At 41.4% G+C, this 126,114-nt stretch overlaps 2 protein-coding genes across 5 annotated transcripts; both read right to left on the bottom strand.

Moving 5' to 3' along the window:
* Positions 1-27,401: 27,401 nt before the first annotated feature.
* On the bottom strand, positions 27,402-101,568 carry LOC122787070 (mediator of RNA polymerase II transcription subunit 13-like). 4 transcript variants are annotated; one of them, XM_044053635.1, is made up of 31 exons: positions 99,892-101,568; positions 81,576-81,813; positions 55,645-55,729; positions 52,105-52,188; positions 43,662-43,807; positions 42,894-43,100; positions 41,884-42,048; positions 41,598-41,751; positions 41,382-41,486; positions 40,302-40,952; positions 39,847-40,060; positions 38,879-38,957; positions 38,613-38,734; positions 38,363-38,459; positions 38,021-38,238; positions 36,913-37,091; positions 35,694-36,622; positions 35,175-35,354; positions 34,812-35,041; positions 34,513-34,711; positions 33,781-34,069; positions 33,441-33,693; positions 33,140-33,328; positions 32,821-33,044; positions 32,575-32,717; positions 32,085-32,243; positions 31,770-31,934; positions 31,397-31,560; positions 30,456-30,620; positions 30,239-30,348; positions 27,402-29,384 (listed from the first exon to the last, which is right to left on the bottom strand). In XM_044053635.1, the coding sequence occupies exons 1-31, from the start codon at positions 99,961-99,963 to the stop codon at positions 29,252-29,254; spliced, it is 6,348 nt and encodes a 2,115-aa protein (XP_043909570.1). In that variant the 5' UTR covers positions 99,964-101,568; the 3' UTR covers positions 27,402-29,251. The 4 variants fall into 4 exon arrangements, with proteins under 4 accessions (XP_043909570.1, XP_043909571.1, XP_043909569.1 ...); XM_044053636.1 differs by having other exon boundaries at positions 38,363-38,441; positions 41,598-41,754; XM_044053634.1 differs by having other exon boundaries at positions 38,021-38,235; positions 41,598-41,754.
* Positions 101,569-112,863: 11,295 nt separating this feature from the next.
* mtfp1 (mitochondrial fission process 1) lies at positions 112,864-119,349 on the bottom strand. Its single transcript, XM_044013001.1, has 4 exons — positions 119,016-119,349; positions 116,465-116,592; positions 115,411-115,643; positions 112,864-114,921 (listed from the first exon to the last, which is right to left on the bottom strand). Exons 1-4 carry the CDS (start codon positions 119,083-119,085, stop codon positions 114,855-114,857), a joined length of 498 nt encoding a protein of 165 aa, XP_043868936.1. The 5' UTR covers positions 119,086-119,349; the 3' UTR covers positions 112,864-114,854.
* Between the last annotated feature and the right edge of the window lie 6,765 nt (positions 119,350-126,114).

Here is a 126,114-nt window from a genome sequence, read left to right on the forward strand (position 1 = left end):
ACCTCCTTTTCAGCATCGTGCTGGCATTTACACACCAATAGTCACCTGCTCCAGCCCGATCATTAGGTCCGGAAAGGAGCACTGCACCTAGATTGTGAGTCACGTCTACACATGTCATTTTCCAAGTACAGGAAGCTCTTTAGCAACACAAATTTCCTTCTGAATGGCATCCTTTCTTTTTCTGAGTTCATTTTAAGGACGTGACCTTTTCAGTGATAAACCACCATGATCACCATCCAAAAAAAAAAAAAAAGAAGCACATCTGGGAAAACACATTTGGGGCTTTCCTGTTGGTTGGCTGGTGTAGGGAACTGATAGAAAAAAAGAAATATCTAGGGACGTGATAAAGGGCAAATAAATGGCTGCAGTGTTGTGGCCGTAGTTTGTTTTGCAGATTCCTTTGTGCTCATTCTGGCCTCTCGCCAGTCCAACTCAGCTGAGTTCTCGTACGGGGAGGACATAATTGTTCCAGTGATCACTGTATGATAGAGATTCAGTGTTGCTGAGAACCAAGAAATGTCAAAACACCCCTGATCAATACAGCCTGTCAGTTGTTCCCCTTCTAATCTAAACTTGGTCAGCTCATTAACGGATTTCACACAGCATTTGTCGGAGGGTTTCGCTGCCGTGCATGAGAATCGTCTCTGCGTATGAGCGCAGAGACGATAGATGGATAAAATATGTCAATGTCGACCGCTTTATCCTCACGGGGTCACGGGGGGCCACTGGTGCCAATCCCAGCTGACACGGGGCGAAAGGCAGGGAACACCCTGGACCTGTCACAAGTCCATCACAGAGCCAACGCGTCGGGACAAACCACCATTCACTCTCACATTCACACCTACGCTCAATTGAGTGTCCAATTAACCTCTGCTTGCGTTTTGGACTCAGGGAGGAAATGGAGTATCCGGAGAAAAGCCACACGAGGAGAACACGCAAGGTCCTTGTTCGGACCAGCAAGGCGACATTTCTAACCACTACTCCACCGTGTGAACCCTGTCCACAATATATCGAGATATAATTGTCTCTCTTTTTTGTCCGCCTCTGCTCTCTGTCTCCTTCACCTCATTACCCCTCGGTGTCTCCATGGTGAGTGACGGAAGCGATGAAGAGCACCGCAGCCTGATTTGTTTAACGGGGCCGGGTTTGTGTATGAGGTGTGTGCGTGTGTCCGTGGGTGTATGTACACACACACACACACACACACACACACATGGGAGACAGTGACTCATGCGAAGAGGAAAAGAGAAGAGAGATAAGGTTATATATATTTAATGGCGAGGCATACTTCACATGAGGTCTGGGTGAAGAGGTGGGCAAGCTGGATGAGATCCATGGCAGACATATTTTGCACACACACACACACAAACACGTATACCCTGGAGTGTGCACCTCCTCAGCCAAGTGGTGCTATGCTTTGATCTTGACACTGTGGGTCAAACCAAGCCCCCCATCTCCCTCTTTTCCTCTCTCTCCTTCTCTCTCTCTCTGGCTCTGTCTCTCTCCCTCCAGCCGTCTGGATGGCTAGCCCGACAGCCTTGGGGTGTTTAGGTTCTGGAGGGATCCCAATTTCCTCTTCTAATCATGACATCATCCCGCCTCAATAGGTTAAAGATGTGGCCAGTGTGTTCCTTGCTTCCTTGTTCTGCAGCTTCCCAGCAAATTGCACACATTACATGTTGCCAGGCGTACCGGCAGACAGGGGTTGGTTGCTAGAAAACAGCAGGAGATGGCACAAATGTGGAAGTAATGCGCGTAAACGCTGTTCGGCTGATGGATAAAATCACGTGTGGCTGGCCTCACTCTCAGAATGTAGACTTTCAAGTGTTAGTGCATTTTGTTATATGATGGAGAGTACAGTTTAGACCATAACCAGATCATGAGGTAATCTAATAGTGCTGTTCATCAGTAGTTGTCCCACAGCTTCAGACTTGATTAAAGGCTAAGGCTGATTAGAGGTGAAGAGTAGCCGTGGCTCGCCTGGCCTGTCAATAGCTGTTAACTTCACCTCCACCACCTTGACTAATCATACCAAGAGTGGCTCATCTGGTGCCTGCTTCCCTCCTCTTCCCTCCTCTTCTCTTCTCTTCTCTCCTCTTCCCTCCTCTTCTCTTCTCTTCTCTTCTCTTCTCTTCTCTTCTCTCTCTCTTCTCTTTCTCTCCCTTCCCTTCTCTTCCCCCTTCTTCCCTTCCCTTCCCTTCTCTTCTCTTCTCTTCTGCAGTGTTACTGGAACAGTTCGGGCCAGTATCAGCATTGCCATCATGAGGGAAGATCTTGTCATAACAATTGTGATTAGTATTACTTATGATGTAATATTTATGTGTTTGTATGTAAATGTAATTTATAACAGTGGTTTGTACTGAGGTGAACGGCTATAATATTGGTCTTAAGCTTCATTAAAGTAGGTTTCACTTATTAACTTATTACTGTAAAGCAACAACCTTTTATTTGTACAACAGAGGACTTTGCCTGCCTAATAATGAGGGCTCTTTCTTAGAACGTCTCATTTACAGTAATTGACATTGTTTGACAAGTATATATATATGAACATATATATATATATATATATATATATATATATATATATATATATATATATATATATATATATATATATACACATATATATACATATATATGTAGATATATATATATATATATCTACATATACATATTTTTATATATATATATGTATATATGTGTGTATATATATATATATATATACATATATATATATAAGGGACACTTGAGTAAAAGTACAAATATCTTACCAGAAAATGGCTTTGGTAGAAGTTGAAGTAATGATATTTACTGTACTTTAACTACTTTTTTTTTTTTACTAAAAGTAAAAGTATTATAAAAGTGAGGAGTTATGTTTGAGCAATGGTTGCTCAGTGGTGGGACGACTTGTTTTTTAACTGGAAGGTTGTTGGGTTCAATTCCTGGCTCTGCTAGTCTATATGTGTCCTTGAGCAAGACACTTGTTGCAGCGTGTGAATGGGTGAACTCGTCTTCTTCTCATTTTATGTGACGGTAACGAGTAACAAAGATAGTGGCGTAAAAGTACACAATTTATTAAGAAATATAATGAAGTGAAAGTTGCTAGAAATATAAATAACAAAGTAAATTACAGATATGTGCATTTTGTACTTACAGTAACAGTATTTGTACTTTCCAATATATTCATTTCTTATGCTGCAGGTTCTCGTGTTTATTCTGCAGTCACAGCAATAGCAAACTGCAAAGGTATGTTGTTGGGGAAGCTGAGGTGAATGACTTATCTAAACAATTCCCATGACACTTGCAGGATGAATTTGCACTGAGAATTATGGGGTGTGCTCCAAAAACTTGAGTGGCACAGTGCCAGATTTTGTCAACGAGGTGTGGTTATCAATGTGCCGCAGGTAAAAGAAACACTACATGTGCCAACAACACTGTAAATAACACATGTCATGTTTGACTCCGTATAGAACGGGTACTGTAGCATATCTCCCACAACTTACAAGTTGTAAAAAAAAAGGAGGTGAGATTCAGCATTCTCTCATTTACCACCTTCACTTAAAATGGGTTTCCTCATCCATTGCATGATGTCTGAACTGGCACGATGAAATGGAATGGAGCCATGGGGAAAGCCTGAGGAAACAGCGTTGTTTTGGGTGTGGTTAGAGCAGTAGTGTGAAATGTTTCAGTGTGTGAACTCAATGACAGATGCTGTACCACTGATGAATATAACCCTTCTATGCAGTGTTAGCATGTATGGGTTTTTTTCCGCCTCTGAATTGCCTGTAGGTGTGAGGGTGAGTGTGGATGGTTGTCTGTATCTTGTCCGTGACCCAGAGTGCACCTTGCCTCTTGTCCAGTGACAGCTGGTGTTGACTTCAGCTTCCCTTGTGCCACATAAAAAAGGGTAAGTGATGTTTATAATGAACGAGTGGATGATCTTTATTCAGTTACTTTGTCGTTGTTGTCCTCTTGTGTTTGAAGATTGTTCATTTTCTTTCCTTTATTTGCTTCCTTTCCACTTGGCTTGATTCATTCTGTCTCTGTAATTGTGTACACCACATTATAATGTACATATAATTCAACTGTTTGCGCACTGTGCACATGCTTTATGCGCATGCTCAACAACTTCTTCTCTGTTTTTGGTGTAGCAACGTTACAGCGCTGTGACCAGGCCTGGCATATGTACTGCAGCGTTTAGAGTCGTTTTTTTTGGCATTTCTGAAACGATGAGAACTTTTTCAGAACGACAAAGAAAAAGATTGTTTACGTTTCGTTCCTTTTCCGTGTGGATACAGCCCTTCTTTCATTTCCAAGGGTTGCATGATTTTTTACATCAAACTCATTTTTGTTCAGGGGCCACATACAGCACAATTAATTAAAATAATAGCATAATTACCTATGAACAACAAGAACTTTCTTTTTTCTCCTTGTTTTACATTTAATGAAGGATATTTTTACAAAACATGAAATTTCTTGAGAAATATAAGTGCAATTTCAACAATATCATGCCTAAACCTATTATTTACACATCACATCTGGATCTATAAAGGCACAAACATTTAGTCACAAATTCATTCTGTGGGCCAGATTGGACCCCGGGCCGTATGTTTGACACCCCTGTTTTACATACTGTTGCACAGTTAATATCTGAGAGTGTTTTGGTAGAAATAATTATGTATGTAAGTCACATACCAATTCTCTCTATATCAATTTATAGAGTAAAATTACGGCCTGGTAATATCGCAACAGGGGCCTGTGGTGTAACACTGCAAAGAATACTATAATATATAAATGTAGTGTCTGACAGCATATTCTAAATATAGCATAGAGTTAGAATACCCACTATATTTTATTTAATTATTTTTAGCTGGTCACTGCTAAAGCTGCATTTGATGCATTTGGCTCTTCTAGCAGCCAACACACTGAGGGCCTTTTCTGTGTGTATCACACTGATGAGTACTTCATACACAAAAAGAAGAGCTATCCCTTTAACAGTTCCCCCTGAACCCGCTCATGACAAGGTCTCATGGGCTCAACTTAGAGAAAGGATCATTCTGCACCCTTTGCTTGGAAACCCGAGCCCACGGAAAGGTTCTTTCAACCCAAGGTTGACCAAGAAGGATCTGAACAGCTCTTAGATTTCAATTGCTGAGAAAGCCCTGGCATACTCGCCAACCATGTACACTTTCCCTTCCTGGCTTTTCTTGCGGTCAACTTGCCAGATCAATATATAAGGTGGATACAGTATAATTGAGGGGAAAAATGACACACACACACACACTGACCACTAACAGAGGAGCATCAAACCTTTTTTTTCCGTTAGAACCGATTTCATCATCTTCTAATTTAAAGTAACGATACGTTTTTATCTGTGCCGTGTGTGTGTGTGTGTGTGTGTTTTAGTGTACACCGTCACAGGGTTTATCAGATCATTTATCTTTTACACGTTGTGCTTTTTAATCATTGTATATCTTTGAATATTTTATTCAGCTGTGGATAGTTTGACATCAGATTTGCAGCCAAGGCTTTCAAAACAATTTAAACCTTGTCAGCATGGCACTCTTTTATTTGCACGGTGGCTATAAAGACTTTATGGCTCATAATTACACAGTTTAGAAACCCGTCTTGTAATTATTTTCAGTTCATTTTTCATAGTGCAACTGGTACAGCTTCACTGGTGCCCACAATGTAAGCGCTCTGTATGTGGCACATGTTCCAGCTCTTTATTCTTTGAATTTCTTTTTCGTTTTTTTTAATCAGCAAGAAATCAGTGCAGTGGACACTCAAGCGCCTGACACTTTAGCATACGTCTTGAGAACCATGCTACAGTATAGGTTAGGACTTGACTCACACAAGGTCAAAGTGTGTTTTACATTAGGGAATAAGAGAGTGATACTGTGCTTGAACCTGGCATGTAGCAACCTTTATGGTGGCATGAGAGGCGGTTGAAGTCAAACTCACACAGCCGTTTCTCATTCTTCTAACTTTTTCATCTTTCGCTCAGCCTTCTCTCTGGAGAGTATGCTTCTCTCACAGTGGTGATGAAGCACGTTTTTTGTTAATGTTGCTGTTACACCTCTGGGATCTGCTGGAAAATCACTTGTCGGGGAGGGGGAGAAAAGATCACCTGACGTCTGAAAAAAAGACACATTATATTGTCAGTATTCCGGTCCGGCAAACAACATACCGTGAGTTTGATGGCCGGTTCACATGTGTACTCATGCACTTACGAGCATATCTCCTCTTTTATTTGCAAAATGAGAAAGGTGGGAGAGGCTGGGAATTGGATTCCCCCAAGCCTGCTGTTCCTTGTCAGTGCGGCTGTAGACAGCTGGGCGCCCACTACAGTTAAGATCAGAGGCCTTGATAACCTGGGCCCTGATTTATGGAGAGCAAACGGCCTCTGCAATCACCTAATGAGGTAGAGAACGCAGTGTTTACATGTTTATTAGATAGCCAAAACCAGCTGGGGACACAGTTTCCCTCCACCTCTCTTTGTCTCAACATTCAGTCGGTCGCATTGCACTGCCATCTATCTATCTATCTATCTATCTATCTATCTATCTATCTATCTATCTATCTATCCATCTATCCATCTATCCATCTATCCATGTGTACAGCTGCATCTCCATCTGTCTGTCTGGAAATAGTTGTTTAAGGGCAACAGATTTCACTCTTTTTCTTCTTCTTTTTTTTTTACACATAAAATAGAAAACAAGAAAGCTGAAGCTGAACTTCAGACACCCCTTTAAATCTGTGTGCCAGTAAATAGTGATACACCCATGACCGTGTAACAATGAACATTTGCTTTCTTCCTAATCAGTCTGGCAAAGATATTTTATGATCCCCAGCAGACCCTATTGTCTGCCTCCACAACCAAACTTCACCACATACTTGGCTGTTCTCATTACAGGAGGTCAGGGAGAGTATCCTCTGTCGGGACTCGTCTACCTCGGAGCTTTTTCTCAGCAGGAGGAGGCTGAGCCTTGTATGGCAGTGCCACGGCTTCACGCACCACAACCTTTACCTTAAACAGTTTCACTTCCGTCGTCGTAAACAACCGTCTCAAAGCCTCACCTGACTTTGTGCTGATAATTCAGCGAGCGTGTTAGTGTGCATCCATATGTAGACATTCTGAGTAACCACGGTTCTCTGGAAATTAGATCCTCTAATCCCTGCTGCTGGCCAGTCTCTACGAGGTTTATTGGTACACACACACACACACACAGATGACATTTGAAATAATATTGCCCACTCAGTTACATTAATAAATTATGAAGTAACACATGAGTATGAACACACAAACGTAAGCTGACAAAAAAAACCCATCAGCTTCTCTGAATCCCTCAGCACCTGGAAAAATCTCTTTGCTGTCCAAAAAACTTAATGCACAACAGACGGCTTTCTTGCTCTCACCCTCTCTTTCTCCATTTGGCCTTGTAAAACCTTTTCAAATCAAGTTCGCTTTCCATCAAGGTTCTGTAATTGTTGCATTTGTTAGAAAACAGTGGTTCTGGGGCCTCTCAGAGCTTGTCCTTTGAATAGAACTGCTGCAGCTCGATTCTGGTCAGTGGAGAGGAGATTGTGTGAGAATCACAGTCCTCAGTTTTCTGTGACTATGATTGAAGCGTGTACCTGTGGTACAATGTAATATGACACAATTTACTTTATTGTCCCCATTGGCAAATTTCTCTTTGACTCAAGTGCTGCACATCTAAATGCATCCACAGTTATAACGAAACAACATAAAAACAAACAGCACTGGATGTTCCAAACCACAGCAATTGCATTTAAAAAAATTGAAATCCAGTTTCCTCATTAGTATTGCCCAGGAAAATTCTGCTTTTAAGATGCTGTCCACTCCAAACCGCTGCCAAAAAAGGCACCAGATTATTTAAATTATTCCTTTGCTTTCTGAGAATAACAACACAAAGAAGCCACTTTAAGCAACAACATATTTTTGACTGCTGGAAGAGAAGCTCTCCTCCTTTGCCCTTAGATGCCGACCAACAGGCGCTTCTAACCAGCTCCTACCACAACAAATCACTCATTTTTATACAATTACCTCTCGCTCCCTTCCTGCGCATGGCTGGGTGCAAGTGTCGCCCGTCTGCCTGCCATTGTGTGCTAATTTTAGACCCATTATTTGTTGTAACAAATGTGTAATGGGCAGAGTCACTTTCACATTAATAGTTTGCACCCTGAGGGGAAGTCTTCCCCCTAATCATGGATCAAAGGTCTCCTCTATTGTATCTGACTTCCTGTTTCAATTTTTAGCCACTGTGTGTTGTTTTTTTCTCTCTCTCTTAACCTGGACCAGAGCACTAGGAGCAGTCCCTGACTTCAAATTGGACACTGCTGTGACTGACAAGCATGAGGAGATGCCCTGTGACCCTCTCAGTGATTGCTGGAGAGCTTACTTGTGATTTGTGGAAGGAGCAGGAGATGAGAGGAAATGCATGAAGTGAAAGCTCACGCTCTTGATATCATGTGTCCACAGATGGGAGAAGTCTGGATTCCATTGTTGTAGTGTCAGTGGAGGTGTCCAAATTTGATAAAATGCCTCGTCACCTTTCTCCTGTTCAACTCCCACAGATGGTAGATGGTAGAAGCGGAGCAGCAGAGATTACCGTGACCTTGGTCTGTCTAAAATAAGTCTTTTCAGAGTTAAAGGGCCAAGTGTCTTCCCCTTGACCGTGCTCCCATAATGTAACAACATCCAACCGTAAGGTCAACGCCAACTGCACCCGCTGATATCCGATGCATGGGACACAGGAAGCTGTGCAGTGTAACAGACTGTGAAGATCCTTACATAAACACGGCAAAACAAACCTCATCTCACAATTGTCCTGTGAACAACTGACCCAAAACATGCCTCCTATGAATCATACGGACACATTTGTGAGAAAGATAAAAGGCAATAAATAACCAGACGGAGAAAAGTCAGCATTAGTGTTAAAGAGTAAAGTAAAACCATAAACCCCGTCTTTAACCTGGAATCTTAAAGGTCCAACATTTGTGGCAGAAATCGAATAGTTGAAACCGTTTCTGATGCGTCATTGCTTTGTGTGACGGGTGAGCACAAACAGGTGCGGATACTGAAAGGAACCTCAGTCTTCTGAGGACTCATCGATACCTGTTTAGACTACGCGCACCAGGCTATATCCTCCAGCAGGTGCTATAAACAATAAACAGAAACTGTGAACACGCACAGTTGCATTTACTCTTTCACACACACACACACACACACATCTGTACCCATCATAGACGTGCTGTGCACAACACACAGTGAAGCAGTCGTGCTTCTGTGGGGGACTGGGAGGTTTCAGCATGACACAGTGAGGAGACATCTCTCCGACCACAGAGATCCTGTAATTAGGAAAACACGGAAGGTGAAAGGGAACGCTGATTGCTCAGGAGATTACCACTTATGGGAAACTGAGGAACATGGGAACTGTGAGCCATGAAAGTGTGTCATCTTCCACCAAGTGACGTGTCCATTTTAATGTGGCATGTCTCCTGTGGGGCAGTGATGGGCTTGAACCCTGCTACCCACAGAAAGTATGAGCTGTTTGTTCATGTCAATGTCTTGCATCGGTCCTACCTTGCTGCTTCACCCACTGTATCTCAAAAGATAGAACTCAATTACAAGGACTAAAAATAGTTAACTACACTGGAGCCAGGGCGTTTCTATAGATCATGTTGTCCTTGTGTCTACGTAAGGTTTCTCCGTGTACTTCAGCGTCCTCCCACAGTCCAAAGATACATAACATACATAGATGCAGGGAATGTGTAGGTGTTGATCAGGTTGAATGGGTGGTTGTGATGGACTTAAAATGTCACAAAATAAAAGATCAAATCTGTATTGTTGTATTTACATGTCATTACTAAACGTTCACTGTAGCTTAAGTGAGTATATGACTTGTTGACCAGTGGAAGCTCAGCTTCAATTGTTCTCTATGTGGCGGCACAGGATAGCTTTGGAGCAGTGGACAGGCTCAGACGCTGGGCTGATGCCATGGTGATTGGAGGCTGAACTCATTTTTTGATTGACAGCGTTGCAGAAATGTACACGAAACGGGAGTCTTTTCTGTCTCAGTCCCATGCGCAGTTTGCGAGGGAAGTCTAGAAACAAACAAGAGCCCATTGTGTGCTAATTGCTCTGTGATATTGCCAGATATGTTTGTACATATTATCCACTGCTATAACATTTCCTTGTTCCAGATTTACACAGTTATTTTGTTCCCAAGCTTCCCCTGTTTTTACAGACCAGCAACAGTCACTGGATCAGATGCAGCTCCCTACTGTCCTTGAATACTAGTCTTCATGTGAGATCAGCATTTCTTGAATTATTCGATTTTCATTTTCAGAATTCCCAGATGAATGAGAGAGAAAGAGGGACTGAATATGTGACTTCCAATTAAAGAAACCAGATAGATTTAAAATCATTTGCCTACAGTACAGTACGTATATATAAACAGCTCGGGTATAGCAATGTACAGAAGAATAGAACACATTTGTCTTAATAACATGACCAAACAGTAAACTTAAATCATTTATTTCCTTTGTGCTTTTAATATTTTGCTGCACGGATGTTCATCAGATGAACACGAGACCAGTGCAGTAACCTCAGCAGTTCACTTCTCTGTGACTATACACCAGTGAAAAGGAGATCATTCATTACATATTTCTCAATTCAGGCTAAACCGTTGACCTTTAACGAGTTAATCTAGCTGCAGACTTCACCAGTTGTTGTTGTTGTTTTTTTTTGTGTTGTTACAGCCACACAGGGCTCTGTCTGGAACATGCAGAGACAAATTGACTTTATCCTCTTGTAAAGTTCAAGGGTCTGACAGACGGACAGACACACACAGATGGGGAGGAATATCTCTAGGCATGTGTATGTCATGGAGTCATGGGGCATCTCATGGGGCATGTTTATATAGTATGCAGCGAGGGCTGAGAGGCAGCGAGGGGCTGTGTTGTGTGGAATGGAGCAGACCGAAGGGGGGCAGGTCACTGTGCCTTTGGGCAGGTGGGGGTTGGCTCAGGAGTTAATTGGTAGTTTGGGGATTTTGATGTTGAATGGTGATGACAAGTCTGTGTGGCGAGACCCAGTGAGCCCCTGCTGCATATTCACTGCGTCGCCGAGCATCGCGGGGACTGTCACAGCTCGCCACGCCAGAGAGACTGAAAAAGAGAGAGGGCATGAAAGCAAAGACAGAGATAGTTGAGGAAGGAAGTGAATTGAAGTGACGCGACTTCACTGAGTAAAGATTTTCGCTCTTTTCTCACTGTCAACAATTCTGACCACCTCAAAGGAAGGGAAACTGTTTCAGAGCCAGCTCTCCGGATCCAGACGGAGGCTCCATGGAAGCATGACGCTGCCGTGACTCAGTGAAGTCCTGGTCCTAATTGTGGCCCAGGGAAACTATTGTAGCCGGGTTGTAGGTCACCGTGTGCCCCGGGAAGGTTACACTGGCCCTCTTAAACCTGTTGTTGCCTGGCGCTCACATAAAAATTACACCTCGTAAATATGGACAGCGAGGGAGTGTGTGGGGCAGAATGGGGTCGGTTACTTTTCTGAACCCTGCCCTTTAAACTTGCAGTCACCTTGGTCCCGCTGCCGACTGCCTGTTAGGCTGCGTGCTCTCAGCGGCTGTGGCAGAGTGGGAGACAGGGAGCTGCATTTTTACTGGCTTGTGTTTTTGCACCTCATGTACTTTTCTTATTGTAGTATTTCGTGCTGTGAGGCTCGCCCTGGCTCAACTGCATAAAATACCTTTAAAGAAAGTCTTTAACAAAGACTGAAAAATTGTGCGTTGTATTTTTTTGGGAACATAAGAGGAAGTTGGGGAGGAAAAGACGGGTCAACAAAATGCAGGTGTCAGACATGATGATTGCTTGTTTCCCATTTTCTCAAATAGACATGAAAAACTTTGCTTTAAACAAGACCACGAAAAGTTCATGGTGGTTAGTGTCACCATGACAACGAAGGTTTGCTTTGTATTTATTTTAACCAGAAACTAAAGCTGTGTTTGTGGTAACAAACCTGGAACCACATGTACTTATTTCTGCTGTATTAAAGGGCATTGTTTGTCATTTCAACTCATTATCGCTGAACCAATGATATTATCTATTTTATTCCAATGTTTTCTTCTTTATCAAATCTGGCTGGAGGAAGCAGATCAGTTCTAGACCGTGGAGTGTTGAGGCGGTGTTGCCTGATTTAGCCTAAACCACCGTAGCCTCAAGCAGACTATTGATGTCGGATTGTCTCATATTTTCAAACGAGTAGTCTTGTGACCTGAGCGATACTGGGCTCGACAGCTCAGGGCATTTATCAGATTTTATGTAGCTCGGTATAAGCCACACATTTTTCCTCAAAACCCACAAACACACTTTGATGTGTGAAATCACTTGAACTTTTTTTTGTGATCATTAAAAAGAGGTTGTTGTTTTTTTTTCCCAAGTTCATAAAAACATAGACAAAACATTAAGTCGACAGATTTTTACATCTGCCTCTGATGCACCGTGTGCACCTTTGCACATGGTATCATTACATGCCCGTCCTTGTGTTTCTTTGTTGTAATTTACATGACATCCGCTCTCTCTCTCTGCCCATGTTCTCCTTCTTTGGTTTCCCAGGAACCTATGTGGGAACAATAAATGTACAATTAATGTGGGCCAAGCATGAGAGAGCGAGCGTTTGATGTTCCCGTTGAGTGGCCTCCTTGCTGAGAGTAGAAAACCAATGTTTGGCTCTACTCGAGCTTAACTATGCATTCCCCTTCTTTCTGAAGCATATTAGCTCCTAGATTATTAAAATTCAGGCCATAAATAAGCTGATGGCAGCTGCAATATGCCAGAAATAATGTTTACAAAGCCAAGGCCCTCATTATCTCCACAAGGCCTGAAGTAGGAAGACGAGGAGAGGAGAGGAGAGGAGGGAAGGAAAAAAAAGAAAACATGCTTTTAGCATTGTGTGCGCTCACTTTTACTCCTCTCTTCTTAACCCTCGGTTCCTCCTGAGCCTCTTGTTTGTGGTGGGAGAAGCGAGAGCGAGCACAGTGTGGAGCTAGCAAGTAACAATAGTAGTAGAGTGATGGAAACCCAGATTCACGTTGTCTAGTATATTATGTTGAGCAGCTTCTAAAGCAGCAATGAGTTCACTTCACTCTGTTCCACGTCCAAGTGCAGTAACTAGAAATGTAATGGAGTGTTTACTATGACGCACACAATACCAATGTTTCAATGCAGTACGACATGGAGAAAGATGTGCTTGTGACATTTTTGACATTTGTCTGATTATCACAACATGTAGCCCTGAACCATGTTACTGTCAGCAAAGCAATAGACAGCAGTAGAACTAGCACGGAGATAAACTGTAAAACAGCGAAGAATGTTCTTTTCCATTAAACGTTGAACGAGAGTTCTTAAAAGAAAATTGCCCACATTTTATTCTCGAAATAAATAAAAAAAAAAAACTCCATGTCTTCAGTTTACCTCATCATTCTCGTCTTCGCTGTAGACTCAAGTATTTTAATGGCGTTCTCTAAAGTCATCAGGAATGAGCAATAACCAATTAATGGAACATGGCGAGTGCACGCCCACTTGGAGTGCTGCAGCCAATGGAACCCACGGACATGAGGAACGCAGCCATTTCATCTTTTAACGTGAGAGGACTTTCAATTGCCCGCTTGCTTTATGACTGCACAATAGCTATTTTGAAGAAGAAATATTGTGGAGCCTTGAATCGCTGTTCCTCTGGCTGCCCAGGCAACCTGACGACCATGCAGTATAGCGCTTTTATGCCATGGAGGTAAAGTACGCACAATGCTCCGTTTCAAACACGCTCTCTTGTGGTTTGTTTATTTAGTCACGTGATTCCAGATGAATCCGCCTGTGAATCATTTGGGCTGCACAGAAATCATGTGTGTGTGTGTGTGTGTGTGCATGAGGGAATAACTTCATACACACACCCACATACACTCACGCGTCCATAAATCAAGAAACAAATATAATGCATACACTTGGGGCAGAGTTGTGGCAGGTGCTTGCTCTAAATTTAGTTGTAATGTCAGTGTCTTTGATCAGCGCGGCTGCTGATGGAGGGCGGTGAGGGTCAGAGTGTGTTTTCATAAAAGGCGAGGGGGGAGAAGGCAGACGGAGTGTCACATAAAAGCCTGTTGCTTTGTTGGGAAAGCAAACTGGAGGAAGTGCACGGTGAAGTGTGAAGTAATGAGAGGGTGTTGAACCTTTCTGAGACAAGTGAGCGCGGATGCTCCCTCACTGTGTGTCACATGTTGGACCAGGAAACGGTGGTGGAAAAATAAAGCTCATTCAGCTTTGATTGTTCTTTTGTTTTGTTTTATTGCATTTGAGGATCTTTCAGTGCAGACTGTTTGCAGAGCAGAACATTTACACGAGTTTATTGCAAAAATATGGCACTATAGTGTTTTTATCACATTTTATTTATTTATTTGATTTCTATTTAGACGTACACACAGTGGGAACACAGTGTTTTTTTTCTCCACTCTTTTTATCCGGGACATGTTTAGTTAGGTCTAGGTATAGATATTGTTTTTTAGGGTTTGACTTGGAATAAACCATAAGAAGCACATCCAGCATCATACATCAAATGACCTACTGAAGTCCTGTTGTCAGCAACATGACTGTTCTCTTGTCCGGTATAAATGCTGAGATTTGCTTTTAAACATAATGACGACAGAAATGTGAATTTCTTGACATATGGTGAAGTCCTGCGTGTACGTCGGTATAAAGATTTGAAACAGGAACAAATGAACTTTATATTGTAATTCCTAACTTGATTTGAAGCATCAGTGTTTGTGAGACATTTGTTTTTGTACGTGTCATTTTCAGAGACAGAGCTGCAGTCAGAGCTCCTCTCCACTATGGAACAAGTTATGAAAGAAATCATTTTAAGCTCCACGAGGAGCGGGTGTGTATGTTTGGAGGTCAAACATTATTTTCTCGTCATTGTTTTTCTCTCTCTCTTTTTTTTTTTCCATTGTGGCCCATCTCTGGAAGTGTGTCTAAGATTTTCCATTTGGCTGTCACTTTAGATTTGTTTCTAATTGTCTGAGAACCCGTCAACTTCTCTCCACAGCTAACGGAGGAAGTGGTGAAGAGGTGCGGCACAAAGGTGGCACACAGGCAGGGTTGCCAAGAAACCTTCTGGTTGAAAGAAGTGACATATGTTTGTCATCCTGTGACACGGATTTTTCCTAAATATCGGTGGTTTTGCCCAAGAATGCTTCTGCCGGTAACGTAGTTTGCTCGGCTCAATAAACTCGTTTCTGATTGAATGAGAAACACTCCTGAAGAGTGGTGAAATTTATCGGCGGCACCTAAACAAATTGGCAAGATGGAAAAAACTTCAATATACTCTGCATATGGGATTTAATGAAACGGATACTACTCATGCAATTGCTGCCAGCTGCAGAGCTCCACTCGCAGCTAAGAAGGAGGAGAAGATAAATCAGAAGTCAAATGCCAATACGCCATCGGCCAAATCTCTCAACCTGATGAAACACAAGAATAATCAGATTTGGAGACGCTTTTTTTGGGAGTGGAAGTTCTGCAGGAGTGGGGCGGTGGGGGGGGATGCTGGGTGATGATATGAGCGGAGTGCACAGAACAAGGGGCTGCTCCCCCCCCCCTGACTGACAGACAGCCCCAAACAAGGCTGAAGTCTTAGAGCGGGAGAGTGGTTTCTTTCCCTGCAGAGAAGAAAAAACACAGAGGAGTGAAAATGAAGTTCTTTGTGGAGGACTGAGGATGTGTTGGTTGATTTGTGGGTCAGATAAGAGTAGAAATACTGAGAGATTGACGTATAAATTAGCCTTGTCAATGTTTGCTGTGTCTTTTTGGGCGTATGTGAAACTGTCATGTCATAGTGATACACTTTCAAATGAGTTGATGTTGGTAATGATCACTGACAGAGAGGGATTTTTCAGTTAAGATTTGAGGTAATGCATTTGTGAAAATGATATCATGATATGTATTATAGTATTATTATTTCATTATTGACCAGCTCCAGTATATGTATAATTGTTGTTCCTCTCTTGTGCTTTTATTTAAATGTTACACTTGGCATGATGACTCATATTTTCCTGTCCTTTCTTAAGCAGGTTAATCATTCACAAGTACAATGTTTTGGTCCAGAGTGACACGCGTGTCACGGGTGTTTCATCTCCTTGTTTGTTGACAGAAAAGTCTGAAAACAACAGAACATGGCCACTTCTCTGTGGAGCTGAACGCGAGAGACCTCGGCTGTTGGCCCACTTTTTTCCAACGATACACGTTTATCTGTGAAGACTTAATGATACATCACTTTTTTTTTTTTTCCCCCCTCCTGAATGGAGTTTAGGTAATAGTGAAGGACATGATTCATCACAGGCAGAGCGTGTTTAGACAAGGAGCGTTTGTTTCAGGAGTCATAATACTCTTTAATTTACTTCAATGCAGCCACAATTTTATGAAAGCACTGAAAAGGAAAACCTGTAAAACGGGATAAATCACCCCCGCCACATCTGCCATAACTTGCAAGAAAAGCTCACACAGAAACTTTAAAGGCAGGGGACGTCCATCACGTTATTTTCTGTCGTTGCATCTCGTGCCCTTGTATGTACAAGTGGCGTGTAGATCATCCGTTATCACCTGAATAATGTGGTTCTCCAAAAGAAATGCCATGCCTGCCATTGTTTGGCATCTATTTAATGATCAACTTTTCATTAGAATGTTAGTGTCTATTTGTTAATACACTCAATACGTAGGTCACATTTTCTGGAATATTTATGAATTACATTTCTGACCTACATATTCATGTTTTCCCTGGAAATATTTTGCTGAAGTGGAAGAAGGCAACACAACCTCATAAAGTCTTCAGCTACATGATGATTGCACTGTGGTTACTGTTTGTGCAGGTACTGGAAACGAGCAAATACACACACACACACACACACACACTGTGGTGACAATGTCAGGCTGAGGAGAGGCTTTCATTCAGATGATGTCAGTGGGCCAGCTGTTTGTGTGACTCTCGCTGATCCATACTATTCAGCTTTCTGAATGAGGAACAGCAGCAGGGAGAGAGGGGGTGGGAAGAGCAGCAGCAGCAGTAGGACGCTACTGTAATGTGAATTATCTGCAGTAAAGGACGCCAGTTTGTTTGTTTGTTTGTTTGTTTACTTACTGGGATGATTATTTGTCTTCCAGTCTCAAGTTGATGTACTAGTTTATTTTGCCCCGGTGTTTAGAGCTGCAAAATGCGCGCGCGCGCGCGTGTGTGTGTGTACACACTGTGCGTAATACCGTGCCACGGCAGCGCCAGATAAGGAAACTATAAATCGCACCATGTGTTTCACTGAAGCAGCCACTCAACAAACCCGAGCCCGATAGAATAATAATACGCTCAGTTTGGACTCACCTTCTTCTTCTTCTTCTTCTTCTTCTTCTACCTTTCATTTTACGAAGACAACGCAATATTATGCGTGCGTCATTGGTCTATACACACATTCAATTATATGAAAGACAAACAAGAAATGATTACAGAAATTTGCCACCTGCGGATAATTCCAAATAGGCCACATTTTATAGCTGATGCCATATTATTAGTTCAACTTTAAACGTATCCTAAAATGCAGCTGATAATCTTTATAGTATTATATTCAAACATCTCTATTTAAAGTTACAAAAAAAATATTATTTTGAAGGATGAGAAGACTAAACAAGATTATTACCCCATGTATGTTCATTTATTTTTTTCAGTTCATTATTATTATTTTTTATTTAAATCAGCTGCCAAAAATGTTAACTGGGCTAAGAATATATAATATCAGATTCAAATACATTTCAAATAAAATGATCATAAAACAATTGATTTGCATTCACCATTCATTATGTCTATTACTATTATTATTATCATTATCATTATTATCATCATTATTATTATTATTATTATCATTATCATTATCATTATTATCATCATTATTATTATTATTATTATTGTTATTATTATTATTATTATTATTATTATTATTATTATTATTACTATCATTAGTATTATCATTATTGTTATTGTTATTATTATTATTATTATTATTGTTACTATTATTATTATTATTATTATTATTATAGTATTTAGCAGCAGTAGTGGTGGTGGTGTTACAGGGAGTGTTCTGTGTGTCCTGCAGTTCCCTAGCGCCCTGCAGTGGCAGGAAAATATTGCCACTGCGGTTTCATGTCCAAACTGCCCACGAGTGATTTATGCTCAGCGTGTGCCACTTTGTAAGATCCTTCTTTTACAAGCCAAGCTGTAACTCCTTCTTCTCCACTCGAAGTCCACTGGTAACTCACTTTTAATCCAGACAAATTATATCTCGTAATTTATTTATTTTTTAGTATGATTACTATGAGGTTTTATTGTTGTTAATTCGATTGTTAAACTATTGTTAAAAATATTGCACGCGCATAGGGAATCAGAACATATCCGTGTGCTTTTTAAACGAGTCTGGAAATCATTTATCACACACACCCCAAAAAATAATAAAGTAAATGTTTTTGTTTGATGTGAAGAATCAAAAGCGTCGTGACACAAAATCCGTTTTGAGGAGAAGAAAAACCTTAATGGCCTAATTGGGTCTATCAAGTAAAATTGATACAATAACATCCTCTCGCTCGGTTCAAAGAATGGCCAAAAGAAAACTGTGACACTTTTTTTCTCTTTCTTTTTAAGGTCTAATGACCCCTGCAATTTTCTTTCACCCGGATTCATTTTTCCGACATATTACATGGGACCATTTGAGGAGATTTTTTTTACTTTGAAGCGATGTGTGCAGGTCTCTCCCGAGGGGAGCCTGAAAACACGTCGGCCACAATTAGCGTGTCAGACATCAACCACGGAGTTCAGGGGTTTTTCCTGTTGTTTATTGTGAAATAATAATAATAATAATATGAATTAATGAATCATCATTAACAACAATAATAATAATAATGATGATACAACTACCATAAGCCATTTTATGTATGTAATAATACAAACCATTTATGTATTATTATTATGTACTATATTATTTCACTTTTATCAGTAATCGATTTTAATATACATTTTATATAAAACTACATTTTAATTATTTTTTGTACTTAACTGTAACAAAAAAAAGTCTTTCTTTCTTCAAATATCGCAAGGGGGAAAAAATCTTTAAAACTTAAAATGAATTTACATAAAGAACTGCCTTCAAAATGAATATAAAAGCCTGATTTAACACCCAATAAACATTAAATATACATACACATTTCCAGCTTTATACACCCACAAAAAGAAACAAGCATCATTTCCCCACACATTTTTTTTTTAACCCTCACACAAAATGATATGAAGAATCAATCACATCGCGTGAGTGACGACACCAGCATCACAGCAGTCATTTACCCCAGTTGCATATTAATCACCTTCCATTAGTGTCTTTTACCAGGCTTTCACAGGAGTTCCAGGATCCCCCGTCCATGTTTCGAGACAAACCAGTCATTAAGGCAACCGCAGGAAAAAAAAAATACAATAACTATCTGCCTTTTGTTCCCCGTGTGTCACTCTGCTGCACGGTTCAGCACACCAACACGGGCATCGATTCAAATATGTTTGCCTCTACTATCAGGACTGGACACGGGACAGTGTCCCAGGGGGATGCGTCAGTGTGGGCAGAGGGAAGGAAAGGAGAGACGGGAGACTCATGTGCAACACTTTAAAGGAGAAGGCTTCTCCATCTTGCTTTGTCAGGGGGGCCTGCTGACATGGGGAAACATCTGCTGCATAGAAATAGAGACTGATGACTCAAATTATATGCAGTCAGAGGGCCTGCCAGCTTAGATGGGAAACGTAATGGCGGAGAATGAGATAGACGGCATCTGTTGGAGCCTTTGCCCCCGAAAGGTATGGCTTCAAAAACACGAGAAATGTAACCTTTCCTCTTTCATACGCCGATAAAAACCAATCTGGCACATCATGTCGTTCCTCTGTGTGTGTGTGTGTGTGTGTAGACGTTCAAAAGACAAGCATGTTCGCCAAAAAAAAAAAAGTGTACCTCACCTTCTGTGCTTGCAGAGATGACCACAACACAACACATATCAGCAGGGCTCTGTTTGTTGCCTGTCTCTCATAATCAACCTCTCAGCCATTTTATCTGGCAGCTGAGAAGTCTGTCTCTGTGTTCCACGTTGTGCCGGTCCACTTGAGTGGAAATGGAATTTTTAGGGGCGAGTTTCACCTCTTGGTTTACTCCGCTATGGCAGCTCGCTGATGCTTTTATGATTAGGACAACTAAATTAGAAGCAGAGGAAGCGAAGCATGGGGAAAGACAGAGGAAAGCTGTTAGAGCGGCCAAGCGAGGATCACTTCTGCCTGCTACCTTTTCTCGCGTTCATACGCAGAGCCAATAAACCTTTGCTTAAAAAAGAATGAATGTTGTCATTGTTATTGCAACGATAATCGACATACACAGAGCTCGTGGCAGGAGAAAGCCCGCCGTTCCTTGAAAGCATGTCAGTTGTTGTGATCATCAAGGCAGGCAGGCACAACACTGGCTCTAAGAATGCTTCATCAAATTTCTCCACCATAATAGTGTTGATTTACAGGCAATTGTGAGTCCTCCATGTGACTGACAAAAGGAAGCCGGAAAGGACGGAAAAAAGGGGGACGTGTGCTTATGTGCTCGGTTTCAGTCATGGTATAGAAAGCTGATTTATCTTGCCATGAGAGGTGGATCTTAAGAATATGCAAGCAGAGGAAGCTAATGGATCATTATTATGTGTTCCTCACTCCACTATCTTCCTTACAATTGCATGGCTTTGTGATCCTGGCTTTGATTTGGAGCGCGTTCTCCAGTGTCAAGACACAATTTCTAGGTGATTGCAAAGTAAAGTGCCTCTGGCAAGACATTTTTATTTATATGGCACTTGACTTTCTCCATCTCTCTGTCCTGCATGAGGGACAGACATCCAGCAGAAAAGAACAAAAGAGAGTGTCCCTAACTGTTGGCTTTAGGGGGGTGGAAATCACTTTCAGATGCAGGTCAGAACAAAAACAAGAAAATATAATAGTAAAATCAGTTTGTACTTGTTGACTTTTCCTCAGAAAGTAGACAGTTCGTATTTTGTCTGGGGTTTAAGGGCTGTGATTACAGAATATGTTCACTTTCTTCCCCAAAGCGCCATCGCAAATCACTGGTAACAATGATCTAATACTGTCCGAACTTATGAATTTGGAACAAACCATCATTAAATGAATTCTTACTGTGATATTTACTGCAGAAGGACAAATAAGGAAGTACATTTTTCACTTTGTGTTGCAACCTCATTTTACTCCAGTTCTCCCAGAAATTATGAATGCAAATGAAATATTATTATCCAGGAGGGGAAAACAACAACAACAACAACAACAAACTATAATGTCAGAGTTGACAAACTGAAGAGCTAAAAGGGGATTTTGGATTTGGTTTGAGTTAAGTGTGACTACATTTCCATGAGAAAACTTGAAATGACATTACTATTTGTTTGTGTATCCGCTTGTATTATACTTTAAAGAAACACACGGATAACGTGTTGCACTCATAACCATCAGCCTGTATTCATTAATCGCTCTGTATCCATAAGTGTCATTGAAATATGCTTCATTTAACTGGTCACAAGTTTAAAAGGAGTCTTACGTGGAACCCACAGTCACATTTTTATACGCAGTCTTTTTTCAACCATTTCTTTTATGCAAATCCTCAGTTCATCAGTTGACTAACAACTCTCCCTTGTGGGCGGGGAGGACATTGCATTAGAATTCAGAGGAAAAGTTTGAAAGTTGCCTTCTCCGTCCTCTGCTGCAGCAGACCTCACTTTCTGTGTCACTTCACATCTTAACAGTGCACACTCTCAAAAAACTAAATGTGTCATGCAGTAAAAAAAACATTGAGTAATATGCAGTGATTTTGCATTTTTATGAAAAATGATCAAAAATGATAAGCTCGGCGCACAAGCAGTACAGACGGACAATAGGCTGCTGGTAAATAAAAACACGGCGGTTGCTGGGCAACGCACACAGAGGTGTATAATTATCAGTGTGAGTGGCATTTATCCATCAGCGTGCGTAACATTAAAATTCATCGCTCTTCAGTCACAGGTGTGCCACCGCTGCTTGTTTTAAAACATGTCTCGGCCGGTCTCAGCTGCAGACTCCAACCTCCTCCATATAATCAGGTCAAATAATTAATGAAGTCATGAAAACAATGAGCATGGAGAGGCTGCGTTTTACATGTCGGAGGCGTTGATAGGCCTCATCATGGTGCCGCGCGGAGCCCCAAAGTGTCCAGTGGCTTTTTGGTTTGGAGAATCGGCATGAAAAACCCCTTATGAATCAATAATTATACCATATGTTTGGGAATACTTATGTCTAAGACACAGTCATGTGTCCATGTGTCAAAGGAGTCAAATCTCTGTGCCTAATATTCTGATCAAGTAAATAATATATGAGACTTTTTTCTACTATTAAACTATTAAACCGTGTGATAATCAATATCAGCGTTGCCTCTCTAGTCGACTGATGAACCAAGCAAAATGAAATCAGAAGCAGTGAAGACACAACCACATTTAAATTTAATTAAGTCAGCTGAAACATTAATGCGCCGCCTAAGAATCATTACCATGTGCTATTTAAAAATCAGCCACAGCATTTTCACTTGACACCTTCTTTGTTCCCACGTTCCCCTAAAAAACGAACAAAACAAAACAAAACACAGTCACTTCCAGGCGTCGTTATATCTGTCACCGCCGCTGATTAACATTCCCCACATGTAATTGGCATTTATTACACGCAGTGAGTCAGTGAAAAGATCTGTGAGAACTTCCTCGTCTGCGAGGAATAATGTGATGAGCTGTAAACATGAACCTGATTTGCCTGAAGTGGCGTTTCTCTCACTTTGTTTTTTTTATTTATTTTTTTATTTTTCATAGGTCTGGATTTACTTGTGTTGTGCAGTCATCAGGGGGATTAATGTCCTTCGAAACTTCTATATCCCACATAAATGACAGCAAGAGAGAGGCGCGCGGGGAGCGCTTTGAAGTCTGTGGAGCTTTTATCCCTCTCTATTTACATTAGCTAAAGTGTTAAGTGGAGTTCTTGTTTGGTTTGAAGTATGTAATACCCACCAATGAGAGATTTACAGGAAGGTAAAATTGGGGGGGGGGGGACTCTGAGCACCCCCTTTCGGGAGGCCCCTTCTAACAAAAACTATTTATGCAAATGTGAGGCTTGGAGATGGAAAGCACTCGCAGACAAAATCAGATGTTTTCAAACGGGCCCGCCATGTCGAGTTGGCAGATGTTGTGTCGCTCGGCAGAGCTGTCGATGGCTCTCTACCGTCAAGTGGAAGCTGTGACGAGGGCAGCGCTTCCTTGGAGCCATGGGTGAGACGTAGGTATCGCACAAGACCTCCAGGACCATGAGTGCACAAATTGAAATGAACACTAATGGCCTAATATTAGCAACCGACCTCTTCTAGAGGAAGAGATGTTGATACTTTTCGCTTATCTTCCTGTCAATGAAATGTGAAATGTACATTATATTCTTTGTCATTGCATTCTGCACTAAAATATGTTAAATTCTATTTGGCAGCATCTTGGTACACCCCATAGCTCAAACTCTCATGTTGTCCCTGTTTTTGCTTGGGGTTGTTTCCGCTTGGCTCGATCCAAATTACAGCATGCAATTTATTTATCGGTGACTCTAAACCTAGCATCCGTATGAACCACAAACTTAAACATAGAATGGACGTAGCCTTCCACTTTGAAAAGAGTGGGAAGTAAGAAGAACTCTGTAAAATGAGTCTTCTTTTCACTTCGCTGTGGACATTTTCATGAGGGGTTAATGGCCTCAATCCCTAATTTCAGCTCTTCTTCAATAACCTGTGATGTAAATATTCTAAATGACGTTCTTTTTTGGAGGAAAAGAGACAACAAAGCATGGCACCTATGAGTGGACACTCATGTCGTGTGATTGACAGCTGCTATCGTCCAGTATAGCTCCTGAATGCAAGTGACATCGGTGAATGTCCGCTTTCGATCTTTATGGCATGTAAACGAACGATATGTCCCGTGATATCCTGAGGAGTTATTCCGTTTTAAAGAATTTCGAGTTCACTTAAATTAAAGCAGACACTCTCCTGCAGAGGTTCCCTCAGGTCTTACAGCCAGATCAAAGATCACGGCACTGACTTTGGATGTTAATGACCCTGCCCTGTACCACACACACAGTTCACTCGGAGACGTGAACCCTTGTTGACCTGCTTGGCATATCAGGCAGAGATGGGACCTACCACAATGACCGACCCCCATGTGATTCCTGACAGAGGACTACCATGACTGTGTGTGTGTGTGTGTGTGTGTGTGTGTGTGCTCTCACGTCCCTCTCCCTGTCTCTTTAAAGCTTCGAAAAAGAAAAAAGCTAAATCTGCAGCGTTACCACCATCTACAAAGCGGTGTGAAGCTACAGCCCCCAGCTGGCTCCACTTCAGAGGGAGAGGACATGTCAAAACAGCACATGGCTGTGCCGTGCCAAAGTGGAGCACTCTCACGGGTCATCTGGAGTGACAGAATGGCTGCGCCCCTCTTCGCTCGAGTCAGGGCGACGAGGTCTGTGAGAGACTTCACACTGAACGCGTTATTTGTGTCGTTGTGAAATAGCTATCGTACACGCACCACACTATGTTTTGCATAGTGTGGTGCACTAGGTTCAGTAACATCATGTGCCCAAATAATAAGTTTATTCCTTCCCTGATGGCACGGGCAATGCCAGGGTTCATCAGGCTCATATTGTGAAAGAGTGGTTCAGGGAGCATGAGACATCATGTTCACTCATGGATTGGTCACCACAGAGTTGAGAATCTTTGGGATGTGCTGGAGAAGGCTTTGTGCAGTGGTCCGACTCTCCCATACGAGATCTTGGTGTGAAATGAATACAACACAATGGATGTAAATAAATCGTGTGACATTGCAGGAGCTCATCGAGACAATGCCACAGCGAATGGGTGTGAAAGGCGGGTTTTTTTAGGTGGCGACTTTTATTTGGCCACGCAATGTATTATAATCACCACTCAAAACTCAATTCTAGTCATGTACGTACATGGGCTTGTTTATGGTTTTTTTTAACGTAACGTTTCTATCGCCACGATAAGCACGATTTCCAGTGTTAAGTCCCCCATTTTGAACAGCCTTGTTGTCTCGTGTGCTGCACTGTGGGCTGAAAAGCGACATAAAATGTCATTGATTTCTAATTGTGTTTGTGCTAATGCTGTGCTCAAGCCAGGCCTGGCCTCCTTTGTCCAGTCTGCAGGCCATTTGGCTGCAGCGATGCACTTGGCGAGCCAGATAACAGGTGAATGGCCATGGTCTAATAGGCCATCTGTGGAAAACACATTGCAGTCAATTAAGAGTCCACTTCCTCTAGTTGTGATGGCCATTAGACAGCCCCACCACGACAAGTGACTCTTCAATGGCTTTTACTCTTTAGTTATCCCCTCTTTTTCATTCCTAGTGTCCTCGAGCTGGCCAGTCCCTCAAAGACTGACGTTCTGTCTATTATGTTATCCACTAGAGCTTCCTAGGTTCTGCAGAGATAATGTTTTCAAGGATTCAAGGATTTTATGTGACCCTGATGGTCAAATAGAACTTTGTTGCCAGCATTATTCCGTCTGTCTTCTCCTCACGTATTCACATATTCAAACTCATTTCGGCACACAAGTAGCTCTTAGCCCCCCATAAGAAGACATCCTTGAGAATCATTACATACACACAATGAACTCATTTAAAAGTCCTTAATGTGCATTTGACAAATCTTTTACCATTTTTTTTCATATCTAGTCCCTCACAATCCTCCAATGGACTAACACACACACACACACACACACACACACACACAGTGGTCAATTCTACTTTACACGGGGAAGTAGTTTCTAAATTTTAAATGTTTATTTTTTTAAGTCCTCTTTTGTCTTCCTTGCTTTCTGGAGGCGTCAAATCACTTCTCATGTTTGTTATTATAACACCTAACAATGTTGCTCAACTAGAAGGACAACCGCCGGGTCACGCATTATTTGCATATGCCTTATCAAACGAGTGCATAAACATTGCTCCTCTGTAATGACGAGGGTTATCACATCCATTGTGTTTGACAATAGAGGGTGTCGGTGCTTGTCACGATTATGGCCAAGCCTTAGATGTAATCTTATTTGGATCTTATTTGATGGAAGTCAGTTGTAAGAAGCCAATAATTCACACCTTTTGACAGCGCAATGTAATTAAAGGCGTATCTTCCTCTTCACGGGTTATTTAAAGCACTGTTAAATTACATGTGTTCCCACTGCACTCACTACTTTATTCACACGTGTTTATGTTCTCACTGTCATGCTCAAAGGGCAGCGTCATTCAGCGTGAACTGTTTCTAATAGTCATTTGTGTTACTTTAGAGGCAACCCTCAAACTTCCATATTATATGTCTATATATATATATATATATATATATATATATATATATATATATATTTAGATATATATATATATATATATATATATATATATATATATATATATATATATATATATATATATGTATACATCACATATATACATATATCACATCTATATGTTGCTGCTCTACACTATGTAGACATATATCTCTATATGGTTTTCACCCATGTGTCTTGCTCAAGGACACATTTGGACTAGCAGAGCCAGGAATTGAACCCACAACCTTCCACTTGAAAGACAACTCACCCTACTACTGACCTACCATGGCTCAATCCTAACTCCTTGCTTTTTTAAAATACTTTTAGTTCTAAAACTTTATATATCAGAAAATGACCTTTTATACTTAAGTACAGTAAAATGTCATATACTTAACACTTTTGCATAAGTAATATTACTTAAAAGATACTTCAACTTCTACCAAAGTCATTTTCGGATAAGATACATGTACTATTACTCTAGTATCCCTTTTATTTACTTTATACATGACTGAAATAGGGGATACCACACTGTAAAGTTACTGCATTACAAGTTAAGGCCTTACATTAAAAAACAAATAGAGGATTGAGGTATTTTTTAGTTAATGTTCATATTCGTGACTTCTAATCCGACGAACACATGTGGAAAATTTGACCTAACAACAAGGTCATGTACCTGAAAATTGTATTAAAGGTCGGGTAAACAACACTGTTTTTTTGCTTTTGATAACTACTGATTATTAACACTGCATACACCAAATAAACAAAGCAAAAACACAACGTACAGTCTGACACATTTACATTTGTCTGGATTCAGAGAGGACGTCAAACGCAGCATCATTTTCAAGAGTTTTAATAATTTACTAAAAAAGAGTGTAAAAGAAACAGATCAGTCGCACTGAAGTGGATCTGTTTGATATTCAAAGTGATGAGAGATGGAACATTTTTGTTTTTTTTGCAAACGTATCTGTACATTTGTGTACACTTACTTGGCAATTTAACCTTTTGGCTGTAATCAAATGAGTTTTGCACTGTATATATATATATATATATATATACTGTATACACATATAGATGTGTATATACATGTATGTATATACATGTATATACACACACATATATATATATACATACATGTATATATATATATCTATCTCAAAAGCTCACAGCAAAAATAGTTTGATATGAATTGCTTGAAAGTAAGCCAACCAGCATGAAATGTACAGCTTTAAGAATAAAAAAAACAAAACAAAAAAACAATAATAAAAAAATAAAAGACACAGCTGAAGAGTGTATATACAAACATGCTAGGAATCTAACACACAGCAGACTGAGTGAAGCTGAAGAGACAGGCCTTGATGGTTCACTTGACATCATTTAGGAGAGCCAATGAGATAAAAACGTCATTTTAAATATTTCATTACCTTGTAATATTCAAATACCATGGTTTTCTATTGCCTATTTCAAGTCTTTGAGCAGAAGAGGAACACTTTATAAATATACAGTATACTGTATCTCCTGCATCCGTTAGTTTAATTTAAACATTTAAATAAGAAGTTGAAATGTTCAGTATCTGTAGAAAATAATAATAAAAAAAGAAAGAACAATGCATTTTCTTTGATAAATGTTCATACTGTATCCATTTTTCACGAGATATTTATGTCCCTCACTCTTGTTATTAAGTGCCTGCTTTGAAGAGGTAATATATATTTATGTATATACATATAGCATATCAAATTCTATGACATGATATAATTTGTATAAATATGGCATCTTTACAATTGCATTAAAATGACATTTTTTTATTTTTTATTTCAGATCCCAAGACAATTAACCATCAATTGGGAAGAAAAGGCCTTGTTTAAGTTTCTCATTTTCTTTGTTTTAAATATTAAAAAATAAGTCTCAATTCTTTGCAAATGTATGTCATTACAATATAAACAACACTTAACGCCTTGACCGATCAAATATTTCCCATCGTGTTTTTTATCTACACTTTGGAAGGTGAGGAAAAAGTGCCGTTATTAAATGCTCCCTTCTTTGGAGTACGTGGGGATGTTTGCCCCTCTCAGAGCAAAGGTAAAAGTTTCCTCGACTGACTGCAAGTCCCAAGAAGCTAAACAGTGCAGTTCTGTACAAAAAATGTAGAAACATTGTTAACGGAACATCGAAAGAAAGCCATGGGTTTGTGTTGTCGTGCCACGTTTTGCTGGTTGTACATTATGGAGTTGCGTGGCCCCCAGACGATCGTATACCGCCATCTCTGTCATCCACGGATGCCTCAAATGCCACAAAGAGGTTTAGTCCACATGGAACGTGACGCCGTTTTGATCATGAGAAGGTTTATATTTTGATATGTCAGTACACCGTCAGACAGATCCCTCTGATTATTCCTCAGAAAGCTCCACAACTTGCCCAGAGCCAGTTTGAAAGGTACAAATCGGATTTGCACGCTGTCGCCGTTCACCAAAAGTGATTATTGTTCATAGACTTTCTTATTTGTTACACACCAGGCTCAGGGGAAGGCAGTCTGTATTGCCTTGTCCTTGAATTGGCCTTTAAGTACATGTCTACCCAAAACAGCAGAAGAGTTCTGGTGCTCTCTGGTGCCTGACAGGAGGAAGTGTAGGCACAGAGGAAATAAAACTGTCCATCCCCCGCTGAGCTCTCCGGGAAGTGTCACACAGTTAAAGCATGTTCAGAATGGCATTGTACATTTGGATCAGCACAGCCAGGTGGACGGGCAGACAGGATTGGCGGTCTTGAGTGGCAGGGGTACACGTCAGCCAGGAGAGGGCGTTATATTGTTCCAATACAAACCTGTGATCAGAAAATAGACAATTTTGTCAAGGGCTTTTTTTTTTTTCAATACTCATCTTATTTATAATCATTTATGTATATTTATTAAATATAAATAAGAACAAATGTATTAAATAAATATAATAAATAAAATAAATTTATATATAGAATATATATTCTCTCTCTCTATAGATATATGTTATAAATAAAAATACAAAAATATAATTAATTAAATATATTTATTTATTTATATTCATTTTATTCTATTTATATTAGTTCATTTGAATGGATATTAAGTTGTAAGTATGTTTTCATTTATTTATTTAATATCTCCTCATAAAAAGGAGAAAACCATACATATTTCAGAAATCTTTCAACAACTTGTTTAAAACCAGTTGTATAATTGTATACAATAAAATAACTATTATTTATTTTGGCAAATAACAAAGTGAATTCACCTTTTTATGCCCAACATTCAACCATAAAACACATTTTTCTCTTCAGGAATGCAGGTAAATAACTACAATTTGACAAGAAATAATAATGTGCTTTACAATTTTTTTTAAGAAAACATCTAATCCTAGATAACAATAATAATTATTATATTTTAGCATTAAAGAACAGAAATGTAAAAAAAAAAACATTTTTATAATTATCGATGCTGTTAATTTAGTGCAGATGTGGATTTGAGTGGTGGTCTAATAAATGTGTTAGACATTGTATTGTAATTGATCCATGTCATTTACATTTTACCACGTACATAGTTCAACTACTTAAATAAGTAGTTGAACTAGTTCATTTTTAAACCTATATGGTCATTTTATACTGTTGTGCACTCAAACTCCAGGATCTAAAGCAATATGTAAAACATTTACCTGAGCACATCAGAGGTGGTCTTTGAGTCTAAGGGGTGAGGGGTCCTCTTAGTTTTGTCTGACACCAGCTCATCTGACTGAGCTATAGAGATGTGGTGGTGGAGAGATGCCTGAAGCAAAAAAAAAGAAAGCAATGTCAAAAATACGAGTTTACTCTCTCACACAGACACAGACACACACACACTAACACAAACACTGTATGTCATGGTGGAAGTACCTTGAGAAAGAGTGGACACTGACTCTCAGCCTGTGGGCAGGAGGCCCAGAACCAGTGAGGAAGTCCATTTGCTTGTGCGGTGGAGACGTAATAACCCAGAGCGAGCGGCTGCTGCTTCAGCTCCTCTGGTGGATTGTCTCGAGACAGCAAACGCTCTCCTTGACTCTATATTTACACACAGGAGAAGACCAGCAATTACCCACAGTCTGCATATAAACTATAGCTCACTGATTTCTAGTAGCTGGATGCCTGTGTTTTGTACTTGAACCTTAGAATAATGTTGAAAAGAAAAAGCCATGTTGTGTAAAGGTTTAAAGTGAGCTAAAGCGATCCACTTGTTTTAAAAAGGGAACATATTGGTTTTAACAAACTTGACCCGGATAAGTTCCTGCCACAGAGGCTTTGCAAAACATGTATTTGCATTTTCCACCGCGTGGTTCAAAGTGATGGAAATTGAGCGCACAGTGTTTAACCTTCAACTTCAAACTATGCAGCTGTGCATTGCCAGTGTTGTTTCTACAGTGTGTCAGTGGCGTCTTAATTGCGGCTGATTATCGGTTGTCAGCACCTCTGTTCTCCTGTGCCTCTGAGACAAATTCCTCGGCGTCTATTTTACTTGTCAAACCTTAAATTCGTAATCACGTTTGATAGAAACACGTGGTGTCAAACGTCAATAAGAACTGGAGGGAGGAATGAGCAAAATTCCCCCCGTGTGCAGTCAAAAATAATGACACTTCTGATTTCCTATACCATATGTTCTTTATCCGTTTAAACAGATCAAAGCAAGTACATCGATCACGTTTCTGTGAAATAGTGATGTTTTTGTAGCAACAGTTGCAATGTTATACTGTTTAAATACACTATCTGTGATTCTTATGTTAGGTGTGAGGGTATGCCGTGTCACTGTGGGCATGTTTTCATAAAATGAGTCCGTCATGCACCCTGGTGTGATGGAAATGTGATCCCATTCCCATCCCAGATGGAGAACCAGGTGAGGGCACAGGAGAGGTGTTGGGGGAAGGGTGGAGGTTCCCCGTGATCAGCATCATGTCATGGCCAATGTCGTTCTCCAGCTCATCAGGGAAGGGCAGATCAAACATGTCGTCTAACAGAGAAAACACAGAGAGAGCAATGTTTCCAGTGTCACGACCACCCTGATCATGTTAAACGTTATTGTTATTGATACCTCCGGAGGAGAGGAGTCTAGAGTCAGTCATCACTAACACAATAAATATTCCCATCACAATGTAAATCCAGACCTGGGATTTCATATCTTGTAAGTGCAAGAGTGACTTTTATCCTGCCACTGGTTACCATTATTATCTTCTGTCGGGTAGGAACTGGGTGCGAGCTGGGTGGTGGCAGAAGTAGGGAAGACTAGGATGTGTGTGCAGGAAGCATCCTGAGGTGTATTCAGCTGCGACGTCTGCAGATTCAGAGCAGTGCTGCGTCCGAACACTGAGCCCATGGTCACGGCATCTGGAGACGCACGCACACAAACATACAACTGTTAGTCACCGATGTTGTTAATGTGACACTCAACTACAATAATACCGTCGATGAGAAAGGATCAGCATCAGCACTGTCGTCACCATCATTTATAACAGACGCCGTGGGCGAGCTACTAACCAGGCATGATCACAAAGGAGCCCTGTGGCTCCATGGCGACCAGGCAGGCACTGAGGATGGTGGGAGAGTCGGCAGCTGAGATCCCACACATACGACAAGCCTCCCTCAGCTGGCGCCCTATTGAATGGAGAGAATGCTCTCCAAGGAGTGAGCTCCAATCTAGATGAGACAGGAGACACAAGGAGAGACAGACAGAAAAGAAGACTCAGAATCAGTTTTATTACCGATTAGTTCTTAACATATAAGGATTTTGTACAGGGCTGTACATACTAAGATGAATATTAGAGCTGCTATAATACAGTCCGAGTAATTACAGGAAGGCGATGAGTATTGTGCCACAGACTGAAGATACAGATGCTTCCATTTTTATGACATTGCAAGTAAGAGATGATTAGATTTTACAGTAGTAGTGATTCCTTTACTATTTGCCTATGTTGATAGAAAAGGTGAGTGCTTTCTCTCTCTTTCTTTCTGAACCGTAGTCTCTCACCTTTAAGCTCCCCGTGTCCCAGTCTGCCTAATCGACCAATCACAATCCTCCATGGCAGCGAGGTCATCTGGATGATGCCAACACACCACTCCCACAGCTTCTGCAGTCCCATCTTTCTGGCCGAAACCTTGGGACGTCGTGCTCTGCAGTGAAAAATTGAGGGATGAGGCATCAACGTAAAAACACCAGAACCTTACGATGGAGAACTGTGAACAGGACGAGGATAATAAACAGCCATCTCCTCACCTGTTGGGCACATCAATGTTGATGATGCAGGACTCCAGGATCTCCCCCTGCTGGTCAGTGCAGGACACCAGGATCCAGCGCTGGTCATGTGATAGGCAGTATCCCACATAGAGCACATTATATCTGGGAGGGATCTCTGCCCAAACCTCTCCTGGTTCTGGCTGCTTGGGACGAGTCAGACCCAGGATGAATGGAGGAGTATACAGCTGCAGTGGACTAGGATGCTGGAACATTGCATGCATTGAGCATATTAAGTACAATGTGTGAAAAAATATAATAAACATTTAAGTTCCATCATAGTTTGAATCATTATGCTTACCTCTGGAGTCTTAAGCACAGTACTGACAGTGGACACAGGGCCAAAGCCAGTCAGGGACTTGATGTGTGTTTGTTGGGGTAGCAGACGCCTGCACTGGGAGTAACAGGAGAAAGCCATGGAGCGCAGGTTCTGCAGGTACAAGTGGCTCTCCCCACTGGCCGGCTGGAGAAGATACTGACACGGCACCACCTGCATACGATCAAGGCAAAAGAACGGGAGAAACAATTAGGATCAAGAGTGAAGAGTTAAAGGGAAATCTGTTGCGTCCAGCATCGTGTCAATCCCAGCATCTTTTTTTTACCTGTAGCACCAGTGCGGGTCTCATCGTCTCGGGCAACATCTGCAGCATCTCTGTGTAGCAGCGAAGAAGCCCGAGTAACCAAATGCTACTGGCCTCTACCTCGTCACCCTCCTCTTCCTCTCCGCCTTCATTTCTCACTGCACTTGCGCTGAGAAAAGCGTCCACGATGTAAATAACGATAGCTGGTGGGTTGGCGTAGCTGTCCGTGGAGTCAGCCACAGTGGGGATGCCGATTCTCGACTGCTCAGACGTCCTGAACGCAAACAAACGTTGCATTCGTTTAAATGTGTGGAACAACACGGGAGGGTGGATCATTTATTAAAAAGGAAAAGGCTCTTACAGTTCAGGATTCTCTGCTGGTGTGTTCGCTGGTGGTGTGGTAGTAGAGTTCCCCTTAGGATCACTGCTCTCTCCTTGAGTTGTCTCTCCCGTCTGGCCTGAGGTCGTTCCAGACGGGGTCAGAGACTTAGTCGAACCGACGGCACCCTGAGCTTGTTCCCCATCAGGAGCCCAAGCTTGAGTCTGTCCAGAGGAGGCAGACTGGGCTGAGGACGCGTTGTTCACAGGAGGCTGGACTTTGGGAGGCAGCAGAAGACTGCTGTCCAGAGTCAGAGTGGACAGCTGAGGACCTGAGGAAAGGAAAAGGGTTAAGGTTAGAATAAAAAAAGGTTCAATTTAAAACTTAAAGACATAATATGTAACATTTCTGCACTAAAATATCTAATATTATATATTTTGAGTGTACTTACACTTGCCAAAACATTTCCCTCACTCTTTAAATCCATATAAAATGTTATTTCTATTCAACGGTAACAGACAAACCAAGAGTGAGGAAGGAAGTATTCTGTGCTACTAGTTAGCCAGTGTGTTGTCCATTATTTTTATCATTAATTGATCAGAACTCCTCAGTGACACTTGCTGTGGTTTTGCCACCAAAGAACCCCAACAAGACAACACTTCCCATGATCCAAAGCTGCATCCTGACATCAAACTAGGTCTTTTATTATTGAGATTGAGACCCCTGGTGGCAGATATTTCAATCTATGCATTAGATTAGATTGGATATCCTCACCTAGCTGCTGCTTGCAGGCATAAGCATACAGCTTGAGTTTGCTGAGGTTGTCAGTGTGCTGCTGTCCAGCCCATGGTCCAGTCATCCACTGATCCACATCAACCTCCTCAAGCTTTTCTGGCTCCACATCTTCACCCACACGCACAAGGCCATCCCTGGACACCTTGGCCAGAGGGCGGTGCTTCCCAAGGCGACACGTCTGGAAATGTAGTAAGCGGGGCAACACTTTGTTAACTCATTCAAACAATAACATCGTAATCCAGATGATATTTGTTGACATTCCACCACAGACAGCCCACCTCGTATACGGCACTGAGCTCCTGGAAGAAGGATCGGGCCGCAGCTAGGAGAGAGCGGCTATTGGGGCACAGCACCACATACGCCACATCCCGCTGCCCTCCATAAGGCTCCAATAGCAACTTTTCCCAAAAAGGCAACGCCAACGGGGACAAAGCCAAGAAGTCCCTCTCCCGGTCATAGCCTAGTAAAACCGTGGGGATGGGTAACGGCTCCGGTGACTCTTCAGAACCTTAAACCAACAGAGATCGTAATATTTACTCCAATCCAACAAGGTAATCACTGTGCATCTCATGTTATCACAGATTTATAGTGCTACAGGCAAAGTATTCAGTACAAAAAACCCACAAAGAACATTGACTCACCGTAGGAACCTCTGCCAGCCATCTTATGGAACTGCTGCCATGTGAGTGGACCCTGCACATGCTGGATGTTTTCCCAGGTCCGTCCTGTCCTCTTCTTCTGGATGGCATCCTGTAGGAAAGGCTGCAGAGACAGCAGCAAGCGAACCATGTCCTGGGACGACAACATGCTCATGTCCAGCACTGTGGGGGTTAGAATAGACATGCACACACACACACAGGTGAACACACACACACAAGCATACATGGACATATGCACTGTGCTGTATATGCAGTCGTCTCATCTATGAAAAAGTGCCAGATTAATGTGAATGGCTTCCTAAAGTGTGGCCTTACAGGTATTACAGTGTTACCAGAGTCTGGAGGACAGAAAAATGCTCCCATTACCATAATTCTTCAAAAAAGTAAAATATAAAATATAGGATAGCGATAATAATTATTAAAACAAACCCTCTAGAGTTTGGGAATTTCTGACATACATCATTCAGGTTCCTTCTTTAGCAGCTAGATTATGTTTCTTACCATTAGTGTGTGGCCAGGGATGTAAAGCTGTACTCCTGACCACAGCTTGATCTACTTTGCCCCCGATGGGATTATCCACATACTGCAGCCCCTGTTCCAAGGCATTGTAACACTCCACACAGGCATCACTTTCATCTGCCCACTGCTTTTCAGACATCCAGCTTTGAAGCAGTGCCCCCTTGCGGCCGTGACAGGAACAGCTGAGGGGGAAGTGCAGTGACGTGAGGGAGGAGATGGGCTGGGAGCACTGCTCCTGCAGAAGGATCATTACAGACGGAGACGCAGGGGCTGTATCCTGAGGCCGCTTGGCCCTGGGGTCTCCCATAGGTGGGTCCCGCCGGCAAAGAGCCAGCCTCCTCTCGGCTGCCCTGCCGACCTCAGAAGTCCGACCAAAAATATCCAGCTCATCCTCCAGGAAGAGGCCTGTGCCGTGGGCCAGCCGCCTGTTCACAATGGCACTGAAGCCACACATACAGCGATACTGATCTTCACACGTGGAATCGGGGATATAAACCCCCACATCTGCTCCTTTGACGTTCATATTGCATGCGCAGATACAGCAGCTGTCGAAGTTGCGGTCCTTGAAGACGTTGAGGACGGAGTCTGAGAGAAGGAGGATAGTGTACAGGCTGTGGGCCTCGGGCAGAGAGGGTCCTGGCCGAGCCAGGGGCTCTACAGAACTGAGAGGAATGCTGGTGGACGGAGTAGAGGCTGGTGAGCTGAGCTCGGTGCCGTCCTGCTTCACTGAGCCCTGCCCAGAGCTTGCAGCGTTAATACCTCTTGGTGTACGAGGAGTGCGAGGAGTAGGAACAGAGAAGCGGGGAGTGGCAGGAGACGGGAGGATGCCAGCAATGGTGCTCACAGAGGCAGTGGTGGCGCTCATCTGACTATACTCCTGATCTGTGACAGTGTTGACACTGGGGATATTTCTGGAAAACAAAACACACAGTCAGACAGAAAAACAATATTAAATTGACTCTCTGGGGAGCAGCTCTTGAAGGTCATGCTGGTGCTTAGATGTGAGCAGAGCTATATCCTCAGAACCATCTGACTTTACCATCCTCAGAGTGCTACACTCTTTCTATTTGAGGTCACCCTCGTATATTCATCCTTCCGAAACCACATAGTCTGGCACATGTTCAAAAGCTTTAATGAAAAGCTTTAAAAAAATAACAGCATAATAAAATGTTTTCTATGCTAATCACAGCCGACTACTCACGTGTATCCATCCCTGTTGAAAGTGGTGTTCTGGGGATGCATGACTGCTGGGAAATGCTCCATTTTGGGCAAGAGGGCCCAGGATGGACGATAGTAACACTGCTCAGGAATCTTGAGTGGTGGAAGGGTCTGGCTGGGGAGGCAGGATAGTGGGGCAAACATGGAGGATCCTATTTGTGGCTGGATTAGGAGAAGAAGAAGAACAATTAACACTTTTTTACAGCCATTATTCTTAGAAATGAAACCCATTTTTTTTTGTGTGGGGACTAGTTTCAGTGGCAGATTACTACACATTTACTGTTTACAGCTGCATGGTGATATGTATGGAATTGCACATTAATAACCTGCACTACAATAAACAGCAAAGGCATCATGAGGCATCAATTCACACAGTGCAATTAGCAAATTCATGCCTTCACGTGCACATGCACTACTTGCCAGTGGGATTTTTCTTTATAGCAATTGTCTTTGGAAATGAGTGTGTTTGAAACATTATGCACATTATCCATATGTTTAGAACTTAGTGTCATATTTAAAACTTGCCAGCAACACATCACAAAACAAGCAAGATTACATTCTACAGGCAGGAGTGCAAATCAGCCGAGATCTAACGCAACGTAGCTTACTGTATCCTACTCTCTGTTCATTCATAAAAGCTGTCTCTAGCTCTAATTCTAATTAAACCCTTTAATCACAGTTATGTGTTTCTCGTAAAAACAACAAAAGTTATTTTATTGTCGTTTGGAAGAGCCTGTCGTCCATGTTATCCAGCAGATGCACCTAATAGCGGCAACTAAGTGCAATCTCCTATAATTAGCTCTTCCCGGCTCACAGAGCCTGCAGTCAGTACAGATGTCTGACTCACAACGCAGACATCGCTAATTAGTGAGGTGCAAATGTCAGTGAAACAATTCCAACTTGGCATGTGAGTCTGACCAGTTGCAAAGAGTAATTAGCTGCCACTTAATCCACAAGTGCATGCATTGACTTCCCCATGGCGACCAAGGTTTTCCGTGGATTTAAGTCAATTCTGGCATCAACAAGTTTCTCTGTCCATGTTCTTTTTCCCATTTCACACAAAGCCAAATAATTATGCATCAATTCCTTACCTTGATATCCTCCTGCCTGGGGCTGGCCATGCCCTCGTCGGTCTCCATCCTGTATTCAATGAGTTGCGTCGAGGCTAAAGGTGGCAGTTGGTCAGCTGCTCCGACGGGTGCAGGCGGCTCTGTGCTCAGGGTGTCGCGGTACGTCATGATGGGCGAGAAGGCGGGGTGCTGCTCTAGGGAAGGTGGCGTGGGAAACATGCGCTGGAGGTCTGCTACTGCTGAAAGGAGATGAAGAGACAGGGAGGACGGACAGGATTTATTCCCCAATTAGGACGCAGTGGTTCCATATAAAGTCTGCAACAGACGCCACTGAAATGTATTTTTGTCTAGATTGTGACTCACTTGATGGGTACGGCACTGCAACTCTTCCTTCCTTCCCCAGAGGGCGATCTTCTGTTGACATCGGCAGCTTTGCTGAGTGCTGGTTGGGGTACACAGTCTACAAATCATTACACACAAGCTTAGACCATTAGTTTTGTTCAGTGCTTCAGAATATTGTCATTTTAAATTACCAGGACAACGGTAGCATGAGACTCGGACCTAGGACTCGGAGCCCCTACTTTTAGGCCTGTATTACAGAATAAAGTCTTACCCCCAACTCCTCCTCGTCTTCATCAAATATGTTGTCTAGATCAGAGATGTTGACCACCAGATCCTTTTCTCTGGTCAGGGAAGGATTAGCTTTGGCAGCTCCGTCGTCCTGACTAGATTCATCTGCAACACAAACATCGCAGTTGTTTAAAAAAAAAAAAAGTGTTTTAAAAAAACACTGCACAAGGAAGTATTTAGTCACAGAGTGTTCTGCAGGATATGTGTGTGACGATGATGATGATGGCAGTGAGTGGGGTAGTTTCTGACCTGATTTTGGTGCCGAGTTAAAAATGGACATAGCATCTTTCCCATCAGGCAGTGCTCCATTGCTGGTGATTTCCTCTCCCTGGTGGATGAATTGGAAATAGATATGAATATTTTCAGCTTAGTTTCATCGTCTACAGGCTTTATCCTCCACGTGAGGGTCGCGGGACACATGCTGGACAGGTCCCCAGTCCCTGTTCAATTAACCTCTGCATGTTTTGGTACATGTGAGAGGAACCCCACACACACACACACACACACACACACACACACACACACACACAGGAAGAACATGCAAACTTCCCGAACCAGAAACTTTCTTGCAGTGAGACAAAAGTATATTTTTTGTTTAAATAAAATGTCTTCAGCCTTCTTCCAAATAACTAGGTCAAAAAGATGCGTAACATTGTGACATTTTGTGCCACAACATTTCATAGTGTTTCATTTATTCATTTATTTTAGTGTTTCATTGCATAAAAAAAATGACCATGCAAGAAAATGTTGTAGAGCGTGAGCTGCTTTTATCACAAGTAACTGTCTCTCAAGTGAACAAGAGTGAATTCATGAGGTTTTTGGCCACACGAGGGCAGCAAGTGAACAAAACCCTGACTTGCCATCTGCTTAATGTGTTAGCAGAGAAACACAGCAGCAGCAGCAGCAGCATTTGTTTGATTTATGCTTCACCTGCTGGAAAACGTTAAATCCAATATTTACTGTTTTTAAATCCAATAAATCCGTGTACAAAATCTTGAGGAAAATATTTGTCTTTTCGGCTATTAGATGATAAATATGCCAAACTTATTCCAGTCTGGTTGTACTGTTGTTGTTGTTTTTCCCCACTGAAAAGAAGCTGTTGGAAAGACGTTTGTTGAGAATAAATTAAACCATGTGATCATTTTCCGTGGGTTCAACATTATGACACTATAACACAATAAATTACGTGTCACAATTAAGTGTCTGTGTTGTTCTACCTTGGCCTTCTTGCTGGGTTCTCGCCCTTGGCCCTTTAATCGTTTGGACGTGGAGAAAATGTACTCAATGTCTCCTTCCTTAAAGTCGTAGGGATCGTCCCCAGGCTCCCGCAGTGCCTCCACACCTGGCTGCTGGAACAGGCCCAACGTGTGGATGTGGTCCCTCACCCTCTCCTCTGAGATTTTAAATCTCTTGTGTGTCTGTGTGTACAGTCTGGAGAAGACGAAGGGGACAAAGGCAATCACACAATCTGTCGTGGCATTAGTGGGAACTTAATGTTTTATATTTCCAGAACAACTTCACTGGATGTGTCTTAGCTTCGGTCGATAGATAGTGAATTCCACCAATATTTGCACAATATTTGCAGAAAACATGAGATACCTTTGTTAATATCTCAGCCATGGTCAGTCCTCTACCAACTGAGACCAACACTTCTATTGTGTCACTATCCTACCTCTTTAGTGGAGCTCCTTCAGTGGCAGCCTCTGTCCTCACTTCCTCCAACTTATCAGTGGGGAGGTCAGAGGGTCTGAATTCAGTCTTATCAGTTGTGGGAGTCCTGAAGCCTCTCCACCAGCCAGCTCCATTCTCCCTCTGCCTCAGCAGAGCTGTATACACAGCTGTGTCGCTGGTAATCAGCCCCAGACCTGAAGCTCCATCTGGACAGACAGGCATGTCCACGTGGCCATCCAGGACCTCTGGGTCCTGCACCCGAGGGTGCGGGCTAAGTGTCGGAGGAAGCGGAGACATCGGTGAGTGGAGGAGGGACTCGGGGGCTTTTGTAGAGAGCGGTTTGGGATATTTGCAACCTGGCAGAGAGCCCAAAGTCTCTATGGGTGGCTCCAGCGCCACAAGACCTGCAAGCTGGGGCCCGACCGGTGAGTCCTGCTCCAGAGGGGATTCCTGTGTCACAGATAGACGGTGGTGGAAGGGGATCGTGGCTGGCCTCTTTGATTGTTTATCAGCCTTTTCTGTCTTTTCACTGGTCTTGTGTTTGGGCAGAGGCGGAGGGTATAATGATGGGCCAGCAGGCTGAGTGGGGTTGGCACTGGTCTGGGTGTTGGCACTGGATGTGGTGGTCAGGTTTATCTTCTGCTGTTTTAACCTGGAGCAATGTTTGAAGAAGCAGTCAGTAATTAGTGTTGTCCCTTTAATTAAATAAAAAAAATAAAAATTTTAATAAAAAAGTATTACAAAAACAGCTGTCGCATGCTGTTTTCAAAAAAATGGAGTGGCAATAAATATTATGAACGCGAGAACAATAACTCTAAGATTCAATTACACTTAAACTAATCTAAATCTAAAACTTATCTTCTTGTTGAATGGGCAAAATATGCTGTAAGAGATAAAAGCTGCACAGCAAGTATATTTCAAAAAGTGATTAGTACTTGACATTAAGATCTCTCTTTTGAAGACACAGTATGATGATACAGTAAAAATTGGAAAAAAGATTTTGCTGTGAAAATGAAAACAAGGCTCAGATTCCGTGCGTGTGACGCAGATATCGAACAGCTTGGCTGCAGCTCTGTTCTACCTGGAGCAGCTGCAGGGCGCTCGCGCTCCCAGATCGTTGAAGTCCCATGTGGTAACTCCGTTTGGCACTTCGTTCTTGGGCGTCACGTCAGATGGTGGATTCAATCTGCGGGGAACAAACACGTCCATGTGGGGCATGAGCTCAATTGCATCACTGCTCTTTCAACGGCAATCACGCCAAAACACAGGAGACAAACTTTGTCATGGTTAAACTCACACATGCTGAGGCTGGTTGAGATAGCACTCCCTCCAGGCCTGGTGCACCACCTGACAAGTAAGTTTTTTCCCAGAATGCTTTGGGCTAATGCTTGTGACCCCCATGTTGCTGTCTGGCGTTGGGACACTGGAGACTGACGTGACAAAGCCACTGTCTGCTGTAGAAGAGGAAAAGCAGAACAGATGTCATAATTCAAAATGACTCTTTAACATTTAAGGTAGCTTTTCCCACTGCGATGTTTCAGTTTGTGTTCTTATAAAGTGCTGACGAGCATATTTGTTGTTACCCGAGCAGGGCTGCTCTGGTGACGTCGGCGGTGTGAGTGGCACGCTGCAGTGGTTCGGCTCTCTGTTGAGGCCCTGAGCTGCAGGAACAGGTGGAGGCTGCTCCACTGGTAAGTCCCCCTGGGCAATCAGAACAAAAGCAGCTGGGTAGGTCATCCTCACTCCACCTAGGAAGACAAAAAAATGAACAACAACAACAAAAAAAAAAGGGACGTTATTTGAGGTTGTGAAACACGTAGATGGCTGCTGCTCATTTTTAACAACAAAATTTATGGAAACTGTCAAAACTGGGTATAGGAGTCGGCTAGCACCTAGTTTTTTTTATGCAACTCTCACGTAATAGTTATTATGCCTAAAGACAACCCCACCGCCCAGAGCCTGTCTAGTTATTAATATGTTGTAATGTAGAAAACCCAAACCCATGTGCTCCTCACCCATTGCTGTGGATGGTGTGATTACTGTATAAAACGTATGATCTTAAATCTCTTCACAGTTACATCTTGGCTTTAATGTGAGGCAGCAGAACTAGACGGGCTTTCCTCTTTAGATGTAAAAGCTATTGGAATCCATGGGAGTTTTGATTGTAATCAGGTCAAACCAATGCTGCGGGATCAGACTGATTAGACAAAGCTTTTAGAGTAACTCCCTGCGGTTTTTGCAATGACTTCCCTATCTCTGCTCTCTGTCTCTTCTCTCCTCTCCTCCACAGTAGTTATTTCTCCCTCTTCTCCTCTCTGAGATCTGCTAAACAGACTGTAAGGATCACTGCAGCAAAAATAATATTTCAGTTGCTGCCTATCCACTAATGTCTCAGCTGGAACAGTCTGGGAGTCTACACGGAGACTGTGGGTAATCAATGTGATGTTGAACCCTCACTGTTTTCCTTTTAGCAAAGCAACATCACAGCAGTCTGATGTGTTTTTCTTATTCTGCTCTTGCTGTAAAGATCCCCCGTTGTCGTTGTTATGCTGTGTGATTTCATTGGAATCCAACCAAAACTCAGTTTCCATACCTACGATGACCTCCACTGCCACGTGACAGTTGCGATCGTAAATGTGATTTGCTGCCTCTTTTTCCTTCTCTCCAGTTCCCTCTTTCTGCTGGAGCACCATGGGGTAGAAGTAGCTCCAGTCCTCCATCAGCTTCCGTACCGCTGGGTCACTCATCTTGTAGGCCTGACCTGTTAGAGTGCCACTCAGGCCGTATGGACTCAGGATCACTGCAGGTGAATACAATGTGACTGGAATGAGTAAAGTATGCTCTAAATTTAAACACTTTTCAGAGGGTTCCCTTGTCTTTTCCCATAATAACCTTATTTTATTAGATCGGTAGTATCAGTAGTAGCTTCGGCCAATTTAACAATGAAGATAATCTTGTGTGTTTCCTTAATTATACTCTTAAACCTCTGGAGTTTACAAGTGGGATGCAGTACAAGTACAATACAAGGTATTTTCATTTAATCACCTCAATATTGTGCTTTTTACTTTACACATTACAAGTGTTTTTTTTTTTTATCTAACAACTACAGAATTGATTTAACTATAACAGTATGTCTTTATAATGTCTTCATGAATACAAATGAGTAATCTTCTCAATGCAAAACTTAACTTGGATTGCTTTTAAATAGGGCAAAGCTTGCTCCTTGCCACAGCTTTGTCATGTTCTGTACACTCTGACACACCTGCCCATCATACAGCAGTCCATCGTTACTGGACACCGGTTTTTGTTTGTTCCCGTTTTCATGAACCCAAGACAAAAGCAACAGGGATTGTGGCGTCACCTTGCACGGGCGTAGTGGAGGTCTGTGTGAGACGGATGTGGTCCTCTGTGACGTGGTATGCAGGCTGGTGCTGGGCAATCTCCACGCTGGTGCACACATTGCTCTCCCCGTGGAGGAAGAAGGAGAAGGAACATGATAGGTGCTCGCTGGGGACAGAAGACAGCAAAGGGTTTTGAATCATGACAATACGGACAGACAGAGGAAGAACAGGATAGTGGTGGTGTAATGCCTCCCGCGTGTCTACTGCGAGCTGATCACGGGAAGATGTGAGCACATCCCTCTCGAGCTTCAGCTTGTGCACAACATAAAAACATCATATTGCATTATGGGTTTTCCCAGTAAAATAGACACTGCTCTTTGTCCAATTTCAACTTTGTAATATCCTACACAGAAAAAAATGTTAATATAATGAAAATGAGACTTAACTTGAACCGAAGTTGCATTTAATTACGTTAAACGTCAGAATGAATCAAATCCACTGCAAAAACAAATGTACAGCGTGAATGTGCCACTCTTTCTGGCCGCAGCGCGACAGACGATCGATTGTTTTCTCCAAATAGCAATTTAGCAAACACACACACACGTTCAAAATGTGTCTTTGTAAAAGCCCTTGTATTGATCATCTTCATCATTTCCCACACAAGCTCCTTATTGCAGGTATAAATCCTCATTTCCTGATGACTGATTGTGGTGACTGCATGTTTACATATGCAGAGCTCTCTTTATTACACAGCCCAGGCATAGTTCATCATGCATTCCATTTTTTTTTAATCATAGAGGAGTAATTGTTGGGGCATTATTGCAATCTATATACCAGTGGGCGGGCTGGACATCATTAACTACCACGACGGGTTCACTGATGTATATTTTTAATCTATAAAGCTCCTTACCACCTTGGTTTATATATTTCACACTGACAATAAAGTCAGCAGGTACTGTAATCTCTGTGTGATTACCCTGCTGCCTATGCAATATCTCCTTTCCCTGAGGGAGCTGGACCTCCATTTGAGCTGTAATGGATCATCAAATTCAATAAAATGGCCAGTTCCACAGTCACTCATGGGCAGAGCTAAACAGTCATGAGGGAGCCAAATAAAGTGGAGTTAACCGTGACGGCCTCCAGGTGGCGCACCCAAAGAGAGAAAAGGCCAATTTCTCTGGGTCATAAACATTCCTGATGCATGCAGAGAAAAGAAACATATCCTCATAACAGCAGGTGGTTTGAGAACACAGAACTGCACAATCACAGGAGGAGGAGCAGAAGTGAAGCGCATACATATGCATGCACAATCCTGCACCAAACGCACAGACTCGTGCTCGCACGCACAGTGCTAGTTATCCTCATCGCCACAAAACACGAGTCGAAAATGCTTTCAATGTCACTGCCCTCCAACCTTGTCCTCAGTGCATCATTACGCCATAAGAGGAGCTATATATAACAGCACAGGGAAGCTCGGGGGAAACGCTGCATGTCAAGAGTTCCAGTCAAACCAACTGCCGGCACGTATGCACAAACAACCACAATTTACAATTTGGCAGCATCTTTAGGATCTTGATTACAAAACGCTCCATTTATCCCCTGAGTGTTCAGCCATAAACCTAAACCGATAGATGCAAACAGGAACAAGTTAGTATATCTTCAATGTTTCCTTCATTTTGTTTTGTTTTGTTTGATTGACTGATTTCCCGCACTAATTATAATTTGTGTTCTGCCTGTACTTAGAATCCTAACAGCCCTTCAAACATTACATACAGCTGTGAAATAAAGCATCCATTAGACTTTATTCCCCCTCTCTTGCTGATAATTCTTTTTATATTGCTATTATACTGTATGTTTATGAGGCGTGTGTGTGTGTGTGTGCGTGCGCATGCACGTCTAGAAAAGCACTGCACCTTTAAGACTCCTCATAAACCTGAAGCCCCAGTTGAAAAGCAGGGAATCACTGTTTGTATCTTTATCTCTTTTCCTCTGTGTTAAAATCAGTCAGTGTTCCAGTGGAATCCGGTGCTGGATCGCTCAGTATTTCAGCTGAACCTAAATACGAATCCATTTTACCTTGATATACAAAACCAAAGAGTGAAAGTTAAGCTGATTTGACATCACATACATACATTATCAATTACATTTGATAAACTATAGACGCAACTGGGATTTAATGTGTCTTAATTATGACCTAAGATCAATAATTACCGCAATAAAATGCAGTAATAAACGCAGACGTACAAAAAGGGGCTGACGTTGCTGGGAGACTGATGCTCCCTGTCCTTTTACAAAGGGCATTTTCCTGCACAGTAAGCGGGTGTGAGTGTGTGGACACACACACACTGGGCTTCTCACATCCTTTGGGATGTTTGTGCAGTCAGCAAACAAGTGTGTGTATATGTACTGTGTGTGTGTGTGTGTGTGTACTGTGTACTGTGTGTGTGCGAGCAGTGCGCAGAGATGTGAGGCAGCTGTGTGATGGGCTGTATGAGTACAGGTATTAATAAATGAAGAGGAGTGATGGCTGAGACTCGCCTCAGGGCTGACAGTACTGTTGAAAGATAGAGAGAGGAGAGGAAAGAGTGGGGGGTGGCTGAGGAAAAAGAAGTGAGGGCGAGAGGAAGAGAAAGAGAGAGAATGACAGCAACGGAGACGGAGCGAGCAACAGAGGTTAAAAAATGAAGGAGATGCTGCAGTAATGCCGAGACAAAAGGGAGGGAAAGGAGGATTATGGAGGAAATTAAGAGGACAAGGAGGGAGAGGTACAGAGTCTAAAATGAGAGGCGAGGAGAAAGAAAAAAAAGAGGAGGTGAATAATTCAGAGCCACGCATTGCAATTGCTGCACACATATCGATGAGATCAGAGTTTTAATGTGTGGCAACTGAGCACACTTTTATGGTGAAATCAATCAGGGAATGTACAGAACACAGAAATGTACTGTCCGTGTGTGTGTGTGTGTGTGTTTCATTTGATTTCACATATATATATATATGAACTACAACAGTTTACGGTATCTTGTAGCAACTGTCCAAATGTACATAAGCCTATACAATTGTCATGTAATACCATGTGAACACACACATGTGGAAACAAGTGTGACCACACAAGTGTGTGGTTTTACCATCACAATGCTACACACACACACACACACACACACACACATAGGTGCATATTATTTTTCTCATTCAGCTGCCGTAACGCTCGCACCAGCTACTTTTATACTTTATTTATAATTTACTATCCTATTATTATCTTGTATTTTTTGGAACCTTATATATCTTGTTCTACATTTCTCTGGATAACTTTATTCATGAATCTTGATATTCACAAGACAACAATGTGTTATCTCTTATCTTCACTATAACCAGTTATTGCCCAACCCTAACCTTTCACTCACAGCGATTCCACTCAGCACCTAAATTTATCCACTTCCTCAGGAATGACTTTCTGCCTCATGACACGGTTCTAAAGACAAACAAATACACATATTTATACACACACACACTTTTCACTCTGCTGCTCTCAGGAAAGTGATACAGAAGCATTAGAAAACACTTTATTATCATTATTATTGGTGTTGTGTAGGATTCTTTTGCACTAGTTTCTGAAGATCCAACACCAATGTTGTTGTCTAGTACAATGAATTCTATTGTATTCTATTGACACACAAAACTAAATGACAATATAATCTTGGTTGTTAGGCTGCTCATATCAAAGCCAGTGTGGGAGGGAAGAGATAAAGCCAGATTAGATTAAAGGAATAAACAGTAAAACGTGTGTGCAGTAGCTTCTGTTTCCACCGTTACAGGCACCTAAAGCTCATGATCTGATAAATGTGTTAAGAAATCATTAACTACACTCGTGTGCACTAAGCAGGCACGATAGCATTTTCTTAGATTATCTGAGATATGGGGGATTAATCTGCTTAATTTGCCACCACAGCACAGCTGCACTACTATTACAAGTTACATCTCCATCCCTGACTCTTCCTACGGCGTCTGAACACAGCTCTGAGGAAAACGGGAACGTCGTCTGTGCTCTGACGTGCACGTGGACAGATGTAGAGGATGTTTATCCTCTCGTAAGCTTTTGTGAGCTGCATGTACACACACGTCTTCCTCTGCGCGGGCACAATACGTTTATTCCATACAAACACATCCTACCGCACATGCATAATAAACCTAGGCTTATGCAGGTGCTCGCATACATAACACACAGCCGCCGCCATGTCGCTATATTAACCGGAGAATAAGGTGGATTCAGTCAGCTTGATGTATTATTCAGCTGCCCCCACTGGGTGGCTTTAGCCACTGTTACTATCACAATGTGCCAGCTCAAACAGCTCAATCTATAGATCTATATGGATTCACAATAAGGATGTGCCAACGCTCAGGGACACAAACTTTGCACAGTCGCTGTTCTCAGCCTCAGCTCAGTGCACATTAAACTACAGGCTTTTAAGCAACATATCTGTGGTCCTAATTAGAGAGAGGAAAAGGATCTGGTGATGAGGCCACTGCTGTGATGTATCACTGTGCTTTCTATTGATCTATGTGTTTTTCCTTGTCCCTCTCGCTCTCTGGCTCTCTGCCTCGCTGCCTCTCTCTTTCTCTGTGATATTACCTAGTAATACTAGAAATCTGGGTAATAGGGAGTCAAGTGTTCTTGTCCATGCACATGTAGAATAGTACGTTTTAATAGAAAACTTTTGAATGAAAGTGCTTATCCCGGGGCGTTTTTGTACATTTCATTCTCCTGCAGTACGTTAATGCACTGTTTTTGTGGTGATCATGACCTGTGTGTGTGTGTGTGTGTGTGTAATAGAACGTCAAGACTTAAAGTTTAATCAAGATATTTGCCTTTCTAAAACAAATCAAATGAAATATTATTATAAGTTCTTTTACCCGTTCAGTCAAGTCCATCCCAGACCAACATGATGAGATGTAAGTCTGAAGACTAAGCTGGTCTTCAGTAAGGTTAAAGTTCAGTGATGTTCTTGAAAGGTTTCAAGTTATTGTGTATCCTGTAGAATAAAGATCCTCCGTTGTCGTCACTGTTGTTGTAGCTGTACATGCAGAACAACGCCTTGTGTGGTGCATTGACACAGTTTGTTCCAACACGGCATTTGCAAAGACAACACATGTCGATGTGTCTGGGTTTCGTTTACCTCCATTGCCACCTGGAAGCTGAAACATAACCAGTCTCTTCATCACACACACACACACACACCTTGAGCAGTCTTCATAAAGCCTGAACAAATAGTTGTTTTTGTAATCTTTTGCATCGTTGCATATCATTTTTAACTTATTAACGGATGAAATGTCATCACCACTAATATCATCTCTCACATAATACACTGTATATTGCTTTGCATGAGGATGAGGAACAAAGACTGAGAATAGAAGAAGCATATGACCTTCTTTGTTTCATTAATTACAACTGGGAGTTGTATTTTTTATTTTTTTCACAGATTGGAAGCCGGCGTGCGTGCGTGCGTGCGTGCGTGCGTGCGTGCGTGCGTGCGTGTGTATCGCACATATCCATTTACGCAGGTTTAACATGAGCACTTGGCATTAGTAAATTTATCACACAGGTCTGATAGGGAGAACAGAGGAGCGGATGTGAGAGAAATGGGAATGCCTTTAATATCTTTTGTTGTTTTATTTCTGGATATTCTGTGACCTTGCTCATGTGACCTAACACTGAATGTCTGTTGCCAAGGCAATGGCTAATATCACAGTGTCCCTGAGAAGAGGGGAGCATTAAAATAGAGAAGAAAAAAAACTACTCTGACAGGTTAAATAAGGGGTTTTCTGAGATTCTGAAGTATTTAAACAGGCAGCGCGGCTTGTTTTTGTTTCATGGTCAAGTACCGGCGGACGTCTCTGTTACGCTGCAGAATAAAAACATTATTTATGCACATGGCTGTGAATGCGAATGAGTGCAACTGCGTTCACAAGTATACTGTGTGCGGCGCTTGGCGTGTATAGAACTGACTGAGCTAATGAGAGAGACAGACTGATACATCCATTCACCCGTCTATAGTAATGATTAATTTATGACCCCCCACCTTCTCTGATCCCCACCTCCCTACCACACACACACACACACTGCGTCTCCTCCCTGTTCTTACCCCTCTCTCTCTCTCTCTCTTTCTTGCTATCATCACTGTCTGATGCAATCCGTTACCAACCCAGAGTGCTTTCCTCCCATTCAGACACAAAGAGAGCACAAGAGGATGGAGGGGTGGAGGGTGGAAGGGGGTGGGGGGGGGGATTTGGTTTGGGGTAAAGCAGAGCGAGGAGATTGGTTTAGGAATCTTCTCCGGGATGTGCCAATCCCCGCCATGCCCGGGGACACATACAAGATAAACACCAGATAAGCTTGACAATGGCAGCAAGCACCACAGAGCAGGAATTGGCACAGGGAAGGAGGAGGCATGGCACAGATATGAGCACACAAGCGCCCCCCCGATTGGGAGGTACATCGCGGGAGCGAAAAGGAGAGACAAAGAAGTTGGTTACAGCTAAGGCGGGAGGTCACTGTGTGCCCAACTGAGCAATATTCCCCCGATGGCATGAAAACACTGATGGTCAGGGATCCGGGGTGCCGAGGTCTGACACCGGCAATTGTGAGGCGGCACTGCTATTCTGGGAACAAGGGATTTGTGTGTGGGTATTTATGAGCGTGTATGTGTTTGCACGTGTGCCGGAATCAAGCTGTGGAGCTACTTCTCACACTTCACTCAAACACGGTCACATATGCAACCGCGACAGAGTGTAAGCATGGGGGGAAAAATACAACCAGTGCACCATCTACTTCAGATTTGTGTTTGCTGGTGTCGGCGTGTTCATATTTCTTTCTCCTTCTCTGTCTCTCCTTCCAGGATGCTGAATAATTCACTGTACAAGTCAGGATTGGCTCAGCAGGGGGCGTACCACATATTCATGGAGTAAAAAAAAATGACTTACACGCGTGTAAATCACAGCACACGCTTAGACAATGTCATTTCTGAGGCCGAGCCTCTGCGTTGGTGATACTGTGAGGATTGCAAACACACTGTTCTGAAATCTATCACCCTCTTCTTCTTCAACTCCCGTCTCCTCGTCTTTAATCAGCCCCACCGGGAGATCGTAACGCGGGTTATATTTGGTCGTATTTGCATTTTTTTCATTTCTCTTGTAAAAAAAGTGAAGCCACAGTCTTGTTGATGGGTCAATCAACAACTAGATGCACTTCATCCAGCGAGGCTGCAGGTGCACATGCAGCATTTTCAGACAGATGTGATCCCCCTTGTACGCTAATCTTTAAAAGGTTTTAAACCTCAGACTAAGCTTTAACACTTCTATTTATCGATTCTAAAAAGTCCCTTTATTTGTATTGAATAACTGATAACCACATGTCATTTGGTGTCTTTTTACGGTGCTGCTGGTGGAGAGTGTTGTCTCACTCTTTGGTCCAAAGTCTCTTTTGTGTTCATCTGGGCCGAGATCCTGTGACTGAGGGCCATAGTAGATGATTCACAAACCTTTCAATCACACAATCATTCATTCATTTTATCCATGTTTGCTTCACAGTTTCTCTTTAATTTGCTGCCTCATTTTATTTCCCATAATCAATCATCAAAATATTCTGTCAGAATAAGTGTGCGTTACAAATGTCACGCAGTCTTCAGACGTCTCACCGAGGGACTACTGAACAGCTGAGCCTGAGCACATCACAGCACACTGCACTTAGTGTCAGCAACTTTCTAGTGCAAGTGTTTCCGCTACTTAATTTGCACCACATTTGAATGACATTGCACTTTACAGCTTTACAGCTCATAAACCGAAGTAAATATTTTTTATTACCATTATTTTTTTGGACAAAATGCTTGATATTTGTGTTTACCGCCTCTCAGCGATATTGAAACTGATTTCTAAAACGGGCTTTTAGACTAAGCTAAGTAGTTTCCTCTGAGAAACTTATTGGATACTTGCAGTCCACATGTAAGGAAACGCCGCATCCTCACCTGCAGGAGGAGGCGGAGCCGAGCGCAGAGAGGGAAAGCGTAACGGCTAAAGCAACAAGTCGAGCGTCTTTCTTCACACCCATCCCATCTATTTACCCTGTGTCTCTGTCTGTCTCCCACATTGGCTTCATCGCTCCACAGCGTGACGCCAACACATGCACAACACTACCCACCCTCCCCTCACAGAGAGAGAGCGAGAGCAAGAGCGCAGCTCTCACCTCTCACCGCCATTAACTCCTGGTTTTAATGGTCTCAGAGCGTGAGCCAAACACTGAAACATCGAGGAGAGCAGACGCTGCAAAAGTGGATGAAAGACATTCAGACTGCAAAGCTGTGTCGTGCACACACGCGATGATGCTGTGCGCTGATCACAGGTTGCGATGCGACAGGTTTTAGTGTCACAATATCTCAGTGGCACGTGTCGTGCCGAATCAAAAAGTCCACTCACCTGTTGCCCAAGGCCTTTTCCTCCAGGTCGTGCGGCTTAAAGAACCACCTCCCGGTCCGCACAAAGCCTTTATCCATCAAGCATCTTCAGCCGTAAGCAAGGAAAAAAAGAAGCACGGGAGAAAAACGATTATCAATAATTAGACAAACAGAAGCAACAAAAGGCCCGCGGGGCTTTCTTCTTCTTTCTCTCAGTTAGTCATTCTCTCACAGGATGAGAGTCAACAGAATTAAATTTTCAGTACGAGTGTAAAGCACCAAGTCGTTTCTCTGTCGAGCTCGAGATCACCTCACTGGTGTTTGTAACAAATCAACCCCATAACAAAATCATTGTATGGCTTTGTTATGAATCTCAAAGAGTATATGAGTAGAATCGTTGTTGTTTTTTTTTTTTGTATATTTAGTGACTTGACGTGTTCTTTCAGTTTGAAGTCAAACACAGCAGCAGGAAATGCAGAGTGAAAACACTGAGTCAAACACTGACTCTGCAGCAGGGACTGTCCCTCAGCTGAAACTGGGCAAAGTTTGAACTGTGGAGATGTGCAGAAGAAAATGCAGCTCTTCAGCTGCTAATCTGTCCCAAAGTGACATGCACTTCACACAAAAAAAAAGTGCTTTTCACTCAGTCATCGTTCTGCATATTTAGCTATGCCTCCATCTGAGCTCTTCTTCACCTCCTGTCAGCCTTCACACACTCTCTCTCTCTCTCGCTGCACACAAAGACAGGTTTGACTTGTCTCTGTGTGCAGGTGCCAGCGAATTCCATGTCAGATCCCGTGACCCAGGTCAAAGGAATTACTAAAATGATTTTAAGAACTCCTCTGCGCTCTGTTTGACTGAAGCTATCCGAAGCTTTTAGCCTCCAGCTCTACCGCCGTTGGTACTTATCACTATATCAGTGTTCTTCTCTGACACACAGGCTGCCACCGCACCATATAATATCAATAGCAATACGCAGACTGTGGGATAAGCTCTGCGAAGGAATTACAAGACAGCCCTTCAGATTTTGATTCAAACGTGTTCGACTTCCAGGTCATATTGAAACAAGTTTAAGTCAAGGTGATATAGTAAACAAACCAATCACTGCTCACTAACCTTGCCTGTAGTATTTAAAGGATCTAACCTCATTTTTAATAGATGAGAACAGCTGCATGCACGTGAGAATGAAGCTACTCTGAACCACAGCAGTAAGGGTTCCCACACCATGGTTGGCATCAAATTCAAGGACCAAATGTGCTGTGACAGCTGTAGATGGAAGGGCAACTTGTCATAGCCGTCCACTTTTTACAAGTGATTGTCTTTGGGATCTTGTTCAAAGTCAGTCTTTGCTTTTTTTTTCCTTTGGTGAGGTCTTTGGAATTTGCATTTCCCAGGCATCACGTTGTCATTTGCACTCTCTTGCTTCACGTCACTCGCTCATTGTTCTGCGTGGAATTTCAGCGCCCACAACGCGGCTAGTAATTACGACTCGTCTGTTTATTCTGCGTATGCCTACGTACATCAAGCAATGGCGGCTTTCAAGTCTAATGAGGGCAATTTTCAAAAACCTTCAAGGATTTCAAGGACCCGTGGGAACCCTGCCAAGATTGTGTCCAGTGATGTTAAATACCTGGAAGGGTAAACATTGTCTAATATAATGGATTATGAAGATCCAAATTTAAGTTCAGATTAAAATTACAATTTAATGAAATGAAATTAAACTCAACTCAGTTTAACTAATCTCAACTCTACTCTACTCAGTTAAACACATATATTTTTTAAGTTGTGAAGCCAACTTTTGTTTCTACAGTTTTTAAAGTCCAAGCAGAATAAAATCATCACATAAAGTCAGTTCAAGTTCACTGCCTCCACCCTCTTATTAAGACTTCAGGCAACCAGTCACATTATTTCCTCTGATATTATTCAAATACAAAAAGTAAACTCGGGCTGTGACAGAGGCCAGTATCACCTGTGTGCTATGAAAGTGAAAGTTAAAGTGATTCCTGCAGTGTTGAAATGCGAGTTGTTTGAAAGGAGTTAGCTTCAAGGTAATAGGAAGGTTAATTCCGCCTGCCCCCCTATGATGATCACTGATGCTTAACTTAATAGAGAGCAAATATGTGCTGCTTCATTTGCCAGATGGCTCTGACTCAGAAAGGAGAGCTTTGGGTACTTGGGCAAGTGATTCAGTACCTGGGTTATAATTTCATTAAGGTGTAGCTTGTGGAGGAAAAAAGCAGAGATGCCTATCAATTAGAATTAAAGTTCTTCGGTTTGGTGAAGGGTTTGATTTTCGTGCCCTCAGACGTGCACTGAGGTCCAAACAATTTGGACACATGTCAAATGTTGCATATACATTTTGTGGAACTTCTTCTGCTAGTAAACCTTTCAGATGCATCTTCGTAAATAAATGTAGTAATCTTATGTGAGGAAAGAGAAGGGAAATCATATTACATCTTTTATTAGTGTCTGCACTTTATTATATTCATTAAGAAAAACCCTTTCAGTCCAAGCATTAAGATATATATTATTAATATTAGTATATAAGAATTATTATTCATTTTCTAATAGTATTTAAAATGACTTGGATTGTAAAATACCATACAAAAGTAGCCCAAAGCAAGTTTAAGTCCTGTATTTAAAGCTGTAATTAAACAAACGTTTAAGCATATGGACAGTGACTGAAGTGTTATCAGTATTATCCCATCAATACTTTATTTTTATTCATATTATTTTAATGTATTATTGCGTCCTAATATTGGCTATCATTGGTATTTGTACTTATTTATTTATTTATTTATTTTTATGTGTGTTTTAAGTCATTTTTATGTTATTGCACAGCTCTTTTGGGCAACTGCTGTTGTTTTTAATTGTGCTCTATAGATAAAGTGGATTGGATTGGATAGTTTAATGTAATATCTGTGATGCAATATTAATAGTGTATTAAATTTCAAAACATTGTCTGTAAAGACATGTGTCACAATATACGCAAAAGTCACTGAATCAGTAACAACTGGATTTGGAGATTTCTTGATGAGAGGTGAAACAGCTTTAAGAAAATGAGTTGCTTCTGATTCAATGACATTAGGATAACTGTAACACCTGGATGAATGAGAGTCTACATGGACATAATATTATTATTATTATTATTATTATTATTATCATCAGATCAAATACATTAAAGCAAACATTAAAACACAAAAATGCTTGGATACAGACAACCTGAAGCTTCACAAGAGCTTTGAACTCTGTGTTATTTCCAGTATGAGGTGCAGGAAACCTGAAAGTTTCCATGTAAATGTGAAAAAAGTACCACATAATATTATATCATTAAATAAAAATACTACGTTAGTAGGAACTGAGTGAAAGTATTTCATTTCTAGTGAAATAACTGTATCATGTGATACTCTTCATTGAGTATGTACCACATTACTGTGTAACTATGCCTGTTATGCAACATGTTTTCATATTCCATGAGTGTCATTCACAGTCTGCACGGACTGCAGTCACTGCTGTGTGGCTTATGAAGTGCTGCTGGAAAGTGATGGTGATTTTTTTTTACCTTTCCAGCAGGTTGTGTATAGCCTTGAAGAGGAGAGTCCTGCACTCGTAGGACAGCCCACACTCCCACAGTCCTTCCTCAGCCACTGAGAGGTGAGAAAAAAACAAAACAAAACACAGTCGTTAGAGTTGAAATATTAATATTGTATTGTGACAGCAAAGCATCTACATTGCAGCAGTTTAAGGATAATAAACAGCACATAAATCAGCACCATGTGTTTAGAGCTCACTCTGTAAAAACACGCCGCATGTGCTGATGAGCAAACCTGCACACGTCACATCAGAGATTACACTTGGAAGTATTGTGGGCAAGTGTGTGTGTGTGTGTGTGTGTGTGTGTGCGCGCGTATACACAGGACGCCTGGCTGTACAGCTGTCAGGTTGGCTGCAGCGACAGCCCAGTCAAACCCCATGCAGTTGTCAAGGCCAGTTAGCTGCAGAGTGAAAGTGCGCCTGTATCCGTGCAGGCTGACACACATTGCTCGTGCGCTCAGGTTTGTACACGCAGAGTTTCAGCTCCCCACTCCATTTTTCATTTGAAATTTAAGCAATCAGATGCTCTTTTTCCCAGAGCCCCTGGCTTGTCAGCGACCAATCCGCCCGTGTCAAATGTGTTGTGAAACAATCCTGGACACTTTTCTTTTTACCCTCCGACACTAAAACCCCACTGCCTCCCTCCCTCCACCCCAAAAAAGTATGCATGCACACACACATACCAGCCATTTAACAGTGTTTCTTTTTATTCATATACCTGCAGGGCTGCTGGGGAAAAAATAGATGATTATGGGTGGGTGTTTGCTTATAGGGTGGTGGCAAACAAACCAAGCATCACAGAAATACATAAGAAAAAAAAAGAATAAAAGGCAGTGGCAGATCGCCTGGGGGATGGGTGGCACATGGGGTTTTCTCTTCCCACCTCTTTCACATCCTCTTATTTCCCTCTCCCTGTTTTCCTTTGTTGTTGTGTGTTTCTTACCCCACCTTGGTTACTTTGTTGATATTACCTTTCTGTTTTTTGTTTTTTTTTGTTGTTGTTGTTGTTCTTCTTCTTCTCCATACCACGGTGAATGAAATTTCCTTACTCGCCAGAATTACCCTGTAACCATGGAAACGCTGGCGGTGAGAACATGGCGCCCTGGCATTCAATTTCAACACTGGTCCCTCCCGCCCCTCACCCTCCTCCTTCTCCTCCTTCCTCTGTTCTATTGCTTCCACCGCCGACGCCACCCCCACACCCCTCATTTACTCCTGCTTCAGGGCTCAGACAGGAAGCTCGCTCTAGCCAGCTCTTCTACAGAGGAGAGAGATAGAGCGAGCACCATGAGCAGAATGCCAAGTCTCCAGCAAATCCAGCTCATTAACTCCCACTGTCTCTATATCTCCCTCTTTCTCTCCTGCTCTTAAAAAAAACGTCCCAAACTTTTTCTTCTCCCCCCCAACTCTGTCAATCCTCCACAGCTCGTCTTCATTTGCTCTCCTTGAGACCAGCTCCACAGCTCCTGACCCCTATTACTCCAAAAACTGTGTCACTGACTCTTCAACCTCACATCCTCCCAACACTTCCATTAAAAATGTAAAAAAAATTAACCATATCCCCCTGAGAACGTGCAAATAATTATTTTGTCATTTCTGTGCTTTAATTCATGCACAGTTTTAAAGCTAAAATAAAACAATGCTTAACAAATCCCAGAATTTGACCTGAATAATCACCCTGATTTTTTTGTATTTGTATAATTACTTTTTATAGGTATAGGTATTTTATTTTCAGAAACTCTATCCAATTTCATTATTCCAGTGTGACTGCGAGATGACAATAAAGGTATTTAATCATTCTAAAATCATTTTTCTTTAATGCAAAACTTTATTTGACTTTAATGGCCTGTTTCATGTATTTATTATGAGGTTTATATGTTATTTTTATTTAAAATTTGTAAGTGCATGTGCACTGCAGTGCAGAGACAGAGAGACGGATCATAAGCACTGTTGTGTGCATCGTTTGTGATAAATAATCTCAAATTTTATCAAATGGTGGAAAAAAAAAGAAGAAAAAAACAGCCAAAGGAATCAGCCAATAAATGAATAAATAAATAAATATTGGCATCATATATTAACCAGAGGCTGCGCTGGTTTCTAAAGTCATAGAGAACCCCATGTTGGTCAAAGTCTAGTAACAGCATACTTTAGATGCCTGGAAACACACGATCCTCAATAGTCGCTCCTGTATGTATTACAGTTGTCCAAGTGCCAGCTCACTGCACCATATCAACACAAGGTGTGACAAATCACTCTTGCAAGAAAACAAGGTCAGGCATCCACACATGCATGCACGCACACACACACACAAGCATTAGAAATATAGCAGGGAGTGTGGAAAAATGCTATGATCTGATATATGAATACAGTGGTGCACCCATAGGGACGTGAGAGGCGAAAACGCTATGAAAGTGTCACCTCACCAGCAGTCAGTCAGTCAGGCACCAACACAATTTGACTTTTTACTGGTTGTTAATCAGAGGAGGAACACAGATGGCCCAAGGGAGGCGCGTGCTGGAGACACTAAATGCACAGCTAAGTGCAATAGGGCTTTAAAGCATCGTGATCCATCATTCATCGCAGCCTGAGCCACAGGGAACTGCATCATGCCTGAAAGATCTTAAAACAACTGGATGTAGTCAAGCTCGGTCTCTATTAGATTAAACCAAAGGCACTGACAAATAACCTGATTAAAAAAAGAAGAAGAAGGAGGAGAAGATACATTTCAAAGTTATTTTCATCCAGATTTTTGTCCCACATAGGACCAGGAGTCCTCTCAGAGACAGACGATATTTCGACTGTGTAATCTGACGTAGAAAACACGAGATGATAAAATACCAGGTTGTTGCTGTTGATACTGTTTATATGCATGAATGCACGTTCATGTAAGAGGAGCGTGCATGGATGTTTTCATCAGGCCTGTCAACATGTCAGCGTGAGAGAAACATCAGGTGTTAAAATGATCAGAACTATGACAGCACAGCCCATGTCCTGCAGTGTGTGTGTGTGTGTGAATGTGTGTGAATGTGTCTAACTTCCCAAAGTGCCCCTGTGCCTGACTTTGCATGTGTGTGTGTGTGTGTGTGTCTGCACACTCAGGTTATGTTTAACAAAAAAAAAAATGCATATTCATTTCCTCCACCCATCCCTGTGCTACAATGCCTCTTGACTGCAGCGGCAACCCAAACACAAACAAGCAGTGATGGAACTGGGTCGCCCTCCACCACCCTCTCCACTTCCTTCCACCTCTCTTTCACGTCCTCTGCGTCTAACCCCGCCTCTCCATCTCTGTCTGTTTCTCTGTCTCTCAGTCTCTCCACCAGTCCCCCCCCCACAACTATGATGGTCTCACTCACACCACTAGGGGGAGTGACCACTCACAACTGCGACGCTGCTGTGCGAACAAACACAAAGATGGTATTGATCTGATCTGAGAGAGGCAAGACGGCAGGAGCTGAGCTGTGACAATACTGTGTCTCATGCACGATGACACCTCTCCATACATTTCCTTCCCCTCTCTCCCTCTCTCTCTCTCTCCCTCTCTCTCTCTCACTCCCTCTCCCTCATTTGTTCATTTGCCCTGGATCAATAAAAGCAGCAGACTTGGCGTCCAGTGGTGTCTCTGGATTGTGCAGACTGTGAGCTCTCACTGGGCAGTTAGTGTGCATGTTTCACTTAATGTGTGTGTGTGTGTGTGTGTGTTTTCATACAAAACCCCAGTGCCACTTTACTAATTAGCTGCCCTGCTGCATATCTGTGCAGAATTGTGTGTGTGTGTGTGTGTGTGTGTGTAAACATGCCTTAGTATCTGTGCTTTCAACAGTGAGTGAGAGAGAGAATAACTGCAAGAGTGCACAAGGAAATATAATAATAATAATAATATCATCATTATTGTATTATTATAATTATATAGGTTTGTGACGACATTTACGAGTGACTATCACATCAATATCAAAATGACACAATGTAAACCGAGTTAATCCTTTAATCCTCAGACTTACGAGCATTCAATATTAAGATTGAGAGATAATTAAGAGGTAATTAATACCTCACTATATTTAACATCTAACAGGTGCTGTTTTCATGCAGAAATAAAACCGTAAACGCCAGGTCATTATAAAATCTGATCGTCACAGTCATCAACAAAGCCATGACTGTGTGTGTGTAATAATAGTGGATTTTACAAACGTTACCTGACAGTGAAACTGTGTCAGTGACTCAAACACGTCGCAAATGCTGACTTATTGTGAGCTTTACTTCAGCACAAAGCAAAGGTGTTTGCCCTTCACTGTCATTGTTGTTTTTGCGTGTGTGTGTGTGTGTGTGTCTCAGTCTTACAATATAAACAGGGGAACTTCCCACCAAGAACAGCACAATATGAAATGCTTTGCTGTAATGAGCAAACATTCTTCAATCAGCACTCACAAGGACATTAGAATAACAGTGTGGCGGGAGACAACAAGAAGCGCCATGGATGCTACACATATATAATAATAACACTTTACTGTCTTTGAATGGGCTGTTAATACAGTAATAATATGCTATATTACCCTGCCACTGAGCCAGCGAGGGAAGACAAGCAGATACAGTACATGCTGAGTTCATCCATGGAAAGAACAGGAACAAAAACAGCTCCACGGTGTGACCCATTTACCAGTGTAGGAAGTTTGAGGGTGGCAGGAGAAATTATGGAGCTTATCATTTGGGAACTTCCATTTCCCACAACAACCCTTGCTTCTAATCTGGCCGCGGCTCAACTTTTGATTTAATCAGCCAGAAGAAGTTTTGGTGAAAGATGATTTCTCTTCACTCGCTGTCTGTCGCTAATATATCACCACATGTGGAGCAAAAACAAACAAAAAAAAATCAGATATACTGCCTATTAGTAATGTTTGTATAAGTGTATAAGCACTTTAAAATGAAAGTCATTTGCGTTTCATAGCATTAGAATAAGCCTTTTGTGTGTACCTTTTGGCAGACTTTCCCAGTTTTAAAGCTGAAGCTTACTTTGCTAGTGAGGAAGCTCTGCTGATATAAACCTGATGCAGAAACCAACAAAGAAGAAAGAGAACTGAGTGCAACAGCAGAGCGTTTGCGTTCTTTTTGTTTGGTATTTTAAGGTCACCATAGTTCCCTGGGATGAGCAGAGGAATCCTCTGTTCACTCATTATTTCACACGAGAACTCTCAATATCGCTGTTAACACATCACTGTGTCTTTTAAACACTGCCCACACATGTTCTCCTCCACTACACGCTTCACGTTGGTCAAATCTAATCACAACCGTGTTCCTGTGCTCCACATTCCATAATCCACTCAGATTCCCGACGTGGAATTGGATTAGCATTGAGTATTAATGAAGCTGTTAACACACCTGCGGTGTTACAGCGAGGCAAACATGCCCAAAGACACATTCAGCATTTCCACGTTCTGAAATCCTGTCGATATAAACAACTCACGAGGGACAGCCGGTCAGAACACGCTGACCCGTGCGTCTTGCAGCTGAACAAAAAAGTTGGGGAATTTACCCGTCGTGTTATAAATCATTTCAACTCCCAACGTAGAGTTCTGAATCCAAACAGTAACAACTAAGATGATTATCTTGTGGGGTGAAGCAGGGTTTCATTACTCGGTAATTGCAACCATCACTGAATATGGATGCTTCCAACATCTGTGCTGGAAAATAAGCTTTGTTTCTCATCAGTCGTACATTTCCGTGGCACTTACTCCTCTCTGCCTCTTTAGCCTCGCAAATTCTTGAACAATTAAAATTCAAAGAGTCGTTTATACCTGTGTGATTTGCTGGGCTTTGTGAGTTTTTCCTCGTTTGCCGTGTAATAGCAGTTAATTCTTTGCTGTGGCCCGTTCTCCCTGGCTAAAGGAGGACACTTTGTTCAAAGTAAGAAAGCCTTTTACCTTTGCAATATTGATGCTCAGGCCCAGGTGCTCTCTTATCACTTTAAATGTTTTTTCTTCCTTTATTTCAGTCACAAAGCGTCAAAGCCGGCTGGCGCGAACAATTACATTCACACCAGAGTGATTTACAGGATCGGGCGATGTCAATTAAACGTCTTACAACTACAGTAAAAGAACATTACATCTGATTGTACCTCGCAGCCAGCACTGTGTAAACACTGATACAACCAATTGCTTTACTATTTAGCGAATAGTGATGAGTTCTGAGGTGGTTATACAATTACACGCCACTTTATTAGGTACGACAACTGCTTGTTTACGCAAACATCTAATCAGCAAATCCCACAGCGGCAATGCAATGCGTCCACAGTCAAGATGACCTGCTGAGTTTCATATTAATCATCAGAATGGTGAAGAAACTTTACCATCTCTAGGGTTCAAAAAATATATAAAATATCCAGTGAGCTGCACTTCTCTGGGCAAAACATGCCTTGGGGTGAGAGGAGATTGGCCAGACTGGTTTGAAATGATAGGAAGGCAACAGCAACTTAAATAACTCGTTGGAATGCAGAAAACCAACTCTGAGTGCACAATACCCTGAGCCTTGAAGTAGATGGACTATACAGCAGCAGAAGACACCCCAGCCACTTTATTTGGTATCCTCTCTACCTAATAAAGTGGTGGTGAGAGCATTTCCCCCCCCCCATTTTACACTAAAACAAAGTAGAGAGTCTTTCTCACCTCATTCATATCTGCTCTTCAGATCATAAAACAGCCAACTGTACCCTCTGCCCCGTGACAGCCGTCTGCACACACTCGAATGCTCCAGTGACACCATTTCCTACATTTTCTCTGCGACACCTCTAAACTCAACACAACAGAGTCTGCCAGGCCTCTAATCACACTTCACAAAATTCAGATCGCAGTAAACAGGCAATTCTGTGGGCTTTTGAATTAGAAGCACAATGACTTCTTCTTCTTCTGCCTTTTTACTGTGTGTGAGCCCAGAGCAGGTTAGATTTACAACCTCTGGTTAAAGCCATGAATGCTGGCAGTGTTTATCCAGTCCTTCTGGTCCTCCTCCAGCTGTAGAGACTGCAGGCTTACAAATGTGAACACGAACTTGCTTTCTTATCACATCGTCTCACCTATAACGGCGCTAATCAGATTTGAATAACGATAGGATTTTTGGTTTTGAAGTCATTCAGCTCGTAGCACAAGGGTCACGAAGAGGAAAACAGTTACACTTTTAAACGTTCACTTCTATACCACTCGATAATGTAACATACGCATTCTTGACATACTGTCTATAGGTGATTGCAAGCAGGTCGGGCGCTGACACACAGAGAGCCCATGAAGATGGACAGAACGAGGGGCAGCAGTGACAGCGAGGAGGAGGAGGAGGTTCAGAGAGAATGAAGGGATGAGGGGAGAAATCTGGAATCAATTAGGTGACTGAGATGGAGTTGCCTGCATAGTTGTGGGAGTGAGTCAGACAGAGAGGCAAAAGAAGGGTGTGAGTGTTGTGCCATGAGTGCATGTATTTATATAAACACCAGCTCACAAATGCAGCTACAATGTATTCCAATTAAGGATATGCTAAGTTTCTGACCGTCTACTTGTTTTTGTTCATGTCTTTCACCCGACAGTGACACGCGGAGTCGAGTTGCAGCCAGAAAAGCCCCACGTCCCGCGGGCTAAGGTCAAAGTGGAGGGTAAGAATGACTGGCTGGCACCAAACCAGGCCGTGTCAACACAGCAGCTCTCAATATTCCCTTACACAACTTCCCCTCATTACTCCTTTGCGCACCAATTTCACAGCATGTTTTTTTTCCATCGCTGGCTATGACGATGGGGGAATTTGACTTTTACAAAAATACAGCATGAGTATGTGTTGTAGAGAAGTGGCTGAGGTCTTGCTGTGCGCGCAGCTTCGAGGTTAACAGGACACATGTCAATTTGAAGACATATAGGCATAGAATAAACTGTGAAAAAGGTAGTAGGTTTTAAATAGTCAAGTGTCTGTTACATTCAACCCTGTTGTCAGATGAGTTCACACAATGCTGAATAAGCCTCTCAGTTCCACATGACTTTAGATCTAAGATCTTGTGTCACCCGGGGACATTCCTACAGGAAGTGCTTTGTTGTAAGTCAAGACCGAGGCAAAAGCAGCAGTGGGCTAGTAAAGCAAGATGGTCGCAAACAAGTTATAAAACACAAAGTTTCAGAACTGAATTCTACTGCTCAAAAATCTTAGTTGTTCACCATTTTGACAAGATGAATGCTTCTTAACCCCGCCCACCACTGCGCTGCCGGTGTATACACTCCCCTCAGTTAGGTTCTCATATATATGTACTGTGTTGTGTTTACATTTCAATACTGAACGTGCGCTAGAACTGAACATGTCACTAGTTTGTTCAGAGTGTTGCAGTTTGTTTCCTTGTTCTCGTTGTTCGCTTGCAGAATTTATGTTTAAATAACTGGGCCGGAAATGAGCTTCCCCTGTTTCAAAGACCAGCACAAGCCACTGGTCTGGTAGTATTACTTGACAGAACTTGTTTTCAGGTAAATGATGCAGCAAACAAATAATGCTACATAGTTTCTGTTCATGAAAGCCAAAAGAGTACAATAACATCACCAAAACTAAGCGTTAAGTAACAGATTGCAGTTTATTCATGTGGGTTGTGCAATTACTGCTATTACAGCGTGTCACACACTGCTTCCAGCAATGACCCGGTATGAATGCTTGGCGCTTGAAGCGCTTCTACTGGCATGCAAGTGAAGGAGGAGGAATGGGGCAGAGAGGTGAACATAAGAAGTGAACACATTACTGTGCATGATACAGTGTGAAAATAACAGTAGACAGGGATGAACGGCAGAACGACTGATGCTGGAAGTGACCAGTAGGTGCAATCTTTCGAGGGGTCAGCTTCTCCATGTGCACGCAGGGATCTATTTCACAGACAAAGCTGAACACTTTGCACACTCGGTGTTGACCACCAGGAAATAGGGAGTAAAATAAATAATTAAACAACAGAGACGAACCGCTGTGTGTACAATGTTACACCACGGTGCTAACACCAGTTACTTACAGCTCTGATTTTCCTCATCTGCGGCACATGGTGACAGCACTGTGTTTTTCATGTATTTCATGGAAAAAATGTTGTTTTCTTTTATTTATTTGTGAAACACAAATGACATTTAGTTGCTTTCACTTAGCGTCACAACAGCCATTCCAGTTCCTCTTTTACAGTGGCACCCGCGCGCATCATTAGCAGCAGAGTGTTGACATTTATAATTTATTGGATATTTACAGTATTATTGTAGTCAGTGTAGTAATGACAATGGCTGGGGTGGATCGTAGCTAGTGCTGTTAAATCAACGTCAAGGGCAAAATGTGATTATTATCATGTCATATAATGCGCTACCATTTGTGTGGAGGTTCATTTGGAGGTTTTGGACTGTGGGGAGGAGAGTCCTAAAGAGGAATAAATGAGCGTGGATGTGTAAAAGAAAGGAAAAAGAGAAGATAAGAGGGAGAAATATGACAAGGAAGTTATGACTGATAAGGTATGAGATAAACCAGGGCTCTACATGATCTATATCTGCAAACAGTTAAGAAAAAAAACAACAACATGTCAGTGTGTTGGTCTCTTGCCAACCGTGACAATCAAAAAAAAAGAAAAAGAAGATTCAGCAGTATTAGAACTCATTCTTATGTAATTTGACAGTCTCATTCCAGCACACACAAATCATTTGATGTTTGGCTTGCAGCAGATGAATGGATGCTAAGTGATGAGGGCCAAGTGATGTCCCATAAGTCATTGGAAAATAAATAAATGTATGGGACGTGGTGTGTGAACTGCTTTTGCGCAAATGATCACATTTTGTCTCGTGTTTGTGGTCTCATGTAATCTAAATTAGCCTCTTGGATTTCACTTGAGTGGTAAAAAATGATAAATTGAATAACCAAAAAATGTGAGTGTCCATTCCGCTGTGTTGATTTCTGTTTACATAGCTGAGTGTTTTGGGGATGAACTGTATTTACAGTTAGCGTTTTACGTAAACAGACTTCACTGAGCAACTCCAGCGGTGACCTGCGCAATGACATCATCATCATCATCATCATCATAATCTTGGGTTCTTCAAATACCTGGACTTTTGTGCCTCAGCTGAATGAAAACATGTGACCCTGGACAGACTTTATTGTCTAATATACTGCAAATGGGCCATAAAAAGATTAAAGGAAGTGAGTGCAGGGAGAGGAGAGGAGAGGATTGTTGTGTGCCAAAAATAAGAAATGTAGTCATTATTTCAATCCACTCAGCTACATACTTGAATGACAGCAGTGAATAGAATCACATTCATTCTCATTTTCTTTCCAATTTCTGCAGAATTTGTTCAAAAACTGCACTAATTTTAAGGGAAACTTAAACTTATCTAAGGACTTTGGCCACATGAGAAAGGCTGTAGCAGAATAGTACACAAACTAAGTGTAGTTGTAGAGTTAAGTACAGGGAACACACACACACACATAATGGTTTATTGGGTTGTATAGCAGAGCAAGCGAGTAAAAACCTTTACTGCCAGAATATATGAAATTACCATGAAAAGAGAAGCAGCTTCTAAACCTTCACCCACGACTTTTACGTTTATAAGTTATTTCCATTTCCCCCCTCACCATTATCATCAACCTGACAGGGAACTCAGCAACACATCAGCAAAGGTTATTGACTGACAGATATAAAACAAACAAACAATGCCTTTGACACATCATTCCAAAAGAGGAGACATTTGAAGAGGAAGAGGGAGAGAGAGAGAGAGACGAGAGTGTGACGACTACTTAAAGTGGCTTTTTGTTTGATCGTCTGTCGTGTTGTCTCAAGTGCGCGAGGCCTGTTTGGGACCTTGATATTTTGAGTGTTATTCAGGTGGAGCGAAGCGACACTTCCTTTACCGCCCAGTCATTCAGGCCGTACCTGCAGCTGTCAAAATAATTTGTCAAGGATCAAACAGGCAGTTGAGCTGGGATTTGCTCGTACCATGTATCCAGGAAGACGCAGTGCTTAAGTGAAAGGAAAATATCCGTTTTGATTATAAAGAGCCACCTGTGAGTTGTATATATGAAAATATTTAAACTACTCTGTTGACAGATTTCAAATTTAACAGCATGCTCGCATTAATCACGTTAGTTTTTGCCAGAGAGGTTGAAGCAAGCGATGTAAAAAAAAAAAGGGCCCGTTTCTGTGGTGTTGACCCTCATGTTAAGCCACAGACACTTGAGCACCTCATTAGAAGTGAATGGGCCTCGAGGTGGGAGGCAGGGCAGCTATTGAGAGGCTTAGCGGGACTCCACGGGGCTTCCTAACTGCCACTAGAGGGGAGAGGAGAGAGGGACTGATTGACAACGAGGCCCCCCCCTCTCTCTCTCTCTCTCTCTCTCTCTCTCTCAACGAGGTGGGAGAGATGGAAGAGCTCTGCCCTCTTTGCAGGAAGCACCTTGTGTGTCTGTGTTAGCCCAGATGTACAGTCTGCCCCTTAAGCTTCTTTGGTATACCTAGGATGTTTAAAGAAGAAATGAACATGTTCTGCTGATGCCAGGTCACTTGACCCAGGAGAAGATGCTGATAAAACACATTACCACTGGTTAAAAATGTAGTTTAAACTCAGGAGTAAACAGGTTTTTTTGACCATTGAGAATGGGACTGGTCAAGTCTTGCAGAGCACTGCAAGAGAACAATGGATGGAAGCTGTTAAAAAAGCAGCCAGACAGCAACGATGGCTGGCATAACATATGCATTCAATCTGTCAGAGCAGCATAGATTTAATTATAATAGTTTAACAACACTACTCTTCAAGCCAGCAATGTTGTGGCCACAGCTCAAACCATTTGACAAATTTGCCCCCACAGTGGCATCTGGCTCACTTTTTAACTGCCACATGAACAGCATGGCAGCAAATCAGATAAAGAAGTGCTTTCTCCATTTTCCCTCCATTTTTTTTATTATTATTATTATTGTTGTTGTTGTTGTTGATGATAATAATAATAATAATAATAATAAGCAAACTCAGATTTCTTTCTCTTTTTTTAAAATGTTATTTTGTCCACAATAAAATTCTGTTTGTATATTATATATTTTTTTAAATGTACCTTGAATTAAAGCAAAGACTCTGGTGAATTCATGTCCAATCCAGATGGAGAAACAATCCAGACATACTATTTTCACAGGGCTGTGTGGGAATTTCTCAGAAATGTTTGCTGCTGGCTTCACAGGGTCTCATTATCCCAGTTAGTCATTTTAGCCAGAACTGTGGTCATAGAAGATTAAAGATTAAAAAGATACAGATGAATGTGCAGAATTTATTTTACTGGCATCAAAAAAGGCAGCGATTTCAATTCCAAATGTTGACAACTAAGGGCCAGAAATGCAAAAGATTAAAAGTAACAAAAATTCACTGAATAAACTAAACAGAGACAAGTTTATTCCCCATTCAGGCATCTGTTTCAGCACAATCTTGCTTTAAAGGGATGACTGAAAATGTTCTTAGAAGTCGTTAAAAGTCAACATGTTTTTGTAGTTTCTTTAAAAATGCAGATTTCATAACTGCTTATTGTTTTGTTTTGTTTTGCCAAACAGCTGTAGCCCCATATATGAACACAGCCGCCTATTGTGGAGACACTGATTGTGTGGTTACTGCAACTAAATCATAAAGAAATCAGTTTGGTCGTCGTTGTGCAAACTGCACATATCAAAGGCAACTGGCTTGTCTTCAAAAGGGAGGATGGAAGTGGGATAACAGCGGCATTCAGTTCATTAAATCCTCGGTTGTTTGAAACTATATTATATTGTTTAACTTATTTAGCTTTAGCCTTGTTCTTGTCTCCTGAACCGATACAAACCAAGTCCTCAAGTGAAATATGACATTTGTATTTTAAAGTGTTTTGTTTTTAATGTTAATAACAAACAGCATACTACACAGTGTCGTACGACGACATCCCGTCAATCTAAGCTAATTTGATGTAAATTGCTACTCTACATACTACATCACTTTCAATGCCAATCAAATAAACACACAACTGTATAAACAGAGTAAGTCCGACTACTTCTGAGACTCTGAATTCCTCTCTGTATTTTTATTACACATAATAGTTTGGAGTGGACATAAGTGCGGGGTAAATACATTAAATGTATACTTGCACTTGGAATTGAAATATTAAAAAAGATGTGTGTAAAAAGGCCCATTGTGCGCCACAGCCTTAAAGGAGACATTAATGTCAGCTCGCCATTACCTCACAATCTGATTTATTGGCCCACATTGATGACACATACGAGGAATTTTGTTTCCAGCAGACCGGAGACGCGAGCGGTGCAGACAACGTGCAGACAGTGTGTGTGTGCGCTTAGTGCAGTATGGACAGAAAACGCACAGATACTAATATAATACACACAAAGGCTCTGTTTTGCTGCGGTTGCAAGAATGTGTCTTTTTTGTAAAGTGTGAGTGGCGGCGCAAACAACAACGCGCGGCACCCGTGGGAATGAAAGCGTGGTGTATGAGCGTAAGTGCAGACGGTGTTTGGAGATGTGAAGCCGTGTGTAATAACAATAGCATATAGCATATGATCCTGGTCAGATATTTATGAGGGTGATGGCGGGAGAGAGGAAACACATTCTCCTGTTTCTGTTTGCTACACAGGCTGTTTCTGTGGTGCCTGCTTTAGTCTGGAGGGGAGGAGCTGGAAAAAGGTTGTGTCCAGAGTGTGAGGCGTCTTATAATTATATTCCCTGCCCGCTTCCTGGCACTTGAAGTGTACAACTCCTAGCACGGGGGAGTGGGCAACAAAGCACCTTTGATTTTCTCCCCCCACTGTTTTTACTGCTTACTACACGTTGTTATATGCACTAATTCACCTATGTGTCAGAACACGGATTGTGTCATACTATCTCTTTCACTCTTTCCTTGTTCTCCCCTCCACCTTCCGTCTCACAAGTTGCTCCGCCCCTCAAGTTTGTTTCCCATATTTTCACAGTTGCACTCTTTCATACTTAACGCAGATTTAATTCTCTCACTACGTGTCTCTCTTTCTGTCCCCATCCTCTCCTCCTCTATGTCTATCTATGTCCCTCATTTTGTTCCTCCATGTCTTTCTCACACAAACACACACACACACACACACAATGCTCTCATTATTTCAGAGGGTGGCTTTTCTTTCAAAACTGAAAGCTTGCAAAGGAAAAAACGTACACCCCCACCCTTTCTCTGTGCAGCTGGGGAACTTCACCGCTGCCATCTCATTTCTCATCTCTCCCTCTCTCTCTCTCTCTCTCAAACACACACACACAAGCACGGTAAAGGGTCAAGAGGTCACAGGCCACGCCCTGACAGCCCATAAGGGGCGGAGAGAGGAAGGAGTGAAGAAGGAGGAGGGAAGGTAATCAGAGAATCTCTGTCCTTCCCCACAAATTTACCGACAAGTAAACATGACTGAGGCATTTTCTTTTCTCTCTCATTTCTCTTTCTGATTCCTTCGCCCCTTGTTCTGTAGCAAAATCTTTCTGCCTTCTCATCCACCGAGGCAAAGTTACCACAAATTACCCCCCCACTCTCTCTCTCTCTCAAGTAAGTTCCTAATCTTAACACAATGCATTTTGAAGTAAACATGCATCACATCGTTCATGTCCGTCGTGTCGGGGGGAAAAAAAGGTGAGAAACAAACTGATACTTTCTCACGGACACGAGATGACAAAGATGTGAGCAATTTTCCAAATGAGTGTTGTTGTTGTTTTGCTGGCAGCAGAGCACGTAAGACAATATAAGACAATAAAAGAAACACATGTGCAAAACAACACACCAAAAACTGCATATCTGACTTCCCAGAGAGAGATCGCAGATGTTCTTCTCTCACTCCATACAAACCACTTCTTTTCTTTCTTGTTTTTGAAGCATGAATTCCCATCTCTCTCTCACACACGCACACACACAGACACACACACCCCTCCCTTTCCCCTTCTCTCACTATATGTCTCTCCCTTGTCCTTCCCCTCCTACTTCTTCCCACTCTTCCCGCCCCTCCTCCCCTCATTTTCTTGCTCATGGTTTTTTTTTTTTTCATGGAATAACTGCTTTCCACATGTGACTCACTTTTTCAGCAGCCAAAGCCAGACAGGAAAAAAGAGTCAAACGCTTGTGTCTTCACCCTCTGCCTCTCGGAGTCTGACTCTGTGTCCCGCTCAGTGGGTGAAGCATAACTCCTTCAGGGGGCTCTTATAACCTCCATAGGTCCCACTCTTTCAGTGAGGTTGTTCGCTTTTGAAACGTGTGTCAGCCGGCGACCTAGTTCCTGATTTAAGCAAAAAAAAAAAATTGGGAGGCTAATTATTCATTCCCTCTGTTTGAGTTGTGCTTTGGAGAGCTGTTCCTAAGACAAACCCTGAAGGAATAAAGAAAAGGCGTAGGCCTTGATTGGCAACCACACACCCCCCCACCTTTTATTTGCCAAGGAACCAAGTGTGCTCACGGGCATTCGCCACCCTAACATCACAGAGTGTAACCCCGAAAACAAGGGAGGAGAGGAGAAAAAGCACAACAAAGCCTGAAAAGAGAAGAAAAGAGGAAGGGGGGAAGGAGAGGATGCAGAGAGGGCTGGAAGAGGCGAACATGGGGTGGGGGGAGAGAATGAATTAACTTGTTGACACAGAAAAGAAGCTAGAGAGTCTTCTTTTGTTTTCTTTGATCAAAACTGAGATTAAAAATAAAAGACCTTCTAATATGACTGTGTTAAGTCGGTGTCATTGACCATGCACCTAATTCTATAAGCGCATCGCTGTTTATTTCACTTTCAAAAGTAACGCTGATGCCGTCTGTGACGCAGAATATGAGCTCTGCACTCCCCTAAAAAATAGTCATTTAGCAGGTTTTTTATTGTTAACACCTCAACATCCATAGAGATGTCGCTCATTTTCATTGACACCCTTATATTCAGCTTCTGTCTGTTTTATTTTACCCTGACGGACTTGTGGCCCCCTTGTCTAGTTATTACATCACTGACGTCTTTCGTCTTGTCCCTATTCACCAATTTATGACTACGAGTCCTAACCTTAGAAAGGCTTCCAAACAAAACCTCAGAGGAAATAATTTGTCACTTTCACTCACATTATCTGGTCACATTAACTTGCCTGCCAGTGCAGGCGAGGCACCTGCTCTCTCCTTCAGTATTCAACGTGCATGCGAGGATCGGTTCAGCATGTTTGCACTCATTGCTCCTGCAGCATGCGAGGATCATATCAGCTCCTTCACTGCCTTGCTTGCTATTGTGTGGTGTAATTATGATGGTATCAGTAAATATGGCTGGGAGCACTGGGACAGAGGGAGAATGTGGTGACGAAATATCAAAAAGAGAAGTAAAAATCAAGAGCCCGGGGGAAATGACAGGTTTTTAAAACACCCTGACATCCAGCAGATCTTAAAATTTCACATATCTCGACAGACCTGAGAATGTGTCAGCACGGATAAAACCTTAAAGGTTAGATTTCACAGCATAAAACATATTCGTCTTCTCTCACTCACATCGTCAAAATGATCAGGCGGGTTATGGCTCACAGTAAATCACGAAGCGCCTGCACTTTAGGATCACGAGTTTGAATCCAGGTGGCGATAATCAAGGTGGAGAAATGGACGCGCCGGGCTCCATTCACTTAACAGCGGCTGCTGAGATGCACTTCAGCGGAACACTTAACCCATCACTTATTCAAGGAGGCCCACGCATAGAAAATTGGAACGTAAGCTGTGCACATGCACTGGAAAACGTAGAAATGGCAGAATGCAGGAATAACTTGGCATTTAAATAGTCAGACGAGCAGAGGTAAACGAGGAGGTGAATAGCACTTTACCACAGGTGTAAAAATACAAAGACTGAGGTGGACGTTGATGTTGGATGCGTAACACTAATGACCTCGATCTAACCTGTATTTCTGAAGCAGGTGGCAAGTGGTGAGGAGGGTTTGTCTCCACAGGCCAGATTATGAGTTCACAGCCAGACGTGGACAGATGGAGGCAGAGGTTAGCCCTCCCTCCTACACCCTGCTACACACACACACACACACACACACGCGTGTGCACGCTCACATTTGGCACCCCCTATTTTTCTTCTTTCTTTTTTTTTCTTTCACAGGACAGTTACCTTGCGACCTCTGCCAGCTCACATGCACACATTCTTGGCCAATTATGCACAAACATGCACACGTGCACATTAGAAATAACAACTGTCACACACACACACACACACGCACACACAAAGCTGTCACGATGCGCACACTCTACAGTCCCCGCATTTCCACAAAAAAAATATGTCAACCGGCTCTGTTTGTGAAGGGCACGGCGCACAGCTGCAGCCTTCTAACACGGGAGACAGACAAAGTGAGACTGTCCCTACACATTTGGCAGAGACTTTCTTTTTTCTCCTTGTGTAAACCCAGTGCCTGAAGTCATGTCCAATTCAATCTGTTTCTCTGTTCTGTTAATTCCATTATCTCTGATTATTTTCTCATAAGCGTTGCTGATCCACTTGTTGGTCACATATCTTTGTTGCTCTAGCCAACCACTAAGCTGATAATGGATATGCACAACTCAGGTTTTTTTTAATTCAGCCCGTCTCGCTCGTCTCTCACACATCCACTGGTAACTGTGATGACAGCACAAATGTGCTGAATGATGCTGAAAATCATTTTTAATAAGATAATGGGAAGAAGAAGAAGAAGAAGAAAAAACAACAAAAAAAAAAGCAAATGCTCTGCAGGTGAATTTGTTCTGCTAATGCGAAACAATGCAGTCATGATATGATTTTTATTTCGCTCTCTGCTGCCACGTCTCCCCGTGCCATTTAGTTTGCAGTGTTTCAGATCGTTTGTGAATTAAATATGCACATAATTTCTCAGAGACAGTGCAGTTAAGACTCTGGAACAACATTCACCCCCAGCTAGGATTGATTCCAGTCAGAATCTTTTTTTTTTTTTTCTGCTGGATTTCCCCTACTTTGTATTCTCCTCAGCTTTACTACAGTTTCAAGACAGAAAAGAAAAACTCAGGGGGGTAGAAGGCTCACACTCAGAAAAATACAAAACATAGATGTTTTCCGTCTTCATTTCTAACTGCAGCCTAATGTGAAGGTAATACAAATATGTTAAAGATATTTATGTTGCACAGATTTGTTTTGGTATGCACCGTGTAAATAATTTAGCAACCTGCGATCATCTGATCACAGCACAGACAAATGTGCAAGCACCTGCTACACACTGTTCCATGAATGGCCCGCTACCTCTTCCTCCTGCTCCTTCATTCACCTTGACCACATGCTGCTGTTGGTGGCAGCCACATATGGCGTCGGCAAAGTCATCAGCCCTTAGTTATTTTAATGTAGAAGCTCCTCCTACAGACAATGCTACACCCACTCACGCCCTCGGCAGCAAAATCAATAACCAGTGCAATTGTGTCTTCCTGAAATTGAAACCATAAATATCTCAAATACCGTAAAAAAAAACAAAAAAACATTGATGTGGCATTATTCCTTCTAGTCACAATGTTTCACTGAACACACTGACACAATGTGACCATATTTTCGGGTTGTCAAAACAAAGTGACATTCCCATTTCAGTGATTTAGCTCGCCGGCTAATTTATGATGAGTGTAAAACTAGAATAAATACATAAATCATCAACCCACGGTAAGAGCTCCAAGGTTCAGTGGCCGCACTGCATGTAAGACTTATTACTGTGTCTTCGTTTGTGATCAAGGGCATCTGCAATTTCAATGAAATGAAAGTGTTTGAAATTTCATCAGGCTTTTTGTGCTGCCTGGGATGAAAAATAATACACAAAGTGCACATTAAATAGATAGTAAACTGCCTGAAATGAGCGTTGGTGACTAGATAGAAAGCGATTTATCTGGGCAGCATCATTGCAGCCGCACGGTTTTACTTTCTTGGACACTGAGCGTGCCTTAACGAAACATGACTCTCTAGAAACGCCTGAAAGGAGTGGAGTAAGACACATAAAATGTTTTGTAAGCAAGACTCTGAGATATGACTCCGATGTAAATTGTGACGTTGTTATGGAGGAGAAGTAATGGCTCGTCTAGCGCAGGTGGGAAAGTCATTCCTCTACAGGGAAGAAAGGAGACTGTGCGACCACTGCAGGGAAAGAGATAAATAATTGCACAATTATTCCTAAACGGAGAAAGCCTGGAAAGAAGTGTAGGTCATGACATGAAAGTGTAAGTTTTGTTTTTAAAGTCAACGTGACAGGGGAAATTCAACGCTGAATCTGAACGCTTTTCAGATGAGATGCAGATGGAGTTGTTGGCAGAAATATTTGTGGATGTACTGTGATTTCTACTGCGATGTGGGGCTCCCACAGCAGTTTGTTATCCGAGTCACTGCAGCGTTGTCAGTATTGATGGGAAGGTCCTGCACAGGTTTTACCAAAAGAAAAACAGAAGCACAGTCTTGTCAAGGCAGAGGTGAAGTTGGTGGACAAGCTTTTGACTGGAGATGTCGGGGCAAGGCCAGAACAGATGAAAACTGCTCAGCTCAGGCGAAACTTTATCAGTCCCCATGTGTCATAGCGAATGGAGTGATAGGGTACAGTGCTGCTGGTGTCAGAGCAGCAGAACCAAAAATGATGAGGTGTGAAATCAGGGCAAAAGACTAAAGACAAGAGTGGGAGCCCCAGTAGTGAACCCTGGGGAACACCAGTGCAGACGACGGGCAGTTAAACTGGAGAATCTCTCTCCAATGTCTCGGTTTGTCAACTGTGATTTAAAAATGAACACCTGGAACATACCCCGAGTGATTTTTACACATGTACGTATTTGACAAATGTACTGCAAGGACAACCCCTTGAGATGTAGCATCTTTTTCAACAGTGCAGTAAAAACAAACAAAAGAATAAAACTTAATTCACAACACTCACTAAAAACATACAGAAAAGGCGCTTTAATCCACCACCGATCAGTTCACCAAATAATGTACAATATAATAACGCAATATAATTAGTAAGGGGTGCAGCTTGTATATATAGGTTATATAGTGATGCCCTCAACAGGTGGAAAGAGGCAGTGGACCTTAGCTAGCTTTGAAATTGAAATGCAAGGGCAGCAGTGGTTCAGTGGTAGAGAGAGTCGTCTTCCAAATGGAAGGTTGGCACTTCACATCTATATACAAGACACTTAAGTTGTTCCTCAAGGCTTTGTCACTAGTGTGTGAATGGTTATGATAGGTGTAAGATGTCAACGAGTGAATGGCAAAACTGTAATGTGAAGTGCTTCGAGTGGTCATCAAGACTAGAAAAGACACTATATAAATATAGGCATTGAACATTTAATTACATATCTCTGTCTAAATGTTAAATGAAAGGGATCAATACCACAAAGATGGTAGGTTTAATAAACTGATCTTAATTTAATTTAATTTAATTTAATTTAATTTAATTTAATTTAATTTAATTTAATTTAATTTAATTTAATTTAATTTAATTTAATTTAAAGCTTAACATTTTTGATTAGTTTCTTAATGTTAATGTTAATGTTAATTTGTTTTATTAAAGTCTTGAAATTAAATAATTTTATAAACTCTGACTGCCATTTTGCATTTAATTTTGTGCAAAATATTAACTACAAATCATTGACAAAACTTATGGGTAGGATATATTTTTGTCTATTTAAAACAAAAAAAAATTATATTTACTTTGAGCGTTGGAGTAGGCTATAATTTGTCTCTCTTTGTGAGTCATTCAACTCTCAGAAACAGAAACCCCTTAACTTCCAACCAAAGTTTCCGTGTACAGCTGCCCCTCATCCTGCTGCATCGCCCTCACTCAAGCACCACACAGACCTTGAAGCATCTGTTTACACTTCATGTACACTTCAATTATTTATCGGCTCCAACAAGCCGATAAATAATTCACTTCTTGCTTACTTCACAGTTGTCACTGAAAAGCGATAAATGACACGTTGAGTGAAATGCTTTGGTTTTGGTCTGGCAGGTATTTTTCAATAATTGCATCAACATAATTTTAAAAGGCAAATGTGTTGGATCTAATTAAACTGATTACTCGCGTTTTTAAAGGAGTGTGCAGTTTATGAAATGCATTTGTGTTCCTTTCACAAGTTCCAGTGTGTGTGTGTGAGTGCTGACAAGTGTCTTCCTATGGAAATCTGCTGATGCTATACGTATGTGACTCTTCACTAGTGTCTCACACGGTTCATATCATGTTTTTATTTGTGTATGAGCTTTAATCTGCGTGTGTGTGTATACTGTATGTGTCTGTACATGACAGCTTGTGTGTTAGTGTGTATTCATATTTATGAGTCATGTCCAGAATATGTCACTCTCTCTCCGGCTGTTCATGCAACATGCTGATGACTCAGTCCATTCAACGCATTAATCCTGTTAGCTCGCAAACAGCACTCTGCTCAGACTCTGATTTAATATGCTGTATACAGTACATTAGAGGCCGGCACCATTAGATTTTAAGAAAGCAAACTCCCATGTGTTAAACATCATGTTAAAACACTTGTCGCCGAACCAAAGAAAATATAAGGGAGCGGTGGAGTGCGGTGTAAGAGCGGCAGAGAGGTAACACTAGATCATCTCTGCTCATGCTGCTGGCACCACCTCAAAGGCATGATTTATTTAAACTTTAGCTCTGGCACAATGATTCATCACCTTCTAACAATACCAAGACATTCACGTTCAACACTTTTACACTCCAATCACACAGTGTGATTCACGACTTCACCACGGCCGGCCGTCATACTTCTGCGCTAGATCTGTTTTCGTTTGTCCATCTCTGCCGACAAATAGTTCCATGATCGTCCTGGAAGAACACAAATCTGCCCTGTCCGCTCAGTTTCAATGGGCAAATAGGTGCTAGTGAAATGTGAGGAGTTCATGGGACAGTCAGCGCATTGGAGGCGTTAGTCTGTATAACAGGATGAGCTTGTAATTGTGTACAGCAGAGGCTACAAACCAGTCACGCTCAGTACGTTCACGTTCACACTTTAATCAAAGCTGAGGCCGTAGTCTGACTAAGACCGGATAACTTTGTGTATCACCGTGTACGTCTGACTCCGCCTCCGTAGGTGGCGCTGTATCACTCTATAAGGTGGTGCGTATTGAATACGTACAGAACCCCAAGTCTGACTCCAGTCCGACTAAGCGTATACATGCAGGAGTAGCCGGACTATGAATTGCATAGTCTTTTTACTGTTTGGCTTGCGACTCAGTTTGAGACGTTGGTTTTTCTCCTTTTTATAGTTTTATTGTATGACTTGTTCATTTGTGTTATATTTATACTTTCTACAGTATTTTATTGTAACTTTCATTGTTTGTTCTTAGGTCTATTAGGTCACACATTTGTATTTGTGTTATTTATCGCTGATGTACAGCACTTTGTTTCAGCTGTGTCCACTTGTTTTTTGAAAGTGCTTTATAAATAAATTTGGATTGGATTGGATTATCCAATTAAGACGGGCTCGATTTTAGTCAGACTTACTTGTTTACATAACAATAAGAAAACTAAATTGTTGTCTTAGACTTTTAGCACGTCAACACACTGAATCTTTATCTTTTCCCTTCATCAACCTAACCAAACACGCTACTCCATCTTTAGTTTTTTCTCTTCCAGCACCACTCGTGGATATAATGCAGCGTCGCAGTGCCACCACACAAGTGTGAACAAGTGTAATGTGACTCCTAACTGCAGCTAAATAAATACTCTCTCACCATTTGAATTGCATTATAATGGAGGAAGTTGTTAAAGGGTTTTCACCGACACTTTGGTTGAGTGACTCAGTAAATGTCCTGCGTACATTTTCTGTGTCATTTCTTTTTAAGGCTATATTCATACGACACTACTTTCATTTAAAAACACATACATTCTGCTGCAGATACACGTGTTGTCCGCACTACACACACACACACACTTTAAAGCCCCAAAAAAAACAGAGGAGTTAAAACCACTGCTGACCCTGATTTGATTTGAAAAACTCCAGGGGCTGCATTTTAGTATCGATGTGCAAAAATGCAGATGTAGGAAATCAACTTCCTATTTACAGCAGTATGTGCACATGCCCAGAGTACCTGAATCATCACATGAGTTCTGTTTTGAGGCTTGTTAAAATGGACGCTAGTGATGTTGGATTAGGTTCAAGGTTAACTTCATTTGTGTGACTATGTGTTGAAGTGGACCATACATAAGCAGTTTTACTTTTTCAAACTGTATTCTTAGTCTTTTTGGGTTTTTTTTAATTGTTGTGTGAAGGATGTGAAGCAACATCCTTTTTTTTTCTTTTCTTTTTTTTTTGTAAGCATGACACAGCAAATACTGTCTGAAAATCCAGGCTGGAGCTACAGTATAATTGAACACATTTCCAAAATAATGCATGATTTGTTATTATTACAGTAATCATATGTGCTGTGAAGAGGATAATAAATAGAACACATGATAATAACGTGCTGCACTGTCATCGGTGCACCTTTCTCTGCGTTCTTTATGCTTTATGCTGTTCTTCTATTCTTCTCACTCCACGTCCAAATTTGACACTGCACCGAGACAGGAGGGTTCTGAGTAATTTCCCTTCTTTCTTTCTTTCCTTTTTTTTTGCTGGAGAGTTAATCATTTGTTTTATTACCGTCAAAGGGATATGCCAAGTCTTTTATGGGTCAGATATAAGTACAGAACCGTTTCCCATCAATATGTGGTCAAGTGGCATCATAAAATCTATACAGCCTAGTCCAGAAAACAAGGAGAGCAAGGATTTCAAGAACTCTCATGGACAGTCTGACAAGTGAGAGTGAGAGAGAGAAAATAAAAAAAAGAGGTGTGACAACATGGCAGCGTGAGAAGTGCTGTAGAGAGAAATCTAACACATAAAACATTCCCACAGTGAATAGAAATGTAGGTGCGTGTAGCTCTTTAACACTTGGTAAAACAGTGATATTCCCTTTGTGATATTCCCCCGCTTCCAATTGGGAGGAAATCCATCTCAACTTAATGAAGGATTATTAACTCCTTCTCACACTCTGAGTGCTATTCTCAGCACTTATTAAGAAGAAGTGTACTGGGGGGAACATGGAAGAGTTTGTATCAGTAAAGAATTCTTATTATCATAATTGCAGGCAGCATCTGTGTGAGTGTTAGTTTAATCCTCCCTAAAAACTCATAGCAGCTCTTTGTACCTGGCCAGTGTCATTTTAAATGAATACTGATGGATAAAGAGTATAACAAGTGAGATTCAGTAAGTACAATTCTTTTTTTAGTAAGTGAAAGTGATAATTGTAACTTAACCAGTTTCCTCAAACTGCATTTTCATATTGTCAGGCTTCAGACAACACATAGATTACAGTTTTCTGACATTTTATAAAGCAATTACATAATGCTTCAAAAAAATCAATGAGGGAAATAATCAATTGTTACCTTCATTCTGAGCAGCCACACTGATTTCTTTTAAGTGTATTCCTTAAAAAAAAATGCTGACATCTTTTTGCTTTAACTGACAACTTGTCATTACATATTTATAACATTTAGACTTAAAAACAAAGATTTTATTAACACCTCATTAAGCAGAGAGCATCTCTGTTGTGGATTTAAAGTGTAGGGGAAAAAAATTGCAAAATCTTTACACTAGCACGAGCCCTTCAAAATGAATCAATAGCTACAGAGTGTAATCAAGTGGACTAAGATTACAGTATTAAACTTTGTGTGCTTCTCTAATGGAGGCATAATTAATGGCTTAGGCTGCCGATAGCACCTTTGCACATTGGTACAGTAACGCTTAAATGTCACACTGCTACATACGACAAGGGCTCTGAACGTCCGTACACAATCGTTAATTACAAGTGAAATAAAAGCACCGAAAAACACATTGAAAATACCATCGGAGCAAACAGTGGAGGGGGTTTCAAAAACCTCTGAACTAGAAGAAACGCAGGGGAGACGTTTATCTCCGTGTTAATGATGCAGACATATCTCGACGGACCAGTGCAGGGTATTTCTCTCAAGTGCTTGTGACTCTCCCCGACAACAGCTAGAACATCTGCTCAATGGCTACCGCGATGCTTGAAAGGCCTTTTCACATCAAGTCAGCTTTAACAGGTACCTGTAGACTGAAATTCCCACTGTCACTTCAACCACTCCATCCAATATTCCTGCCTTTTTTATTTCTTTCCTCCCGACTTTTGTTCCGTCAAACCAAAGATGATATAATCCCTCTGCTGTTTCCTCCTCTCCGCGTCGTCCCGAGGCTTAGTCGATATGTTAGACTTCGACACACGTGCGCGGCGGGATAATGCAAATGTTTCTATAAATAGAGACAATAGTGCTGACAGTGGCAGTCTCTCAAGTGTGATACCTCGGTGTCATTTTCACACACACACACAAACCCGCTAAATAATGGCAGAACAATCTACACGACACTACACTGTGGGCTTTACCCTATAGTGATAGTCCCGAAGCAGCGCATAATAAACACTTGGAGTGCAAAGCAAACACATTTATGCTATATGAGGCTCACATAAAGGTCTGCACAGCAAACAGATCAATGTACATACACAATTTAAACAAACAAGCCTGAATATGCAGACTCTGCTCTATTCTACACAGCACATACACAGGCTTCACTACAAAACTCCAGTGCAAATACGTGTTTTACATCCAGCTGTAACACACGACACATATTTCACCACTCCGCAGCACGTCTTACATAGAATCCGCTAAAACCATATTCCAACATAATCATTCCCCAGTCTCGAAAAAATCCAACGCGACATAAAAATCCGCCATAAAATTATATTGTCTGTAAAAGCCCTGTAACCTGAACTTTCAGTGTATAAACAGAGGCTGAAGTGAAGACCGATGAAATGGAAAAATAATGGAGATGGATAGAGGAGATTTGCCACACTGGGCCCTTATCGCTCGCTGTTTCTCACCTTCCAGCTCATGATGAATCACATCAGAGAGGTTGGGCTCCTCGCCCCACCAGAAGATCCACAGCTCCTTGGCGTCGGGCTTGATCTTGCGCCGCCACACGCACAGCAGGTTGGCCTGCACGCAGCGCATGAAGCTGCGCAGGACCGGGTCGTCCTGGGCCGGGGCCGAGATCACCGGCCCGTACTCCCCGCCACTGCGGAAGCTGTAGCAACGCCATTTAATGCCCGTCAACTCCGCCTGTGGGAGACAAGAGAATGATCATTAAGACACGGTGGCAGGTAATACGACGTCGCTCGCTTTGTGCAATAACTGTGAAACAGTACAAACATGATTAACTTGAAAGCTCACGACAGGTCAATCAGTGGAAAATGTTTCATTTTATTTATAAACGTTTAATTATTCATTTTATTAAGTGAGGATTCGCTGTTTTTTATCAGCTCTTTAATGGTGTAAGTTGAATATATTTGAGTGACAATGTTTTGGATCATTAGTCATGACCATTTACATCATTTATCATGGTGCGTTGCTAAATAATAAGAGCTTTTAAAGAAGCATTTCAGCTGTATTTTATTGAAAAATTAAACAACTCAAATCCATAATACAACAACACGGTGTTAACCACAAGGCGCAGCGTACAAAGATATTGTGTTTTACACGAAAGAGCTCATCAGACAACGCGGTTCCGATCAATAGCTGCAGTACACACTGTCCCATGAAGTCATATTTTCGATCCTCGTGTAAACGTCCACGCACGTTAAATGTGTCTCTGCGGTGCCGTTATAACCTTATTTAACTGATGCCGTCACTCAAACGCCTCTGTAAAGACACGATAAAGTGTGTGTGTGTGTAAGTCTCGTGGAGAGGTGGAGAGTCACAGCGAGACATAAAGGATGGCCTTGAGTGAAATACGGAGAATGAAGTACTACGGGAGAGACAGCATTGAAATATAGAGGGAGCTACAAAGAGCGAGAGAGACATGAGGAGAGGAAATAGGGTCGGGTTCAGTGGCTGCATTCCAGCCCAGCAACTGACTTCTCCTTCGTTTAATCTGATGGGATGAAAGGTGTTTATGTTGCCTATGGCACACTTGGGCGCGGAGCCCGTGTGCTACGACACATTCAGTGACGAGCCGCAGAAAGGTAAACGACTCTGACGCCACCAGAGAGAGAGAGAGAGACAGTAAACATTCAAAGACATGAAGTGAAAACATCAGCGACCCGGTGAGGCTCGTGTAGTATGTTCTATGCCTCAGGAAACTTTTCATGTTTGTTTGTGTCCAAATATTTCGCAGACAGGGTGGTGTAGAGGAGGGAGCATCACACGTCCCTCCCACGACTGTGTTCACCCAGTTATGAGAGTCAGAAATTCATACTGTGACATCATCGACAGACAAGGCGGAGTGTAAACAAACAGAGGCGTCCAGAACAGCGTGACTGATGAAGATAAGAATTGCTTTGAAAACATAGCTCAATCAAATATAGGACAATTGTGAAAAGAAATGAAACAAAACAAACTCATGTCATCAAGGTGCTATCTAACTTATATCTTCATTTGAGGTCTTCGCCATTTACTAATTGTACTGTTTCAAATTCCAGTTTCAATTTGACAACTATGTTCCGCCCAAGCCGTCTTTCAATTGGAAGGTCGAGGGTTTGATTCCGGGCTCCACTAGTCTACATATCCGTGTGTGAATTGCACAACTGTAGCGTGAAGCAGCTTTGAGTGGTCATCAAGAGTAGGGGACCGATGATATCAGTCCGATACAGTCACTGAGACATTTAAAACAATCAAGTTCTAGCTATTTCAACGACATAACTCTCCAACTGTGTCACAAATATTCTTCTCCCTTAAAGAAGAAATAAAGAGCTCACAAAATGACTGATTTGTATTTACATTTTTACAGTCACAGTGCACAGTGAAGACCAGTATCAGTCAGATACTGACACTACTGAGACACTGCGTATCATATCAGCCTATACTTCATCAAGAGTAGGAAAGCGCTTTACAAATACAGTCCTTTTACTTGTCTTCATCAGGAGACACATGAAAAAAAAAATTTGATCACATGGTTGACCATCGTCAAACAAAGGGGGAACTATTTTTACATGAAGAAATGAGGAGACGTTGCTGAAAGCCTGAAGAGTCACTTTGGGGTGAACAAAGAAAAAGAGGTGATTTTAAGTGTGTGTGTGTGTGTCTTTTCAGCGTGTGCATGGAAGTGTAGCAGGAATGCCAAACGCAGACATGTACATTGCACCACAGCGATGCAGCATCTTACTGTATGAGCGAGTGCACTCTGAGGTATGAGCATGACCCCAGGAACATCCCAGCCACAGAACGCAGCCATAATTACAAGCACACACACACACACAGAGCGTGTGTGTGCAATGGGAGATATAAACACTGGCGCTGTGATAAGCCGAGCCCTAAAATTAGCCATGACAAGGTCAAGGATGCCGTTTCTCCCAAAGCAAAGAGGAAGACATCTGCTTGCAATGCCTCGTCACTCCCAGTCAATGTCAAAAGTTCCTTCAGTGTTTGACACATCTGTCTGCCGCTACTGAATCGGGAGCCGAGAGGCGGAGATGAGGAGGATACAGTGTCACTCAATGTATTCACACTGAAGGCAGTCCAGTGATTTGCTTTGAAATGCCACACGTGCTTTCTGGTGGAAGTGATCGGTCAAAAATCACATCGTTTTTCTGATCTGCTTTTGTTTACTTAGGTTTTTTTGCAAACGTCAGCATTCTATAATTGGCATTGAGATTAAAAAAAAAAAGGACGACTATTTGTGGAATGGTTAAGGAGCCACGTGTTGAGCATGTTCCTGAAGAATTCATAAGTACGCAAAAGAAAGTCCTTGTCTGTCCACGTTATTATCGTTAGATTTAAAATCAGAACAGAAAACGTTTGAGAAAACAACTCCGGCTGCAAATATATTGTTCTGTCGAGTGAGTTTCAAACATTTAGAAGCCCAACACATTTATGAGTGCAGGTAAAAGTGTTTTAGTGCAGAAATATGGCCCGAGATAAAATACTGTACGCCTCCGACAAGCAGCTGTATTTTCTGGCGACGTAACGCACTCGAGCTGTGTTTCCCAAAACGTTTTATGTGGAACCCAGTTTTTTAAAAGACGCCAAAGTGACCAAAATATAAGTTGTGACGAGAGCAAAAGTGTGCGTACAATGTTATCTGGCAGTTTGACACGTGAATCACAACTACATTTTATGCACGTGCGCACATAAATCTTAAAGGGAAAAGGCTGTTTAGCAAACTTAATTGGTATCCCCAAAATGTGTGCGTCCCGGCCCAGTGTATTTTTATTTTTTTTCACGAGCTTGAAACACATCAGGTGTGGCGAGAGAAGAAAGCACTGACACAACACCCTGCTGAACTCTTGTGTTGCAGGAGGAAGACACTCACATGCTCGCAGGCAGATCCCAAAGCATGTCTGCACACACACACACGCGTGCACACGCGCAACAATGCGAAGATTAAAAAAAAAATAAATAAATGCTCCCAAAAACACGCACGTACAGCACGTCCACCGGGAGGCTGATATAATTCCAAGCTTATGACAAGATAACTTCTCAGTGATGACACCTTAGCGGTTGTCCTTGCCCTGCGTGTGCACATGCATCCATATTTATGTGTGCATTTGATTGTGTGTGTGTGTGTGTGTGTGTGTGTGTGCGCCTCTTTATTAGGGCTACACGTCCTCACCTTCAATCTCTCAGCTCTATCACTATCTGCCTTCCGAGGTCATATTTATATCACATCAATAACAAACAGCCAATTATCATATTTAACCGTCAGTGCTCACACGACACGCTTTTGCACCTTTTTATGTGTTGTTGTGTCAAACGTATGGTTCATTTTATATCGCAGGTTTTTTTCCTCAATAATAATTAGCGATAATTGTGCAGAAGTCACACAGATGGACAGTTTTTAATTTTATTTTTTCCTTCACAAAAACGAGCCGGGGCGGTCTTTGAACCGTGAACTGTAAAAAAAAAGGACATGACACTACATTATATCACACTTTCTTATAGCCTCTGTATCCATGTTTTAACATAGTAATTACTCTGCGTTCTAAGGCTTGATGAATGATAATTAATAATTGTTAACTATGTTGAGCTTTTTAAGACAAGAGGATAAATTATACCATGCACTGACTGCCACAGTATTGTAGGGTGGCATATTGTGATGTTTTTAAACACATTTACCAAATGCCCAAAGTGTGAAGCCGGCATAACGGTGTCTTAGGTGGTAAATATGTACACTCCCCAGATAAAGGGCAGAGCAAATATGTATCCAGCAGAAAGTTCCCCGTCAATACGAAAGAGTAAATCAACGATTATTCTAGGCTGCAGCCTCAGTCTATTTTAAAAACTACCACGGGGGTAAAAAGGCAACGGGGTCAAGGGAAAGACGGTGGATTTTGTTTCTCTGTCAATAAACCTGGTGCTTCTCCTGAGTCCCTTGTTCTGGAGGTTGGCTGCTTCAATTTCTGATTGAGTGCGGGGCCAGAAACAAAAGTTTTTCCTTCCATTGCTGAAACCGACCAAAGCGTTGACCTTACCCTCACCTCTATTATCTTTCTCGTCTCCACTCTCTGTCTCATCTCTCAGCGCTCTCACTGTCAGGGATGCCGACTGAATACACCCAGGACTATCTCGCACACTCTCTCACTCTCGCTCCCTCACTCATTTTTTATTCCACTCTTTATGTCTTCTTGTCTAGTAAACAGAGAAGAAATAATGGCTAACCATATGTTTCCAGAATTGTTTTGTGCCAGCACAGAGGATGCAGAAGATTGCCCCAGTTTTCACATATTCCATTAAAATCCCTCTTTTCAGCTGGCATTTAAAAAAAAAAAAAAAAAAGTGTGCTTCTCTCACGCGGATTGATTTGCTGTATTATTGAAAATTGATTGAAAAACACTTGAATGTAAGACTAAGAGTTGGAACGTAGCCCCCATGAATTGATAGCACGGTGGGCAGCAGCTCTGTATCCCAAACAAAAGGTCAACCCCAGGACACCAGACATGTGCTCGCAATCAAGAGGAAATATGGAAGTCAGAGTATTAATCTTTAGCAGACGCGGCTCAAAACAAACACCAGTAGATAACATCCAACCCCGTGTGATAAATGCAGAGAAGAGGATCCCATTTCCTGGGATTGAAAACGCTGGCCATACAGCAAGTCCAACAGACACACACACACACACACACATATATGTATATATATATATATATATATATATATATATATATATATATATATATATATACAGTGTACATGCTTTATGTTGTAAAAAAAAGAAAAAAGCCCAGGAGCGTTACAATGCTGCGGAAACCTCTATTACTGAGATAACACGACTGAAAGGGAAACACTTGACATGCACTCAGCAGACTGAACATATTTTTCTCCTCCTGCTCTTTCCCAAAAAACTTCTGAATGGACCTTTTGAACCTCCCAGCATGCAGCTGAATGCATGTTTGTGCTGTGCTTCTACGTATGTAGGAAAAACACACACACACACACAGACACACACACACACCGTCTGGTTTCCATCACCTCAGAGGACATCACAATGACTTACATTCATTTCCTGGAGATTTTCTCTCACCTTAAACATAACTACTACAACTGGCCTAATCCTAACCTTAACCCTAATCCTAACATCAGCCTGACCTGTACAACATGTCTTCACATTAAAATAATAGTTTATGTCATGGGGACTTGATTTTTGTCCCTATAAGGGAAGACAACTCTTATCAAATGACTGTGGTAACAGATTTAGGTCCCGTCAACATGAGTAAAACCTGGAACACACAAACACACACTTCTGTGTCCTTTCTCCAAACATGAACTCAGACATTATAGATATGTGTGTGTATATATATATGTGTGTGTATATATATAAAAGCTCCATATGAGAGGGATTCCACTTCTTTAGGAATCTAACAACATTGTAAGAGGCTCGCAGCCTGATTGTCTCACAAAGGAGGCACTTAAGGCAACTGAGCGAGAGAGCGCGAGAGCTTGTATCAGCAGTTTTACCTACTCTGGCACAAGTGAAACACTTACTCTGTCAGAGTGGCATATAGCTTCCTCATCAACGTCACATCTGTTTAGACTCTTGACAATCTGCCAATAGCTGGGTTGTGTTCAGATCCCTTGGAGTCTTAAGATACCGCTGATATTTATCCGACACATATAATAGAATCAGTCCTTCATGGTATTTGTGATAAGAATTTCTGAGTGATTGATATTTAACACACAGTACAAATGATGCAATTCTATGCAGTAATAATACAGGAAATAATGAATGAACGTCTTATCAGGCATTGATCTCATTGATATCAGCCGTACTAGAAGTGGTCAAAGCACAGGGGGGATTTGATCTGAAACAGTCAAAGAAAACTAAATGCATTTGTCCCCGTGCTTGGCACTGACCTTAATCTTGTTTTAAAAGTCAGTCAGGAAGTACTGATATATTGAATTACCCACCAGGGGGGCAAATCTGCTGATTGCAAAAAAAATAACTCAATTTGAATGGAAGTCTATGGGAAAAGGAGCCTTTTTCTTATTTGATTTAGAAGAACAGGTAACCTTTTTCTGAACAAGTCTCATTCGCTTGGAAAATAGAGGAGAAAGTACAGAACACAGCTGTTCTCATCAGTAGAAGTTTGGTTGCAGGTGACGTCTCTGTACGACCTGCCAACTTGTGATTCGAGAGGCTGGAGTTCAAATTCTTATGGGTAACGCCACGACCAGGATCAGCAGATCGGTTTTACATGAATAATTAACTTGTACCTAAGCTACAAGCTCATAACATTGTGCTTCATAATACAAAGTAATGGAAATATGGACTGGACTTGCTTTTTCAAAAAAAAAAAAAAGTGGATGGATCCAGCACCAGTTTCTAACCGAGTAGCTGCTCAGCTGCAAGTGTCGGCCACAGCATTAAACCACACTTGACGTTACCACAGTAACCATGGTAGCACCAAATCAACCATGAGTGAAATACAACTTTAATGGGCTCTTCCTTGAACGCATCAGAGCAGCAACAGTGAAGCATGTTTTGATGAAAAATCAAGCATGAGAAAGAATTATAGACAAAGACAACGTGCTGCAGGTCGGTTGGCTGTGCTTCGACGTCAGCGGGCACCAGTTAGAGGAGCCAGTGGCAGAAATCAGAACAGGCAACAACTCCCCCTTCATCAATTAACCCACCGAAATCAAATTAACCCACAAGGAGTCATGCTCCCCTCTGGCATTTTACACCACAAATGAAGAGCGATGCACATTACTGCACTTGTGAGGGAGCAGGAGCGACACAAAAGCACTAAACAGGTGTAGAGAGAAGGCCTCTGGGGCTGCAGACACTAAACAGATGCTTTTTCTCTGCCTTCTGCTGCCACCTTTACGTCCCGACAAAACAAGGGACCGTCATTTGATCTGTGTTCTGCTGTAGCATCCAGCCCTGGGAGGTGAGCAAGCCAAGCGACCTAATTAGAGCAGCGAGAGTCCCCAGGGCTGAGTGACGGATAGACCTGCCAATCACACCACAGAAAGCCTCCATCAAGCCATGACTTCTCACCTGACACAAAGAGAGGCATGAGGCGGGAGACAACAGCAGTGCTCGACCAATAAGAACAGCAGTCGCACCGCCGCATAGAATAAAATAAATAAATAAATAAATACATTTAAAAAAGCCGTCGAGATCCCCGGCAATTTGGCAAATAAGACAACACAAAGCTGCAGCGTCAGGTTGCTCTTACAGCATTAAGGGACAAGCCACAGCAGTGGCCCTGCTTAGCCTAAATTATTAACATGCAAATAAATAAAACACTCTCCGCTTTACGAGTGTCTCTGATGTAATTTAATTAAACTGTGAAAACCCACAGGGGAGGAGAAATGAGAGAGACACAGACAAAGACAGAGAAAAACCCAAGAATCACAAAGAAAACAGAGAGTGAAGTAAAAAACAGTTGCTAGGCAACATACAACATCTGTTGGAATTCAGGAGGGTATTCAATTTTTTGAGATTTCTGTCTCCAGGGTTGGAATGGAAACATAACATTTGGAGCAGTTTCTGATTTCCTACTCTAGAATCGGCGTAGGCCAACTTTAAGTCTGTGTCTCCAAAGGCCGTCTGTCCTGCACGAGGCTCCGCGAGTCCCTTCACAGCTGGAACTCATCAGTTCAAATTTGGCTTACGATATCATCAAGGGTGTCATACATGCGTCACCAAACAAGAAGTGCTGGGGTTACGAGGCGCTCAAGTTTTCATAGCCTGATTTATCAACCCGTGTTAGATCAGTGCTAGAGAACACAAGACAGCATAGTCCTTCAAACCAATCGTCTTAGGTGCTGCCAAGCCCAGAAGGCAGCAAAGATGCTGCTGTACAATAGTGTCCAGAGGTTTTATGGCACATTTACACATGGGAAGGCAAATAGTTCATTCTCTGCAAAGAAAAACCAGATAGGAATAATAAAAACCAATTTGCTGACTGTGTGATTGAAGAGATCTTGCAACGTCCAACAGGACGAAGGTCACTTATGGCCCTTTTACACTATGCAGCTGTAGCTACGGCTCGACTCTACGCTCAACATCCGAATCATTAGAATCAGGTAATTAAAAAGATCAGTGTAGTACTTCCTGCATGACCAGAGCACAGACTCTGTCTGACACAGTCACTGAACTAAAATCTGGTGGAACGGGTTGTGATTTGGCTCACGATCGCCGGCTTTCAGCAGTGCTGTCGCTAAATACACCAGACTCTTCTGTTAAATATTAAGCTTTTAGAAATTGCCTTGCTAAATGTTGGAGATTAACGCATGTTAACAATGTCTTTTTAACTGATCTGCAGTTTGGCATGGTTGGGTTTGATTCCTGCGTCGCGCCCGTGTCGCACTCGTGACTCGCATCGGCTCAGCTCACTGTGGAACCTCCCTCCACTCTTCACTCCCGACTCCGCCGGTGGCAAAAATAACTCGTCTCTGGGAAACTCAGCCTAATTCTCACTCAATTTAAAGCATCACTAAACATTGTCCTTGGGAGTTAATGGTCTCAGTTGCTAGTTTCAGGTCTTGTTTAAATGGCACATGATGTCAGCTTTGTAAATGATGCTCCCACTCGAGGGATAATTGTGCAGGTGATGTCTGTGAAAGTGCAGGTTTGAAAAAGTGACTGGTCAAATCACAAATCTTGAGACTTCACAACAACGGAAGTGAGTTTTGCAACTCTCTGTCCCTTTCTATACGCAGTCTGTGTTCTAAACAGGAAGCAGAGACTTTGGAAATGATGACACAGTTTCCTGATTGGTTCTTATTCTACTATGATCTTTTCTGCTGGGACCGGAAAAGTGGCCGTAAACCTGCAGTCTACGCGTGAGCAACGGTGCTGCACTTGCTGAGTTGCTGTGCTGAGAGAATGAGTTGAATGTTTTTAAAAGATGAATCAGCGCAGTCGCTGTACAATTAGCACTGCATGGTGGCTTACACAAATGCTTACAAGTACTTAATAGTCTGATTGTTCCCGAAATTGGGCAAATGGAGCATAAGCTTCTTTGGGGAAAATATCTAATTTGGCTTGTAATTTCCTACATTGATTTTGTTTTTCGCCCACTGGGATGCTATTTCAGATAAAATGACAACGCCACACAAATCAGCATGGCTTTTTTTTTTGTTGAGATAATCTACAAAGAAGGAGTGGAAAGTGCGTACATGTTGGACACAGGTAGAGCACCATAGGTCACACCTGAACAGGTTTCAGCCTGCAACTCACCTGGCTGCTGTGTGTAATCCAATGTTTGCTCACAAACTAGGAGTGGCAGCCAATCAGAGCTGTGACACGAGACGTCCTCTGCTCGTCTTACACGTTCGGCACCCACGCGTCACACAGTTCCACTGTATGTAATCCCACTCACGTTCACCACCCTACCTTACCATTCTGTATCTCTCTATCTGTTTTACAGCAAAAGCCAGAAGAGCAATTGAGCTGTACACATTTTAATCTGAAGAATCACGGGTGTCTGCCTAATTCTCGATGAGAGACGATGCTGTTTGGCAGCACGGGAAGAATCAATGCGCCACCGACGCCTGTGAATCAACAGTCTGCACATAATGTGCTTGTTCTCATCAAGTGCCCGTCTGATTGGTCACAGATAACCCCGCAATGGAACACGAACACATGATAATTAGAATTTGCAACAGCACAGCAGACGACACTGCCGTTTTCCCTCTCTCCCTTGGTTTTTGCATCGCTAAAAGACACCCTTTAACCTAAGTGTGCTCTAACTGCAATTGAATCCCAGCCAACCATGATATTGGCAAAGCAGTCTGGCTTGCGGAAAATATTTGCCCGGCTACAAGTGAGGCAATATCTTCCTTAGAGGAAATTCTCTTTGTCATGGTGTCTGCAGTCAGGTGAAAAGAAGGCAAACTGTTCTCCCCCGGGGTGAAGCCAGGGGCTCCCCTGGGATGACACATGGACCTGCCTGCAGCATCACCGAGTGCAGTTTTGTTTGCAACCTGTCACTGGATTCACCGACCAGACAACGGGCTTCAGAGTTCGAGTCACAATCCAGGGCAGTGCATACATCTCTGACCACAGATGGTGGGAGAGTGGCGTTAATCTACGGGACTCACTCTCGTTATCAAAACACTGTCAGCTGTCGGTCACTTTATTTTTAAGATTGCATTCATTCTGCTGAATATCCAGGTTTTTTTTAGCAGTAGCATCCACTTCTGAATTTTTTCACAGGTGCCTTGTGGCATCTTCAACCGTAATCCAACCTGCTGCTGACATCTTATGCTGGTGCAACGCTGTTGTGCTTCCTCCTTCCTCCACTTCCTGTGTGCAGCATGGGAATTTCACTGACACGAGATTTAAAGCACTGCTATGCTGACAAATACAGAGAGCTGCACGGAGTGTTGTGTGAATGCTTTGAGCAATAGTTTGTATCTAACGGACATTCATTATTTAAAGTTATGCACTAGAGCTTCAAGTACTGAGCCATACATTTTCAAGGTAAACCTTAAACGTACCACCTCAAACACTGTACGTTTTATTCCACTACATTCATTAACCAGCTACATGCGCACAGACGTCTGTCCCTTAATATGCCAGCTCACTGGTGAACTCTCTAACTATCGCAAACGCTTGGTCTTACTAGCTCTGGCTCATTCCTGCCAATCCTCCTTACCCACTCAGCCTTCTATCGCCCTGCACACACGCAGGAACACCAGCGGGCACTAAGAATAGAAAACAGCTGGCACTGCAGGGCTTACATATTTCACACTCGAGCCACCGTGCTCCAAAATACTCCTGCCCATCCCGTCCCACTTCCATCCCCGGGACCAGTGGTGGTTCCCTCACCACACTCCCGCCCTCCCCCGCCTGTCTTTGAACTGTTCTTCACCTCTGTGGCAGAGCCCTGACAAGCCTACTGCTCAGATAAGATACGTGACTCCGCTCGGGAGAATTTACCAGCAAAAAAGAAATAAAAAAAAGAGAGAGAGAAAAAGATGTGTAGTGAAAACAGAAGCACAAGCACGAAAAGCCCAGTCTTCCTGTTCCCAAACCGTACGCCGCCCTATTTCTGTCAGTGGCTAACCCACGCTTATTTACAAGTCACTTTGTTGTGGTAGAAAACTATTTGAGAAACCTGCGTGTGTGTGTGTGTGTGTGTGTGTGTGTGTGTGTCACTACATACAGAATGCTATGTTCACACAGGTGGGCCCCTGCATGGCCGAGTCTTATGGGCGATGACAAGGAATTCCCACAGCAGTGACAGGAGCAGATTAGTAGGAGGCGCCGTATACACGGGCTCAAGGTGAAGCCAATGCTAGCTGTCAGAATTGCAGATGCACAGAGCCCGGAGCACAGGTTGGGCATGGGGGGGGGTGTGGACTGTTTAGTGAGAAGTAACCAGATGGAGCTGCATCATAGGGCACGTCGCAGAAGAGTGAGGCTGCTGCCTTGGAAACCTGGACTGATGGTCTCCTTGTGCGAGAGGACACTGCAGTATCTTCACTGTCGTCCTTACACATCTTCATATAAGCTGCACTCAGTTTCACAGTTAAACACAGTTAAAAAGAAAAATGACTGCGTAGCACCAGCAGTTGACCTGTGTCGGCCTCGTCTTTACTCGAGAGCAAATCCCATTAATCACCTTTGATATGATTTAGAGCTCAAACGATTAAATCGATGAATCGATTACTAAATGAATCGACAGCTATTTTGATAATCGATTAATCGGTTTGAAGCTTTATTCGTGATTAAAACAATTGTTTAAGCTTCTTAAATATGAATATTTTCTTCTTTTCTTTGCTCTGGATAACAAAGAAATCATTCAAAGTGAATGAACACCGATCAACATTATTTAAGGTTTTCTGACCAACCGATTAATCGATGATGAAAATAATCGTTGGTTGCAGCTCTAATATGATTATACATGCCAACTAAAAGACCTGCATGTGTGATATTCCTCTGTGTCGTAATAACTCTAAAACTCATATTCAATAGATAGAGTGTGATGTTTGTATCACACTCAAAACAATTTGGGACCGTTTGCAAGACAATTAGCAGGTTAACTGGCGACATGGGTATGAAATTTGTTTATAAAAAGAGCACCGACCAAACGCTTAGTCTTTGCGGGCTCATGAAAGACTGCAAACAACGTCGATCTGCTACCATCTTTAGTACATAATATTGTGAAGAAATTCAAGGAAACTCCTGCTGAATGTGTGTGAACCTAGAACTCTCAGGCAGTAGATGAGAACATGACAGGACAAAGCCGCACGAGCGCCGGGATACTCTGGAAAGTCATTGTCACGCTGCTGCATCAAGTTCTCCAGGATGAAAACTCATCCGAGATGGACCGAAAGACACTGGAAACATGTCCTGTGGTCAGGCGAGTCCCATTTAGAGGGAGGGAGGGTGGGGGGGAATGGACATCAAGTGCCAGAGATGAATAAAAAACAGACTGGTATTAATGTGTGACGGCATGGGACCAACAGTGGTCAGCATTTCTGTGAAGGTACCATTGAGAGACATGCAGTACGCTCCCGTCAAGACGATGTCATTTACCAGAAACTTCACGTCTACTTCAGCAGGGCAATGTCGGGCCTCATTCCACTTGAGTCAGTGTGTGTGTGCTTGAGTGGTCTGTCTGCAGCCCCAGACCTGCTGACTGAACTGATGTAAACACTTAATAAGAGAAGAATCAATCAACCAATCAGTGCAATCTTGTACACGGCAAGAATGGGCTAACATTCCACAGTGTTAAACTGTAAAAGCAATTCCCAAACAACTACACAAAATTGTGTAATTAAAACAAAAAGTGACTCAGTGGAAAAGTTGACTCACTTTTTCACAATTTCCCAACAAACACTGACCATCTACTCTTCTTGTTATTGCATTTTTAGAGAAAAGAGAAATGAGTTTGTATTATAGTTACTTTATTAAAATGAATACAGGCACTCTCATTTATTTTGAGTAAATGTTATGTGACTAAATGCACACATAAAAACACAACATTCAGTCCTGTTAGCTCAATCCTAGTTCCTTTCTGACTGTTTAGTCCTTTTTAAATGAAAGTTAACATTTGAAAACATTTGTTTGCCTGTCGTGGATTTGTTGTCAATAATGATGAACGATTATTCTCTTAAATCATGTTTAGGTGATTGTGATTAGACTTTATTCTCGTAAAAGTGTGTCCATAGCCTAAGGAACACTGTTAGTTTAAAAGGTCAAAGTGCATACACTTTAATCTACACGTCATGTTTTTATGTGCTTAAGATTTTGATAAGAATTCTAACCACAAACATGCACTGAGCAGAATTCCGCTGTGTTGACTAATGACACTGTTTTCTAAATGACTTCAGACATATAACTGGCATTTATCCTCTGCGATTTCTTGATGTCTATTGACATTTGCATTAATGCAAATACACAGTGTGTAACAGCGTGTACGTCCAATCTTGGCTGATATCAGCTAAGCATCAAGTTGCCAGTCAGGCTCCAGAGGACATCTGAGGACTTTACAGCTTTGCACGATGAAAATAAAGACTTTCTCAGAGCAAAGGGAGACAAATAGTGTTGTTTTGTTATCACTAGCAACACGGGCATAATATCAACACAAGCACACAGAAAGAAAATCCACTACAACTTGACCAGCACATTGTGACGCACGCTTCACGTGACCACTGCCTCTTTTTCATCCCTAAGCACCATCGCAATAACCACGACCATTAATAATGAGGCAACACAAACAGTCTATATTAAAAAGGCACCAGACCTGATTACCTGCATCTTCTTACAAGCCTCGGTTGTTCACCTGCCATAAATCAAGGCCCTGCTGTTAGCGGTGCTCCCTCAGCCACATCTCTTAGCACTTTATTTCCATGCCACACCATAGTATCATTATTACATATATGCAAGATCTCTATTGGAATACAGTTTGGCTAATGAGCACCTCTTAGTTGATCACATTAGCCCTTCACTGGAGGACACTTAATTACCAGTGTGGCACTCCACACGCCTGTGTCAGAGACAAGTCCTTTAATTAAGGTCCCCGCCGTCTACCTGTGTTTGCACAAGTCTGCGTCCGACGGACGTGTGCGACGCATTTACATTCCCGGATAACGGCGGTGTGAGCATGTGGTGTGTATGTGCCTGTGTGGGAGGAAGATTTAGTGTGTGCATGTGTTGCATTTGTGATACACATGTTTGCGTGGGTATGAGGGTATTTTATTCCTGTCTCTAAGTTGATGTGTGTGTGTGTGTGTGTGTGTGTGTACACAATATGATGGTGTTTGAAGTTTGTCTCCTGAGTCTGGCTGGTTTACAGTGTGCACAGAACACACACACACACACACACACATACAGAGAGAGGGAGAGAGAGACACAGACACACACACACACACACACACAGCGAAGCTTCCTGTGTCATGAGGCTCTTAACTGTCTCCTCCTTGTGTTTCACATTCAGGCTGGGACTTGGTGTTATAAGAACCTGCCCAGTCCACAGAAAGATGACTGTTTCTCTCCCTCTCTCTTTAATTTTCTCTCTTGCTCTGACTCTTTCACTCTCAGTTTCTTTCTCAAACAGGCTGAGGCTAGCAGTCAGGAAATGCACATCAGTCATAATACTTTCCTAAAATGAAAACAGATTCCGCTGCAGTCCTTCAGCCGCTCTCTCTCTCTCGCTCTCTCTCTCTCTCTCTGAGCTGAAAACATTCCTCTGTTTCTCCTCTCGTCCTCCACCCTTCCCTCCTACGTTGCCACCTCGACTTAACTCACCAGCCTCGGGGTCTTTTCTCCCACTTACGAGGGTCCTGTTTGCTTTTAGTCACAGACGGATGATCAGTGGCGCACGAGACAGTTGTTTTGTGGGTTTGTGTGAACGCAGCTATTCCAAGTATCTGACACCAGCCTCACAGACGACATGGCAGTAATCTGCTGAGCCCCCGTACTGTGCTTTCTAAGGTGCTTTATTTCATAATGATGCAGGTCGCAATAACAGCCAGTAAATCAGTGTGAGGGACGAGGCGAGCGCCTGCTGGAATGCTGTTTAACTGGCTGTCAGATGAGAGCGCTCGCTAGTTACCCACACGACCTTTCTAAGAACAATCGAGTCAATATGACCTGAAGGGAGGTGAAGAAACAAGAAATATCCCACCAGAAAGGGCTTTTTCCTTTTCATTTGTGGGACGCTTAATTACAGAGTAATTTACCTACAAATAAACTATTGAATCGTTCTCCAAAAAAAGTGAAAAATGTCTGTTTCAAAGAAACTAAGACAGTCCATTTATAAAATGACAACGGAAGAAACTGAAATCATAACTTTCGATTGTTGGACCCAGCAAAAAGGTGTCACATGATAGTTCCACGGTTTGCTGTCAATGAAGTGATCAACAATTGGTAAAGCACTAAATGAAGAAAAAGGGTGATTGAATGCCGTACATAATAGCAGTCATTCATATACATATCTTTACATCCGTCCCCACTGATGTGATTTATTTACTTCCATTAGGGCGAGGCGATAAATGCCATAACAATATGTATCTTGATTTAATTTTCATTAATAATATTACAAAGGTTCCACATGCTGTGTGTTGATATAATGTTTATCCACTGTGCTATGCATGTTTTACCTCATATATGTGAAGTTTTTATTGTCTACTGTCCTGAAAATAGATTAAAACCACAATGATCTGGTTTGACTTTGTCTGGGATAGTCATCAATATCCACTTACTTGACAATCTGGTCTCATGATAGTGTTTTGTTTTTTTTTGCCATATCGTGGAACGCTGCTTCCTATGGTAAAAAGGTGCTTTGGTCTCCACTTGTACAGCTGATTGCACACATCTGCCTTGTTGTCAACATCAGGATGAAATCTGCATCCCTGTGTGTGTCTGTGTCTCAGTTGTAGCCTCTAAGCAGTGTCCTGGTTACAGAGGGTACAACTGTCATCAATGTTCTGTCCTGTCTTGGACTTCCCTGTGAGGAGCCCTGCCAGTGATTAAGCGCCGTGGCACCAGGCAGCCAGTCATAAATATTCTCAACAAGACCAGCTGATGGAAGGTCTCTTTCTCCCTCAGTTTGAAAGGCGATGTACATGGGGTCAGTGCGGCCAACAACGCCACGGCGTTGACAGAAACGTAATCGCTCTTTTCAAAAACTATGAGATGACAGGCTGGGAATTCAGGACGTCTGACACTGTAGTGATTTCACTGATGGTCCACAGAGACGCTGACAAGATGCTGTTAAACAACTAAGGATGCTATTTTTGATTCCTTTCTACCTAGACTGAGTGAAATCCATGAAGGGATAAATACGTCAAGTGCTTTTGTTTGAATGTTTTGAGATTTCGGCAGTGCGCGACAACTACACTCAATGTTTCCCCATCCTCTAAACCCGTGCCATGTGGCACTTTGTTTAGCTTTTGGTGTTACTTGCTGAGTGTAACGCGGGGCTGGCTGCTGTTGCTGATGGACAACCTGCATGATCACCTCAAAAAAGCCCCCAGGACCCCGGTGTTGTGGTTTCTCAGCAGCCTGTGCCTGAGTTCAGTCGACCGCATGCCTTTCCACTTGGCTGCCTGCTGTAGTAGGAGAGTTAACTCACTGATTGCAGGATGAGAACTGTGAAAACACACTGCTCAATCTTTTCTTTTTTTTTTTTCCACTGCACTGCATAAGCGACACAGCCAGTAGAGTCAAAAAAAACACCTTCTTTCTTTCTTTTTTTTTTTCTATTTTCAGATAAATTGAGTGTGAAAGTGGCATTTCCGCTGTGTGCTGGATGCACGTTGCTGTCTGTCGCAATCGTATTATCGACACGCTCTCCTCTGCATGACATACAAGTCACATTCACTGATAAGTAAGAAACATTTCTTCCAAGACAAAAGGACACTCTTCGCCCTGGCGGTATGCATGCACGGCATTTTTCTTTTGTGGGTTGTGTTTGATATTGACACAGTAAAGTTGTATCCTCTGGTGTTTGTGCCTTGTACAAGCACAGCACAACACAATCACTGAAATGTTGTCTCTCTGATGTGAGCGGTGGTGGCTTCATGTCGTCTTGTTTTCCGAATGTACAGAAGTTTGAAATCACAGTTTCCTCTCAGGAGCTAACAATCTATATTTAATATTTTAATTATCTGGCATTTATGGTAATTATCAACACCGACTGATTTTAACGTCTATATTCTGAAAACCTTTTTTTTTTCTTTTTTTTTTCTTGGACAACACACAAAAACAAAAAAAAACCAGAGAATCTCTTTTCCTCTGTTCTGTGACTGCAGGAGTATTAGAGGCAGCAGTGCACCTTCTGTCCAAGTTAGTTGCTTGGCAATGCAACAGAGTTCCTGCTGGATTCCCAGTGAACTGATTATTTAAAGGAGAGGAGGATAATGGCTTGAGCTCACAACGCTTTTTGATGGGAGACATGAGTGCTTATAGCCCTTTTGTTTCATGCATGCCAAAGCAAGCAGTCTGCCTTGGAAGCATGTTATTCTTTGTATTGTAATCATTATTCCACGGTGTGATTAATCAGATAATAAAGTAGGGGCGGTCGGTTTAAGCGTGTGAGGGTGGTGTGGTTTATTATTTGTGGAGGAATACAGTATGTTGTCCCTTTTTCTACTAACCCGTGTTAATGATTGTCTAATAACAACACGAGTGAATGGTTCACCTTTGTACAGCAGACACATTTTACGCGCGCCTCCCACGGTCTTATGACTTGTCAATCAGAGCTGCCTGACGTGTCTATGATTTATTTTCGGATACTGTACCAGAGAGAAGATGTTGGAGTGGCAGTCCTCAAGGCTTGCCCCGTTAGCCACCCAATTCGCTGTTGTAGTCATAATCGTCCGCCGTTGGGGTCGTCAGCGCTGGGCATGTCGAAATCCTACATCGGTATCCAGCACCGAGCAGGGCTAACAAATCAAGTGTGCCCACACAATCGGGCTTATAATCTCACAAGAGGTCCAGGTAATGGGTTCGGGATGTTCTGGACAGAGGAATGGGCGTTTTCAGAAAGAAGTGCCGAATGCATCCATAAAGTCTAACCCCCCTCTCTTCTTCTTCTTCTTCTCCTCCTCCTCTGCCGCCGCCTCCTCCTCCTCCTCCTCTCCAAGAAGATCTAGAATGTTGTAAATCCAAGCGTGTGAAGGGATCAAAACATTTTTTTTTTAGTCACAATCCAGGTCAGGCGATTCCAAATGTGACCGCTGTCGAGACGCAGAGCTGCACAGACACGGATCCATTTCAATCCACACACACAGAGGAAGAAGAAGATCAGCCCGTTTCCATATCAGTCTCTCCTGTAATAGTTTCATTTTAAAAAAGATCATAATCCATGGAGGAGGCGACTCCTTTCCCTCGTTCTTCCGCGGGGGAAATGTGTGAAATCAGAGTCAAAAACTTCTTGTATCACAACACACCCTGCAAAACAATCCACTTAGAGCCGAGGCGTTAGAGGGCAACATGCAGGAGATCTGATTCCGTCTGCTGCTCCACGAGCTGATGCACCACTTGTGATAGTTTTCGAGAATTGCATGAGCTATTTATAGCCGTCTTTCTTACCACAACCGTTCCTCTCACAATGTAGCCCCGACTGACTGCCTCTCTCTCACACACACACACACGCATATACACACACACACACACGCGCATATACACACTCACACATACACACAAACAGGCACGTTTAATCCACAAAACGCAGCGCAGGAGCAGGGATTTCTCCTCGAAGATAAAATAAAAGAGAAGCCCCCGGAGTTCCTCCGTGGCAGGGCGGACGATGTGGAGCGGACTCCCGCTTGGAAACCCTGGATCATGAGCCAAAGCGTCCACACAGGGGAGGGAGAGAGAGAGAGTGAGCGAGAGAGAGGGAGAGGGAGAGAGAGGGAGGGAAAAACTATTCTCACACTCCACCGCCAGGAAAACGACAAGCAGCAGGCTCTCTGTGTGCACGGACGTTAGAAAAAATCCTTCCTTCCTTCCTTTCAGTTTTCTATCATTACGAAACCTCCTCTCGTCGCCTCGACAGCCTCAAACTCTGACGCACGAGAAAACAAACAAAAAAAACATTTGTTTTACATGTGCACTTCAGGCAAAAGTGACATAAAGGTTATGATGAGCGCTGCAGAATGTTTTTTTTTAAAACACTCGACATTTAAAAGCGTGTCCCTCCTCCTCCTCTTCTTCTTCTTCTTCTTCCTCGAGAGAAAAAAAATGCTTTGATTATGACTGAATTACATCCTCACTCTCAAACGAGCTTGGTGTCAGCGGTGACTCCTTCTCCTCCTCCTCCTCCTCCTTCTGCACCTCCTACTTCCTCGCTGTTTATTTGCCTGAGCGCGTTGTTGTGTGGGTAAATCAGTGGTAGTGTGCGTGGATCCTGACCGTGTGTCACGTCTGTTTGTCTTTTAACGCAGAGCGCGCCGCTGTGTGAGCAGCATGGTTTTTTTTTCCCCCTCTCCCTCCCTCTCTCTCCCTCCCTCTCTCTCGCGCGCGCGCTCTCTCTCGCTCGCCTTTACGCGCACGACGGTCCAGCCCACCACGCATTGTAATGTAATGTAATGGCGGTCGGAAGCTTACACTACCCAGACTCGCCTTCCTATTCGGCCAAGTTTGTGCTCACGTGATCAAAGTGTGGGATTACAGTAGTGTTTTGTGCCTTTGATATGAGGCTGGACGTGGACGCGCGGCGTCGTGCCACTCGTGCGCGCTGACACGCAGCAAGAGCAGCAGAAGGAGCAGCAGCGAGGATTTCTTCATTGTTTGTAAATGTATCCTCGCTGTTTCCGGTTGAGAGATGACATTTATTATGATTAGTATGTGGTGATTCTTTGCCTCTCTCTCTCTCCTCACGGCGTGGCTGTCACTCTGTGATGCGTTGGTTACATAATGGAAGTGTGTTCTCACAACAGAGGATGTGACAGACACAGAGGTCAGGGTGTCTTACAGTGAGCTCATACTGTTTCATAAGATCTGTTTATGTGGGTCACTCTCACCGAGCCCTGGTCTCATTTATGTCAGTGTATGTTACACGATTAATCTATTTAGGCTAAATTGAAGGGTGAAATGAAGGTGTGTGTCTGTTTTAAGTTTATAATAATTAAAGAAAGAAATAACTCACAACTCAAATGTACACACTTTAAATTCATGCTTGAGGCCACACACTCAAAAAGATAAATGAATGAAAATGTCTTTTAAAGGGGATCCTACATGGTCACAAGGGGTTTTCTTTTTCATATTTTATTCATGGAGTTGACCATGTAATGTCCTATGTTTTCTGCAAGTTCTATTTAAAGCTGCACAATTCAATGTTTTATCATAACAATCTCTCAGCTCTTATCAGCCTTGTGTCAATTTTATTGTATTTTGACAATAAACAAGGGCCTTTCTGTATGTTCCAGTGTGCATGTTCTCCCCATGTGTGGGGGTTTTCTCCCTTTTCTCCTGTTTCCTCCCACAGTCCAAAAACATGCAGTGTGGGGATTAAATAGATTGGACACTCTAAATTGACCATAGGTGTGAGTCCAGGATGTACGCCACATATCACCCTATGTCAGCTGAGATTAGCACAGCACCTCCCTGTGACCCTCATGTGGAGGATAAAGTGGTAGAAGATGGATGAATGAACATTGTATTTCTTTATTTAAGATACATAAAATCTAAATGTCTCCATAAAGTCATTTCCTGAGTTGGTGTGGAGAAAGTTTAACATAGAAAAACGTTGAATCATGGACTTTATTTCAAATATAATGTTAATAACAGTGGGGATTTATGTATGTTAGGAGATACTGTATATGCTGGATTCTGTATAAGTAATAATTCATGTCATATGCATCCTTTAAAAACAAGTGTAGCACACATGGAGAATATAAACTTCCCATATGTTATAGAAGAAACTAACTAAACAAAAAAATAAATCATGCTGCACAAGCTCTGTTATATCATTCCCACTTTCCAGTCCAAGAAAACACCACAGCTTTGTTATATTTGCATCATAGACACGTAGCGTTGTTGGTGTTTGTGTTCGCACTATCTACAAAAGAGTCCTTCAGCTCTTCTTCTTGTTCTAAGGGGCACTTGAGTTTGATAACCATCGTTCAGTGACAGACACTCACCCTCAGGCCCCTGATATCCTCCTTTTTAGTCATAAATAAACAGGAAGATCAACACCAGATAGATTCATGCCTTTGCACATGAATTTCGCCAGAGGTATTAAAGGGATTTCAGTCATTTGTTCATTGAATCTTTACATATATCGGTCAATAACCCCCCTTTTTATCCCTCAATGACACTGTCCCTCAGACAATAACAACACAAACAAACAACATCCTGTTATTCAGCTCTTTCCAATGTGTGATATTTTTTATTTTGTGCGTCACCGTATCGGCAAGAACATAAAAACGGGGAAAATGCAATTACTAACAGACTGTTATTAATATGATTTCTTGTCCTTGCCAGGTTTTCCAATTCAGTCACAACCTGTAGCAATAACAGCAGAGGTCTCTTGTTGTGAGATGTTGTTTTCAGAGCAGCAGTTAATGAAGTATCTTTCGTGTGCCACAGCTCCTCTCTTTTGTTATTTAGTGGCAACACAGATAATTAGTTCTTTGGCTCTCTTTCTTTACTTGACAGGCTTCTTTTTTCTTTTTCTTTTTGGTTACACTTTGACATTACGGTACAGTATCAATAAGACAATAGTATTGTCATTTTGTATCTTATTTCTATAGTAGCAGCTTGGTAAGTTTGGGTTGAAATTCAACAGTATAATTTATAAGTTATTGACAGTTTTCCAGTAATTGTTACTGAGCTACAATCAAGTGGCATTTGAGTGACCAAGTGCCACTTTAATTTTGAAGTTGCAGCACTGAGAGTTTTACATGTTCCCCAGTAAGACATTTAAACATCCACCCACATCGTGTGAAGCGTACAGACGCGTGCACAGAGTCAGTAGTTTCGAGCTCTACTTTATAATTCATAGGTTGTTCCAGGCTGACTTCATGTAAGATAAGGTACCTCTAAAGTGTAAATCAAGCTATTTATAGACAACTGTTCCTTTATATCCCCATATACTGACATATCCAATCCATTATAAGTACACGTCTCACATTAATCACCAGATACAGTTTTATGTATGTGAGGACACAGCTGCTTGCAGCTGGTACATAGTGCTACAGAGAGGAAGCCTTCAGACCGGTGATTCCTCTTATATCTGAAAAGCAGACGGGGGGGGTATGAATCAGATGGATGAGCGAGGGCTTAGCCTGGCGGTTATTGATCCTTTTTGCTCCAGGAATGATCCAGACCTCATTTGAAGAAACACTGCCGCCACCACCGCCACCGCCACCACCACCCTGCTACACCCCCACCCTTTTTTTCCCCTGTTCGATACATCCTTAAAGGCTTTGAAAAGACTCTCTTGCACAGTTTGGCACAGTGGGCGTGGAGCTGATAGGGTGAGATGCTATCAGTTTGAATAAATCTATTTCAATATGCCACACATTTCCCCCTCATCAGGCCCCCACTGACACGATCTGTGTGTGAGGAGAAAAGATGCATCAGTGCTCTGACTGAGGATAATACTGAACCTGTTAAGGCTTGTTCAGAATGGAGTGGGGGAGACTTTTACGCATGTGTGTGTGTTTAATGGATGAGCAGTGTGGCTCTATCAAAGTATCTGAGGACTTTCCAGTCTCCTGTCATTCTACGCTCATGTTATTAGTCACGCTGTTATGTCACCCCGGCATTTTCCTGGTTATTGGATCAGCTGTTGTTAAAAGAGTGATAGCAAACTCTAAACAAATATTTTAAAGTGGATAAGTGCATAAATGTATATCAGTGCAGTAAAACAGTTTGCGGCCACTCAAACTAATACATACACCCGTATGCTTCCAGGTGCAGCTCATTTATAAGGCTAAAATAGTATATGACATTTGTTTGTTTCTAAGTAATATGAATGTACATTTTTCATATATGATAAGATACATTCATTCCAAATAGTTTAATATGTCAGTGACTTCCTGTTTACATTGATGCTTCTGATTGAAAGGGCCACAGATGTTTACCGGCTACTTCCCTATTACAGTAAAATGTTTAGGTTTAACATTTAGGAGGTTTCATTGGAAGCGATTGAATACCCATAAGCCTGTTTATGCACGCGTATAATTGCTTTAGAACAGGGGTGACAAACCTATGGCCTGTTGGCCAGAACCGGCCCGCCACAGGGTCCGATCTGGCCCGAAGGATGAATTTGTGAAAATTTCACATTATGGTTAGAATACAATAATATAATGTGTAATGCTATATTTTTCATTTCCAGCCACCTGTGACTAAATGTTGTGTCCCTTTGTAGATACACTGTCATCTGTAAATTGTAATGCACATGTGCAAATGGTAAATTAAGCATAATATTGTTCTTATTTTTCTCAGGAAATGTAGATTATAGATTATTATGCTATTATTTTACTGGACAGGCCCACTTGAGATCAAATGTGCCCCCTGGAATAAGCTTTTTATATGTATTTTATTTATTATGTATCTAGCCTATAGATGGCTATCTGAGGTGATGGTAGCTCAGAGCGAGTCGTCTTTCACCTCAAAGGCTATGGGTTACATTCTTGGCTCCGACGGTCTACATGCCATACATGTGTTGCAAGTGTCTCAGGGAAGACATTGTCGGATAAACGTGTGAGTGATAGAAAATACAGTATGTGCTGTATGAAAGAGTGAATGGCAAAACCGTCACGTAAAGCAGCTTTGAGTGGTCACCAAGACGAGGAAAGTGCCAAATAAATACACGTTTCTACAGCAAGTGGAATATTACACAAACAAAGACGTCTGACATCCTTTTTAGGAATTTAAAGGTCACCGTAGTTCCCTGTACATGTTTAGGGAAAAAGCATGAAATAGAGAATGTCACTCATTTTTATGCACCGGACCATTAAGGCTGTAACAAGTGAACTGTCAAAGCAGATCCATTAAATCACTTGGAGACTTGGAAGGACTTTGCAGTCAAACTTGCACAAACATAACAATACGAGGGGGAAAAAAAACAACCCCACAAATCAAATGTTGTGGTGTGTTTGTGTGTGTGTGTGGCTGATATGTAGGTGTGTGTGACTCACGGTGCATTTCCATTACAGACTGAAGAGAGGAGAGCAGACAAAAGGGGGAAATAACAAAGCAGAAAATGCTGTAATGTGCTAAATTTAGGAGGGTCCCATTGCTCACAGTCAAATTTGATTGCAGAGCCGTTAAAAATATTGTGAGTAAGTTGTGATGACAAACAAAAACATTTCTGTGCTTCTCTTAATGTCTTGCACAGACTGTAGCTAAGGCACATTATTGGAATTGCACAGACATAGAGTAGTGTTTATTGCTCATACCCAGACTGGAATGTGTGTTCTTTTTTTTCCTTAAAGGACAAGCAGTTGCTCACAGTATCTTCATTAGTGATTGATGGACGACCGTGTGCTAAGTTAACACACACACACACACACACACACACACACACACACACACACACACCTTGCAGCAAATTCTCTCCATAAAATCAGATGAGAGTTTCTCCTCTCTCTCTCTCTCTCTCCCTCCGCAGCTCCAATACCTCTCTGGCATTTCCTGGAGCGCGGAGAGTCTAGCAGAGAAGAATAGATGGTGTGCATTATAATGAACATGGGCTGACACCGCCTCATCCATCATTCCACCCAGGAAAATTATAGCCGTGCCAGAGAGAGAGGGAGAGAGGGAGAGAGTGAGAGACTTTAAATCACACACTGTCTGCAGGTCTAACTCCTCTCACACTGCCGTCAGCTCACTGTTGTTATTTTTTAACTGCCTCGTCCACTTTGAATTTTGCTCTTAGAGAGATAATACATGTTTGTCTGTGTCAGTTTACTGTATCTCTACTGCAACTGTGTCCATACACCCGTCAACCACTGGTTTCTTGTATTTCCCTACATTTGGAGCTGCTATTTTTCACCATTCAGTAAGATATTAATTATTTTTTCCATCGTTGGCAACACTTAGTACAGTAATATCCAGGTAACACCAATATTATTGTTCATTTAAGTTTAGTTAATCTTAGTCTTTATCACAGCGGGAGTGAAACATTGTTATCAGAGGTTCCCAGAGGCCAAGAGGCAGACAGTTTAACAGCCAAACGTGAATTTAACAAAGCAACATATTTTAATGTGTTAGTGTGACTGTTTTCTGCAGTTTTCTCATTATCAGTCAGTCCACACGTTTAATCTAGACCGAAATACCACGAGTACAATAAAAATAGACCAATCCAAAAGTCGGTACAGACATTCATGTCCCCCAGCAGACGACTCGTGATCTCCGGGCTTTTCCTCTTTCCTCTGAATCTCCATAAATATTAAATCGGGTGAAAGCCGAATCATTCATTCATTCATTCATTCATTCATTCAATCAGCAACACACTTTCGACCTTGACCTTTCACCTTTAAAAATATCAGATATACAGTGTGTTCTGAAAGTTCCATATTTACCTAGCAGTGAAATAGACCCAACTGTATATTCACTAAGATGGCAGTAACCTTGTAGCAGCAGTGTTGCCTCCCTGTGTTCCTTGCTACAAATGACCTGTCTGTCTGCTGGCAAAGGCACCGCACACTGATCATGATTCTCTCTCCCCTGAGAGTCCACCGAGCCCAGTATAATTCATCCTGATACTGGTTTTGCTCTTGTGTGAGGCATAATTTAATTACACTGAGTACTCTTTTTGGGCAGGTCAGTAAGCCTTGTTATAACGAAGGACACTCTGGAGGTGACGGTGTGTTCTGTGCACTGTGGTGCTGTTGTTGTGAGTGCCCGCCCCGTGGTCGAGCGCGTTTATTCGTCGGCGAGTGCTAGCGATTGGCCCGAGCACTGTGCAGACTGTCGTAATGGTGTTTCCACGGCGTATTGATTTCACAATGAGCAGACAATGTCTTTGTAAGACGACTTCAGAGACAGGAAATTAGATATTATCTCATAACAACAGAAGACGACAAATCATTAGGTGCGTTATCTGATTGTGGGATTATGTCAAGCTGTCAAACACACTAAGCCTCCTCTAATGTTGCAGACAAGGATGATGATCACATATATACTGTTGGCCAGTAAATCAAGTTGGTAAACAAAATATGGATTTTAATTTAAATTGCAAATGGTCGCTTCAAGTTATGCAGGGTAGGAGGCAGCCTGAAGGTTAGAGCAAGGCCTTTAATCCCCTGTTGTCCCAGGAAAAAAGCTCCTCTGTGGCCACTATAGAAACCTGGTTGTGTTGCATATTTCAGCCTACAAGTGTGGAGGGATACGGCGCAAGCCGTGTGCAGTGCTTTCATGGCGCGAGATTACCACAGATAGTGTGCTTTAAGTGACCAGCCAGCATTTCCACTCGGCTGCACCCTCTGATGCCACCTGAACAGAATTCAGTAGGAGCCTTCAAGCTCCTCATGCATAATGTATCACTGAAGCTCAGCTCAGTTTTCACATTCTCCTAATTCATTTCACAAAGGGAGGGGAGCTCTGCCAGCACACAGCCTGTATCACACTGTACACTGTCAAATCCACTGTTGGATCAAACACTATTGTTTTGTTGGCTTTAATTTATAGGGTGGAATATTTCGTCGGCAGCCATTATTTTGTCCCATGCAAAAAAGCCTTATTTCATATAAGAAGAGGATGAGAGTGAGGAGACAAGAAAGAATATGATGGACTGGTTAGTGTTGAAGACTTTTTTAATTCCAGAAGCTGGCAGTAATACAACATCATGGATGCAAGGTGCTTTTAAACGCCATAGAAGAAGAAGAATTCCGTTTTTCTTATCATTTTTATACCCTTAATACTTTATTTATCATTATTTCTTTTTTTATGACAACAAATAAAGTGCCTTTTTTTATAAAGGTATTTAAAAATAAATCACTCACTGCACAGCAGACCTTAGTCAAATCAATATATATAAGAGTGTAATCCTGCAGAATTCACCGTGCTCTTCATCTTCATGTTTCCAATAAAGAAACTCATATTTATTATAATACAATGCTCAGTGACACAGAACTGGCCTTGCCCTTCATTTGTTTTTTTTGTTTTTTTTTCCTACCCTCATTTCTTTGGTGGCGTGATTTGATGTGCCGTGATTGTCTTTTGTTTCTCTGTGGCTCTCAGCATAAAAAACATTCATGAAAATCAATCTGAACGTAGCCGCTCTTCAGCTTTCTCAAAACGTAGCCTCCCGCTGACCTCAATAAATCGACCGGTAAGCATTAAACATTTCTGTCGGTGCCCTGAAAGTGGCCTTTCCACAAACAGAGTTCTTCACTACAGAGGGTGGGTGTGTGTGTGGTTGCCTATGACTAGCAGTAGTTGTAGAGTAACAACATTATGGCCCATTGGTCTTAGCTAATGATTTCACTTTGTTATTGTTTTGGAGAGTGGATTCTGCTTACTCTGCCCTTTTATCTGCACGGCAAATGAAAAAAAACAAACTCTTGTGGTATTTATTGTAAACAAGTCAAGTTATTGATGCTGTCCTCACGTGTACTTTAGGTCATCATCCCTGCACCCTGACCCACATTAGTCTACAGTATATGTAGCTCTTACTGACAGTGTTTAATGTGGCTACTTGGTTTTGCCTTCTCACCTGTTGTACTCATTACAAAGTCTTCTCCAGTATCTTCTACACTTAAGCAGCAGATACTATGTAGTTAAGTAGAGTAGTTTTCATTGGATTGATCAGGTCAGGTGTTGCATCTGCATCTTAATGTTGCCTTATAATCTCAATCCCAAAACAAGGATTATATATATATATATATATATATATATATAGTGGTTTTTGCCATTCACCCTTTCACTCACACATTCATACAGAGCATCTATGTGCAGCCCGTTTTTCTATCACTAATTTTTCATACTCATTCACACGCTGCCGGGACAGTCGTCAGGAGCAACGTGGGGTGAAGTGTCTTGCACAAGGACACATATGAGAAACTGCAGAGGACTATAGCAGATATTATGCAAATAAATTAAAGAACCTTAACTTCTTTGTGTTCTGGGTTCATAATTGAACATAAGTTTGAATTATTTGGGTTATTGGCTTTTGTTTTTTTTTGCTTTTTCTCTAGGTTCATTTTATCATTAACAAATAGAATTGCGTTTTGCATGTATTGTAAAAAGAAAAGTTCCATCTTGGGAAAGGCTTACATTCACATTAAAATTCACACACTCATGTGCACGGCAGTTGGAGGAAAAGTACATGTGACCATGTAGACAAACAGGATTTCTATCTGAAATGCAAACATTGAACATTATTGCAGACAAAACTGCATACAGACCAAGAGAGAGACAGATATTCATGTTTGCTTCTCCGTTAGCAAAGGTTTGTTTTTTGTGCATCTGCTTGTATAGAGATCAGCGAGGGTTGTGGGGGTGGAAGCAATTGAAAGGCTGGGAATTCCTGGACAAAAAAAAAAAAAGAAAAAGAAGCAGTGACACAAGTGAGAAGGAGAGAGGGAGGTCTTTTGGCCACTTGTGGCCTTCGCAACCCAGGCACAAATCATAGAGGGACATGGCAATCGGAGTGACAGATGAACAATGCTCCCATTTTCCAACCCCCTGTGAACAGACCCATCCATCATGGGAGGGGAGATTAATTCAATTCATCAGCTTTTTGTCTCCTTGGGCCCCCTAATGCCACCTGATATTGCTCAAAGGGGATGTATGAATGTTTGCGGATTTGATCCAAGCCTGCTTGCTTGACTCCGAATTAAAACATTACTCTCAGCACTGCTCTCACCAAACAGCCCAACGGTCATGCCGTGATCTTGATCAATATGAATTCCTATGCAAAAGGGAAAGGTTTGCTTTCAAGGTAGCAAGTTTATTTTTGGTGACAGCAGGAGCGATGACTGCAGTAGAAAATAAGTCATGTAAAAATCGGAGTGGAAAAAAAAACCAAAACCTGATTCATCATTAAAATATTTCAAGTTTCATTTACCGAGGCACGGCCTCGAAGCACCTTGAGGCACATAAGGATATTGTCAAAGACTGTATTTACACAATGAGCTGGCTACACAACCGTGTTAAACAAGTTTGAGCAGGTTATTTGCAACAAAAGAATGTGTCGTAAAAACATTTTGATCCATATGCACTTCACCTCTATAAAAATACTGTATAAGCACCTTACTTGTTAATGCCTGGTTTAGAGTGTTTCATGGTGTCCAGTAAAGAGATTGCGACACCTTTATTTCTTAATATAGATATAATTTTAAATGTGTTAATCATTTCTCAGTGAGGAGAAACAATAGGTCGGGGCTCAGTGACATAGTATAGAGGATGAGTGTAAAGCTACTGTATTAATGTGGCCCTCAAGTGTGCATAACTGTCTCATGTAGCATGACACACAATGCAAGTACTGACCTCTAGTGGTCATTACAATAATTGACTAAATCCTTCAAGATTGGCTCTATACACCTCAGTTTAAAAAATCTTCATTAATATATATATTTTTTTTTTTACCCAAACAATCCCAATAACCCTAAAGAAACTGCCCTTATTACTTATTAAGATTGTTTTTACAAATCAGGACTTTCCGTGTCATTGCATATCCTGTGACAGAAACAGAATTATCGTTGGTGCCAGACAAATGAGACATATTGAGGATGAATTCTGCACAAAGTTCACTTTATTCATCATCAAGTATAGACCTGCTTCTGAGGCTGATAGTGAATCCTGCCTCCTCTCCACACACACAGGTAATAGGCCAAACTCAAAGATCCCACTATGGACACGAGCAGGACAGCTACTACCAAAACTATTTTCCACACTGCTGAATCACTTTCTTCTTCATCTTCATCTCCATCATAATCATCATCATCATCTGATGCTAAAGGAAAATATAACAATAAGCACTCGGTTATGCAATTATTGATCATTTCTACTGTCATCAGCCCACCTGGTTCCTGTGTAACATCTGGCCCTGGAGTAGTTTGCATGTTCTGCTCCTCCACCATAATCTCCTCAACCTGTTCTGATGAACTGTCAGGCCATATGCTGTCCTCTACTGCTAGGAACTCTCCATCGGGGTCCTCGTACAGTAGATTCTCATCCGTGATTGTCCATTGACCCTGGACATAGCGAGGAATGCCTGCAAATATTGTGTGATTTTCAAACGAGATCTTTCCAAAAAATTAACCATTTTTCAAGAGTCACTCAAGTAAGGAAGCCTTCGCGTTAAACACGAGATAAATAGCACATTTTGTCTTACCTGACTGGGCAGCTGATGCAGCCAAAAGAACCAGAAACACAAGGTTAAAGAGAAACATGGCTGTGTTGACCACTGTTGGCTTTCCTTCCTTTATTATGTGGGGCACCCCATCTGTAGAATTGGCAGCAGCTGTGGCTTCCTGACTCAATCAAGATAAATGATTGGAATGAGCTCACAAGGCCAGCACATTTTTCATGCTTCTACTTGAATACCTCATCAGTTCCTTGAAATGCGCCTCTCATCTGCCAGTATGTTGCTTGGGAAATGGAGACGGTGGGTGTAAGCAACAAGAAAGTTGTTATGCTACCATGTGAATTCACACTGTAGTGAGGTGTTACTGTGGGAAGCCCCTAGTGTAGACTGAGTTCAGATAAAGCTTGAACAAAAAAAAAAAAAAAATTCAATATTTGTACTGCAAAGAACAGAACAGAAAATACACTTTGAGAAGTTGACACAGATTGACACAGAACACAAAACATTTCTTTCAATCATATAATTTATTTATTTCACGACAGATTCACAAGTTGTTGTTCTCCAGTGTCTCACATGATGCAACATAGGGAGTGTTACTGAATATTAGGCGTAAAGCACGAGGCTTCAGCTTTCAACAGAAACTTTCACATATGGAAAATAATCTCCATTTTTTTGTAAGATCAGCACATGAAACTCAGCTTGAGGTTTGATACTTTTTCCTTTTTCAGTTAAGGCTGAAAAAACGTGACTCATTTTGAACCCACTTCCGAAAAACACTGTCACACAAAAAAACATCAAGAGAGTGAAGAAGGTAAAAAAAAAGTAAACTACTTTATCTTTTGCACCAATAAAAGTGACGGCAGAATTGTATGTGAAATCTGAAATGTTAACATCAAATATGATTAAACATATACTGTATATGTTGACATGTCTTAGCTGAAAAAGCAATTGTTTCATTAATAATCCAATAAGGTATTGATACTGTAATCTTCAGTACATGTTATTGTGCTTTTCCTGCTCGACAAGTCCAACTGTCCTTATACAAGTCAAAAATAAAGGCGTTACATTTGTGGATGATCATATCGAAAGCTACATTCACTGCAACCCTGAGGACACGTGTTTCAATAATTTTAAGAGCCAATAAAAATATATCTATCTATATATATCTATCTATCTATATATCTATATAGATATATATATAAGACAATTTAAGTAGCCTTATAACCAGATTAAGAGCTACTGAATAAGCATTAACCAACAGCATGTAGATGTTCTCTTTTCAGCGTCTTTCTCCACAAGAAAGTTAACACAGCAGATACATGACGTGACAAATGAAAAAGAAAATGCTAAAAGACACAAAAACTAAACGAAAATCCCTTTGCAAAACACTTGTGAACAATGTATTTTTTTTCCTTGCATAGTTCAGCATTAAATACAGCATATATATTTTTTGCCAATAACATAAAGATACTATCTGTGTATTGCTAAAAGAGTCCCTTAAACCAATCCCTGCATAGATATTACACTGACCTTCACAAGTATTTGAGAAGTGCACCACTGAATTTAATGTACTTATACTTGATATTAACGTTCTGCGTCAAGGAGGAAAAACCTCTCACGTTCACTTTATACAACTATGGCTTACAGATTATCTAGCAATTGCGTTGACTATTTTTCAGTTGTAACTTAGCCAAACTCTCTCACGATAACCTGTAGCCGAGTGGCTCTGACAGTGTTTCTTATTGCAATAAAAGACATTACTGTACTTTATAACAAATGTCTTTTGATATTGTATTTGTAAAAGTTTATTAGAACCAATACTAAACATTAAATAAAGACTCATATGGATTGTAACATGCTGTAAAATGCCGCCAGTGCAAATCTTGACAGTCCCTTGACCAACAGTAATAAGGTAGAGTGAAACAATGGAAAGACACTTTTAAAACAAACAAGTAACAGAAAGAAACAATGAAAAAAAACTGTGACAGTACGAAATGAATAAGAGGAGCATTGTGGCTAATTGGCCATTACAGTAATGAATATGGCGGATTTGTAATTAATGTCTTGACATTGTGACTGTCTGTTCTGACTTTGTGGCTCCATCAGACAGAGAATCAGCTCATAACTCTAGCCCATGAGGGCAACCTCGGAGGCTTTGTCTGTATTCATGATCACAGGAATATAACGGTATACAGTATCCCTGCACGTACAGTTACATTCCTATTGAAACACTACCCAGATTGCCCTGAGAGGTTACGGGTTAAGGAATATACAGCATCACAAAGCAGGATTTCACTTTTAACAACTAAACCTACTGATGAAGAATTTATATTGAGACATGAAATACTTTAGCATGACTAACTGTGAAATCTTACTCCACAAATCCCTTCTTTACAAGTCCTGAGTGCTTCACAGTGGTGGATCAACAGCACAGGTTTGCGTAGACTCGACTGGTCTCTCAACCGGGAAGGGGCGTGTGTCCAGCACGGCTCCTCGTTATTGGTGCTTCTCGTCCTCATTGTAGACTTTCCGGAGACTCGAGTCCAGCAGGTAATCCACCGACCTACAGAGTACAGAGCAGAAATCATGTGGTCTGTGAAACACATCTGCCCCGGACATGTGACCTGTTGTCATTTTTAAGATCTGACTGTTTTCAACCTGAACTGAAAATTCAACATGCAATAATCTAGTTGTTTATTTTTTTAATAGGCATATGTTGGAACATGTATGTCGAACTGGGGTGTGTGATCAGAGTGCATGATGTAAGACAATAATTAATCTAAAAAGATATTTTGACACACATTTTGGCTTAAACAATATTATATTGCGATTTGAAAATCACAGTAGGCTGTATTGCAAATATACATAATGACAATAAACCTATCTTGAATCTTGGATTTCATAATATTGCACATTACTATGATAGCAAACGTATCACTATTAGAACATTTCACCCACAATCATCTCAATGATTATGACAAATGATTATTATTTTTTTTAAATCCTACATAATCCATGTGCAGTATGAAGACATACAGAAACACAGACCAACCTGTCTATTGGGGTGATGATGAAGGGGATGGTGGAGAGGCCGATAGCCGTCGTTGTCCACTTGCGGACAGACAGAGGCCACTTGGTGGTTCTGCCCAGCAGGTAGAGTGACGCAGCGCACACACGGTTAATGGTGAAGCCTGGGATGATCACTGAGGCGAGGGCCTGCCACACAAACGTGTCCACCACTGCTACGCCAACACGTGTCGTCCTCCCTGGGTTGTCCCCATGGGCCTTCAGGAACAGATGGCGGATCAGATGTAACAGAAATAACAGCCATTGCAATAAAGTGTTCCGATTTAATACCCCATCATATGAAGAACACAAAATGGGTCATTTTCACCACAGACATTTTGACATGTTTCAGCAAGTACAAGCACATGTGTTATTGATACCAATGATACTCAGCTCAAGTAGTGTGACCCTGATCATCTTTGCTTTTCCTTCCGTGACCTGTCAAAATGGCCGCTGTGAAAAAGTCCCATGCTCACTAGGGCTGTTTCGGTTAAGGAATTTTCACTGCGGCAAATTTAAGTGGCTTAATACCGCGGTGGGGGATATCATCATATTTGAGAAGCTGGAACCAGCGTACATCTGGCACCAACTAATTACTTTATATAATTGCTGACAATTAAAGGCACAGTATGTAATTTCTGCCACTATGGGTCTACCAGTCAAAGTAATAACAAAATACTGTACTTGATGAAGCAGCATGGGATTAAAGGATGAATGGGAAAAAAACAAAAACACAAAAACACAACAAACTGGCTCACTCTTCTTCAATCTTACTTTTCATAAATGGTTTAACTACTCAACAACAAAATATATATCATTAGTCTCAGCGCTTTTAGCAGTTTTAATGCAGAAATGTTTCATATTGTATCTTTAACTTTGTAAAGTCATTTATAAACATGTTGTTGCAGCTACATTAAAAGCCCCTAGTTGGAACCAGTGAACGAGGGTGACATGTATTTACCCTCTTTGATTAAACAGGAATGAAAATGTTAATGTTATGTTCATGTGACATTCATGTGGGTAAGATGCTCATATCTTACCGCAGCTGCTTTCTTCCCTTTGTCCACAGCATCAGCAGTAACGTATGCAGTGGCAACAGCATAGCTGCCCCATACCAAACTCACTGGCACCAGAGCACGAAAGGCCTCCCCGACTTCATTGGAATAGCCTGTGGGCAGAGGTACATAAATGAAGATAAGACCTTAACTTTGTGCAAAACCTCACACCAGGTGCTAAGGGCTTGGGTAAAAATCAGGATTCAAATATCCTTCGTCCTTTTGTAAGGATTCACCTGTGCTGTACCCCACATTACATGACAAACAGTGGTAAAAAGTGAGTTCCATTCACACAGGGATCATTATCTTTGGTTCACTGATGACAAGAGTGAGGGGGAGTCAAATTCTGCTGATGCAGGCCTCTCTGACACTGGTTCTGGAGACAAAAAAGGAGGCTAGAGTGCAAACACTGCACTTTACTGCGCTACCTGTGCTGAGGGAAACACCTCAGCAAAAAATTAAACAGCTGGTGAAATAAAAGCTTGGTGACCATCTATTATCTGACTGAAATTACTCACTAGAGGTCTCACTTTAGAGCTGGACTGAGATAATAAACGTCACATAACTTAAACTAATAACTGGAAGGATTCAAATCCAGATTACAAATCCCAATTTAAATACAAGGAGTCCTCATAAGTACTTAATGGATCAGGTCATACTAACTACATGAAGTCTGCCTGTTTGTTTTTTACACTTTATAAAGACTTAGTAGTAAATAGTAAATGAATAGTTGCAATAACAAACACTATAAATATAAAATACCTTTGTGTTATTGGTGTTATTTCTGCTCTGTTGCCAGCCACTGTTGGGTGAACTACGCATCCAGCGACTTTCCAACAGAGTTTATGCACTGTTCCCATAAACCAGATAAGATTCAGTTTGAGATTAATAATTTGCTTGATTATGGGGACAAAACTGTTCCACATGAAATACAGTTGCTCCATCAGTGACTCTTCAAAAGTCTGCATGTTTTTGATCAGTTCACTCATTCACATTTATTCATTTAACAGGCCGCTGTGATTACCTGACCCGGTGTAAGCTTACATTACAAAAAGATATCAATGAGCTCCACTCGATGCTTCGCACACATTTTAGATTTAGTAAAGAGAGCATTTTGCATTTCAACATACACAAATTTAAAGTAATATTTTGTGAGAGAACATACTGGATTGGTGCATCCCTGTCTACAAGATGCATATTTTAACATAAAACATGTGTATCCCAGATGAAGGCTTTACAAGTTTGTCAAACAACAAGAGAACAAAGACTAGTTAAAGCTTACACGGTGCTGTTATGAGCTGTTGCTCATATCCCAAAATTATGGAAAATGACTGAAAACTATAAACTTAACAATGAAGTTAAGCAACGGCTATGGAGCTCCAGAGGCACGTGTGAAAACTAGGTGATAAGAGCTCGGGTAATACACTACCTCTAGAGAGCAGAGGGTTCAGATTAACATTTGTGTTTCACTATTTACGTTGTGCCCAGTAAGGCATGAAAGCATGTTTGGAGGAATGTATTTACATGTTGTTGAGGGCAGGAGAAAGAGAAAGTAAAAGGCAGATTTTAGTTGAATTCAAGGACAAAAAGACTCAAAAACATTACGTCTCTGATGAAGATCTCACGTTTTTAGCATGTCTACTAATATTAGCGCCTTGAAAGAAATGTATCTACAAGGATATCCGGCAGACAGTCTTGTGCTATCCACATACAATTATCCTGCTGTACATGGGCACTGAAACATTTCCATCTTAAAATGTTAGGCCCATTACGCTGGTGAGCCCATTAATATATTATGTTAAATTGCCAAAGATTCCTATGACAGTGACTGACATTGACTTATGAGAACAGGCAAATAAATCTTGCAGAAAAGAAGAAAGTTATATTGTTGTTTAAATTTAGACTTTGTTGCACTAGTTAACCAATTTTGTGTTTCATTTATTATTATACTGCTTTATTTTACCACATACAAGAAAAAAACAGATAAAATATCCACTGGGACAGTTCTGGTAGATGTGTTGAACATGAACAGTGTGTACAGTGTGTACAGTATGTGCAGTGTGTGCAGATGCAGTGTGTGCAGATGCAGCATGCATGTCCTTCAGTCAGGATAATATGTGGACACAGTGGCTCATTGGGAGAGAGTCCGACTAGAAAACAGGCAGTGATACTACAGTGTTTCAGCCTTCAGTGTGGTCATGCCTTCAGGCGTTTCTTTGTATTTTTATGACTCACTGCTTGCTTAACAACTAACTTGACTGGGGGATGACTGAAACTAAAACAGCACTGTCTGTAAAATGTGGTGTGAAAAACGCAGCATAAACAACAACGACATTAGAGACTACTCGCTGACGTTCACCCACTACGCTATGTCCTTCAAAGTTAGCTATAAATAGAAGTTTAAAAGAGTGGTTAGCCAGGAAGTTAGCTAGTTGACGCACACAGCTCCGAGGTCACGTTAGTCAGCTCACGGTGTGTCCTCTGTGGTCGGTTACAGTCTGACTGTTCGCAAACGAAAAACGGAACAAATACATACCGAGGAAGCGGACCCAGGTGTCGCGATAAATGTCGACAGTTTTGCTGGGGGTTTCTTCACCTGGATCCATGTTGTCTTTTCCGTTTACTCCATCCCCCGGTGCAGCAAACGCTAGGAGTGTATGGGAAATCCGACGTACAGTCAGGACAGTGAAGGGGGCGTGGTTTCCCAACTGGCTACAAACACGTATCTATCTATAAATTCTATCTGTGGCCCTTTCCCAAACCGCCCCTAACCACTACCACTTCACCACCGCGTTTCACTCTAAATCGAGTTACACTCGCAGCTGTGGAGGGGACTCCTGATGAAAGGGGAGGATATAAAAGGGAAGACGTAACAACGGGACATCCTCGACACTTCACCGGAAGAAGGAAGTGAACGTTACCATGGTGACAGATTCACATACACGGCAGCCAGTGTCACTATTGTCTTTCTCGAATGTTGTCTTTCTAAAATGTCTTTTTTCTTTGATTTGTCCATGACAAATAAACAAATCCATGAAACACAATCTCAGCACAAAGCCTTTTATTCGTAGTGAATAACTTAAAGTCACTGGGAAATCATAAACTATACATCCAAATATACAAAATAATGTTACAATTGAAATAGCATTCTGTAAAACAAAAAAAAGACCTGCATAATCTATTAAAAAAAGAAAACAAAGAAAAGTACAGCATTACATTTTATCAGCCATCTTCTCGAATGCTGTCACTAGTCTTTCTATTTGTTGAGATACCGTTTGTCCTCTTTTTTGAGGAAATCTAAAATATCAGAACATCTTTTAGAGGCTGGTGGCTGGGGAGAGTCAGGTGAGGGGCTGATGAGAGAAGGAGAATTAGAGGGGCCAGGAGGGCTGGTATAGCATGAGGGTGTGGGGCTGTATTCCCTTGGTGATGGGCAAAGAATGGTGGGGTCTTGCAGGCAAGATGCTACAAGCCCTGGGCTTGACCCCAGTGCCTCATGCATGCAAGTACTACAGCCAGGTGCTTGGGCTCTCCTCTCCCCAGTCAGTACCTGACCAAGCTGCAGGCTTTCTCAGTTCCTTTGGGTAAAGATGTACACCGTTAGCTCCCAGCAGACACAGACATGTGAAACCACACATAACGTGATTTCCCACGTTTTGGATGCCTGTTTGTGGGTTAGGCCTGTGTCCTGAAGGGTTAGGGTTGAGGTTCCTTAATCACAAAGCTATTTTACATAAAGAGAAGGGAAAAATATTTCTCTGTGGTGTAAGACGTAACCCTCAAAAGTGAGCCTGGAACAATGTGGCCCAGGTTAGTTAAGTAAAGGCTGAAATCAAGGCAATTCAAAGTGTTTTAGATAAAGAAAGAACAGGCATTAGGACAATATGTAGGAGCACAATGGGGCAAAGTGAAAAACAGTCCAATGTTGAAATGAGAATTAGAATGGGCTAACAAATTACAAATGACATTAAAGAAATTCTGTACAATCAAGGAATTGCCTTGTTTTCTATTTTCTACAAACAGGATTTACAAAGTGACAGATGAAATGTGGGAACTCCTCACTCCCATGCCTGTGTTGCAGCATTTCTTGTCTTTGGGAAGAGGGAATCATTTTCCATTCACAGACTTTTTCCATCCTGCAAACACATAATATCTAAAACCATGAGGTATGAGGTAGATTTGACGTTTATTTATGCAGACTTTGTGGGTTTACTACAAGTCAAACGACTTCAGGGACAAAGTGATTATTTCCTTTTTTCCACTTTATATATTCTGTGAATTGTTTGGAGATGTAAAGTGTGAGGAAGACAAAGGTGAGTGTGTTGATCTAAAATAGTTAGCAGAGACCATGGATGTATTATAAGAACTTGATAGAGCACCGCCCCTTTGGCTCCATTCATTCCTTTGGAGTTGCTCACTCAGGGCATATGCCAAAAAAGTTTCTGACTTGCGGGTCTATTTCTGGGTTGTGCAGCCCATAGAGCATGTGCAGTAGTGTCACACCTACTGTATAATGCCTCTCCGTTATGTGAACGAGCAGTCCGTGTTCTCAAGTGCCGTCCATAAACAACGAAAGGCATGATGGGGGCGCGCTACTGATGTGCGCTTTTTGCTTGATTTTCCATTCACTGATATACTGTATATACTGTAAATAAACAAAAATGTTTTAAAATACAAAGTTTTCTGTCACAGAATTCAGGAATTTTATGTATTATTGTCTAAGTAAATAACAACAACATTTAGTACTTTTATGATGATTTTTTGGTCTCATTGGTATGCTTTGTATTTTGGACAGTCAAAAATGTCATAGTATAGTATTTTGTCAAAAATCATCAAAAAATGTCATAGTATAGTATGTCATCAAAAATCTCCAAAAATGTCATAGTATAGTATGTCGTCCAAAATGTGACAAAAATGTCATAGTATATTATATAGTCCAAAATTTGACAAAAAAGTCATAGTATAGAATCTCGTTCAAAATCACCAAAAAATGTCATAGTATGTAGTATGTGCGTCAAGATCACCAAAAATGTCATAGTATAGTATATGCGTCCATGAATTGAAAGAATCATAGTATGATATGTAAGTCAAAATAGAGACAAAAATGTCATAGTATAGTATGTAGATGAATCACCAAAAATGTCATAGTATAGTATGTCGTCCAAAATCAGTCGATAATATCATAGTATATTATATGGAGTCAAAATCACTCAAAAATGTCATAATGAAGTCAGGTGTAATAGGTCAAAATCAATCCAAAAAGTCATAGTATAGTAACCGTCAAATCTCAAAAAATATCATAGCATAGTATGTAGATCCAAAATCAGTCAAAAAGTCATAGTATAGTAAATTAGATCCAAAATGTGACAAAAAGTCATAGTAAAGTATATTAGATCGAAATCACCAAAAAATATCATAGTATGATAAATTAGGTCAAAATGTGACAAAAAGTCATAGTATAGTAATAATCATCCGTCAGTCAAAAAGTCTGGTATAGTATGTATAGGTCCAAAAATCAGTCAAAAAGGTCATAGTATAATATGTTGTGAAATCAGTCAAAAAGTCATAGTATATTATAGTCCAAAATCAGTAAAAAAAGTCATAACAGTATAATAATAATAGGTCCAAAATGTGACAAAATGTCATGTTATAGTATGTCATCCAAAATTGACATAATAGTCATAGTATATTATGTAGATCAAAATCAGTCAAAAAAGTAATAGTATAGTATGTTGTCAAATCCAGTCAAAAAGTCATAGTATAATAATAGGTCAAAATCAGTCAAAAAGTGATAGTATAGTATGTAGGTCAAAATCAATCCAGCATATAGTTGAGTATGTCAAATCATTCAAAAATGTCATAGTATGGTAATAATCATCCAAGAAATGTGATAAAATGTCATAGTATATAGTATGTAGGTCTAAAATCAGTCAAAAAGTCATAGTATAGTATGTAGGTCCAAAATCAGTCAAAAAGTCATGTAGTATGGTATGTGGGCGTCCGAAATCACCAAAAAGACTGATTTTAAGGCGACGTAGCATACTATGACATTTAGTGAAATCGACGACATACTATACTATGACTTTTGTCTAATTTTGGACAACATACTATAATTATGTTTTATTTACATGAGTTGTTGGACATACTATACTATGACATTGACTAGTGATTTTGAATGATATACTATGCATATTTACTGGTTTCGGCGACATACTGAACTATGACATTTTGACTGATTTTTAGGCGGCGCCGCCTTATATACTATGACATTTTGTCATGTTTTGGATGACATACTTTATACTATGACTTTGTTTTGATTTGAACGACTTGTCTACTGTTTATTTGTCTGGTGGGCGACTTACTATGCTATGACTTGTTGACTTGATTGCGACCACATACTTATGACTTCATTTTGGGCGACTGATATACTATGACTTCTTTGACTGATTTTGGGCGACATCTATGACATTTTAGTGATGCAGACAACATCTATCGCACGGCTGATTTTGGACTGACATATATATATATTTTGTCTCGACCCCGGGCGGCGTGCTCAATATGATATTAATTGGTGATTTTGAGCGACATATTGCTCTATGACTTTTGTCTAATTTTTGGACAGCATATATAATTATGGGCTGACACTGTGTTCCAGACGGTATACTATACTATGTTTGACCAACTAATGATTTTTGAATGATATACTATACTATGGCGCGACCCCTGGTGATTTCGACGACATACTAGACTGACGCAACGACGACATACTGCTCTGCCGGCATTTTTGTGTCATATTTTAGATGACATGCTATACTATGACTTTTGACGGTGGGCACGACATACTATACTATGACTTTTGACTGCCAGACACGACATGCCTCTATGTTTGACCCCTGGTGGGCGACATACTGGTACTGCTGACTTTGTTGATTTGACCACGCTGCTATACTATGACTTTTCATTTAAAGGCATTATTATATATGGCTTCTTTGACTGATTTTTGGGCGACATACTATGACATTTTTTTGATGATTTTGGACAACATACTATATTATCACTTTTTGACCTGATTTTGGGCGACATACTATGACATTTTTGATGATTTTGGACAACATACTATATTATGACTTTTGACTGATTTTTGGGCGACATACTATACTATGACTTTTTTGTCTCATTTTGGACGACGTACTATAGTATGATATTAATTGGTGATTTTGAACGACATATTATACTATGACTTTTTTGACTGATTTTGGACAACATACTATGCTATGACTTTTTTGACTGATTTTAGACGACATGCTATACTATGACATTTTTTGGTGAATCCGACGACATACTATACTATGACTTTTTGTCTAATTTTGGACAACATACTATAGTATGACATTTTTTTGTGATTTCGGACGACATACTATACTATGACATTATTTGGTGATTTTGAATGATATACTATACTATGACCATTTCCGATACTTATGACATTTTGACTGATATACTACTATTTTTTGGATTTTGGATGACATACTATACTATGGCATTTTTGACAGATTTTGGTCGACATACTATACTATGACATTTTTGGTGATTTTTGGGCGACATACTATACTATGACTTTTTGATTTTTGGGCGACATACTAGACTATGACATTTTTGACTGATTTTAGACGACATACTATACTATGACATTTTTGACGATTTCCGACAACTAGACTATTTTTTGGTGATTTCGGACGACATACTATACTATGACTTTTTTGTCACATTTTGGACGACTTATTATACTATGACTTTTTTGACTGATTTTGGGCGACATACTATGATATTTTTTGGTGATTTTGGACGACATACTATACTATCACTTTTTTGACTGATTTTGGACGACATACTATACTATCACTTTTTTTTGGTGATCTTTGACAACATATTTTTTGATGCTGTTTACTATCAGTATACATGGTATAGTCTAGTAGGAATATATAGATATCTACTTCAAATTGGCTTTGTGGTCTACAATGTTCACTTTTTAACCAGCTGCTTTCAGGGAGAGCTGGTTCGAATCCCACTCCCATCAGAAACTCAACATACTATACTATCACATTTTTGACTGATTTTGGATGACATTCTATACTATGACGTTCTTGATTGATTTTGGACGACATACTATACTATGACATTTTGTCACATTTTGGACAACATACTATACTATGACATTTTATGGTGATTTTGGACGACATACTATACTATGACTTTTTGACAGATTTTGGATGACATACTATAGTATGACATTTTTTTGTGATTTCCAATGACTTACTATACTATGACATTATCTGGTGATTTTGAACGTCATACTATACTATGACTTTTTTGACTGATTTTAGACGACATACTATACTATGATTTTTTTGACTAATTTCGGACGACATACTATAGTATGACTTTTTTGGATGATTTTGGATGACATGCTTTACTATGACTTTTTTAACTAATTTTGCAGGACATACTATACTATGACTTTTTTGACTGATTTTGAATTAGGGCATACTATACTATGACATTTTTTGTCTATATCTTCGATGACAGATTACTATGACATTTAATCTAATTTGGATGACTTACTATACTATGACATTTTTTGGTGATTACCGACGACATACTATACTATGACATTTTTGACTGATTTTGGAAGACATACTATACTATGATTTTTGGCACATTTGGATGACATACTATACTATGACATTTTTGTCACATTTTTGACGACATACTGTACTATGACATTTTTTGGTGATCTTTGATTGCATACTATTTGATGCTGTTTAGTATCAGTATAATTGCGAAAGGTTAGTTACAGTTATTGCTTTCATATTGGCCTAGTGGTCTACAATGTTACCTTTTTAACCAGCTACTTTCAGGGAGAGCTGGTTCGAATCCCACTCCCATCAGAAACTCGACATATTATACTGTGACTTTTTTGATGATTTTGGACGACACACTATACTATCACATTTTTGACTGATTTTGAACGACATACTATACTATGACTATTTTTTCAAATTTTGGATGACATACTATAATATGACATTTTGTCAAATTTTGGACGACATACTATACTATGACTTTTTTGTCTCATTTTGGACGACATAATATACTATGACTATTTTGTCAAATTTTGGATGAAAAAAATGTGACGAAAAAGTCATAGTATAGTATGTCATCCAAAATCACCAAAAAAGTTATAGTATGTCGTCCAAAATCTCCAAAAAATATCATATTATAGTCTGTCGTCAAAAATCAGTTAAAAACGTCATAGTATAGTATGTCATCCAAAATCAGTCAAAAACGTCATAGTATAGTATGTCGTCCAAAATGTGACAAAAATGTCATAGTATAGTATGTCATACAAAATGAGACAAAAAAGTCATAGTATAGTATGTCATCCAAAATGTGACAAAAAAGTCATAGTATAGTATGTCGTCCAAAATGAGTAAAACATAGTATAGTATGTCATTCAAAATCACCAAAAAATGTCATACTATAGTATGTCGTCCAAAATTTGACAAAATAGTCATAGTTTAGTATGTTGTCCAAAATGAGACAAAAATAGTAGTTTTCTAGTATGTGGTCCAAAA

The sequence above is a fragment of the Solea senegalensis genome, linkage group LG21, assembly GCF_019176455.1.
Source record: "Solea senegalensis isolate Sse05_10M linkage group LG21, IFAPA_SoseM_1, whole genome shotgun sequence".
In the NCBI taxonomy this organism is placed as follows: Eukaryota; Metazoa; Chordata; class Actinopteri; order Pleuronectiformes; family Soleidae; genus Solea; species Solea senegalensis.

Coding starts and splice junctions, on each gene's coding strand:
- LOC122787070 (XM_044053633.1), bottom strand. CDS start 99,963: ATGACTACAACAGCGAATTGGGTGGCTAACGGGGCAAGCCTTGAGGAC. Junction 37,092..38,020: donor CCAGGCAGGAGGATATCAAG/GTAAGGAATTGA, acceptor CTCCTAATCCAG/CCACAAATAGGATCCTCCAT. Junction 30,621..31,396: donor CACATTTCCATCACACCAGG/GTGCATGACGGA, acceptor GTGTAAATATAG/AGTCAAGGAGAGCGTTTGCT.
- mtfp1 (XM_044013001.1), bottom strand. CDS start 119,085: ATGGATCCAGGTGAAGAAACCCCCAGCAAAACTGTCGACATTTATCGC. Junction 115,644..116,464: donor AAGGGAAGAAAGCAGCTGCG/GTAAGATATGAG, acceptor CTGTTCCTGAAG/GCCCATGGGGACAACCCAGG. Junction 114,922..115,410: donor ATCATCACCCCAATAGACAG/GTTGGTCTGTGT, acceptor TGTACTCTGTAG/GTCGGTGGATTACCTGCTGG.